This window comes from Peromyscus eremicus, chromosome 3, assembly GCF_949786415.1.
Source record: "Peromyscus eremicus chromosome 3, PerEre_H2_v1, whole genome shotgun sequence".
Lineage (NCBI taxonomy): Eukaryota > Metazoa > Chordata > Mammalia > Rodentia > Cricetidae > Peromyscus > Peromyscus eremicus.
Window position 1 is genome coordinate 144,721,203 of NC_081418.1, and position 141,774 is coordinate 144,862,976.

Genomic DNA, 141,774 nt, shown 5'->3' on the forward strand with positions numbered 1-141,774 from the left:
TGGAAGATAACGTGCACATCAGCCAGGGGTAACCAGCGTCCTGAATTTGAACCCAGTGTATTCATATGAGTTGTTGTTGTTGTTGTTATGGCTCTCTCTCTCTCTCTCTCTCTCTCTCTCTCTCTCTCTCTCTCTCTCTCTCTCTCTCTCTCTGAGACAGGGTTTCACTGTGTATTCCAGACTTGAACTCACTACATAGTCCAGGATGGCTTCTAATTCATGGAGATCCTCCTGCCTCAGCTTCTGAGTGCTAGGATTGCAGGCATCAATGTCTCTCATGTTTCCTTTTTAAAGTTTAACCCCAAAATCTCCCTAAATCTCCTCTGCATTTTGCATTTAGTTACAGAGTCAGAATAGAACTGTGTAGAATCTTTAAAAAAGAAGCCAGTACCAAAGGGACTAAGGACTAGAAGAAGAAAGACACAGTTTGTGAGTAGGACTCACGATTACGAGCTCTGCGTCAGTGTGTATTCTATCATACTGGGTGGGGTGATTTCAAATGTGGTCAATGAGTGGCCCACATCTCATCATTTGTGTTTGAAAATATAAAGAAAAAGGGAATGTGAGAATAGTTTATAGTACCCCTAAGCAACCATCTTTGGTCCATGCCCGTGGTTCCTTAACTCAGAACCCAGTCTTAGAAATTCAAATGACAGAGTTACTCTGAGCCTCTACCACTAATCCAGCTATGCCCTGCACATGTGGTTCAGGTGTGGGAAGAGCTAGAGGGGACATGCTGTGGGATGTTCTGTATGGCAAATGTGTTGCTAATTAGTCAATAAATAAAACACTGATTGGCCATTGGCTAGCCAGGAAGTGTAGGCGGGACAAGGAGGAGAATAAAGCTGGGAAGTGGAAGGCTGAGTCAGAGAGACACTGCCAGCCGCCATGATGACAAACAGCATGGGAAGATACCGGTAAGCCACGAGCCATGTGGCAAGGTATAGATTAATGGAAATGGATTAATTTAAGCGGTAAGAACAGTTAGCAAGAAGCCTGCCACGGCCATACAGTTTGTAAGCAATATAAGTCTCTGTGTTTACTTGGTCGGGTCTGAGCAGCTGTGGGACTGGCAGGTGAGAGAGATTTGTCCTGACTGTGGACTAGGCAGGAAAACTCTAGCAACAGGGACACTTGGATTTTTGCTCTTGTTTAGAGATAGGGTCTCACTATGCAGCCATGACTGTCCTGGAATTTGCTACATAGACTAGGCTGGCCTCACACTGTCCACAAAGTCCTGGAATTGAAGAAAGGTAAGCACTACCATACAGGCTTTTGTTTGATTTTTGTTTTGTTTTGTTTTGTTTTTCAAGGCAGGGTTTCTCTGTGCAGTTTTGGTGCCTGTCCTGGATCTCACTCTGTAGCCCAGGCTGGCCTCGAACTCACAGAGATCTGCCTGGCTCTGCCTCCTGAGTGATGGGATTAAAGGTGTGTACCACCACCACCTGGCTTGTTTGATCTTTTTATATGCCGTGCCACCCAGGTGAACTGTAAACTCTTTGGGATCATGAATGGTTTTAAGCTCCCCTTCTCAGTGCCACCCCCTGCCCGGTTTTATGCTTCTCCCACCCCCCAACCAGATCTTGGTTGACTGGTATGTTCCTAAAATAACAAATACTTGGTCATGGCAGCAAATGACGATTTGAATGATGTCAGTAACCTGCCAAGTGAGGGTCTTCCCTTACAGGAAATCACCACACTTCATTCTTTACTTGTGATGTGCTTAGGAAGGGAATTCCCTGCGAAGTATAGCTTGTGAGAATGCTTTTATCCATTAGCCCTTCACACCTAACCTTAAGCTCATTGGACAGGTGAGATCTGGATCAGAAAAATGAGGAAGTGAGATCATCTTTGCTTGTCTTGTGATTCTGTCTGAGGGGCTATGTAACAGTAGGCTTGGTCACTAGATCACAGTTGAAGATGTTTGAGGTCTAGTCACAAATCTAGTAATACACTGGATTCGTTACAGGGTAAAGACCCAAAGACAACTAGGCACGGCCAATGTTTGAATTGAGAGTCTGTATCAAGAGACTGCCTGGAGAGAAACTCTTCTCACAGAGCAGTGCCAACGCATAGTACAGGACTTTTTAAAGACAAACACAAGAACCACCTCCTGGTTGGCAATCACAGGGGGAAGCAACCAAGCAACTTATCCAGAGCCCAAAGCATGCAGTTAGCTGGGGCATTCAACCCTGAGTTTCTAGAACAGGGTTGGGTGCCTTCCCAAGCAAGAGCACGTCAGAAGTAAAGAACAAATTGTGGTGATTTCCTATAAGGAAAGACCCTCACTTGGCAGGTTACTGACATCATTTAAATAGTCATTTGCTGCCATGACCAAGCATTTGTTATTTTAGGAATGTATCAGTCAATCAAGATCTGGGGGTCGGGACATAAAACCATTCATGATCCTGAAGATCACGGGCAGGGGGTAGGAACCAAAGAAGGCTTCAGCTGAGACAAGACATAGAAGCCTTTTCCTGTTACAGGTTGAAGTGAATTTGAAAGTGGTTTACCCATGGTGGGTCATGCGCTTGGTGTGCAAGGACTGGCCATTGGCGTTATGTATTCTCATTACGTCCGTGTTTGTTTTATGTGACTTTATCACACCTCTCTGAGAGAGTCAGGTTTCAGTCAATCACAGAAATCACAACATGATGAAGTTGTTTGAAAATACACAGCTTGTAGGCAGGCAGAGAAAGTAGCTCTACAGGGACAGATTAGCCTGAAGGACTCGGAAGGAGGTGGTGGCCATGAGACAGGCTGAGTGCCATTTTACCATTGCTCTTCCTGTTCCGTCCAGTTAGGATTTCCTGGAACTGATCGCTGCGTCTCAATACCTCCTTGAAGCTGAGCATCTCAGAAAAATAGGACACGCTAGCCTCCAGCGCATTGAGGTACCTGGAACAGGAGGAAGAGGAGCTTAGAATCGGCTTTGTTTCCTCATGGCCACTCCACCTCTAATCACATCATTTATTTATTCATTCATTCATTCATTCATTCATTTCTGTGCTGGAATATTTATCTAACACCCAGTTCCTCTGTGCATAGACAGCATATACCATGATACCATTGCTTTGAATTGGGGCTACTTAATGGAGGCAGAGCATGGGGGGGAAGTGTTTGGTACTCTTGATATGTATGCACAGATTGTAGACATTTGAGGGGTCCCTACAATGTTTCCCTCCTGCTGTGGCAAGAAGGTTCTAGCCTGTACTATAAATGAGAAACCTCTGAACCTACAGTACAGAACTTCAGAGCTGGTAAAATGATGTCTGCTCTTGTGTGAACTGAACGTTTATATATTTCAGTTTCACACCAAGGTTTCTAGGGGGAGCTCCTGGGGTTGATTGCCATGGGGTTGATTGCCATGGGTTCCCAGATGTGGGAGCCTAAGGACACCCCATCTCAAACCTCCGAGTCCTCTGTGGACAGAGAGGGTAGAACTAGCTAGCATCCCAGGTCACCACAACCAAACACTGCTTCCACTACTTTTACTAGAGTTGCATGGGCTTAGGATTTTTTTTTAAGTTATGTTTTATTTATTTGTGTTGTGGCTTATGTGCATGTGTGAACACACACGCATGTGTCTCAGCACTTGTGTGGCAATCAGAAAACAACTCTGAGGAATTGGTTCTCTCCTCTCACCTAGTGAATCCCACGGATGGAAGCAGGTCATCAAGCTTGGCAGCAAGTGCCTTTACACATTAAGCCATCTTTCAGGCCCAGACTTTTGGTTTTTGTTAGGACCCATTGTTCCTGCATTCTCCTGTCCCCCTTTCCCTCTAAGAAAATGTGAGAGATATCATTCTAACTGCTTCTTGGTTTAGGCAGAACGAACATTCTCCATTGTTATGTCTTCCGCAGTAGTGTGGAAACACTGACTTCCGGCTTTCACTTTTACTATCTCTAAACAAGATCATTTGTCTTGGTCTTTAGAGGACTTACCTTGGGGAATCATTAAGACTAACAAGAGTTCACTTTCAAACCTAGAGTGCTCCAAATGCAGTCTATGCTGAGCATTCTCAGGATACTTTATTCATTTTGCCCCTTTGATGAGTAAGAAAGTGGACGGGTGTCCATTCCAACACTGTCCCAGATAAAAGGTGGCATTTCTCCATGGCATACACTGATGAACAGCCGTCCTTACCAGAAGCAATCTTCAGGCTCCGAACCATTCTTGTAGACATACGAAGAGTTCCAGGAAAAGGTTTTGAACGGTGCATCGTTGACTTTCCAGAAATCAACCAGGAAGTACATCAGCTTCCTGGCTGGAGGCAGCACCCTGGTTAGGGTTTCCTTATAGTCACAGGACAATCCAAAACTTCCGGCTGAAATCATGGGATAGCTCAACGTTGTGTCAAGACTGTGCCAAAGGTGAGAGAAAAACCAATGCCCGGGTTAACTCCAGAAGCACCGAGAAGAGCCCGCCTTCCTCCTTCTAACACGTGTGCATCAACAGTGAGGATGGAACGGGGTCAGTAAAACAAGTGTACGGGAACCCTCTCACATAGGCGACTTTAAAAATAACAACGATTGGTCATACTCTGTGTGTAGAGCAAGATGACTACGTGACTTGATCACTTTGATTTATTTCTGAATGACTTCTCATGTTGTCTGGGCTGAGAACTGTGACATTTGAGGGGGTAGGAGTGAGAACTGCAGGTTAACTAACCATGGCTCTGGTGGTAGTTAGGTTCTTCTATTTGCCAACTTGACACAAGCTAGAGGTATCTGGGAAATGGGAACACCTGAGGAATTGCCCCCATCAGATTGGACTGTAGGCAAGTCTGTGAGGCATTTTCCTGATTGACTAGTGATGTGGGAAGGCCCAGCCCCATGTGGATGATATCACCCCTGAGTAGGTGGTCCTGGGTTCTATAAGAAAGCAGGACGAGCAAGCCATGTGGAACAAGCCAGTAAACAGCATCCTCAGTGGTCTTTGCATCAGCTCCTGCCTCCAGGTTCCTGCCTTGAGTTCCTGCCTTGATTTCTCTCCATTATGCACTGTGAGCTGAAATAAATCCTTTCCTTCCCATGTTGCTTTCAGTCATGGCATTTATCACGGCAACAGAAGGCAAACCAAAAGAGCCATCATAACTGTGATGAAACTGGAGGGGTACCTATGCCTTTTCTTCCTCAAAGTGCCTGTTCCTTGGCTCTGCCTCTGAGAGGGGCATATGCTGGGGAGTTTAAGGCCTTTCTGCCCTTGCTCAGTGGGGCCGCCTTATTTTTTTAAACATACCAAGCTCTCTTCTCAGACAGTAACTCAACCAAGACAGGGCCTAGCCTGGCTTCCTGACTGACTTACTGAAACACTCAGGTCCTTCACTGAATCTGTCTTCATCCTGGAAACTCTCCCTGACCCCCAAGGCCAATGATGGTGAGTGAGCAGCTGTTGATGGCGCTTTCCTTCGCTCCACAGGAAGTTCCTTCAGGTGGGGGTGTCTGGGCTGGCTGGCTCCCTCTGTCTACCCTGCTTACACAAGTACTCAGGATGCTCTGCCCCATCCCACTGGCTGCCTGCTTTCATCTCCAGTCATGTTCTAGTCAATGTTACCCTTTCTTCTAGTCCCTCAAAACTTCAGCCTAATTGTGCTCCCATTTCTTTCAGCATTTTAACATCCCAAAGACTTCTCTGATTACATCCCAGCTCTTACCTCCACATCCAGTGCTATCAAACACCACCGATTCTACAGTCTTAGCTGGCTTCCCCTGCCTTCTGGTCCGGGCTAAGTCAGCCCCTCTTCTGTTTCCTGTGGGTTTTTTTTTTTTTTGGTTTTGTTTTTTTTTGGTTTTTTGAGACAGGGTTTCTCTGTGTAGCTTTGGTACCTGTCCTGGATCTCACTCTGTAGACCAGGCTGGCCTCAAACTCATAGAGATCCGCCTGCCTCTGCCTCCCAAGTGCTAGGATTAAAGGCACTACCGCCCAGCTACAATTTTTATTAACTGTAAACAGTTAATAAAATAAATGTAAAATAAATGGATGATTTGACAAACTGCAGTGTTGTCAAGGCGACAAACGAGCTTTTCATAGCCCTCCCACATTCAAAATCTTAGTGATGTCTATTGCCATTCTCATTAAGTACCACTTAATGATCCTGTCACATAAGCTACCAAATGCAGTCAATGTAATTTTTCTAGTCTTTATCATCCTTCTGTACATTTCCCAGACTGCAGCAGCTATAAACACTTGCAAACCTTCTTCATCACTCTAATTCTTTGTTTTACATTCACTTTCTCCTCTACCTGGCTGGAAAGCTTTTGCCTCACCTCTATCCACTGAAATCTTACCTGTGTTGGCTAGTTTTATGTCAACTTGACACAAGCTACAGTCATCTAAGAGGAGGGAGCCTCAACTGAGAAAATGCCTCCACAAGATCCAGCTGTGGGAGCGCCTGTAGGGCATTTTCTTAATTAGTGATTGATGGGGGAGGGCTCAGCCCTTCTTGGGTGGTACCATTCCTGGGCTGGTGGTCCTGGGTTCTATAAGAACGAGCCATGGGAGCAAGCTAGTAAGCAGTACCCTCTATGACCTCTGCATCGGCCCCAGCCTCCAGGTTCCCATCCAGTTTGAATTCCTACCTTGACTTCCCTCAACAGACTATGACTCAAGATATGTAAGTCAAATAAACCCTTTCTTCCCCAAGTTGCTTTTGGTCATGGTGTTTCATCACAGCAATAGTGACCCTAACTAAGACGTTATCTGTCCCCAACACAAATCTCAGATGATTTTCTTCATGAAGTATTTCCCTCCTTGAAACTCAGCCCTTAAGCAGAGGTGACCATTACCTTCTGTACATTCTGTATCCTCTTATTTGTTCCTCTTTGAAGAAAGCTTTCTCCCTCTGCCTGTGTCCCTGTCACCTTATCTATTTGGAGGGAGTGTGGTACTCAATGGTTTTTTTTTTTTTTTTTTTCCTGCTTGACAAAACTAAACTGTTTGTGGGTAGAAACCTTTCATAGTGGTGAATCAATTTTCCAGATCCCCCCTTTCGTTTTGAGCAATTATCAATATATGATCCGTGAAATAAGGAAGAACAAGATTCCATGTGCGTGTGTTCAGCTGTGGGAGATTGGCTTGAAAATGCTTCTGTAGTGTGTTCAATGTGGTGGGCCTGAGCTTCTGGGACTGCTGTCTCACTGGGTATGAAGCAACATGTCAACTTTTAATAGAAATCTCAGGTTCATGTCAGCCCTGTGAAACCTACTCTAGTGTGGTTTCCTCTGGAGCAGCAAACGGCATTTCTTAATTCAGAAGCCTGAGCAAGGGGAGAAAGGCATGTGAGAGGAGTTTTGACCGGGGAATGTATGATCTGGCAGAACCAAACACTGAGTGAAATACATTGAAGGGTGGGGCCAAGACTCCCAAAGCCAGAGAAAGATTTTCCATTCTAGAATAGATGGAAGGCTTTTCTCTATGCTGCTAAGGATGTCTGTCACATACAGAACTTCAACATGTCATTTCTATTTGAAAGGACACTAACTCATTCGAGCATGTGACTCTGGCAGGCCTCGCCTTCCTCTCCCATTCCCTCTGCCTTGCTAAAAACCAGGAGATTACGTGCCTAAAGCTAGCCACCAACGTCTCTTCCCTCATTTGGACACTTCCTCCTCCTGAGGCTGACTGCCAAAGTCCAGCAATCAAAAGCCCCCTTTGGTTCACCTAATTAATATGCCCAATTAAAATTAAACACCTCATCCTAACACAGGGGGTGGGGTGGGCTGTTTTACCTTTATAAACTGCCATTTGCCCATGGACCATGTCTGTCTTCCCTTTATCCAGAGGCAGTCCTTTGTCCCTCTAAAACAAATACCCCTGCCCCCTGTCCCTCGTCCCCTCCCCCTTCTCCCTCATCCTCTATCTCCTTTACCACTGTATCCTAGCCCATTCTAACACAGCCCCCACCTTCTTCTCCTCTTAAAAATGACACCTGCAAGGTCATCTGCTGCTGTTTTCTGCCTGAGTCAGAAAGCAGCCACTTTAACTTTCTTCCCAGATTAATAAAGGGCCTCTCTGTGAAAACAGGTGTTTGCGTGTGCCTAGTCCAGGGCCTGGGAGGAAGTCCCCACTGTTTGGGGCGTCTCCTTCACTATTCATCTCAAATAAGCGTAGGGAATAAGCAGCTGGTTGTTTCCCCACGTCTGCGAACTAAGGACAGAGCAGAGTTCTAAGACCCCCTCCTCCGTGTCCTACCCTCTGCCCATACTTGTGGAGGATTTCCTTTATTAAACTCAAGGGTCAAGGCCGCTGACGGGATTCTCACTCACAGCGTGCTCTCTCTCTCTCTCCCTCAGACTGAATGACTGGACCTGAGCAGCTACTGCAGCCATCACACACTGACCCAGGAGGAGGTCCCCAGGGAAGGGAAAGAGCCGGGGCAGAGAGATGGCAAAATACAAGGGGCCCAGCATGCCTCTCTCTGTTGCCTTGACAACACGGCTGTTTGTCTAGTCATTTAACACTCAACCAAAGTACTTACTACATCTGGAAGGTGGAATACGTGCACGAGGGCCCCATGAGGACACAGCCCATATTTTGTTCTCTCTGTGGGAGACAAAGAAAAATACTGAGGCCTAAAACAAATCCAATCAACCAATAGACAGAAAAGAGGTGGGTAGGAACACAAGGAGAGAGGGGATCCCCAAGAGTCTGGACGCAGGGTAGTGAGGAGCTGCTCAAATGATGGGATAGGAGGAGGAAGACTCTTGCCTCCTCCTCCTCCCCATTGCTAACTCTGACCCTAAACAGGGTTTTAAAGAGCTCAAAAGAATTACAAGCTCTCTAAAACTATGTGGGTGTGCAAGACACCCCTTACTCCAGGCATCCTGTGAAAGGGCTTCCAAAGATTACAGACTATGGGACTATGATTCTAGAAGTTTCACACTGCCCTGATGGGTCATACATAGCATGGATATCAGGACGTGTATACTACATCTACTACATAGATATCATGTTGACTCTCAATCTTGGGAGGCAGACTCTAACTTGGGGATAATGAAGTCCCAGGGAGAAAAAATGACGTGGATGTGTTTATTGACTATTTGTATTTATTTGTATGTATTGTTTGAGATGTGTCTGTTCATTTCATTAGTCCATTAATTGTTAGGGTTGGGGCTTTTTTGGTATTTAGTATTCTTAGTTCTTTGTATATGGTAGGTATTAATCTGTTGTTATTGGTATTTTACTCTTTTGTGGGGGGGGGGGGCTGCCACCCAGCTCCCAAATAAACCACACACAGAGGCTTATTGTTAATTATGAATGCCCGGCCTTAGCTTGGCTTCTTTCTTGCCAGCTTTCTTAAATTATCCCCTCTACCTTTTGTCTCTGGGCTTTTCCCATTCTCTTACTTCTGTAAGCCTTATCTTACTCCGTGGCTGGCTGTGTAGCTGGATGGCTGGCCCCTGGAGTCCTCCTGCTTCTCTGACTGATAGAACTCCTCACTCCTCCGTCTCTTTTTTCTCTTCCTCCCAGTTTTCTCCTTCTATATATCCTCTCTGCCACTAGCCCCGCCTATCCTTTCTCCTGCCTTGCTATTGGCCAGTTCTTTATTAGACCATCAAGTGTTTTACACAGACGCAGCAACACAGCTTCACGGAGTTAAACAAATGCAACAGAAACAAAAGTAACACACCTTAAAATAATATTCTACAACATTAATCCTCTGTCGAATGTATAGTTAGCAATGATTTCTTATTCCGAAGACTGACTCTTCACCTGACTGTTTCCTTTCCTGTACAAAACTTTTAATATGGTGAGTTTCCATTTGTTGGATGTTAGTCTTAACTCTTGAACAACTAGAATGCTGTCCAAGAAGCCCTTACCTATATCCACATCTTGTCTCTTCTCTACTTTTCCCACTAACAGTTTCAGAGTTTCCAGTTTTACAAACAGGTCTTGGGTCTATTTTAAGTTGATTTTTGTGTCAGGTGGGAGGTAGGGATCTAGTTTCATTTCTCCACAGGTGGCTATCCAATTTCCCCAGCAGCATCTGATGAAGAGGCTGTCCTCTGTCTTCTCCAATGTGTCTTTTTCTCATCTCTGAAATCAGGTGACCACAGCTGTGTAGCTTTCTATCTGGATCTTCTATGGTATTCCACTGATGCATGTATCTGTTTTTGTGTTGGTACACCATGATGATTTCCTTAGATTGGCTCTGTAGGATAACTTAAATCAGATGCGGCCATACATCCAGCATTATTCTTTTTGGTCACTTTGATTTTCTGGAGTCTTTGTGCTTCCATATAAGACTTAAGGTTTTTTTTTTTTTCCTATTTCTGTGAGGAATGGCATTGTATTTTTGATGTGGCTTGCATTAAATGTGTAAAATGTTTTTTATAAAAGAGGCATTTTTATAGTTAATGCCTTCAATCCTTGAGTACTTGAGCTTTTCAGTTTTCTGGTGTCTGTCCTTTTCAGCTTTCTTCAGGGCTTTAAGTTGAACGTGGTAGAGGCTTTTCACTTAAGTTTATTTTGAGGTTTATGTTCTGGGAAATTGTGAATTTGTGATTTTTCTCAATTGTGTGTTCCTGATTTCTTACATGCATTTCTACTAGCATATAAGAAGACTCCTGGGTTTTATGCTAATGTGTCCCTACACTTATTGAAAGTGTTCAGCGGCTCTGAGAGCTTTCTGGAGTCTTTAGGGCTCTCACACGTGGAATCTTCCGTTTACAACTAGAGCACTTTGCCTGCTTCCTTTCCTTTTAGTATCACTTTATTTCCCTCGCTTGTCTTATGGCTGTAGCTGGGACTTTCAACATTTTAGCAACAGGAGTGGGAAAAGTGGACACCTTTGCCTCTTGTTTCTCATCTTTGTGGAAATGCTTTTTTCTTCATCTATTATGACGTCAACTGTATGTTTGTCATATATATATGTATATATCCCCTCCACTCCTAATATCCTCAGGGCCTTTATCGTGAAGGGATGTTGGATGTTTTTCAAAGGCATCTATTGAAATGGTAATAAGATTTCCGTCCTTGAGTCTCTGTATGTGATGTATTGTGGTTATTGATTTTTTATTATCTATTGACTTATTATTAAACTCACCCATGTACCTCTAGAATGAGGCTAGTTGATCATTGTGAATGATCTTTCTGATGGATGTGTGTGTGTGTGTGTGTGTGTGTGTGTGTGTGTACCTACTACTGCAGGTATAGGTACAAGCCTCAAATTGACACCAGATACCTTCCTTAGTCTCTCTCGGCTTTATTTCATGAGATATAATTTTTCACTAAACCTGGGGTTTGTTAATTCTTCTAGGCTGGCTCTCGAGCAAGCCACTGGGATCCCCCTGCCTCTACCGCTCCATTGTTAGACTACAGTCAGGCACACACGGCCATGCCTGGCTGTTTATGGGAGTTCTAGGGAGCCGGACTCAGGCCTCCTCATGCTTATAGACTTTACTCACGAAGCTGCCTCTTCAGTACTCCGCTGTCTTCTTCAGTCTAGTTCACAGGGCTTTTCATTTGTTTGTAGAATTTTTCTGTTTATGCTTATGGGGAGATTGGGCTGTAATATTGTTGTCATTTTATCTTTACCTGGTTTTGGTATCAGAACAGGCTTCTTAAAAAGAGTTTGGGAGTGTTTACTCCCTTTCTGTTTTATGGAATAATTTGGGAAAGGTTGGTACTAGTTCTTTAATGGTCTGGGAGAATCCTGCATTGAATCCATCATGGACTCCTTTTAGTTAGGAGATTTTTTTTTAATTGTTGCTTCAGTTCCATCGCTTGTTCCAGATCTGTTTAAATTGTTAATTTCATCTTTATCTCACTTTGTAGGCCATACACATCTAGAAATTTACCTAAACTTCTTAGATTTTCCAATTGATGAAACTAGTTTTCCAATTATGTCCCTACAGTTTTCTGAATTTCATTGGTTTGTGTTCTGATGTCTCTATTTTCAGCTCTAATTTTATTAATTTGGTTCAGCTCTCTTTCAGCTAGTTTGGCTAAGGCTTTGTTGATCTTGTTTGCCTTTTCAAAGAACTAACTTTTTGTTTTATTGATTCTTGTATTTTTTTCCATTTCTACTTAATTAATGTGAGTTCTGATCTTAATTACTTCTGTCTACACCTTGCTCCTGTGTTTCAGGGGCTCTGAGATACATCATTAGGTTATTTGTGTGTGTGTGTGTGTGTGTGTGTGTGTTCTCTGATTTTTTTTTTTTTTTTGGCTTTTTCGAGACAGGGTTTCTCTGTGTAGCTTTGCGCCTTTCCTGGGACTCACTTGGTAGCCCAGGCTGGCCTCGAACTCACAGAGATCCACCTGGCTCTGCCTCCCGAGTGCTGGGATTAAAGGCGTGCGCCACCACTGCCCGGCCTGTTCTCTGATTTTTTAATATAAGCCTTCACAGTTATAAATTTCCCTCTTAGGAATGTGTTCATTGTATCCCAGATTTTGGTATGTTGTATTTTAATTTTCATTTGATTCTAGGGAGAGTAAACAAATTCCTTTTTAATGTCTTCAATAACCCGTCCATTACATAATAGTATATTGTTAAATCTCCATAGGTCTGTCAATTTTCTGCAGTTTCTCTTGCTGTAGACTTCTAGCTATATTCCATTTGTGTTTCTTACATTTGTTGAGACTTGCTTTGTGTCCTAACACATTATCTATTTTAAAGATTATTCCATGGCCTGCTGAGAAGAATACACTTCACAGTGTTATGTGGAATGCTCTTTATATGTGTCTTAGATCCATTTAATTTATTAAATCATTTAACTGTGATGTTTTCCTGTTTGTTTGTTTTTCTGAGACAGGATTTCTCTGTGTAACATCCCTGGCTATCCTGGAGCTTGCTTTGTAGACCAGGCTGGCCTCGAATTCACAGAGACCTACCTACTTCTGCCTTCATAGTGCTGGGATTAAAGGCATTCACTGCCACTGCCTGGCCCTATTCATATTCCCCCCTCAGGATGATCTGTCTATTAGTAAGAGTAGGATATTGAAGTCATATATAATGATAACAAATGAAAATTTAAACATATATCCAAAATAATAAATCTTTAAAAAGATAAATTTTTAAAACTTTTAAAGTTAACTTAAAATAAAAATCCCCCTTATACCACAGTGTATACATAGTGTGTTCCAGGAGAACCCCCGTCCCTTGGGAGCTCTGTGGTGTAAAGTCAGAGTACCCTGGCATCAGATTATACAGCAGCATGCCCGCAAATGATGCAGAAGATGCTTTGTGCAAACATGCCTGCATTTCACACTGTGATCATCCCAGACGAGGCAGGTGTGATCTACACAGCAAAGATACAGAAGATGCTTTGTGTAACCATGCCTGCATTTCACACTGTGATCACCCCAGACGAGGCAGGTGTGATCTACACAGCAAAGATACAGAAGATGCTTTGTGCAAACATGCCTGCATTTCACACTGTGATCACCCCAGACTAGGCATGTGTGATCTACACAGGAAAGATACAGAAGATGCTTTGTGCAAACATGCCTGCATTTCACACTGTGATCACCCCAGACTTAGCATGTGTGACCCACACACAAAAAGAAGGCACTTACTAAGATTTCCCTGAGCAGGTCCAGGCCTTCACAGGTGCTGCTCCTGCAGTCACCTGACTTATGAATCAGACCATCAGAGTACATGAAAGTCGCATTCACAGTCACATTTAGGCCTGTTACCAGAAATTAGGGGAAACAAACCAGAAAGCAGTGTTATGTTTCCACTATTTACCCAGCTGTGAGACAAGCCCTTGCTAATGGATTTCGGGGAGGAGGGGAATGTACCTGTGATGTCTAATCTTGGTTGTTAACTTGACTACATTACAAATAATTAAAACCAAGCAGCTGGGCCCACCTGTGATGGATTTCTCTTGGTTGGATTACTTGAGGTGGGAGACCCACCCTGGATCCAGATCATAGGAGGTCAGAAAATCTACCCTAAACCTGGGGCACTCCTTCTGGTGGCAGCCCATGCAAAGGACAGAGGGAGCAAGTATGAGCCTTTCTATCTCCTGCCTTCACTCTCATGGCAAGCTCCTCCATCCTGAACCATTCCTTCACTGGGGTTAGAGCCGACTTCTGCAGGATTTAATGTAGACTGAGGACTAGCCACTCTCCAGGACTCCCTGGGACTCCAGCACCCGATTTGGACTGCTGAGACCTCCAGTCTCATGGGCTGAACAACACTGGATTCATGGTCTCACTGTCAGGAGACGGCCTGTGTTGGATTATTCAGACCACAGTCTGTGAGTCACTCCAGTCAATCCCTTACTAATATATAGATATATGTTAGTTCATTCTATCAGTCTGTTCCTCAGAGAACCCTGACTAACACAATATCCAAGTTTAGCTTTGAGTATATTCTAATTCTGAGTTCTTCTTTTTCTCTCTTTCCCCTCTCTCCCACCTTCCCTAAAATTTTCTTTCTCTCATTTTATAGAGATATAATTTACCCATTGTAGAACTCATCCGTTATGACAATCTGGATGAAAGTGTGATTTGATAATTTTCAGTGTATGTATAGAGAAGAAATCACCATGGTCCAGTGTAAGAACACTTTCATTCTGTTCACAGCTCTCGTCTTTTCATAACTCCAGCTTTGCAAGCCTCCATCATGGACCGGAAAGCATTAGGAAAGCAGATCCAGATGGAGCCTTGTTCTTCCGTGTTCCCAAGGTGCTGCTCCCTCACGTGAGGTGCACTCCTCCTTGGTCTCTGCTTAGCATCCATCCAACAGTCAACCCATGGCTACTCCACTCCTGCAGTGTTCCCTGAACTCTCCTATGAGCTCACGACACAGCGTTGAGTAAAACCAGACCCTAGCTCCCTGAGGTCTACATACGCTCCTCCTGGAGACCGTACAGATTGGTGCTAGTGCCGCTGGCGTGGTGATGGGAGCCCTACTCTGGGTGCCAGGACCTGAGAGATGTAAGAATGTGAGCCACACGAAGGTACAGTTTCTGGGTATGGGACACACAAAGAACAGACAAGGGCCATCCTTGGCATGTCTCAGAAGCAACAAGTAAGCCCCAGGACTTGCTGTTAGTAAGCGAGGAGTAGACTAGACATGGGTAGTACTGAAAGATCACATAAGGCATGTGTGTGCATTTCATTGTAGAATGGGATAGTTCTGAGCATTTTGAATAAAGAAATTATAATATCTCACTATCATTTTTAAAGGATTTCTGATGGGAAAGTAGATAGTGCAGAACAAAAAGAGAAGCAGGGAGACTAGTTAGGGGCTACTGACAACTTAGACTAGCTTGGAATAAACTAGTAACAGCAAACTGAAGGCAATACATAGTTGCATTTTGAATAGATTTGGAGGGCAGAGCTAGTAAGAAACTGCTTATGGGTGCTTTTTGAGAAAAAGAGAGTGCAGGTGTCCCGAGGAAGTGGGTGACAGGACTGTTACCAGGGAATGAGGGACGGATCGGGGAAGGGCGTGTTCGGGAACGGGATGTGGAGTGGAAGGGCGTGTTCGGGAACAGGACATGGAGTGGAAGGGCGTGTTCGGGAATGTGGAGTGGTGCTGAAGGAAGCAGGAGCTTTGATGGGAAGCCAGACTTCTTACACCTCACACTTGAGAGGTGGAGACAGGAGGATCTGGAATTCACGGTCAACCTAGGCTACACGAAAACCTCTTATTAAACACAAAACTGTAAAAGAAAACAAAAACTCACCAGGTGTACATTTTGGATGTAGGAATAGTTGCCAGTGCAGGTACACTTAGTGATTTTAAAATGTCAGGAAAACAGTCTGAGCCCAAAGCTGCATCGGGAGCACCATCCCATTGGCTCATGTGAAATAAAGAATGGGCTTTGATGTTGAAACCGTGATTGCCTGGACTTGTACCACCAGAGGCCAGAAGAGGGCATAGGATGCCCTGGAACTGGAGTTTTAGATCGTGAGCTGCTATGTGTGTTGGGAACTGAACCCAGATCCTCTGCAAGAACAGCAAGTGCTTTTAGAGACTGAGCCATCTCACAGCCTAGACACCACTCTTTGTTTGAGACAGGGTTTCTCTGCGTGTAGCCCTGGCTGTCCTGGAACTCACTCTGAGGACCAGGCTGGCCTCAAACTCAACAGAGATCCGCCTGCCTCTGCCTTGTGAGTGCTGGGATTAAAGTGCCTGGCTTAGAACACCACTCTTTATATTAAACATTTCCCAACGCCAAAATGACCTGTGTTTATCCATGCTTGGGGTGTTTAGATAACAGAGTTTCTATGTTTAGGTAAAGACAAAGTCATGCTGGTAAAATTCCTGGGTGTTGCTAAGTACCACATCTTAAAGATAATTAAAAGCTGGCAGAACCATTTGAACAGCAATTTCTCTGAAATGTTGGTCTCCTTACAGTGACAGGAAAGCTTAGAACAAACGTGGAATGGCCTTCTGGAAGTCAGCAAACCCCAGTGGCGTTATGAGGGACATTCTGTGTGTTCTTGCACAAGCCATTTGAATCTTCCTGACTTTGGTTTCCATACATGTAAAGGTGAGGTCAAAACCAGGTTTGTTAGACATGACACATTTGAATAATATCTTTAAAAGAGTAAAGTCTACCCAAAACAGAAGAAGTTCTTTAGAGCGTTTAAAAGTATGTGTTCCTAAAAGTTGAGGCCTCCTTCTCCCAAGAATAGAAGCAATTCTGCCCTACAGTGGCTGCAGAGATGCAGCCATTCCATTAGAAAGCAGACTGAGCAAGCCATGGGGAGCAAGCCGATAAGCAGCACTCCTCCATGGCCTCTGCATCAGCTCCCACCTCTGGGTTCCCAGCCTGACTTCCCTTGATGATGGACTATAAGGTGTAAGACGAAATAAACACTTTCCTTCCCAGGTTGCTTTTGGTCATGGTGTTTTATCACAGCAGTTGAAACTTTAAATAAGACATCCCCCAAGTAATGTTTTCCATCCGTATCCTAGCTACCCCCGGCCCCACCAGTGAGCTAGGTCCTCAGAAGATGGGAGAAAGCTGAAGAGTTTACAGGGGATCTCAGAGCTCTCACTCTCCTCCCCGGGGCTTTGAGTATGGGGTTGGGCCAATATGAAGTGGCGTCTGCATGCTGAGGTCTGGGGAGGAAGGGCCTCAGCACATGAGACCATACACAGGGTGTGGACTGTGTAGTTAGCCATGGAACACATATCCCCAAGGAGCTGAGGCCTTGGGACTGAAGGAATCTTTTTTTCATGTTATTTCTACCATTTCCCCACAGTACTTTCTAATTATTCTTCAGTATCCACATAGCTTTACTGAGCCCTAAAAACAAACAAACAAACAAACAAACAAACAAATAAACAAACAAACACCTGATCACTTATGTTGGGATATCACACACAATCTTTAAATTATCAATATTCCCAACATAGCCCTCATACAGTGTTTTAAGTTAGTTTCCAAGTGACATGCCGACATATTTAGACTACAACCTGTATTTCTCTTCTCTAGTGTGCTCCATTGTGCTTAGTATGTATGATCATATTACAAATGGGTTATCAGGTCCTGGCTTCTAGGCATCTCTATTTCTTCTTCCACCTCTATGCAACCATCTACGTATGAACCCAGTCTCCCACCTCCGAGTTATAACTGTTATAACAGACGAGAGGAGATGAGTGAAAATGTCACTCCATTGGTAAGTGGTGGAGCAGACTTTCTAATTCAGGCTGCACAAACTCGGATACTGAGATGTGAACCAATCCCCTTCACTATCTATTTGGTGCATCAGGCAACATGTTCTTTTAATGATATCAACACTATTCCCAAAGGCACTAAAACAACTGTCATTTACTGAGTACTCGGTGCTGGAAGTCCTTCCCTAGGTTTTCTCATTGAATCCCCACTTTATCCACACGCCGTGACTGACATTTATCCTGGTTTTATTAATGAGGAAACTGAGCTTCGGGAAAGCTAGGTAACTTGCTTCAGGTTGTACAGGTGGTAAATAGTCAGGAATGGGAACCAAATTCTATCAGAATGGACATTTTTGCTGCTGATAATATCCCACAGCTTTGTCTTGGTGAGAAGTGTAATTAATGGTGTGTTATTTACAGTGGCAGTATGATACACTTGTGGGACTCAGACATAAATGGATCTACATCTCATTTAAATGGACCTTATGTAAAGTGACGGACATGGCAACCCTACAGGGTTGCGGTAACTGAAGAGATGGTGTGACGAAGTTCTCCAGAACTTCCCTAGCACATGACAGATACTCAGGAGACAAATGGAGTCTCAGAGAGATAGAGATGCTTAATATGGGACAACACAGAGAAACTTAACCCAAGTTCTTAGATTTCAAACTCAACATCCTTCCCATTGGACCACCCTGACGCAGTAAATATGTGGATGTTATTACATGACCTCAGTAAATATGTACATGTTATTACACAGCCTCCTAGCTCTACTACAGGTCTGGCTCAGACTGGTTCATATGCATCTGAATCTAGTTTGGACACAACTGGGAAGATGATGTATATGCACAGAAGTAAGTTCTTATTTATATATGACCCTTGCTCTCAATCCCACAAGATTTTAAACAGAAAATTAAATATATGCCATCTTTAAGACCAAAAGTAACCATTAGGATGTATCAAGTACTTATTGACTCAGTAATTCTATTTGTGGTAATGTAGTCTCAGAGAACAGAGAAAACTATGTATAAGAAAAAGGTTTGTAGTATTGTAAAAATAACCACAAGAAATTAAAAACAATTAGATATTTTTCTACAAAAGAATTTTTAGATAATTTAGGAGGTATCTAGTCTAAGGGACACCTTGTGAGCATTCACATGATGACTAAGAAAGTCACTCATGGGATAATGTGATGTGACACAGAGGATGCACAATTGTCCTGGTGCCATCCTGATCATCATATTCCCCCAAGCAAGACACCAAGAAAGAGTATACAGGCACTGCACAATTATTGTAGGCTCTTGTTTTTCCTTCACATATTTTATGTCAAATCATAAAATTGCCTTTCTTGACCTTACCTTTTATAACTAAAAGTCAACAACTAATTCAATTGCAAACTTCTAACCCTGGTTATATCTGCTAGTGAGAGCCATGGGAGGTAGAAAGAACACACATGGCCAGAGAAAAATCTATGGACGAAGGGTCCAGAGAAAGGTTCAATACCTGTATGAGTTTCTCCCTTCTTGACCAGAAACCCTCTGAGATCTCAGGTCCAGACCACATCTTGTATCTGATTAGCTATAGAAGGAAGCATGGTGTCTCAGGCTGGGCGAGAGACCTAGTTTTAAGTGGGGCATGTCACTGCTGTGAAGGCTTTACCTTTTCTTCCAGCAGGGTGGGGTGGACCATCAGCTCACTCCAACCCCTCTCTCCCAGGAAGGAAAGGATGGGGTTTTTGAGAAAAACTTAGTGGAGTTTGGACAGTCAGGCAGTCTGAAAGGTCTCTGCCCAGAAGCCCAGCAAGGGTTGGTACAGAGAAAGGAGGATTCCTTCGCCACATTCTTACCGGCTTCACTCAGGCGCATTCGAACTATGTCCAGGCCTTCATTCACAGCGTCCCTCAAGTTGTCCAAAGGTTCTTTGTAGGCTGAGTTGTTCATCATCAGGACACTGATCTGGTAGTTACCATCGTGGCAGTTCTGCCTCACCTGGTTCCAGACTGTCCGCCCAGGCTGGAAGAGCAGTAACCACACAGCCAAGGCCAGCAGTGATGTCTTCATGACCCGGCTCACCTCAGCACCATGCCCCCTGGAGTTGATTGCTTGTGGAGACGCAGTGAGTCCCTCTGGACAGCCACTAGCAGAGTCTCTTGGTCCTCTCTTCCCCACACACCTTTCTGGTCTTGCCACACTGGTCACAGGGGCCGTGGGACTCAGCCTGCCTGCCGGTAATTAGCAGGTACATTATGGCTGGAGGTAAAGCAAAGTTCACTTTGTGTGTTTGCACACAGAAAGGTCAGAGCTATAAAGAGCAGGATTACCAGGGCCTCGTCCAATAAAAATATACCAGTCCGTGACACATGCCTGGGAAGAGAGAAGAGGAAGGGAGCAGTATATTTTACATAACAAGCTTTATGAAATGGAAGATAAAGGTCGAAGGGCTTATGGAAAGCACACACGTGATGGCCACTAGTACTTTAGCTCCAGCTGCACATCAAAATGGAAACCTCTACCAGGAAGAGCTGTGTGGTGTGCATCCATCATGCAGCGAGCCTCCATTTCTCGCTCCTTCAGTAGCAAGGCTCTGGGGACACAATCGTGAGTGATGTGGATACGTGAATGTCCTTGTGGATCATGCACTCATGATCTACTGAGGTAGACAAACATCAGACCAGTGGATAGCTAAGGTCAACAGTGAGAAAAGTAGAGAGTGCTTTGGGAACACGCGGAAAATTAACATCATCTGTTCCAGAAAGTGAAGGAGGCTTCCCTGAGACCGTAAGTGTCCCTAAGCTGAGCTCTAGAGAAATGGGCACTAGCTGAATGGCAAGGAAGAGAACATATGCTAGGCTGGGGAATGGATTGTGCTAAGATGCCGCGGTGGGAAGGGGCGAGGTGTGTTGGAGAAACTGAGGACACAGCCCAGCTGGCATGCACTGAGCTACAAGTCAGGTGGCAATAGGCATCAGAAGAACAGGAGGAAGCAGGCCGTGGGCTGGAGAAGTCATAGAGGGGACTTTACAGGGTGAATTTTTTGTTTTAAATTTGTGATGCTGAAGATTTAACTTAGTCCCCTACATGAATCAAATAACTTAAAATCTGTATGTGCATGTGTGTCTGTGAACACGTCATGGTGCGCATGTAGAGGTCAGAGGGCAGCCTTTAGTGTCAATACTAATGTTCCAGCTCGAGACAGGGTCTCTTTGTTTGCAGCCGCGTACAGTAGTAAGCCATCGGCCTGGGAGTCCCCCTGTGACCGGGCCGGGGTCACGCATGCGCACTACTGCACGTGGGCCTCTGGGGATCCGAACTCAAGTTTTTTTTTTGTTTTTTTTTTTTTTGTTTTTCGAGACAGGGTTTCTTTGTGTAGCTTTGCGCCTATTTCCTGGAACTCACTTGGTAGCCCAGGCTGGCCTCGAACTCATAGAAATCCACCTGGCTCTGCCTCCCAAGTGCTGGGATTAAAGGCGTGCGCCACCACCGCCCGGCCAAACTCAAGTTTTTACACTCGTGTGGCAAGCTCCCTACTTACTGAGCCAACTCCTTAGGCCACCATGTGACTTTTGAAAAGACAACTCATGTGTCAAGGAGGTAGTGTCCTAGAGGGGCAAGCACAGAACCACAGAATTCCTCAGGAGTCTGTTTCTGTGGTGCACATGAGTTAAAGGGACCTGGGGAAGATGGGTGCCGTGGAGGTGGGCTCAACTCATCTAAAAAGTGAAGCAGATCGACTTGATGTTTTATGAAATTTGAGATATCAAGGAGGGGAAGGACTCAAGGGTGACATCTGAAAGGCTCAGCAAGGTTGCTGTTAGAGCTGTTTGCTGAGCACTAGGATCCTGAAAGGGCAGCAGATTTAACAGAGACGTGACTTCTGTCTTGGGACAGGTTGATTTTATACCCGTCTGGGCAGATGTGAGAGGAGAGCTTACATTTAAATCGAGGTTAGGGAATAAAAACAGAGGCACTGGTGGGTCAAACTATCATTGCTTCCAACATTGATTTAAAATTGGGGAAATAAGTGTGTTAATTATCAGTCTGCATCTTTCATAGAAGTAATTTAAATTGCATTTTCAGTCTTTCCAAGCTAAGTATTTAAACCATTGGTAAATTCAACCAATCTAAATAGAAGTAAGTTCCCCACCCCAATGAAATTTATAAAATCTATACTGCAACCCCTTACAAGGTCACTTGAATGGCTTTTCTGGGATGCCTGTTTCCTAGCTGGTGGCATCCATCTTTCCAGGACCTTCAGGGGTATGGTCTTCTTGAGGATATAGCTTGGGACAGACCCTGTGGGTGATTATAGGCAGGAATTCTGCCTTCTGACACAGGATTAGGGTTGCTTAGTTTAGCATTGGTTCCCTTGCCCTAGCCTAACTGGTCCTGGTCCTGGTGTTTGGTCCAGGCATGGCTAGTGCAGGCAAACAACAACAACAAAAACAAACAAACAAACAAACCCCCAAAAATGTATTTTGAGCTGTACCTTAAATCAAATGCCAGTGGATGGGATTACTAAAAATAACTGGCACTATACATGGGATTCATTTTTTTAGACTTATTTATTTGTCTATGTGTTTGTACCTTCATGAGTTTATTTGCAACATGTGTATCCAGGTACCCACAGAGGCCAGAAAATTGTGTCAGATCCCCAGAACCATAGTTACAGTGGCTCTGTGCTTGGAACCTACCCCGAGAGCTCGGCCAGAGCAGTAAGCACTTTTAACTGCAGAGGCAGCTCTCAGGATCCATGCACTCAGGATCCTTCTCTGTTCATAGAAGCCAAGAACCTGAAAAGGAGGCTGCTCCCAGAAGTGACTCAGCCGTTGAAAAGATCTGTCTCTCTTGCCAAAAGTGGAGGGAAACAGTGCTACCTGGAAATCGGACCTCAGCACCGGGGGTGTTTTTATCAGAGTGTAAGTTGGGTTGTTTAAATGTTGATAGGAAAGAGCTGGTGTAAAGGAAGGGGGAAGGTCATAGCCGAGGAGAGATAATTAAGAGAGCACGCTTCAGGCAACAGTGAAGCAAGGGATTCTCAAGACGACTGAAGACAGTTTTATGTGATGCTTAAAACACATGCAGGCCGCTGGACCTCAAGCCCCAGTGGCTTGGGTGTGTTGGTGTAAGCTCACCTCCTGAGGAAGGAGGCGGGTTTCCTCAGAATCAAACGAGAGCTCCAGCAGCCATAGGCCTACCGAGAAAGGGTGACCTTGGAAAGCTCCTGTAGTGAGGGGTGAAGGAACTATGAGGCACGCCACACGGCTGTTTAGCTGTGAGCGGTGAGGTTAGTGACTGTGAATACTGACTGTAGTCACCCAGTTTTATGATCTTTCTCCAGCAAAGCTCAACTGCTTAGGAATAGGCACAGGAAAGTGAGTGACTGGGCCTGATTCGGAGTGGAACGTTTCTAGGTGGGCACAATGAAAAATTAACGGGTTTGAAAAATTGGGGGGAAGTATCTAAAGAGGCAGAATGTAATGAACAGCAAACTGAATGAAGAGCCAGGCGGAGTGGTATACAGCAATTCCAGCACCAGGTGGGTGGGGGAGGCCTGTGAGCAAGGCCAGCCTGAGCTACACTGTGAGACTCTATCCAAAAACCAAACAACAGCAACAGCACCGACAAGCAAATGACTGAGCAGGGACGTGGATGCAGAAAGGGAGTGAGGGAAATGAGTGGGAAAGATTTGGAAGGGCAGATGAGCCAGTGAAGTGGGAATGAGGAGTCCCGTGGGGCAGGACCTGACGGCAGGGTCTGAAGCAGTGCTGTGTTTTCTGCATCACTGGTCTGAACAGCTCAGGGCGGCCGACTGAGGAGATGGAGGGCAATGCATTTGAATAAAAGGGCTAGAGGAGTTGGAGTCTGGTTGTTGGGCAGGCCACCCACTTGGCAAGAACATCAGTGAGGTACACAGCAGGCCTTGCTAGTGTGGAAGACCACTCCATGCAGTAGCAGACTGGGGAGAGTAAGAACTACAGAAACCACGGCAGCAGTTCACAGCAAGGGCCAGAGAGTGGTGCTGCATCGTATAAACATCAAAGACCAGAGGCTGTGTCTTAAATAACTCTTTTCAGACGACAAAGTACATCGGTATACAAAGGATAAATATGCAGACTGGAGAATGGTGGTGAGCATGGGCAGATTAAGAGAGTAAGATGAGGGCCGGGCGGCGGTGATGCATGCCTTTAATCCAAGTGCTCAGGAGGCAGAGCCAGGTGGATCTCTGTGAGTTCAAGGCCAGCCTAGTCTACAGAGTGAGATCCAGGGCAGGCACCAAACTACACAGAGAAATTCTGTCTCGAAAAAACCAAAAAAAAAAAAAAAAAAAAAAAAAAAAAAAAAAAAAAAGGGTGAGATGAAGACTCCCATGCCCACATTTCTAATACCTAAGATACAGAATACTACTATGACCTTTGCACCCTGTGCACATTATTCTTGAGATTTCATCTCTTTTTCCTGCTGGGATAGCCAAAGGCTGTAGGAAATAGTCTATGAAAAAATAAAGCATACAAGGCATTTGTTGGTTGTGGCACAGGTAATCCTGAGGACACGGGACTGGGTAAAGGACGGGAGGCACAGGAGGTCAGGGAGAAAGAGCAGTATGGTGAGTATTGCTGGAGGAGGGCCAATACCGAGGGCTGGAGCTCTGGGCACGGCTGATGTGGAGCGTGATGAGTTCAATCCCCAGTCTCCCAGAGCAAGCATGTGGGCACTCAGCCTTTACTGGGCTCCGTTTCTATGGAAGAGGAGGCTGCTGTGGTCATTTTACAAGTCAGCGTGGGTTGTTCTGTATGATATAGATGGTGGCCATGGTGCTTGGAGAGTGTGGTGGTCAGTCCTGATTATTAACTTGGTGGGAATTAGATTCACCTAGAAGACAAACTCCTAGAATGACATTTCCAGAAAGGATTAGCTGAGGGAGGAAAGTGGGTTTCTGGGGTCCCAGACTGGATAGAAAGGAGAAAGTGGGTGGGATACCAGCACTGATTCTGCTGTGCTTCCTGGCTGTGGACACAGTGTGACCTGCTGTAGCACGAATCTTAACAGGTCTTATTAATAAAAACAAAAAACAAAAAACAAAAAAAACCCTCGGGAGCCAGATATTGGGGTGAATGCTGAAAAATCAGAGAAGCAGAACAAGCCACAGCTTCCTCACCTCACCAGCTTCTCAGCTGATCCTGTTTCCTCAAACTGGAAGCCTCTGAGTCCTCATCTGAATGGATCTCAGCTGAACTGCTGCTCAAAAGCCTGAAAGCTTAATAGACTTTAGTTCCTGGTCCTCATGCCTTATATACCTTTCTGCTTCCTGCCATCACTTCCTGGGATTAAAGGCTCCTGTCACCATGCCTGGCTGTTTCCAGTGTGGCCTTGAACTCACAGAGATCCAGATGGATCTCTGCCTTTGGAATGCTAAGATTAAAGGCATGTGTGCCACCATTTTCTGGCCTCTATGTTTATCTAGTGGCTGTTCTGTTCTCTGAGCCCAGATAAGTTTACTAGGGTGCACAATATTTTGGGGAACACAATACCACCACAACCGGCCTCCTCCTCTCAGCCATAGCTAAAGCTGTTCTCGTCACCATGCCTGTCTCACTCTGATGGGCTGTGCCCTCAAGGTTTGAGCCAATAAAGCCTACCTTCCTGAAGTTGCTTTTGTTCAATATTTTGCCACAGCAACGAGACAGTAAGTAATAGAGCAGCTTGGTACTAAAGTAAGGTCGTGGCTATGGTAAACCTGAGCAGGTGTGTCTTGTACTCTCAGAGGCGATCTGTGGAGGGAATGTGGGAGAGTTCGCAGGTGCTGACTAAGAAGCCCCAGGATGCTATAAGTAGAACCCAAAGGCCATTTTGGTGGGGGTCCAGAAGACCAGAATGCTGAGATAAGTTCAGACAGTGGCAGCCTGGCTCATGAAGTTTCAAAGGGAAAAAGGCCTCCATTGAGAATGAGACTAGAGGCCGTTTATGCTATATTATGGAGAAGAATCGGGCTTTATTCAGCCTTGAGTAAGGCTAAGTTCAAGAACAAGGGACCAGGTTGTTTGGTGGAGGAGATTTCAAGACAATATAACAACAGGTTGTGACATGGTTATTGCTTAGTGCTCTTAGTCAGAATTACAATAAGACAGAGCAGAAGAATCTGAAAAATGTACCGTTGATGGAGGAGGGAACATGGGTGGCCTTAAAACTGCAGACAAGGTCTATGGCCATACCACCCTGAATGTGCCCGATCTCATTTGGTCTCGGAAGCTAAGCAGGGTCCGGCCTGGTTAGTACGTGGATGGGAGACCACCTGGGAATACCCCGTGCTATTAAAAAAAAAAAAAAAAAAAAAAAAAAGCCGGGGGTGGTGGCGCAAGGCAGAGCCAGGTGGATCTCTGTGAGTTCGAGGCCAGCCTGGTCTACAGAGCAAGATCCAGCACAGGCACCAAAACTACACAGAGAAACCCTGCCTCAAAAAAAACAAACAAAAAAAAACAAAAAACCAAAACAAAAAAAACCAAAACTGCAAACAAGAAGGTTCAAACAAAGCAGTTGCAATCATTAAAAGGATTCGAGTCAATAAAGGGGAGCTTCCTGCTCTGCACTGGGACATAGTAAGGTGGCCTGAGTTCAAGACCCACCTACATGGCTCCAGCTTGTATTCAAATTAGTTTGAAGGGAGAGAGCATCCACTGAGATTGCCACCAGAGGGGTTCCCTCCCCCACTTCTAAATGGCTTTACACGTGTGAAAGATGTGAGATTAAGGAGGTCACGGAGGCTTGCACCAAGGTCCCAGAAAACCTCTGAGGCCAAGCGGTATGTGGTACAGTCAGAGTCTCTCAGCGATACCGGTGACGCTTGAGCTGCAATGGGGACCACCGGGGGGTTGGAGGTGCCAGCACTGTGGGATGTCTGCGAGGAAAGCTGCTGGAGTGTTGGCGAGGTCACATGAGCTGGAGGGCATGCTACCCAAGGCTTTTGGAGCCCAGATGATCTCATCACAAGCTCTTCGTGATGGACCTGGAGATGTAGGATTTGGTGTTGTGCTGTTGGGCTTGATTATGCTTCAGTATGATATTCCTTGCTATGCTCCCCATTCTTTCCTTTTGTAATGGGAATGTTCGATTCGTTTTATTATGTAATGGAACATGTAGCTTATTGCTTGATTTTACACGGGTTTACAGTTAAGAGATTGCCATGAGTCTCACAAGAGTCTTTGGATCTTTTGAACAATTTTGGAACTATTAAGGCATTTAGAAATACATTCTTTCATTTTGCATTATAAGATCACGAGACTTTAGGAATGGGAGTAGAATACTATGATTTAAAAGTGACAAGTTGACAAGGCCTGGATTTGTGGTGGTTAATCTTCATTGTTAACTTGGTGGGGATTTAAAATCATCTGGATGGGGCATTTAGAAACATCTGGACATGTCTGCAAGGGTGTGTCCCGAGAGGACTAACTGAACAGAGAAGACCTGCTTGCAGAGGTGAGTGGTACCATCCCGTGGCCTGGGCTCTGGATGGAATAAAAATGAGAAAGTAGGTGTAGAACGGGTAATCTCTCTCTCTCTCTCTCTCTCTCTCTCTCTCTCTCTCTCTCTCTCTCTCTCTCTCTCTGATTCCCGAATGCTGACACAATGTGACCAGCTCCTGTTGTCCCACCTGGAGCTCGTCTTTGTGGCTCAGCTTCTCTCCCCGACATGATGGATTACCCCTTCTCTAAATTGTGTCTGTCAGGCATTGCCATGGCAACAAAATGAACCTTTTGGTGGATGTCTGGAAAACGAGCACAGGCTGTAGAAAGCACGCACTCATCTGAAGCATGTAGGTGCCTTTGCTGTGGGTGGTGGCTCCACAGTTACTGGGTTTGTTCTTATTAACCCATTGTTCGCCTCACTTTTTGAGGCAGGAGAAGAAGAGGAGGCATAAACTACTTTGTTTTTTTTTTGTTTTGTTTTGTTTTGTTTTTTAATTTCTCCTAGAAATTGCAAGTGTGAAGTAAAGCCATGTCAGGGGCTGATGAGGCAATCAAATACAAAGAGCAATGAGAAACAAAGGGATAGACTAAAGAATCACAACCAGCGAAGGCAGTTCTGGAATCCTCCGGTGATACTGTGTTACTGGGACAAGAACTTCAAATGTGAGAGACCAAGATAACAATCTCCCCTGAATCCTTTAAGACGGAATTGTACGTCTTTATGTTGTAAAACTATTAACACATAGGCTGTAATTAAGGGAGGCAGACTGCACTAAGAGAGTCTCAAGGGTCAGAACTAAACAGTGGAACAAGTGGGTTGATGTGGTTGACAGCAGTGTTCTGTGTCCTTCGTGTTTGCCCCCTAAAATCAGTGTGCCCAAATCCTGTGCTTCAAGGTGATGATGTCAGGAGGGGGGCCTTTGGGGGGTGATTATGTCATGGAGATGGAGGCTCAGGAGCAGACTAGTGTCCATTCCTGTGAGGTCACACACAAAAGACAGCCGTCGGTGTATGGGCCAGAAAGCAGCCCTCCACAGACAGGCCACCCTCAAGAACAGGAGGGAACAAAGGCCAGGGCTCCACGTGGGGCTGTGCTGAGCAAACAACCTCATCTGGAGTTGCTTATGTTGGGCAACATGTGGGAGGGGCTCTTCCGTGCTTTCTGCTGCAATGCTGCTCCCATATTTGCACCCAAAGGACACAATTGCTTGGTCCAGAATCCTCACTTCTCATCTCCTCATCTCAGCATGGGTACCTTTCAAAGGAATTTCACCAAAGAATAATGAAACTGAAATTGAAGACTTTGTGGTGAGCACCGAGGAGATTCTGCTCTGGATTTGTAGAGGAAGAATGCTTGGGGGAAGTCCTTCTGAGGTGATTGCCTGACAGGTCAGCCACAACGGGCAATCACTGCTCGTAGCCAGGGGATGCATGGAGTTTTGTTCCTCCCGTATACGCTGTGTGCTTACTAAGGCTCCCTCTGCACTCACATTTGCTAGTTTTACTTTTTTCCCATTCATCCACTCATTCATTTATTCACTCACCCATTTACTGGAGACTGAACATAGGGCCTCATGGATGCTAGGCAAGTGATCTACCTCTGAGTGTAACACGAATTACTAAACGGTCTTATTAATAAAAAAAAACCTCAGAGCCAGATATTGGAGTGAACGCTGAAAGATCAGAGGGATAGAACAAGTCACAGCCACGACCTATTACCTCACCAACTCCACGAATCCTCTGACTGAAATCCTCAGTCTCCAGAGAGAGCTACTTCCTGTATACTCATGCCCTATGTACCTTTCTGTGCCCTGCCATCTTACTTCCTCTTTCCGCCCAGCTCTATCACTTCCTGTCTGTCTGAACAGACCTCCAGAGCTCTATGGTTAACTAGTGCTGGGATTGATTGATTAAAGGTGTGTGGCACCACCCCGGCTCTATTCCCAGTGTGACCTTGAACTCACAGAGATCTGGATGAATCTCTGCCTCCCGAATTCAAGGATTAAAGGCGTGTGCTACCGCTGCCTGACCTCTATATTTAATATAGTGGCTGGCTTTTCCCTCTGACCCCCAGGCAAGCTTTATTTGTTAGAGCACAAATAAAATATCACCACATCTGAGCTATACTCTTAGCCCTTTTATTCACTTTAAATAACAAAGTTTAAGACAGGTCTTTGTGGGCTGGAGAGATGACTTAGAGATTAAGAGCACTGGCTGTTCTTCCAGAGGTCCAGAGTTCAATTCCCAGCAACCACATGGTGGCTCACAACCATCAAGAATGAGATCTGGTGCCCTCTTCTGGCCTGCAGGCATACACGCAGGCAGAACATTGTATGCATAATAAATAAATAAATCTAAAAAAAAAAAAAAAAAAAAAGACAGGTCTTTGCTAACTTTCCTAGACTGGATCTGAACTCACTCTGTAGCCCAGGTAGGCATTGAATTCGAGATCCTCCTGCCCCAGTCTCCCTAGTACTCAGATTACAAACATAAACTCCCATGCCCAGTCCAATTCCTGTGTTAACAAATTCGTGTTTTTCTGTGGAAGAAATACTTATTTTTAGGTACTATTTACATAGGAAAGTCCAATGCCAGTTTGGGTTTAGACATGCAACCTTCCTTCCTTCCTTCCTTCCTTCCTTCCTTCCTCCCTCCCTCCCTCCCTCCCTCCCTTCCTTCCTTCCTTGGTGGTGGTTAGTAGGGTCTAATGTAGTTCACGCTTATTTCAACTCCCTATGTAGCCAAGAATGGCTTTGACCTCCTGATTGCTCTCTCTCTACCTCTCAAGAATTGGGATTACCCCTCTGGATAAGTGAGACAGTTGTTTAGCTTGAACTGTTTAGGGGGCTCCCAGGCAGTGGGATCAGGACCTGTCCCAAGTACATGAGCCGGTTTTTTTGGAGCCTAGTGCCTAGGGTGAGAAACCTTGTGCAGCCTTGGTGCAGGGAGGAGGGGCTTGGACCTGCCTCAACTGAATGTACCAGGCTCTGCTGACTTCCCAGAAGAGACCTTGCCTTGGAGGAGGTGGGAATGGGGGGGGGGTTGGGAAGAAGGATGGGGGGGTGGGAGGAGGGAGGACAGGGGAATCTGTGGTTGATATGTAAAATGAATAGAAAATCTCTTAATAAAATAAAAAGGAAGAAAAAAGGGGGTGGGGAATTGGGATTATAAGTACGTGCCACCACACCTGGGCTGGACACACAGACTATCCAAATTAGATATACAGACATCCTTTTTACATAACAAAAAAGGAAACTTGAAGGATTCTCAGGGACTGTCCAGGCAGAAGGAGGTGAGGGCAGAGTAGGAAGCACAGAACACAGAACACGGCGGCCAGCGAGGCTGGGATCTGCCCAGACAGAGCTTGTCAGGGGAGACCCACTGGTCTGAAGTCTGATGACGTTAAGGAGCAAGCTGTGTAAAATAAACAAGAACTTGCGTGTGTTCCCCTAAGGAAGTATGTTTCACTTCTGTGAACAGATGTAAGTATTGAGGGCCCTGCAGTTGGTCTGTGTTGGTGCAGAGTGTGAATGAACAAATCTGCCATTGTGGTGATTGTATTTAAACCAGTCATGTGGTAACTTAAAACACCCCCTGAATCCTTCAAATCTGTGCCTTGTCTCTTGTGCCTAACTTGTGGGAATGTGAGGAGATGTCCAGATCTGTGCCTGGCTGGTGGACTACAAACAGCAGCAGGATCCCAGGAGATCTGCAGAGGCAGCCGCTGGAAATCAGAGCAGTCAGGGTGACCCATGACTTCGGAGGTCTGAAGTCTGATGTGATGGCTTAATCCTAGCACTCAGGCGGCTGAGGCAGGAGATTGCACAAGATCAACACCAGCCTGGACTACAGTGAGTTCTAGGTTAGACTGGGTTAAAATGTGATACCCTGTCTTAAAACAAAAAACAAAAACCATACAACAACAATAGCAAAGCATTTAAGGATTTGAACCAGTGAGAATAGGGGGAAGGGCTAGGGGAGGGAAATGCGGGGGTTAACATGATTAGGATAAAATGATGTGTAGGGACATACACAGATGATAGATAGATAATAAGTCAACTATCATAATGAACCCATTATTTTGTATGCTAAAATATTAATAAATAACAAAAAATAAAAAATGCATTTTTAACGAAGACCAGTGATTTAATAAAAAATAATGAAGATGACTGGTAGAATTCTGATGAGTTTGGAATGCCATGGAGGAGTCTTGTCTCAATCAACAGCAAAGGACAAACAACCGAACATTCTTATTGATCAGCATTGTACATCTGGGCTTGTGATGCTTCAAGAAGAAAGGCTGTCTCTTTCCCTTGGTGGTCTGTTTCCTGATTCTTCCTCTCCTTTATTCTAAGAAAGTCCTCTGTGTATCCTGTGAGCAATGTCTGCCTCAACCTTACGGTTCCATCCTGTACAGCATCTGTGTGCACCTTGGCAGAGCTGGAGCTGAGGATTGCTGCACCTGCCAAGGGTCACTGTGAAGCTCCCTCCTTCCTCCTGGTACTCCCTCCTCCTGCCCACTCTTCACTCAGCTGGCTATGTTTATATACTATCGCAAATATAAGTTGGAGACGGTCATTTAGCTGTAATAAAGATCCCTGGGTTTTGCAAATAGCTCTATTGTCTTAACTCAAACGTAATGGAAGGAAACAGGGATGTGGACTTCATTGACACAGTTAGCCGGGGGTGATCCTTCAATCCTGATGAAGGGTCTCTGCCTTCTGGTGGAAAAGAAGGTTTTCCTTTAGCTCTTGTCCCCTGGAGTGCCTGAAGGATTATGTTCTCAGTGAATGAAGCAACAGCTTGGAAGAGCAGTTAAGAAGCATGGTACGTTCTCTGAAGTACAGACAGAGACACTGTCAGCTTGGTTCAGTGATGCATTCTTAGAAGGTGTCCGCAAAGGCAGGAAAAGCATCAGAATGGTGGGGTGTGTCTTGCTTGAGACAATGAGAAGCTTTTTGAAGTTCCAGAAGGCAGCTTGACATTCTTAATACATGCAATGCGAGGGGTCGGACTTGAACCTTGAACTTGGCTGTTTGCTAAGCGTACATATGAATGGCGGCAGGTTGCCTAAATTTGCCAGTGCTCACTCTCTGCTTTCCAAAGTGAATCTAATGAATCTAATGTCTATTCTAGCACATTCGACAGCTTAATACTAAGCTACAACTGGTGCTGGGGTTTGGACATGGGCAGGTGTGCCTAGTGGTTAATGGGATTTACTCAAAGAGAAGCCACTTACGTGAGGCTGAGGTGCCACCTGAGAGACAAATCACTGTTTCCCAGGGAAACAGGCAAACACTGAACTATAGCACTCATTTGCCAAATTATGCAAATGTGTCTCTGGTCCAGCTCTGTAGATGAATACCACAGTCTAGGGGGAGACAGAGCCTGGAATTAAACAACAAAATGAAAACCTGAAGGAATGACCTGACAGAGTACTTGGTGGTACTAAATCTGGTTATCTTTGCATCTAACAGGCTCCATCACACTCAGAATGTGATGATCCCTGCTTGTTCAAAGATGCCTACGCTGCTTCGTCACTTTGAGGGTCCACGGCCTCCTCTGGAGAAAGCCTGTTGCTCAGCAAGAACACAGCATAAGTAGGCTTACTGGAGAAGCTTCAAGACATGCCTAGTAGCTTCTAGAAATACCAGAGCTGCCAGTGGAGGTGAGCTACTAATAACACAGCAAAGAACAGAGCTCAGGCGATGAAGTTGGTGTTCATTCAGTTAAAACACAGTATTATGAAGTACTTGGTGCCTAGCAGGTGTTCAGCCAATCATCCCCTCCTCCTTGGAGACAGGGCCCCATGTATGACAGGCTGGCCAATGGTGACCTTGAACAAGGGTGACCTTGAACTTCTGTTCCTGGAGCTTCCATCGCAGACTGCTGGAATTATAGGCTTGTCACTCACACCACATCTGGCTTGTGTGGTGCTGGGGATGGAACCCAGGGCTCAATGCATGACGGGGAAGCAGTCTACGCATTGAACTTCACCCCCAGCTCCACTGCTGTTGGTATTCTTTAAACAGCAGAACTGATTTCCCCTTCCTGTGTGCACAGTAGCTGTATCTTCCGTAGTTTTCATTTGAAGTGTGTTCAGCTGAAACCAATTTAACTGACAGTGATGAGAAAAGGCCAGCTCCGGCATAACGGAGTGAGAGTGGGAAGAAATGTCAGTCTTCTTCAGGAAAAGATGGTGGGGGTTGGGGAGAGAGGGCTCCGTGGTTGCGAGCACATGCTGCTCTCGCCAAGGGTCTGCGTTTGGATCTCAGCACCATGTCAAGCAGCTCACAGCCGCCTATGCATCCAGCTCCAGGGGATTTGACATCTCTGGCCTCCACAGGTACCTGCACACTTGGGCGTGTACCCGTATATATTTAAAAATTAAATATATCTTTAAAAGAAGAAGAAACAGGGGTAGGGCAAGATGTGAGTTAAAAGACTATCCCAGAGCTGGCAAGAGAGCTCAGTCCGTAAAGATACTTAACACTAAGACCAGTATGGTAGAAGGAGAAAACAGGTTCTTTCAAGTTGTCCTCTGACACACACACACACACACACACACACTCACTGTGATTTTGCATATTCATGTTCTCTTTCTCTCTCTGATAAAATAAAATGTAATTGAAAATTTTAATTTTAGTCATCAAGAAAGCTGCAGAGGCAGATTGAAACATTGGTATAAAAACGGTAGGTGTGGGGGGGCTAGAGAGATGGCTCAGCAGTTAAGAGCACTTGACCACTCTTCCAGAGGTCCTGAGTTTAATTCCCAGTAACCATATGATGGCTCACAACCATCTGTAATGGGATCAGATCCCTTCTTCTGGTGTGTATGAAGACAGAGCACTCAGATATATAAAGCACATGAATAAATAAACCTTTAAAAAAAATGGTATGTGTGGTGGCCATAATGCTGGTTTGATTGTTTTTCCAAGTTGTTGGATTTTATCATCATTCTTGTATTTTATAGGAAACAGGATGTAATAAACAGGTCAGCGCCTCATGAGAAACAAACCCGGGTTGGTACACTTTGCTCTCTCTACACACAGCAGCACTGATGTCCCCAAATCAGGTGCAGGGGCTGCCAGGGGCCTGAAAACAGCTGGGGTCCATCCGAGTCTGCGGAAGCTGGGGATGCAGGGTGAGTGGCAAGGAGGTTCATGGGCAGCGGGACGCATAGTCTGGTTTTCACTCTGAGGAAATGAAGGAACATGGGTCATAATGAGACAACACAGCTTCCAAACTGAGGGAAACAGCAAGTTATGAAAGGCAAAGAGAACATAAATGAGTTCAAATCCATCTTCAAACACCACATGGTCAACAAGCTTGCAGGAAATAGGAGAGCATGGGAGGTGAAGGGAAGTGAGAAAACAAGCTGTCATAAGCAATAGATTTAAACAGATTTTAATATATTTAGCTGGCAGCTGGTTTAAGACAATAGTGGAACCCTAAAAAAAATCACTAAGGCACATTTATCTCATTAAAATAGTAAAACTCAGCCCCAGGCGTAGACTTAACCTCACAGGGAGTCAGGACAGGCAGAGGTGTGGGAGGGCACTGGTACAGACTGGCACGCCATTCAAAGATGCTGAGAGACTGAGTGCCTGTCAACCTCAGGCCGATAGATCGTAAGGCCCCTCCTCTCACTCACGGAGTATGCTTCCGTCTTTTCTCACCTTGGCTCCTTTGTGCTTGTGTAAGAATAAGTCTTTTTTTTTTTTCCTGTGACTTGCACCTCTGTCTTATTCTCCCAATAGCACATGAGCCCACAGGGTCCGTATCCACCAAGTAGGTGTTTGCTGTCAGTTTTTCTCTTGGGTTCCTGCTGTGCACCTGCCACTCCACAGAAAAACCATGGTTTTGTTGTGTTTTTTAAGTCTGTATGTGCTCTGGAGAAAGGGATGTTAAGGAACACCAAATCATTTTGCACCTCAATGAGTTTGGCTTTTAAAAGGAGGAAGCAGCAGTAGTGAGTCAGACTCAGGTTTTAAATGCCCCTTGTCCCAGATGCACAGTTCCTGGGGATGGTGTGTCCACACCAAGAGAAAAAAGCAATCCAGTCAGAACATACAGAGAGAAGGGGGGACCAGCTCCGTGGCAGAGCACGGCCTACCTCGTGTGATGGCCAGAGGTTTAATCCTCTGTACCAAGGTGGGGTATGTCAGGAGGAGGAAGAGCCTGGTGAAGATAACGCTGAGGGGATGGGGTGTGAGGGTGGGGTAGGGGTGGGGGTGGGGGGTTCGATCTGTGGGCACACGTGGAAGCTCAGGAACGTTTGATGGAGGAAAATCATGAAACTAATAAGGCCTGATCCAAGGAGGACAGGGTTTGACTTCTCGGACCTGGTCTCCTTGCCTTAGCATTTGCTTACTACATGTCTATCTTTGAGGCAAACAAGGAGTCGGTACTGAAAACAGAAAGTGCTAGCTTTAAAGATAAGACCTTGGCCATGGCCAGGGCTGTCGAGGTAGAAGTGAGTGTGAGAGTTCAAGAGTGTGAAAAGGAACGGCTTTCACTCACTGAGCATCAGCTGGAAAGCCCCCAAAGTGCCTCCAACTCGAGCGTTGGAGAAGCATGTTGCTGTGTCGTAAGGATCAACTTCGGTGTTTACTGAGAACTTATTACTCACACCGTGCTTCTCCACATATCACTTGTCTAATTTTCCCAGCTGCATTTCAGAGGCTTTATTATCCGCTCTGTGTTTTATGGAGGCAGGAAAAGTGATGGAGCCAATGTTTTGATTAGTTCTGGCAAGTTTCAGGATCTTTTCCTTGGCTCTTTCTACAGAGAAGCTCCTGAGACTACAGGTCTGGGATTGGCTAGGAAGACATGACATTAACTCAGTTTAAATAACAAAGAATATATAGGAGGAAATGAAGAAAATCTGACACATTAAATATAAAGGATAACAGGAACATAAGACACCAAGACAGGGCAGTGAAAATGGTGTAAACATGCGCTAAGTAAAGATATGATTATATACTTCATACTGGTATCTTTAGCTTATGTAAAAAATAATAAAAACAATTTTAGAAATAAAAAATAAGAGCTATAGGTTTGCACCAGTAGCCATTTCCACTTTTTTCTTGGAACATTCCCTCTTTATATGCTGATCTTAAGTTTACATCTTGAACCTCACAGTCCCTTCCTGAACTCTATGTTTAAGAATCCAAACCCACATGGCACCTCACAACAGTCTATAACTCCAGCCAGCTCCAGAGGATCAGATGTTCTCTTCTAGCTTCCATGGACACTGCATGCACAGGGTGCACACACACACACACACACACACACACACACACACATGCATATATGCAAATATGTATATCTATATCTATATATAGATGCAAAACAAGTTAGTGTCCTGCTGGAGATTGCTGTTAGTGAGTATAAAATACACACCAGACTTCAAAAACTTAGTTCAAAAGACCATAAAATATCACACCTCAATAATTTTGTTGATTATACAATAATTACTTGGTTGTACTAATATTTTTGACATACATAGTGGTCACATAAAATATTTCATCAACATTGACTACACCTTTTTGTTTTTAAATTCTTTTTTTTAACTTTTTCAACATAGTACTAAAAATTTGAAATTTTGCATGTCACTCACATTGAAAGATCCCCAGCCTCCCCGCCTAACATAGCTTAGCTTGGCTGTTTTTGAATAAAGCCTGAGAGGTACTGAGGAGCTCAGTTAGCCACCTAGCCCCAGAGCAAGGAACTAAAAGGTCAGAAAAAGGTCGGGAAAACACCCTGTACCCTAGACAGAAGCTAAGCGTGGGCGAGCTCGGGGGGAATCCACGAGCTGACCTGGGTTTGAACCTGGCCTCATTTGCATCATCCAATCAGAACTGGCCTCATTTGCATCATCCAATCAAAACCCTGTAACCAAGCTTCTTGCTTCTGTACCCGAGCTTCGGCTGCCCGACCCTATAAAAACCCTCTGCTCCAGCCCGTGGGCGCGCCAGTCCCTTGAGCTCCTCGAGAGACTGTGTCGCCCCGGGTACCCGTGTTCCGGAATAAAGCCTCTTGCTTTTGCATCTGACTCGTGGTTTCGGTGTGTTCCTTGGGCAAGGGTCTCTCCTGAGGGAAGACTGCCATCAGGGGGTCTTTCATTTGGTGCGTTGGCCGGGAAAAGAGACCCCCTCTGCCTCGGGACCACCGACCCACTGTCAGGAGGTAAGTTGGCCGGCCACTGTCTGTCTTGTCTCAGTCTGTCTATTCGTCTTCTGTTTTCGTCGGGCGCCCTAATTCAGGTCAGGTCTGATTCAGGTCAGGTCTGAGTCGGTGGTGGGGGCTGAAGGAGCTGACGAGCTCGGACTTCGCCCACCGAAACCCTGGAAGACATTCCACGGGTCACGGAAGTCCCCTCTGGGGCACGGTTTTTCGGGGCCACTCCCGTATCAGTTCTGGTAGGGGACGGAGATCGAGGTTCCTCCGCTTCCCTGTCTGAAGGGATACGTGGTGCTGGTAGGGGACGGAGATCGAGGTTCCTCCGCTTCCCTGTCCGAATTTCTGGTAGGGGACGGAGATCGAGGTTCCTCCGCTTCCCCGTAATTTCGGGTAGGGGACGGAGGTTCCTCCGCTTCCCCGTATTTCTGTTTTCGGTTTTATGCCGAAGCCGCGCAGCGCAAATTTCTGTCGTCTGTCTTGTCTTTTTGTTTATTGTTACTTGTCTAACACTACTTCATCTAGAGACCACCATGGGGCAGACCGTCACCACCCCACTGAGCCTAACCACGGACCACTGGTCTGATGTTAAGGCCCGAGGAAGCAATGAAGGTGTCATTGCTAAAAAGAAAAAAACGGATCACCCTCTGCAAGGCCGAATGGGTCATGATGAATGTTGGCTGGCCGCGAGAGGGATCCTTTAACCTCTTTCTCTTCTTTCACAGGTGGAGGGCAAGGTTTTTGGCCCCTAATCCTTATGACATCGCCATCTGGAGATCTCTGGTCAAAAATCCATTTCCATGGGTCAAGCCTTTCCTTCCACAGCTCCCTCCAGTCTCTGGGCCCCCTGTCCTCCCCCTGGACCCTAACTCCCCTCTCATAGATCTCCTGGTAGAGGAGCCCCCTCCCCATCAGGCTGGACCTGCTCAGCGTCCAGCCGCCGCGGGGGCGGCTTCCGGCGCCGCGGGGGCGGCTTCCGCCACCGTGGAGGAGGAGGCGGCGGCGGCTGCACTAGCGGCCGCGATCCGGCCGTTGGCAGATGCTGAGGTTTACGACTGTCAGCAGCTCCTGCAGACCCTCTTAACAGTAGAGGAAAAGCAGAGAGTTTTCCTGGAGGCCCGGAAGCAGGTTCCGGGCGATGACGGGAGGCCATCCCAACTCCCGAATGTCATCGATGCGGCTTCTCCCTTGATTCGCCCTAACTGGGATTTCAATACACTTGAAGGTAGGGAGCATCTACGTCTCTATCGCCAGTTGCTCTTAGCGGGTCTCCGAGCGGCCGCTAGAAGGGAAGAGGATGTGATAGAAAGGAAGAGGATGTGATAGAAGGGAAGAGGATATGATAGAAGGGAAGGGAATGTGATAGAGAATAGAAAGGAAGGGAATGTGATAATGTGATACAGGGAAAGGAAGGGAATAAAGGAAGAGACACCCGCTGCATTTAAATTGCAGCGGTTGGAGGGTTTATAGGCGTTAGGGTTGCCAGACCTAATGAAGGAAGCAGAGAAAGTATTTGATAAGAGAGAAACTCCTGAAGAGCGTGAGGAAAAGAGATGGCAGAAACAAGAGGAAAGGGATAGGAAGCAGCATAGGGAGATAAAGAAAGTTCTGGCCGCCGTTGTATCTCAGAGACAGCGGAGAGAGGGAGACAGGTCGGGAGAACGAAGGAGGCCACCCCTAGATAAAGATCAATGTGCTTACTGCAAGGAGAAGGGACACTGGGCCCGATAATGCCCCAAGAAGCCACAAGGACCCCGCCGACCCAGGCCCAAGACCATGGACCTCCTTAGTCTGGGGGACTAGGGGGGGTCGAGGCCAGGAGCCCCCCTGAGCCTAGGAGAAACAGCAGGAGGCATTCCAACGGATCAAACAGGCTTTACTTGAGGCCCCGGCTCTGGGTCTGCCAGATATTACCAAACCCCTTGAACTGTTTGTAGACGAGAACTCGGGTTTTGCTAAAGGGGTACTGGTGCAAAAACTGGGACCTTGGAAGAGACCTGTAGCATACTTGTCTAAGAAATCAGACCCCGTGGCCACAGGATGGCCTCCCTGCCTCTGCATGATGGCAGCCATTGCAGTTCTACTTAAGGATGCCGGGAAACTGACCCTAGGCCAGCCCCTGACTGTATTGGCCTTCCATGCCGTGGAGGCCTTGGTCCGACAATGGCTTTCCAACGCCAGGATGACTTATTATCAGGCCTTACTCCTGGACTCAGACCGGGTTACGTTCGGACCCATAGTTTCCCTTAACCCTGCCACCTTGCTGCCACTGCCTAGCCCCTCTATGGAGCATGATTGCCTCCAGATTTTAGCCGAAGCACATGGCACCCGCCCTGACCTGATGGATCAGCCGCTTAAGAACCCAGACGTCGTCTGTCTGGTACACAGATGGGAGCAGCTTCCTGGAAGGAGAAGAATGCAGGGCCAGGGCAGCTGTCACCACTGAGTCCGAAGTGATATGGGCCTCGGCCCTCCCGCCTGGGACTTCGGCCCAGCGGGCGGAACTGATCGCGCTCATCCAGGCCCTTCGGATGGCAGAGAGCCCATGCCATACAGCCCCGAAGACCATGAGCTAGCAAAGAAAATGGGGGCGGGCTGGGAACAACAGAGGCAAGCCTATATATTAGGGGATCGAGTGGTCATGCCAACCTCCCATACCCGATATATGCTGAGGTTCCTTCATGAGCTGACCCATTTGAGCAAGAATAAAATGAAGACCCTGCTGGACAAAAATACTGGGACTGTGCTAAACCAGGACCGGGTGCCTCAGCAGGTATCTTCCACCTGCCCAGCCTGTGCTCAGGTCAATGCAGGAAAGATTCATCTAAACAAAGGGGCTCGTCAACGAGGGCATCGCCCAGGTGTACATTGGGAAATAGACTTCACGGAGGTTGGGCCCGGACTCTGTGGGTGCCGGTGCCTCCTGGTCTTCGTGGACACCTTTTCAGGATGGATTGGGGCGTTTCCAACCAAGAATGAGGCGGCTAATATGGTAACAAAGAAACTGTTGGAAGAGATCTTCCCCAGGTATGGGATGCCTCATATATTGGGGTCGGACAACGGGCATGCCTTCGTCTCTCTGATAAGTCAGAAAGTGGCCAAATTATTGGGGGTTAATTGGAAACCGCCCCCAGAGTTCAGGACAGGTAGAGCAAGCTAATAGGACAATTAAGGAGACTTTAACCAAATTAACGCTTGCAACTGGCACTAGAGATTGGGTGCTCCTACTTCCCTTGGCTCTTTACCGAGCCCGGAATACTCCTGGGCCGCACGGCCTAACCCCTCTTGAAATTCTATATGGGACCCCACCCCCAGTCGTGAAATTTCCCCATCCTGATATCTCATCTTTTGCCACCAGCCCCACTTTAGAGGCACATCTACAGGCCCTCCAGCTGGTGCAGAAGGAGATCTGGAGACCCTTGGCTGGAGCCTACCGAGAGCAGCTGGACAAGCCGGTGGTTCCAGATTGGGGACTCCGTTTGGGTCCGGCGCCACCAGACTAAGAATCTAGAGTCACGGTGGAAGGGGCCCTACACTGTCTTGCTGACCACCCCCACTGCACTCAAGGTCGATTGCTGCATGGATCCACGCCTCTCATGTGAAGGCTGCCGGGGAGACCGACCCAGCAGGAACATAAGGTCATCTCACAAACTGGGGAAACGGTCTGGCAGATGCCTTAAACTCCTCCACCCACCGGGGGGGGGGGGGGGGGGGGGTGCATTGGCCGGATCCGGGATGCCGTCACCCTCGAGCAAGATGTAGATTTGCCCAGTCGGACTTTTATGTCTGTCCGGGGGGATGGGAGGGGCTGGGCCCTCGCCAAGAAATGCGGGGGGGGGGGGCAGAAGGAGATTTCTTCTGCGCCCAATGGGGCTGCGAGACCACTGGCGCAGCATATTGGAGTCCTAGCTCCAGCTGGGACCTGATCCAGACCAATAGAGGTTTCAGGAAGGCTACAGGGGGGGGGGGGGGTCTTGCTCAGCTGGGTCCACCGAGGTCAGGGGCTCAGGTTATATGAAACCGGATATGATCGGGGCGTAGGATTCACTGTCGAGCTTGGGATTGAGGAGGCCTCCGCCCCTATAGGCCCCAATCAGGTTCTCTCTGACCAGAAGCGCCCCTCCTTACCTGTTCCAGCACCCCCGAGGATTACCCCTCGACCCGGTTCGATTGCCAGCCCAGATATAACTCCGGCCACTGCCAGGCCGCCCCGGCCGGGAGCCGGAGACCGGTTCTTGGGTCTGCTAGCAGGGGCTTAATACTCACAGTCCCCCTCCGGGCCAATGTCTAGGGACAGCCCAACATAAGCTCACAATCTCAGGGGTGTCAGGACAAGGACTATGTCTAGGGAGCGTCCCCCGCACCCACCAACACCTGTGTAACCGCACCCTATCCATAAGTGCTGTCTCTGGTTATGTCACCGGCCCTAATGGTACCTATTGGGCATGTAATACTGGGCTCACCCCCTGCGTTTCAGCCTCAGCCCTCAATGCTACCTCTGATTTTTATATGCTCATCGAGTTGTATATCATACACCAGAGGAGATTTACCCACACTTTGAGATGAGACCCTATCGGTATAAGAGAGGGCCGGCGTCTCTCACTCTGGCCCTATTATTGGGGGGGCTGACTATGGGAGGAATAGCAGCCGAGGTAGGGACAGGCACCACCGCCCTAATGGAAACCCAACAATCCAGACAGCTCCAAGCGGCCATGAATCAGGACATTCGGGACCTAGAGGAATCAGTAAGCGCCTTAGAAAAATCCCTGACCTCCCTCTCTGAAGTAGTGCTCCAGAACAGAAGGGGACTCGACATCATATTCTTACAGGAGGGAGGGTTATGTGCCGCCCTTAAAGAGGAATGTTGCCTCTATGCGGATCATACTGGGGTGGTAAGAGAAATTGAAAGCAACAGGGATGGTTTAAAAGATGGTTCAGAAGGTCCCCCTGGCTCACCACCCTCATTTCCACCCTTCTGGGACCCCTTCTGACTTTGGTATTAACTCAGCAATACCAAAGGCTCAACCAGATGGAACTCGAGTCACGTCACCAATCTCCCCCATGAATGGAGGATTCCATTCCTGCGATAAGAAAATGGGGGAATGAAAGATCCCCAGCCTCCCCGCCTAACATAGCTTAGCTTGGCTGTTTTTGAATAAAGCCTGAGAGGTACTGAGGAGCTCAGTTAGCCACCTAGCCCCAGAGTGAGGAACTAAAAGGTCAGAAAAAGGTCGGGAAAACACCCTGTACCCTAGACAGAAGCTCGGGGAGAAACCACGAGCTGACCTGGGTTTGAACCTGGCCTCATTTGCATCATCCAATCAGAACTGGCCTCATTTGCATCATCCAATCAAAACCCTGTAACCAAGCTTCTTGCTTCTGTACCCGAGCTTCGGCTGCCCGACCCTATAAAAACCCTCTGCTCCAGCCCGTGGGCGCGCCAGTCCCTTGAGCTCCTCGAGAGATTGTGTCGCCCCGGGTACCCATGTTCCGGAATAAAGCCTCTTGCTTTTGCATCTGACTCGTGGTTTTGGTGTGTTCCTTGGGCAAGGGTCTCTCCTGAGGGAAGACTGCCATCAGGGGGTCTTTCAACATCATGGTGTTTTATTTTTGCCAAGTAGCATTGTTCTGGGTTAATTTAGGCCTGTGTTCACACAAACTTTTAACTATTCTAAAACTAATTAGTTAATTTAACTTAATAATCACTTACTTTGAAAACACATGTTCTTCTGGGACAATAGAAGTTAATTGTATTGAGAATTAAAGCTGATTTGAGTTTAAATCAAGGCTTCTCTGCTAGCTTTATGTCCTGTGTCGATCTTTTTGTTTTGTTTTGTTTTGTTTTTTCAAGGCGGGGTTTCTCTGTGTAGCTTTGTGTCTTTCCTGGAACTCGCTTTGTAGGCCAGGCTGGCCTCGAACTCACAGAGATCTGCCTGGCTCTGCGCCACCGCCACTCGGCTCCTGTGTTGATCTTATTAACACCTTCAGTCTATACGAAGTGAACAAAGTTATTTTGGGGAAGCTGTTGTGAGGATCACAGTAAGCAGACAATGTTCTCAGCTCAACACTGGGTACTCCGCTGTCGATGAAGTGGGGGCTACAAGTTGTGGGAGGAATCGGATTAGGAAGTGACCAAGTGAACAGAGGTGGGTGGCTTGTCACTTGCTCAGAACAGGTGGGATGTCATTTATCAACACTGAATTCTAGGGGCATTGCATTACGTGAAAGTCAGTTCAAACCTGACAGCAGCGGGAGGACTAAAGATGCAAGAACCCCCAGTACCTACGTTTTGGGGAGCAAAGAAAAAATAATGAATTCATTTTTCAATACATGAGGCATATTGTGTGACTCAGTTGCTCATGATTTCTGCAAAGCAGACGTTTGGGGAGGGAGAGGTACAGCAGGGGTTTGCTCATTTTCCTTATGCACTTATAAAATAACTGGATTCATAAGACTAGACTTGGAGTGTTTTGTTGTCCTGCGCCTCATGTATGTGAAACAGGTGCCTTACCAAACAGATCAGGAAGTCCATATGTCTGGAAATGAACTCAAGCTAGACTACAGAAGGACATATGGCAGTTAGATAAAAGCCAGCATTCCTTAGGAACTTGTGAAATGGCTTTTCCACCCCCAAAAGGAGCTGTTTCCGTTGCCTCTGGAAGAAGGGGAACATGGATCTTCATATGGTTGCATATCAAAGTCCATGTCGGCCTCCGGATTCCCTCAGTGTCCGGTCTCTACCCACCAGACCCGCCCCCCCCCATAAGCATTATCTCTTGCTATCTTTACTCTTCTCTGCACTCTGCTTCCTTAGCCCTGCCCTGTCCAATCTACTTCTTTTTCTCTCTGCTCTTGACTCTTCCTCTGGATATTCTCTTTCCCTTATTCACAATAAAACCCTTCCAACTAAAAATGGAGTGGCCATTGTGGCAGTTTCTTTACTGAGCCCCCTCACACACACAAACCACACCCCCAGCATTAAATATTTTTAAAAATATGTCTTATTTCATCTATTTATTTATTTATTGGGAGTCATTATGTGAATGTATAAAAGTCAGAGGACAATTTGCAGATTCTGTTCTTCCAATATGTGGGTCTCTGGAATAGAACTCAGGCCTTCAGGCTTAGCAGCAAGTACCTTTACCTGCTGAGTCATTATGAATGTTACAGCTCCGAGGGGAAAGGTATCCTGGCAGTTGGGAGCCAAGGAATAGACAAACAAACCTCACACAAGAAATTTATTGGGAGGGAAAAACCCAGGAGAGTGGCTGCCTCTCCTCAGGTGAGAAGCAGCAGAGAATTGAGCTGGAGACAGGATTATATAGCGTTTCTTGGGGAGGTGGAGCTTTCCCCGGGTGATCTAGAATTGGAGGGATTATGTGGTTTGATCTTGGGGCAAGCTCAGGGATTGGTGGGATTTTTTTTTTTCTGTAGTGTGGGGCCTGGCCACTCTCCCACCTCGGAGGGCTGGGAATGGCTATTATGACAATTGGAGAAGTCTGGGGGCAGCACCTGGCAGTTGGTGCTGCTCAGGGGCAGAGCCTAGCTGTAAAGCTCTCCCTGCTGCTCAAGTTGTGTGAATAGCCAACATTCATCTTGTGTATGGGTTTCGTTGTTGTTTTGAGACAGGGTCTCTCTACATAGCTCTGGCTGTCCTGAAACACACTCTACAGACCAGGCTGGCCTTGGACTCACAGGGCTCCACCTGCCTCTGCCTCCTGAGTGCTGGGATTAAAGGTGTATGCCACCACCACTGGGCTACTTGTTCTAAATAAAATGTTTTGTTAAAAGCAGTTAAGATTCAAGTACAAAAATCCACTAGATTTGTAATAGGAGGATTCCTGGTAAAAGGGGTGTTTATGAGTTCATATTACATGAAAGCATCACTTTAACACCTGGTACTGAACTGAAATGCCCAGTCCGTCCATCATGTGGATTCATTGTGTGTGTGTGTGTGTGTGTGTGTGTGTGTGTGTGTGTGTGTGTCTGTGAGTCTGTGTGTGTATGAGAATGTAAGTACAGGTGCTCTTGGAGATGAGGTGTCGGATCCCCCTGGAGTTGGAGTCACAGGCAGCTGTAAGGAGTCTGATGTGGGTGTTGAGAACCAAACTCTGGCCTTCAGAAGAGCAGCCAGTATTCTTAACCATGGAGCCATCTCTTGAGCCCATGACTCATTCTTAAAATGACCAGACATAGGAAAATCGAAGACTGCCACCAAATCTCCACGCTACCACAGCACATCACCACCTTTTCCCTCCCATGAGTATGTCTGAAGGTTGACTGCTTCTGAGATAGAGTGCCGCATGAATATGCAGGCTCTTTAATATTCAACTTTTCTTTCCTTTTTTTAAATTTTTTTTGAGATAGAGTTTCTCTGTGTAACATGGCTTCACAAAAAAACGAAAATCACCAAATTTAACTAAAAAAAAAATTAGTGCACTGGACAAAAGGGAAAATGAGAGATTTTGAAAATATAAAACCAAATAACTGTAACGGAAAAATATTTCTAAAGACAGAAAAATAAGTAACTCAGTTTTTCACTTGCTTATAGGAAATGAGTTCGTTAGATTAACGTCCTCTGAAATTAACATCACCGTTATATGCTCAGAAGGCTGGAAGTGAAATGTCAGCGACAGAGACAGGGGAGCCTGACCGGTAAAACCAGGGGCACATAAAATGAAGCTGTGTAAAGTCGCACACGGCCGAGTTCAAATCCAAGCTCCAAGTTTTTAATTCTTCGTTGTCCCGTCCACAGCTATAAAGTGGTCTTTAGCAATACTTAAGATAAATCTGCTGAAAGATGGCACAAAGTGCCTGCCACTGAAAGCTTTTCAGACGAGATAACCATTCCTAATGAAATGCCAGGTTCCTGCTGAGGGAAGCCCAAGAATGTCTCCTATTCCCTAAGCCAGTGAGAAGACCGGTGAACTCCAAATGTCAAAAAACTAGGACATTGAAAAAAAGTTAATTTTTTGGTTATGTGTATGGAGAGAGTGGGTATGCAGACCTGAGTCCAGGTGCCCAAGGAAGCCAAAGGCATCTTGATGCTCTGGCGCTGGAGCTACAGGTGACTGTGAGCTAACCTACTTGGGTGCTGAGAAATCAACTCAGGACTGTTAAGAGTAGCTCGGGTTCTTTAATCCCTCCTCTCTAGAGACTTAAGGACATTCTTAAAATGAGACTTACAGCCAGGTCTGTGGAATCCGAACTCGGAAAGCTGACCAGCCTGACCTAAAGTACGACCCCGAGCCCTCCCTTGTCAAAGGCACATCGTTAAGGCAGGGAAATGGCTACTGCTAACAAAGCCGAGTTTACGCTGCAGGGTCACTTTAATTTGGGGTCCCAAGCCTCCGCCCCAGTCCTCATTCTCTCTGCCATTAATGAACGTGGATCTTCAGACTTTTCCCTCTGGTGAGCGACTGCCACTTGCGAGGTCTAGAGGTCGCAGAGCGGGACGCAGCCACCGAGCCCTAGGGCTCCGTTCGCGCGTCGCCAGCTTTCGGCCTGGCACCCAGAAACAAGCAAAGAAAAGTCATTCACGCAGACCAACAGCACTCAGCAAGCTTACTGATCACGTTCCCCAGTCGGGGGGCGGAGCCACGAGGCCCACCGGTCCAATGAGAACGTGCTTGCACGTAGCTTGATTTGCATGTACAACAATGCAAGCCGCATTGGTAACCCCTGAACGACCCAACCTCTTTAAGGTAACCTGCCTCCTATCCCGATTAAGTTTCCCCAGCTCCTTTTTTGATGCTTTGGGGGCCCTGAAAAGGGCCTTTGGGTTAGGGGTGGTGATGCAAGAGACCAAGGAAGGCCCAGAGCCGGTGGACGCGCTCAGCCGCCGAAGCCATAAAGAGTGCGGCCCTGGCGCTTGAGCGCGTAGACCACGTCCATGGCCGTGACCGTCTTGCGCTTGGCGTGCTCGGTGTAGGTGACGGCGTCGCGGATCACGTTCTCCAGAAACACTTTGAGGACACCGCGGGTCTCCTCGTAGATGAGCCCCGAGATGCGCTTGACGCCGCCACGCCGAGCCAAGCGCCGGATGGCGGGCTTGGTGATGCCCTGGATGTTGTCTCGCAGGACCTTGCGGTGCCGCTTAGCGCCGCCCTTTCCGAGCCCTTTGCCGCCTTTGCCACGTCCAGACATCGTCTCCACCCGGTGAAGAATGGAACAAGAGAAAACGACCTTACAGAGCCCGCCAGCAAGAGCTTATATTCTCTGGTTGCGGACCTGTTTGAAAACAGCAAGGAGTAGGCGGAGCCATAGGCTCCACCCCCTGGTTCTTTACTCCCGGCTGCGGTAGCTCCAATACCGGAAGACTTTTTATTCCCGCCTCAAATCTGAAAAACCCTAGCATATTTGAAAATTTAAACAATATCAGCTAACAATTTCTTTTTCTCTTCCTTAGCGCAAATAAAAAGGTCGCAACATGCTATCTTCAGTATGCTCTGATTCGCTATCTAAGCTGAATGCTTATTCTTTACTGCAAAATAATGTGAAAATGATTAGAAATCTAGCTTACTAGATATGATGGTAAAGCAATATTCATTTTCACGTCTGAGTCTTTTGAGTGGATGGAGAAGAGAACAGTCACTTTCTCCTGTGACCACGCTAAGAAAATTATTTTACTCCTCTCTCCACTTCCCGTTTGTTTTCAACTGTTTTTCTGCAGTGTGTGGAGTTTTCTGCTTCTCCTGCCGGGCGAACACATCAGTATTTTCTTTTCAACCAACCGTCTGCTTTTATAGTTACTTAGCTGAGCTATTGTAACGTGTCACTTAGATAAGCTTGCATCGCAGAGCTTGCATTTAAAACTTAAAAGTTCTCGTCAGGTGTAGTGACTCACACCTGTAATCACAGCTCTCTGGAGGTTGAGGCAGGAGGATTGCCACCAGCTGGAGGCCAGCCTGGGTTAGACAAACTCAACTACATTTCACCCCCTCCCCATTCAAAGGTGTTGTAAAGTTACATTTGTCGGAAGCATGACTTTGAAGAGATTTTTACTGGGAATTCCCAAGCCAGAAAAGGGTTCTTTTGGTGTTTTGTTCCTTTTTAAACGGGGTTTCTTTGTGTAACAGCCCTAACACGGTCCTGGAACTCAGTTTGTAGACCAGGCTGGCCTGGAACTAGGAGTCAGAGAAACACCTGTCTCTGCCTCTTGAGTGCTGGGATTAAAGGCATGTGCCACCCTGCCCAGAGGTGGTTTTTTTTTTTTTTTTTTTAAGAGAAGACTGCATTTAGAAGACAGCCGGATTTAAGGGAGAGTTCACAACACTTTCCCAGGTGCTTAATGAGCTTGTTGAGGACCGAGCATTTTAGTAAATTGTTGTTGGTCTGTAGTTTTAAAGATAAGCTTCCCAGCAGGAAAATGGTTTCCTAAATTTTTATATTTCTAAATGCTTTTAATCTACAGTACTTTTCAATCTTCAATCCCCATAACTCAAACAGTATGTTAAAGATTAACTGAGCCCTAGGATATTTGGAGGGAAAAAAGCCTGAGTCATTAAGTCTTTTTGTTTGTTTGTTTGTTTTTCAAAATGAGGTTTCTCTGTGTGGCCCTGGCTGTCCTGGAATTCACAGTGTAGACCAGGCTGGCCTTGAACTCACAGAGATTTGCCTGCCTCTGCCTCCTGAGTGCTGGGATTAAAGGCTTGTGCCACCACCGCCCAGCGAGTCATTAAATCTTATCTCATGATTTTAAGTCCTTGGCTTTCTAGAATTCTTACAAAAATAAGGCAAAGCTGCCTCTAGAATACTTTTTCAAAGTCTGTAAAAGCCTGTATCAAAAAAAAAAAAATGGAAAAGAAAAGAAAAGGACTTTTCTATGATATAAGCACAAATTTAAGCTGGTTTACAGAAGTCATTCTAGTATTTTCTTGCTGAAACTGCACCAGAGGCTTCCAGAGGCATTGACTCAGTATGTAATAGAACCTGTTGAATGCCTCCAGACATTAAATAATGTATTAAGGTCAGGTGTTAGGTGGTAAAGCCAGGATTTTGAGGAAGTTGTCGGGTTCCACGATGATCGATCACCTTTATGGTGGAATTTATATTGCTCAGATCCAAAGAGGTGTATTTGAGCCCCCAGCTACTGTTTATTCATCATTGTGCTAGACAATAAAGACATACATAAATACGTGTAAACTGGTTTTGTCGTGAGAGAGAGAGAGAGAGAGAGAGAGAGAGAGAGAGAGAGAGAGTGTGTGTGTGTGTGTGTGTGTGTGTGTGTGTGTGTGTGTGTGTGTTTATTCTGTGTTTGGGACAGGATCCTATGCCGTTCAGGCTGGGTGGGAACTCTGTGGCTAATGATGACCTTGAACTGACCCTCCTTAAAATTAAGATCACAGGCAGGCCCCACCACACTTCGCTCTGGGAACTTTATTCAATGAAATCAAATCGTAATTAGAATAGGGAGAGGTTAAATTTGTGATCTTTTAATTAAATGGATACTAAAAAATCTACACGGCATTTTTAACCAACGTTTGACTTTACATCAGTTGTATAACATTCAGAAAATGTGGTAAACTGAAGTATCTCAGTGAATCAGTGGAAAGTAATCGCTAATTAAATAAAAAAATCTTATTTTATTTCAAATGCCACAGGCCTATAATTTACATATATAAGAACAAGTCGAAGCATCCTTCCTCCAGCATCTCAGTCTAGAGTATTCTAAAGTCTTGGTGGAGCAATGAGCGACAACCTCCGACTCCATCTCAAGAGCTGGGATTACAGACCTGCACCAATGTGCCTGGCTTCCCTTAATTCCCCTTTTTACCTTCCCTCTCTTCCTTCCTTCCTATCAGGCTGGTCTGAATCTCAAAATAGATAAGGCCGACCTCAAGATTTTGGCAATCCTCCGGCCTCCGCTACCCTAGTGCTGGGATTACAGACACCTGCCAGTTCCAACAAGACCAAGAAAGCCTGCGAACTATGTAAATTAGGACTAGGAATTTGCGGTTTTGATTGGGACAAGTCTTGGAAGGCGGGCCCTCTGCTCGGGCGAGCTGATTGGGCGCGGCGCCTGCCTGTCACAGGCGGCCGCGGCTGCAGAGTTTGGCGAGGTAGTTCCGGAGTGGCGCACGGCATCCCGGAACTGAGCGGGCTGGTGTTGGAGCTCCCGGCGCCGGGTCGAGCATGTCGGGGCGAGGCAAGCAGGGCGGCAAGGTGCGCGCCAAGGCCAAGTCGCGCTCGTCGCGCGCGGGCCTGCAGTTCCCCGTGGGCCGCGTGCACCGGCTGCTGCGCAAGGGCAACTACGCGGAGCGCGTGGGCGCGGGCGCGCCGGTGTACCTGGCGGCGGTGCTGGAGTACCTGACGGCCGAGATCCTGGAGCTGGCTGGCAACGCGGCGCGCGACAACAAGAAGACGCGCATCATCCCGCGCCACCTGCAGCTGGCCATCCGCAACGACGAGGAGCTCAACAAGCTGCTGGGCCGCGTGACCATCGCTCAGGGCGGCGTCCTGCCCAACATCCAGGCCGTGCTGCTGCCCAAGAAGACCGAGAGCCAGAAGGTGAAGAGCAAGTGAACCCGACGGGTGCAGAGCCCGCCGCAGTCCGCAGCCAATAAAGTCGGTCAAAAGCGAGTAATCCGGAGAGCTGTGTAGTCGCGGGACCGACGGGGTGCTGGGTGGGGACGCGGGCCACCCTTGAGGCCATGTGGGAGCCAGAGGGGACCCAGGGGGTGGGTTGGGAGCCTCCCTCCACTCCTTGCACCACAGTAGGTAGGAGAAACGGGGAGGGTATTCTGGAATTAACTTTGCCTAACTGCCAGGCCTTCGCAGGAAGGAGTGGTAGGAGAGGTGTTTCCAGCAATGGGCAAGAAGTTGCCTCGCTGCCCATACTTAGAAAGGTTGAGTTACTTGGAGAAGACAACTTAGGGACCTTGATGGGTGCTAGTAATTTAGTTAGGATCGATAGTCTTTTTAAGCTAATAGATACTACGTGTTCATGATCTGAATACCAGCCACCTTCACCTCACACCCTTGTGTTCACGTTTCTTTAAAATGAAGTAATTTGTGCAGTACGGAAGTGAGTCATGAAGATTGCTCCCTGGTCGGTATTGCATAACAGCGGGGCTCTCAGCCTTTAGTATGTGTTTAGCAGTTTTTTAAATTTTCTCCTTCTGCTCATGGTGGCGCACACTTGCCACGGGGACTAAAACGTGTTCGTGGCTGGTGAGTTCAGAGGCCATTCCTGAGCTACGTTAGGAATATGTCTCAAAATATATACACACATTTCCCCCTCAAGCTTTAGCTTCATAACAGCATTGCCTTTGGAAACTGGCTTCATTTTATTTAGAATTAAACCCTACTTTTAGGGATAACTCTTAACTTCCCAGGAGTCCCGTTTTTTCCATTAGCTGTAGAGTTGTGTAATGCCCGGGTAAGGAAAGGAAAGGTCATGAGAGGTAAGAGCAAGGAGAAACACGTAGGGCCCTGGAAAAGCTGTTCTTCCCTTCTTGGCCATTCCATTTCATTCTCAGTAACTGTCATTCTGCCCACAGGATCCACAAAAACCACCCCAGGGTAGGTTTCACTCTGGGTTCATTTTTTTTTTTTTTTTTTTTTTTTCCTGGGAGTCAGTTGACGTCTTCCCCTTCATTTGTAGTGGCTGGCCCTTTCCCCCTCATCCCCAGTGGTGATTGGCTGTCTACACCATGCGCTATTATCCAGTGCGGGGAGTACAGCAGTGAATGAGGCCAGCCACTGTCCTGAAACCCACATTTTTTTTTCATAGTTCCTGAAGACAGGAAATAGGACAAATAAATAATATATTACAAACCAGTGTCTGTCCGTATTTGGTTCTCTGCTGTTGGTTGAGTGGATAGTGGAATTACTCTGTGGTAATCTTGGAAGATGTACAAAGATCACATCACACACACCTCTCATAAAGAGGTAGATTGCTCCTTCTGACACCTGAGGAGAACAGACTCCAGTGGCATTAGGGCAATTTCAGGAGGTAAACTTTTCATACTTGTTTGGAGGACTAAGATGATTTTAGTACCATGTATTAGCATTAGATACTTATATTGAAAAATGCCATTTCCTACAAGGACTAAGGGTTTGCCCTTGTGACTTAAATTCTAGGTAAACGTGTAGTATTATGTGAACCAAGATGTGAACAAATACCTACTCAGCTGGTGGAGCACCAAGGTCAGGAATAGAAATGTGATCACCCAGGTATAGCTAGGTGAACCAGTTGGGCCTCCTTACAAAAGCATAAGGCAACATGAAGGAAAAGAGCGGCTGTTTGTAAATCCTGAGGGAGGGGAAAGGGGTCCTTGGGAGCCCATCCCCTAACAACCATGAACTGCATAAATTTTGGCGTGAAAGGTGGGGGCCTTGTGTCCATCAATGACAAAGTGGGTCCTATCTTGTGCAGGTCACCTGCAGGTTTTCACAAGTGTTGAGAGTTGACAAGAGCAGGTCTTGTCATGCCTGGAGGACAGCTTTCCCCAGCTGTAGGAGTTTTAAAGAATTGTAGCCAAGTGTGGTTTACAACTCTAATTCCAGCACTAGGGAGACAGGGAAGAGCCTGAGTTCAAGGCCTGTCTGAGCTACATGTTCTGGGATAGATAGGGCTGCACAGGGACATTGTCTCAAAAGAGTAAAATTCCCTTGTGAAGGATACCACTTGGAGCCAGTATACATGCAGTCACCTGTATCCATGAGTTCCCATTTACAGACTCAAACATACCTAGTTTTCAAGTGCTGGTTTGACGTTTGAGTCTAACTTAATAGATTTGAGCATCTGGGATTACCCAAATCATGAAGAAGTAAGGACAAAGGTCACAAAACCTAACCCATTTGCCTTTTTCTCATGATTTTTTTTTTTTTAAGATTTATTTATTATATATACAGAAGAGGGTGCCAGATCTCATTACAGATGGTTGTGAGCCACCATGTGGGTGCTGGGAATTGAACTCAGGACCTCTGGAAGAGCAGTCAGTGCTCTTAACCTCTGAGCCATCTCTCCAGCCCTTTCTCATGATTCTTAACATGAGAAATCTAACTGGAAGAGCAAGATAAACAAGCTATAAGATGATGAGTGCCTCCATTTCCGCTCAACCTTCACTACTGCTCTAGAAATGCTTAGGATCCGTTTAAATACTGCTCTTCACCACTTCTGATGAGGTTTTTTAAAAATTGGATTGATCTATTGACAGAAACAGGTCTGAAAAATCATTCGGCCTGTGGTCCTTGGTAAAGTTCTTGAGGGTAATTTGAAAGGCCAATGCTTCAGGCAAGAGACTGGATGAAGGCAGTCTAGCACCTTCGGTGTGGCCTGCAATCATTTGGATGGCTATACAGTGCTTGGTTTACTTGCACATTGCTGCTTTCCGTGCAGAGATATGCTGTTCTGTGGGACAGGGTGCAGTTTGGCCAGGGTCTGTTTGCTGCCGAGCCAGTTTTGACTTTGGATCCCAGAGAACTGGTCTGTTCAGTTTTGCATTCCTGGAATGAAAAGGTTTAGCCCATGCCTAGTTGGCAGTGCCTGGCATGCTAAATGTGAACTCCACAAAGCCAGTAGTGGCAAGGGCAAATGCTATGGTGATTAAGAGCTTGAGCTTGATAGAATGGGACTTAGGTTCTGGCCTAGTTACTTCTCCATCTCTTGAGACATCATGACCAAGGCAACCTAAAAAAGAAAGCATATAATTGGGGGCTTGCTTACAGCTTCAGAGGGTGACTCCATGACCATCATGGTAGGGAGCATGGCAGCAGGCAGGCATGGTGATAGCTCAGAGCTTACATCTGATCCACAAGCAGGAGGCAGAGAGGCTGAGCCAGGCATGGGCTTTTGAGATTTCAAATCCCAAGTGACACACCTCCAACAAGGCCACACCTAATCCTTCACAGAAACTTTCCTGCCAACCAGAGACCAAACATATAAACATCTGAGCCTATGATGGCCATTGCCATCCAAACCACCAAAGGTTCGCAATCTTCCTCAGTCACCTGGTTTGGAAACACTATATCAAGCCCATTTAAAAGTATTAAATGGCTTTCTATTTTCTGTGGATTGAAGGGAAGCAGGAAGGATTGAAGGAAGCTCAAGAGAATGAGGTAGCTGAGGGAACTGACAAGACACAGGAGGCCTCTCTTCAAGGTTAAATAAGCTGTATACAATTGGAGGAGACAGGGAGGCTTGGTGAGGTAGCCTGCACTTGAACTGGCTTGTGCCATCTGGAAAGAGGAACCTCACTTGAGAAAATGCCTCCAATAGATTGACCTGGATGGAGTATTTTCTTGATTAATGGTTGATGTGGAAGGAAGAGCCCAACCCACTTAGGGCAGTGATAACCCTATCGGGTCCTGGGAGGGACATGAAAGGCAGCTGAAAGCTAGTGGGCATCACTCCTCTGTGGCTTCCGCTTTAATTTGTTTTCTGCCTTGAGTTCCTGTCCTATCTCCCCTTCACAATGGACTGTGGGCTGTAAGTCAAAATAAACCCTTTCTTGCCTGAGCTGCTTTTGGCCACGGTGTTTACCACAGCAGCAGAAAGCCAACGAGGACACCCCTCATGCTTTTTAACCTCAATAAACTCATTGGTTTGCCAAGCTGAAGTGGACGGAATCCTTTCTTTGGTCAGCTGTTTCTCTCTGGGTTGAAGAGAAATTGTGTCTCCAGATAAAGTGAAATGATGTAATTGTTACCTCAGTGGGCTTTGAGGATCTGGTTATGTGAATGAGGGCACTAAGTTTCCCACGTAGAAAGGTGTTCAATGCCCCCCGTGGTGCTGTGAGCCTGTACTCCCCATCTAATCCCCATTCCAGAGTGAGCCTGTATCCACAGTGGTGACGTAAGCAGAGCACTTTCGTGAAACCACAGTACCTAATTATGACCACCATGACAAGAGACCGAATCATAACCGTTGGCCTTATCCCCCTTTTCCTACAGATGGACTCGATACATTCAGTGTTAGGCTTTATGACTACAATTTTCCAATAAAACTAGCAGCACATTTGGAAATGTGTTTTGATAATCAAAAGCTTCCTTACACAACCATTAACAGAAATCTCTCCCAGAAAGAACATAAATTCAAATAGAATGTTAAAATAACCAGACTCAGACCAAATCTAGAGAGCAATTCTATTTATGGAGAAATGTACTTATCATGCTAACTGGGTAATGTCATTATTTCATCCTTGTGTTGAAATGGTCAAATCCATTGTTGGCTTTTCTTAATTACACTAAAAGCCCAAACCGAATGGACTATTTAGTGCTTTGTCAGGATTTTTCTTAATCTGTTAAATAAAATCTAAACCTGAAATCCAGTGGAGAACTCAACTCTGAGAAGGCATAAACCTTAGCACAACACAGTGGAAGTCATCCCTCTTTAATGCTGTAGGATCTGCATGAGATACAGTGGGCAGTGAGGTGTACCTAGCAACAAAATGCACGGATTCAGTGCCCCTGTGAGTCACGTGAGCACTGTTTCAACACTAGAGTCAGCTGGTGGAAACCCTTGTGAGTCTGTTACCAGTTTCCCAAGTTTTCCTGTGAGTTGCTTTTCTGTTTCTGTGGTAAAACACCATGGAGCAGGGCAACTTATGGTAGAGTGTATTTAGGCTTGCAGTTGCAGAGGGTCCGTGACCGTGGGATCAGCATGGCAGCAGCAGTAGCAGCAAGCTGAGATTTTTTTTCATCTTGAAACCAAGCACGAAGCAGAGAGAGCAACAGGAAAGGGAATCTTAGCCCGCTTCCATGACATACTTCCTCTAACAAAGCCAACCCCCCCCCCCCAAGTCTCCCCCAAATAGTGCCACCAACTGGGGGGAAGTGTCCCTCTGGGGGACATTCTTCCTCAGAGCACAAGCACAGCTCTAAGGTTCTCTGGAGTACGTCTAAGCAGTCAAGTGGAGACATCGTTCACACCTCTCAATTTCTGGGAAGCCAATATAATCTTAAAGGAACTTTTCCTCTAGACCTTTAGATTGCAGTTACTTCTTATGTTTCTAATGAAATCCATTCTATTTCTGCATGAGCTATGGCAGTTCCTGAGAACCGATGCTGTAACTGTGTGCTGGTTCTGCCCACAAACCAGGAACTGTTTACACATTACCATGAACACAGAAGCTATCTTGGTATGGAACATTTTATTTCTTCACGAAACACTCAGAGTTTAGGTCGTGGGAAATAACTTTAATCCAAGAATTGTACATTTTCTTCCCAAATATCCTGCTTTGAAATAGGAAATGACATTGTAATCCATTTCACTACAAGTAAAATATTACAAAATATTTACAGGAAAATATTAAAAATAACTCAAACACAAAAGTCAAGATGAAATAAACCTCTTTCCCTTCAGCAATCTCTACTCCAGTGCCTAGAGCACACGAGTCGAACAGTAACTAAGACCTCTCTGATATAACTCCCAAGGTGGAGGGGAGAAAGGGGCTGAAATGGTGGTGTCCAAGGGAATGGTGTTAGCAGCAGTGCTTCCCATCCTGGTCTAGTATAAAGAAACCCCGTGCAGGGATCCCAGCAAGGCAAGCGTTAGGAGGCTCCTGGAACTGAACCTGGAAACACCCTGACAGTGGCCGATGCTCGAATTTAACAAGAGCCTCTTGTTCCACAAACCAGTGCTCTCAACAGAAGCCTGTCCTGGCCCGGGAAGCTGTCACAGCAGCCCTTCCATCTCTTTCATAAACGCTTCATAAACATCGTCCTTAGTCTGCACTGAGACGGGAAGAGAAGGACCAGATCTGGGGGCTGCTTTGGCAACAGGCGCAGCAGAGTCATCCTCTGACCTTCTTTGGGGAACAGCAGCAGCCCCCTTATTCTCCCTGCGTACTCTCAGTGCAGTGGGCACAAACCGTGTGACCTCTGCCTTGGGATTGGTGATCTGGGGCTTGGCACTGATGGTCGCTGTGGCTTTCTTCTCGATGGTTGCTGCACTGGCATCATCCGCCTTCGGTCGCTGAATGAGGCTGGGTGGGGCACTCAACACCCCTGGGTTGGGCAAGGGAGCTGGTGGGAAAAGCCCAGGCGGGGCAGGTCCAAGAGGAGGCACCAAGGGTGGGCGCATCATGCCAGGACGAGGGGGAGGGATACCTAAATGCAGAGGCAGAATGAGTGTAAGAACGAATGGCATTTGACTGCCACTAAGGATGTTTAAACATAGGCTGATACTGTTTTTTAAGCAGTAATTTACAGTAAATAAAATGACCTTATAGAACCTGCTATGTGAAAGTCAGGAATATATTCTGATAGAACGGAATAGGATACTATAAAATAATGTTCACCTTTAGTCTGTATCACTTCCTCCAAACACTGTCCTACTTGGAAAACCTGACATCAAGCTGACAATCCCAACTGGTTTTGAACATGATTTCCAGTCTGGCCATTCCAGGCTGCTCCTCTAGCTGTCTGGTGTGATGGTATTAAGGTCAAGGGTGGGTTGATCCCCCTGCACTAATCATTTAGTTTCTATCACTCTCATACAGTGAACAGTCTTAGTCCTGGCTCTAACAGGAAATGGAAGGAGAGTCTGTAACTATGTTGTCTTACTATGTTCACAAACTTCTGACAGCTATGACACATACATACCCCACATCAGATTTTTACTTTCTTTTTAATTAAATAGCTAGGTGTTGTGACACACACCTTTTTAAAAAATAATTTATTTTTATTTTATGTACAGTGGTGTTTTGCCTACATGTGTATCTGCATTAGGGTATCAGATCTTGGAGTTACAGACAGTTGTTAGCTGCCATGTGGAGGCTGGGAATTGAACCAGGGTCTCCTGGATGAGCACTCAGTGACTGCTGAGCCATCTTTCCAGCCCCCACAGATTTTTCCTTTCTTCAAAAGCCACTCAAGAGTGTCTAGAAAGTAGCAGACTGTAGCAAATCTAAACTGCTGACCATCTGAGTTCAGTTCTTCTACATGCCACCAAGACAAAGAAAAAGGCGCAGCTGGTGTGTTTAGAATCTTCAGATTAAAGGAGAACATTCAGTGTGATAAAGCAGAATCTGGCCATACTACAAGCCCAATGGGTAGAGGAGGCAACTGTGATTTCAGCTTGAAGGTGGTAATTTTGAGGACCCACAGGGCACAACTATACCGCACTCAGGAAAACTTCTCAGACAGAGAACCTCTGTAGTGTTCATTTGCTTGGGAATGCCCACTGAAGAACACAACTCCATGTGACCCACTGGAAGATGCTCAGATTCCCTCAGGTGATAATGTGCCTAGAGCACAAAGGCCAGGGCTAGCTTCTGCTACAGAAACGGAACACTTTACCTGGAGGTGCAGGAGGAGGTAGCCTTGGTGGGGGTCCTCGAGGAGGGGGGCCAGGGGGCAGGCCTGGAGGTGGACCTGGGGGAGGGCCAGGAGGTCGGCCTGGTGGTGGCCCTGGAGGTAAAAGTCGTGGTAGAGGCCCTCGGATTCCTGGCATTCCAGGTGGTCTCAGGAATGGAGGAGCCCCTGAAAGGAGAAAAAACAATATCAAACAAATAATGGTGGTATAAAAGCAACTCACATGATCATTTTATTCAGAAGTTAGATCACTTTATAAACACAAAGTGTGAAATAAAATTCATTCAACAAATATTTGAGCACTAGAAAAAGGGCATCAGATTTGTTATAGATCTAGATTTAGGTCCCAGCTCTAATATATGAGATGGTATTCACTGATACCAATGCAGAACTGGGCTAGTCTGCCATGTTGAAGTACTAAAGGAAGTACAATTATGTTCAAGCATCCAGCTTACATAACCAAAAATAAAAGACTCTAAAAAAGAGCTTTGGACAAAAAAGAGGCAACTGTCAGAACTCCAAGCTACCAGCAATGCTCCCAGAATGGAACCCTTTGAGAATCTTTGACAGCTTAGAGAATGCAATCAGGAGGAAACAGAAAACATCAGTACTGATGACACATGATATGTTGGGGGAATGATCACTCTGGATTCACTGAAACAAAAGGCTTACCCCCCATTCTAGGGGAGCTTACCTGGAGGTGGTCCAGGAGGGAGGCCTGTAGGTGGTCCAGGAGGCCGTAAGGGTGGGGCAGGCGGTGGTCCAAGAGGTGGCGGTCCTGGCATGGGAGGTGCTTGTATCTGGGAAGGAGGAACAGACTGTGGAGGAGCCTGCTGCTGGGAAGAGGCAGCAGATGTGCCATCAGAGTGGGAATCCTCTTTATGCTGCTTTTGCGATTGCTTTTCTGCTTCAGAATCATCAGAGTCATCGTCATCATCCTCCTCCGAAAATTCCTCCACTTCCCGTCCTTCCTCAGGGATTTCCTGACCTGAAAGAAAAGTGTAAAACAGGTAAACAGAGATGACTTGTGTTGTGGAATAATCTTTCTGTACACTGTGAAGATGTGTCACTCGGACTGGTTTAATAAAAAGGTGAGGCCAATACCTAGGCAGAGAGGACACTGGGAAGAAGAAGAGCACAGTAGCCAGTCATGACACGAGAGGAAGCAGGACGTGAAGGAGAAGGAGAGGTACCAGCCAGCAATGTGGCAGTACACAGATGAACAGAAATGGGTTAATTTAAGTTGTAAGAGCTAATTAGAAACAAGCCTAAGCTATAGGCCAAGCTTTCATACTTAGTAAGTCTCCCTGTCATGATTTGGGAGCTGGCTGGCAGGACAAAGACTAGCTACGGACTTGTGCTTTACAGCTTGGAGAACAAACAGTGACTGAGAAGAAAGACACCATAGCTGGGTGTGGAGGGGCATGTCCTTGATCCCAGCACTTGAGAGGCAGGAGCAGGCTGACCTCTGACTTTATGGTCAGAGTGGTCCACAGAGTGAGTTCCAGGATGGCCAGGGCTACATAGACAGACCCTGTTTCCCAAAACCAAATAAATAAATATATAAAAATAAGAAAACTTATTCTTAAAAACCATCAACCCCCTAAGCCTTTTCTTACTATTTAAATACACAACAACCAAGCAGTATTCTGTTCATCTGTAACTAGTGTAGCAGTATAATGAGCCCAGACTGGTAGAACAAGACAGACTTGGAATTAAATGTCACTCAGGGCTGTCAAGGTGGCTCACCATTGAGCCTGACAATCAGAGTTCAATTCATGGGATCCACTGGTAGCTGCAGAGAACCAGACTCCCACAAGTTGTCTTCCCACTTCCACGCACCAGCTTGAGAACACATGCGGCACCCAGAACCACTCATTTCCACGGCTTACTGGCAGTAAAACTCGGGGCAGCCTACCAAATGGCTACACACCTTAAGTTTTATACAGTACAGAGCAAGACTTACTTCAGAGCTGCTGAATATAAATAAAAGAATGTATGCTAAGCAAGTGGCATCCTTGCTTCTAACCTGCCATCCGAAGCATCATGGCTTGAAGAGGAGTCAGCTCCTTCATGTTCTTCTTCTTCTTCTTCCTTGATTTTCCAGGCATATCAGCAAACCGGACACTCAGACCTAAACAGTCAAGGAAGGAAATGAGATGGACAAGAATCATCAAAATTCAGTAAAAATGGTCACTATAATGTAGACACTATACACACTAGGTATGACCATAACCCATGACAGAAGAGAAGTGCAGAGAGACAGAGTCAAGATAATCAATGCTGAGCGAATTGGTGGCATACTATGGTGATTTAAAACTTACAATTTACTTAAAAATATATAAATTGAATAGCCAATGCAATTTTATGCCCAAAACATAAAAAATGAAACAGTAAAGTGTCTTAAGGCAACAATTTTCTTTAGCAATGCAGTCAAGCATTAAGTCATAGGAAGGATGAAAGCTGTTCAAGTCATGAAACCACCGCCCACTAGACCAAGTCTAACCTATCAACCAACACAGAAACCGAGCCCAACAGTGCTGTGAAAGGAGAATACTTCACAAGCATGCAGGGGGGGTTCAGCACCAGAAAATCAGCAATGTCATTTATGACAACAGGCACCTAACAGGTGGGGAAAATCTTAGTCACAGCCTATCAGGTGCTTAACAACTGATTACTCCCTACCACCGCCAGTTCCACCACAACAATCTTAGTAAACTAAACTTAGTAAACTAGAAACAGGACTTCTTACCCTGACAGACACTGCCAACTGCACACTGCAAACATTACACTTTCTGAGGGTGAGCTTTAGTCTTGCAGTTTTGGTACCCAGAAAAAAGGCTCGAATATGTAGAAAGCAATAAACGTTGGATGAGAAACTAGACAGCTGGCACAGCCATGTGAGGACCACGCATGCTGCTGGCCATACAAGAAAAACAGGGTGCTGGCATCCATCTTTAGTGCAGTGCTCAGCAGGTGGAGCTCGGTGAGTTTGAGGCCAGCCTGGTCTACAAAGTGAGTTCTATGTTAGCTAGCCAGCTATAGTGAGACCCTGTCCAACCCCCCAACAACAGCTGGCAGCAGAAGAAAGGGGGAGACTATGTAGCCCACGGGGCTCTAGCTCCTCTCTTCTTTCTAAGACCTGTTCCTACTTAAGAGTCTTCCATAACTACTTGTAATAGATTTTTTTGATAGCCCTTCCATTTGTAATCACGATTAAGAAACACTAGGAAAGGCTAGAGATGGCTCAGTGGTTAAAAGCACTTATGCAATCCTGAGGGGCCTGGAAAATTCAGCTCCGAGAGATTTCCTGTCATCTTCTGGCCTCCAGGAGCACCCTGATATGCTCATCTGCACACCCACGGGCAGGCAGGCACCTGCATGCACACACGCACGCATGCACACACACAAATCTTTACAAAGAAAAATGCTAGGGCAAGCATTTGCTGTGTTTATAACTACAAATACAGTACGCAGACACCACACTGCAGATCACACGAACAGTCCTCAATGCTCCTCAGCTCGGGGCTTTGACAGAGCTGGTGTGCTCTCTTTTGACAGAACCTGACATTGTTTGCGTAAAACTGGGGACAGAGCAAAACAATGTATTTAGCATCCATCAAAGTCCTACATCTACTCCCCAGCGCCACATACACAAAACTTTCTAAAACAGGCACTTTTCCCAACTAAGACATTGCAGCAAGGCTAATAAATATTTTAAAAAGAAAAAACAGGCCCGTGATTCTCATTTACAGATACACCTGACCTGCAGTTATGACCCTGGTTTATATTAGACACTGTTAACAGAAAATCTAAGAGGCTTCCAGTGTAGATATTTAAATAAGCTTATTTACAACATTGCTATTCTCCTTCGTTTCCTACAGCACGTTCACGACAGCGTGTGCTAGCAACTTCATGGTACTCAATACTTGTATTTTACCTCAAAGTGGAATTTCTTACATGCCCCCCCCCCCCAAAAAAAAACCACAAACTAATGGCCATTTCCTCACAAACATCTCTAAGAATAATGTATCCCAACTTTTCAAACTATCAGGACAAATGGCCAGGTATGGTGGCTTCTATTTGTAATTCAAAACCTGGGAGGGTGAAGCAGGAGACCACCATGAATTTGAGGCCAGCCTAAAACCAAACCAGGATTCAAAGCTGGTCCTGAGCCGAGCTGGTGAACTGGCTCAGGAGATAAGGCACTTGTCATCAAACCCAACTACCCAAGTTGAATTTCCAGGACAAACATAGTGAACTGAGAGAACCAACCGTGACCTCCATATGTGTGGTGGCATGCATGGGCACTCACGGGCGTGCACAAACACCCGCATACACAAAGTCAACATGATAGTCACAGTAAAGCACACAGACACCGGGCTTAGCTGTGTTAATCCCCCCGCGGCACACCACCTGCACGCACCCGACTTCTTCTCCTCGGGGTTGTCTCGCTCGCTGTCGTCCCGGTGCCCGAACTCGTCGCCCTCACTCTCGGCATCAGACCTGTCAGTGTCACTGTCCTCAGTGCTGTCGTCATGCTTGTCCTGGTCCATGTCCTCGGGGTAGCCGTCGTCCTCACTGGTGCTGGACACGTCATCGTCATGACCTCGCTGAGCTGGCGACAGAAAGAGAGGAACAAGCAGTGTGGTTGGCCTTGCTGGTACCCAGACATACCAGATTACCTATTTGAACTCCACAGAACATGGAAAAAGACTTCTGGAGCAATGTCAGCTATCGTGTACTGTGATGACAGTTTCTCGGGTACTTGTTTTAAATACTTTTTTGTTTTCCCAAGAGAAGCTCAAACACACTGTATTAGAAACAATCGTGTACAGTCACACACAATCACTAATTCTGGTCATCTGGCAATAAACCGGGGAGAGCTACTCAAGTTGGGAATCCATATGACACCTCTCTGGAAGCAAGGTGCTCTCATCAGGCAGGTCTGATGAGTTATCCCTGGGGAGACACAGCAGTAAGCATGTGATGTCCTCACTTCCTTCCTATGTTCTCTTGTGGTAGACATGTTAAGTACAGCCAACACAGAACAATACTGAGGAGGACACAAGAGCAAACCCGCCCCTGCATACCAAGTTCCGGACTATACAACATGTCTTCATCTCGTCTACGAGGGGGAAGATCGAGAGCAAAACCCACTTTCCGGCCATACATCTGCAGAACCTGAGGAGGAGGTGGGCCAGGTGGAGGGCCTGGTGGTTTTCTGCCAGGGGGCAAACGTGGAACACCATGACCGAGGAGTGGAAGGATAGAAACTGCGCGAGTCGGAGGCCTGTAAAGAGAACGCGACTGTGTGATCTACTTCTAGAGTGGCAGTGAGAACTAGCGGTGGCACTTCAGTCGAGTGCGTCCTTTTGATAGGGCTTCCTTACCCGTATGCAGAGGTTTTCTTAAGGATGGAGGGTGGCTGGGCACCAGGAAGCGGAATGTCCTGGATCAGGATGTTGGAAGGAGCATGCGGCATGTCTGGCAAAGGGATGCTCTCTACTTCCACATGCTGAGCATTCTGCAACACAGAAACCCAGTGGTATGGCACTGATCCAACCCAACCCTGACAACTCTAGTCCTCTGAATGTTTTCCACCTAACACAGAGACCATGAAAAACAGCTGCTGAACACCTCAAGCCAAACTTACCAAGGACTCAAAGAAATCTATCATTTCTTCTTAAAGGACCCAAATACAGCTTATTCTTTCTTTCATAATTCCTATAACCAGCTGATTCTTTTACAATATGATTTGAAATAGCTTTGGTTTTAAAGAAATCCAAGTTCAAAGTGGCAGGGCTACTGTAATACTCTGGACAATAACACACATCTATCATACTAGAGTATCTAGTCTCTAAAATTCATCCGCCTTTCTTGGGACTCTGTCCTGTGTTGTTGGAAACATACCATCTACTTTACAAAACCATTCCATTTGGGTTTTCGATTTTGCCCCAATAAAGGAGATTTATACTAAACTATAAAAGCTCACACAGGTCTGCACATGGAGCAGTAACGGAAAGAAGCAACACTGGCTGGGCCCCACCCATGTTCTTTCAGTCTCCAACCCCAGGCAAAGGTTAAAGGTGTGCACCACCATGCCTGGGCTCACCTGCTATTTCTCCTTATTAGCAACACATTTACTTTTACCTGTAAGATCTAAATTTGCTAGAGTGTAAGGTGAACATTTAATTTTAAAAACAAGTACAAAAAAGAAGAGGTTGAGAATGATCAATCCCCCATTAACTGTAAGAGCAAACTAAAACACATTTGGTCCTCTCTCAAGAGCAGCTTACCTTAACAGCATCAAAGTACTGGCTCAGTTGAGCCCTCTTCTGCTCATATTCTACTTCTAGCTTTCTCAATTCCTTGTAAATATCTGGATTTTCTTTTTCATAAAGTCGTAGAATTCGTTCAAAGGTTTCCCGCAGCTTTTTACGCTTGTCTTTCAGGACTTTCTCATTTAACTGTGGCTGTTGCACTGGGTTAAACTCTGGGAGAAAAGCAGATTAGAGAACTATAAACGAAGAGCTACTTCATCAATAAAAACCTCCTTTATAACAAACTAGACCCAGATACCACCATTTCATTGTTGAGTCCTTTGTGCTAAGGGGGATAGACGCCCAGTAGTGCCCAATCGTATCTTCCTTCGCAGAACTGACTCACAGGCTAGCACGCTATCACTGGAGTTGCATGCCTAGTCCACTCTGGGACTGGAAATCAAAGAGCAGCTTTCCTGCTACCTGCTGAGATGTTATGGCCTTGTCTCCCAGCTACCACCAATTGCACACACACCTTTCACTTTCTACCCCAAGCAGCTGTTCACTGGCGCTGTGCTGGAGAGCAGAGCAGACACAGACAGTCCTTAGGAGGAGTCTAGGCTTCCTCTGAGAGGCAGTTTTATAGGGATGTCTCGATTATGGAAGCTAAGGCACACCTTTCTATTTTAATTAGTTTAGATTCTTATAAATGGAACTAGGGCCCCTATGATTAAGATTTTTTTCCTTTTTTTCTTGAAGTACTAGTTGAATTAAATTCTTCCTCAAATCTTCCTATTAACTTTACTCAAATCTAGAAGATATATTATTGCATCATTCCTAGTGACTAAGAATTTGAGTGCATGCCTTTTCTTATTCTACTAAGTTATAACGGCAAAGGGAAAATATAATTAAATCTGAGCAATTATAAAGTGAGCTGGCCAGACTAGGCCTTTGTTATCTAGTAATAGTAATTAATTCCAAATGACTAACGGTTTCTCTCTTGTAAGATATGTGATCTCCAGCTTGCAATAAATCTTATCTCTTTACTTTATTTCCATAACATTAAAAAAAAACATGGTGTCCAATGCCACCTGGTTGCTCTGTTTTCTTAGGCCTACACTGCCGCCACTGTGTACAACACACTATTATAGCCGTTATTAAATCTGGCCTTTTCATACACTCTTACCCATTTCATCCAATTTCTCCATGTCCCGGATAATCTGTTTGGGATCTTTCATCTTCAAAACCGCAGCTCGGACCATCATGCGCTGTTTTTTGTTCTTAGAAAAACAAAAGAGAAGACTACTGAGAAGCTGCTTGCTCAGGACATTTTTTTACTTCAATTTGCCTCAGGAATCTAAGAATAATTTTAAATTTCCCCTTGGTTTCTAACCACTCTTAGCTATGAGAGCTCTTGCTCTCAACAACATTTAGACTTTACTAAAAAGATGTGCTTTCCTGGGAAGTATTTCTCTCAACCCAGTTAGACTGTCAGCAACTACATAAAAAGAAAAACTTGTTTAAAAACAAAAAGCAAGGGCTGCAGTTAAATTAAAAAATACTATGCTGGGTAGGGAAATTTTTCAAAGAGTCAACATTAAAGAATAAAACAAGAGCATAACAGAGATTATAAAAAGTCCCTGAACACATTAAAGAGGGATACCTAACGTTTACTCCTGTAAGTCCTCTGTCAAAATGCAATAGCTGACGAGATATACAAAGACATCCAGCAACACATTTACTGGCATTCATTCCATACTTTTAACAAAGCAGCTACATTTTGATATAATAATAATAATAATAATAATAATAATAATAATAATAATAATAAAAAGCTAGCCTTTAATTCCTGATACTCTTGACTCTGATCTCCACATTCCAAGTGCTGGGATTATAGGCATATGCTACCACACTCAGGTTAAGAATTATTTTCAAAAGGCATTTTAAAATATAATTTTATTTATGGGTGTGTTTGTGTGAATGTATGTGTTTATGGGTTCTTGTGGAGGTCAGAAGAGGGTGTTGGAGAACAGACGGTTGTGAGCCACCCATGGCTGCCGGGAATGGACCTCAGCTCCTCTGCAAAAGCAGTGTGTGCTGCAATCCACTGAGCCTCACGCCAGCCCCCAAAGCATTTTTTTTTTAAACTTTTGGGCAGGAGAATCAAATAAACATAAACAATGTCATACAAGCTACCCTGAATCGAATCTCCAAAGTTTTATCAGTTATTAAACAGTCAATTTTCGGGTTTTCATTAGAAGTATAAAGCATCTTTTCTGGCATATAATTTGAAATGTTATTTTCATTCACAAATCTCAAACAATACACAGAAAGAATCTGAACTCATACCTTTTTCAATTCTCTTTTCCGGGCTTCCTTTCCTAAAGAGAGGGAAGAGACCATACAACTCAGATCTTCAACATTAACATCATCACAAGACAACACACACAATGTTCTCCTCTGAGGCTTCCCTATCAACACTTGGAGAAGTAAGAGCATCAGTGGCTTCCACCTACAGACGACGGCAGCACTTAAAACCCCCACAACCCCAAACGCCAACATGTTTGTTTACACAGGAATAACTGAACCATAAGGAGAAAACGAGATGCTCAAACACCAAAAACCACTTAAGAACTCACTTGTTTAAAAATTCCAACACAAGGACTTTACCAATTTTATCCCTCAAGCCAACCAACTTCGACAAAGAAACATGGTTTTAACTGATTTACATTCTCACCATTTTAGTCATGTGAACTAATTCTAAGAATTCAACGTGACTTTACACAACTAACTCACTCCTGCCAAGGCTGAACTCGCGTAAGCCCCAGTGAACTAGTCTCTGAAGTGTTTTCCTCTTCCACACTAACAGCACTTACGAGCTTGGTCCGTGGGGTTCATAAACTTCCCACTCTTGGTGGAGGATGTTGATCTCCGTCCCATGTTGACAATTTATATGGTTTACTTCTTCATTAAGAAAAAAAAAAAACTGGAATAAAAAAAAAAGAACAAACTCAGTTTTCCAGTATGTTTAACATGTCTTCCTTTTTAGAATTTCCATCAATTTTTAGAAAGAAATAACCCTTTGATTATTAGTTTTGTAAGAACTCGCTCTTTCCTTAATTGTGAAGGTATCATATGGCTTTACCTTTCTTGACCACAGGAAAGCTAACATGTATTAGTCAAGGCAATGGGATATCATTATCTCACCAACTGAACACTTAGCTCTGTCAAGTGAAAAAATCAACTAGGAGTTCGCACTTGGAGTGCAGACTGAGCCGTAAGAGACTATCCCCAAACAAAACAAAAACTAACTAGAAAATGTTCTAACAATGTGATACAAACCATGGTATAAGAAGTCATTAGTCCTTTTTCTACATGCCCCCGTTATACATAAGGTGAAATCAAATACAAGTGGGGTAATGGATCTAGGCTCAAAGACATACGTTCTGACTTTTCTCCTTGGCATGTGTACTGTTCATTCAACACCCCACAGATGGTAAAAAGTAATTAACTTAAACATATTTAATTTAGATTTAATACAAGTCAAATATGATTCATGACTCCCCCCAAATAATGACACATTAGAACTTTCCAAACTTAATATTAACATATATATTTTCTTACTAGTACCTATGACTCTTGATTTATATATCTTAAGGTAATTAAAAGTGGTAGTCACTGTAAGAAAATATTTTCAAGGCTTTTATTAGTATCAGTTCTTCCTCTTCTATTCAAAATGAATGAATGTTAACTTTCAAAATTTAACCTGTCCAATAAAAAAGTAATAAATGTTTCCCATTGAAACTACAGACATTTGGCTCCAGGCACCCCCTTGTTGCTCCCTATGAACACTAAATAAATCTACTTTCTTTCTTAAAAAGATACCTGTAAAGGTAGGGAATAGGGAGATCCTGAGATGAATTTTATAGACCTTACAACTCTAACTGCCTTGGCTCCTTTGTTAAGACTTTGTCGGGTTTTTTTAGATAATGCTTCTTTCATCAAGTGATCAGGCCCGGCTACCTGCTACTTCTAGGTGTTTCAGAACTGTTCGGTGGCTATTATTTCATTATAAAATGTTTCGTTATCAGAAAACAAGGGGGCCAGGATGATGGGAGGAAGGTAAGCGAAGTACTGATTATAGAGACCTAGAAAAAAGCACGGATACAAGCTTTTATATTTTTGATCCTATCTTTAGTGCTTCCCCTTTTCAAGGAGCCTCAGGTTCACGTTTTGACCTTTCCCCCCCTCCCACAACTGAACACACCGCAGCCACGAGTCACTGAGAATTTTTACAAGACCGTAATGCCTTCGTCTACAAAAGCGGCTCTCCGAAAAGCAGAAGCATCTGGGAGAGAACGGGTCCAAAGAACCCAGACAGCACAAGTGCAACCCGAGCAGTCCAGGTCCACCGAAGGAGGCCTCAACCGCAACCGCCGAAACCATAGCGACGGTTGATACCGACTCGAGCGGCTAGACGTCCAGCCAAGGCACCGGCCGACGCGTTCCCGAAGCGGACCTAACCCACCGGGCAGGCTCGGCCGGGGACCCGTCGGCCGCTGCGCCACGCCGGGCCCCGGAGCCCTCAAGCCCGCAGCTCCCGCGACCCCGGGCCAGCGGAGGAAGAGCGTGGCCCCTGGGCCTGGTGCTTCTGCGGCGGCTGCGCAGGCCCCGGAGGGCGTCGCGGGAGACGGAGCACCGCGACCGCGCACACTCACGCGACTGCGGGGCTCCCCGATCGGCGAGGCCGGGCAGCGGGCGGTCCCAGCGTCCTTCCTGCGACGGGGCCTTCACCTCTGCCTCTCGGTCAACCACCCAGCCACCGCCATCTTGAAACCTCGCGCCCCTCCGCCATCCTGACGTCACTTCCTGTACCCGCGGCCGACGCTCTCGCCGCGTTGCTGAGTCCCGGGACCATAGAGAGGACACGGCAACGTCAGGGCCAGAGTTGCTTCCGCTCAAATCCAACATCCGATTGGATTTCTGTCAGCCAAGAGCCCGCCTCATTCCGAAGCTTGTAGATTGACACTGATATCGTCCAATAAGAATAAAAAGAAGGAAACTGCTATTCGATTGGCCAATTGCTTTACCTCTCTCGGAATTCTGACGTATTTCCGGAAGCTCCTTCTATTGAGATGTCAGGTATCGGTCCATCTACAGGGCAGAGTCGTGTGTTGATTTTGTCCCTTGTTGTGTAGGGTGTAAATGGATGCTGTCCTTCGGGAATGCCTCCATTTGGAAACAAGTTCCCGAATGACATTAGGCACCGAGTTTAAAAAGTGCTCCGCACACATCAGCCCTTTGGATGCCTGGTGCTCCTGGATGTTCGGTAGTGGCTCGTAAACACGCAGCATGTGTAGAACCGAACAAAAAAATCATTTCCTGGCGAGACTCACTAATTGATAATCTGCACACACAAAAAATATGTTTTAAAAGAGAAACAAGGATACATGTTTTAGATTTTCCAGAGGAAAACATAACTCCCCCGTTCCTACTGATCTTTCATCACCCCAAAGTCCTTTATGATGTCATTACACACGGAGTTCGTTCTTTCTAGTCTCCGTCTTTTCCTTCCTTAACACTCCTCCCCACCCTTTCCCCTTAAAGGTAAGCATTTTAAATGAAATCTTCGTAAAGCTCATGCTTGGTTGTTTTTCAATCAGAGCTTCCTTTACAGAAAGGTTATAAAGGAATTTTCAATATCAGGTATTCCATAAGTATTGATAAGACATGTTTATTAATGTTTATGATGTTTAAGTGTGTCACCTGACAGTGTAACATCAGTCCCATACTTAAGCTAAGCTTTGTTGTAGTAGAAAAAACACTTACATTTTGAGATAGGATCCCTGTGAAGCCCCGACTTGCCTGTTCAATAAGTAGACCTCCACCTCCCCATCCTCCTGTCTCATTGTCTTGACTGATGGAGTTACAGGCATGAGGCATGACGCCTGGGTGTCTTATTAAATTCTTGGTTTGATTACTCTTGGAGTGTCAGCGGTAGCAAGATCTAGTCGTTCAAAACTTACCAATCAGCTAATAATAATAATAATAATAATAATAATAAAAACCTGAAGGTGACCCAAATTGTTATATTGAAACTAATTTTTAAGACCAGTGATAAAATAGAAAATAATACATTTGAAAAAGTCATATGGCTAGTTAAAAAATTTTCACCTACTTGTAAGAGGTTTTTGAGATATCCTGAGTATTTTATTTCAATGAATTTTTTTGTACTTAAAAACAAAACTATAGCAAGAACATTATCAGCATTAACAGTATAATAACTTTCAAAGTGGACCCTATAAATGGGTCAATGGGAATTGTTGAAGGATTTAGAAAACAAATGCTGTATCTCCAGAAATGAAGTTGTATCAGTAGGCTTCCATAGCCTCTGGCTTTTTCTGAAATCTGGTGGTAAATGACAAGTACGAAAGGACACTGAGTCTTCTTCCTCACCCTAATATATTGTATGCATGGATAGCTGGGGTTTATTTCTTGTTTGCTTTTGAAAGTATTCTAGAGTGTCCCACTGCCTAAGTGATAGACAACAGTTGGTCAATATTAATTGCATTATAGAAACAAGATTTATTATTATCTTTTTCCAAATCCATCCAGTCACACTTTGTAATTAGTAGGAGCTTACAGATCCATTGCCTCTTTTCATTCTTGGAGAAAATGTTGTTGGTTGCAGTCGTTTCCAGGTTACAGACAATTGGATTTAATCTAGGGGTAAAAATGTGGAAGTATTTCCAGTTAACTTGAAGGCTGTAAGTGTGTAAGTGTGTGTCTAGCCAGAGGAGTATGTCTCATTAGACCTAAGGGATGTTTGGAACCGGCGATAGGAATGCCTCTGCATTATATGGGATGTTTGAGGACACTGAGTGAACAAGGAAACAGTAGTCTACACCTGCTGCTCTGTGATGCATTTATACCACATGGTTCTGACAGCAGGCGGGGGGGGGGGGGGGAGGACGACTCCCAGATAGAGACTTAGCCCTTCAGGGTCTAGTACAACCAATGTGGGCACTCGCTGTTGTCACAGAACCCAAGCATTCCCAATTGTTTACTCTATCGCTGTCCACATCGGAGGCATATGGAAAAGGAAACTAGTTAAAGAAATAAGCATCAAGATGCAGAGGGAAGCACAGAACTATCCCAGTGGTGGATCCATGACTTCATCTTATCTGGCGTTTCACGGCACTGGTGACCTCAGTGATGGCATGATGGTACCTTTCCGAAGCTGCCTTGAACTCCACCAGGTGCCTCTCGTAGCTTTTGATGGCTGCTTGAAGCTGCGTCCTCTCCACTGCTCCCAAGATGGCACGGACGATCATATCTAAGCCAAGACCAAGCACGGCAACGCCAATGCTACCAAGGAGGGAAGTCCCGATGTGAGCTAGCACGGTGACCAGCTTGTTAATGATGCCAGTGGTGACATTGGAGCCCACGAGCTTAACAGCCACTGCACTGGCTGCAGATGTAGCTTCTCCCAGGATGACAGAAATGACCCTTTGCACGATTGCGATCTTCTCTGTCTCCCGTTCCTTGATGTCCTGAAGCTTCCTGTAAAGGGTTGGCTCCAGTTTCTCTTTCAGTGCCTCGTCAACCTTCTGCAGTTCCTTTTGGATTCGTATCACAGCTTGGATAATGATGTCACAGTTTTCTTTGATGGTTCCATCTCTTTTCATCTCAATGAAGGCCAGCCTACAGCCCAAGTGGGTGTTCAGAACCCCGGTCAGCTTGTTGGTGACTTGGAAGCTGTCAGACAAGGAGTCTAGGAGCTGCTGGTGAAGGCGGTTCACTTCCTGCCGCCTCCTTGGGTTTTCTGGGTAGAGGAAGTCACTCTGAGCCATAGTTCAGCTACAGTCTCTGAAAAAATGAAACGAAATTGTCAGAGTACCTGTATGACTCTACTCAGGAGGCCTTCCAGGTAGCCAGAGCTAAAGGCTTTCTCTGAGAACTCAGGTTTGATTTGCGTCTCTGTTGGAGACGGGATCTCATGTAGCCCAAACTAGATATAATTTCAGATCCTCCAGCCTCAGGCTCGCATGAGCTGTGATTACAGGCCTGTGCCCCTCCGCCTGGTATATTCGGTGCTGGGGATCAAACCCAGAGCTTCATGAATTCGACACAACCATTCTACAAACTGAGCTGAATCCTGACCCTTCAGATGTTAGCTCTCGACTCCGATTACTTATTTCCCCAGTTCCTCGCCACCACACTAAATATGTGTCTACCAGGTGTATTTCTCAAGTATCTGGAGTTAAATCAATAAAGACCTCTGGGTTTACAGCAACACTGATATCAATTTAGTGTGTATGTGGTTGAAATTTTAAACTGCTCACCCAGGGCTTGTGAGATGACTTAGTTGGTACCAGTGCTCACTTTACAAACCTGAAAAACCTGAGTTTGGTCCCTGGACCCACTTGACGCAGCTGGCTCTTGCAAGGTGTCCTCTGAGCTCTACACACCTACCATGGTGTACCCACCCACAACCACCTCACCTCTCTCCAATAAATAATTTTAAGATCTAAAAAAGGAAATAAAATATTAGCGTCATTATACCTCTATGAACAAATTGTTTTTTAAAACGTAAGGACTATCCAAAACTGACACCTATGCAATATTAGAATCTTTAAAAATTCTTCATGAGCCAGGCATGGTGGTATGCCTTTGACCCTGGCACTCTGGACATAGAGGCAGGCAGATCTCTGTGAGTTCAAAATCAACCTGGGCTGCAAAGCAAGTTCCAAGCTAGCCAGAGCAACACAGTGAGATTCTGTCTCAAAAGACAAACATTTCTCAGAATAAGAGTATATTTTCAAGATGGTAGGTTGAAATATCATTTGAGAAGATCACTGATGCCCACTGACTGACACAATGCTATGCCCCAGAGGGGTTCTGGGCCATAAACTCACTGCCACTTTTTTTACATTTTTAACAGTTACCTGCCTGAAGCCTGTTAAAGACTGTGGCATTACCAGGTGCCTCAGAGGTGAGTTTAACACAGGTAACATACCTATGTATCGCAGATTTGGGATTTCATAAAATCTGAGTTATCATATAGCCAGTGCTTCCTGCCAGTGAAAAAGTCCTGTTTGGGGATTTACTCCAATTCTGCAGCCTGCTGTCCACTCAAGTAAGGGACATTCTCAAGAACCCTGCAGCAGCCTGCTGGGGACTTGCTAGCCAGCAGGGGGAGCCCGTGGCTCCTGGGAGTCCCATCTCACTCCAGCTTTCGCTGATACAGTTCTGCTTTGCTTGGTGTACGTCTGAGCTCTAGGGGGTACAATTCTGTTCGATGTGAGTGTTTGGTTGTTAAAACAGGATTTTGAGTCCAAGAGTAGCCGTGCATAACTAACTACAATCCCAGAATTTAAGAGGAGGATCAGGAGTTCAAGTTCAAGGTCAGCCTCAACTACATGGTGATTTCAAGGCAACCTAGGTTACATGAGACTGTCTCAAAGGGGTGGGGGAGAAATATAAAAGAAGGGAATTAATGTTAATTTCATGATACTATGCAGGGGGTTTAGTTTTTCTGGAAAAGAACCACATTGCAAGAGAAAGGATGTTGAGTGTCAGGATTATTATTATTATTTGTTTTAATAGCTTTTGCTGGCATGAGCCTCTTGATGTAAGCCAGGCTGACCTTGAACTCATAGAGAGCCTCTTGTCTCTGCATTCCAAGTGCTAGGATTAAAGAAAGGCATGTGCCACCACACCTGGTTTATCATGCTTTAAAAATGCCTATTTAAATTAAAATTTAAAGTTAGCATTCAAAGTAATGGGCTTCATTATGGCGATTTATACATATAACTCATTATGCTTTGCTCTTACCCACCCTGTCCCTCATTTCTCTGTCATTTCTTGCTGGTCACATTTTCAAATAAAACTTCTTAGGGTACTTTATGAAAAACACCAGTGCATTGCCAGCCAAGAGCTATGGGAATTTAAAGAGAGAAATTAAGATTGAGGGGACTGCAGGAAACTTCACAGAGAAAGCCTCATATGACTTGTGTTCTGGTAGATGCTCAAAATATAATGTTGAGAAATTAAAAATAGTAACTGATAGAGTATTTTACATATAAGACCATCCCACTAGTCTATGGACTTTTAAACAGAAAAGGACATCTGCAATCCTGCTATCTTAGCTTGTTGTTGTCCTGAAAATTTTTCTGTGTGCATAAAGAATCTTTAGGAAGTTATAATAATGGTAAAATTGTAGTAATAATAAAATTCCTTTTCTTTAGCTCATTTACTTTCCTATATTTCTAATTTTATAAGCACTTTATTAGATACATAAACCATTCCAAATCTTTATCATAATTGATTAAATCTCAAAGTATGTCACTGTTGTGACGTTTGTATGGATAGTTTATTTTTTCCCTCCATCATCTGTGTTATTTCCTTGGAATAAATAAGTAGAAAAACAACATAGTAGGGATTATTTTCACGTGGAAGTAGAAGTCAGTTCTCTCCTGCCTTGTGACTTCTGGGAATGGAATTCAGGTTTTCAGACTTCGTGGCACACACTTTTACCCGCTGAGCTATCCTGCTGATCCTAATTTCTTATTGCCTTTGACACATATTCAAATGGCATTTTCAAAGCTTGTCTGCTGACACCCAAAGTAAATTTTTATGCTGTGATACTGATCTCTCTCCAAGGTGGTCTTGTTGAAATAGTGTTGACTTGAAGAACATAGGATACATTTCAGAAAGTGTTCTCTTGTTAGGAATACACATTCAGCACATTAAGATGAGATGATGAGACCCTGGGTTTGTTCTCACTAAATTGGAAGAAATAGTAGAGCGGGGTCATAGAAAAGTAAGGTGGGCCTTGGTCTGTCCTTTCTAAAGATGGGTTGAAGGTTGAAGGGTAGTGGGTCATAGAAAAGTAAGGTGGGCCTTGGTCTGTCCTTTCTGAAGATGGGTTGAAGGTTGAAGGGTAGTACATGCAAACTCATTATACCAGTGCGACCACTGCTATGTAGATCTGGGCTTTGTCCATAATAATTATATATTACATTTTACACACACACACACACACACACACACACACACACACACACACACACGTGGGGGGGGGCTCTGATTTGTCACTAGTGTTCTCTCAGCTTATGCACTGCTGTCTCGGTTCCTCACTCTCCACGTGTGAGTGGAGACAGCATACAGATAAGGCTAGAAGCTTTGCAGTGGGAAGAGCAGCTGCTGTCTAGTCCTGAGCCTCACTTCAAATCAAAGCCCCGGTGTTCACTTTTTAAGTTAATTGTGATGCGATGATACATTTTCTGATACAAAGTCCTCTGAGAAATATTTTTAATGGAAGGCACTAATAATTTTTAGCAGAAAGCAGACCATCAACTTTATCCATTCCCACTTATCAAAAGATTCCATTGTGGACTTGAGACATTTCTGAGAAAAAACAGTGCTCGTCCCCATCAAAGGCTGTTTAGAGACACATGGTCTATCCAAGTGTGGTTGACTTCTTGGAGTACAAGCAAGTGCTGTGAGTTAGCTAAAGTAAGAGCTCACCTTCGTTCTTTCAAAGCCGGGCTCTGGGTCTCTTTATGACATCCGTAGCTTAGAAAGTACATATCATCATCCATATGAGCAACATACTTTCACACATGCATCATGGCATCTCCAGACTTCTTAAAACTAATGTCTTTGTTGTTTCTCTCCCTCAGTGACTCAGTCTTATGTCTTTCAGTAAGTCTTCCTTTCCTGGTGTCTTCAAAGCATGCCCTGTGATCCTTTCGAAACAAAGCTGGCACTCACTACATATGGCTACTCACAATTGGCGTTATTCCAAAGCCCTTAACTCTTGCAATTCAGAGTATTATAATGTTCGTAGGACTTTCCACATCACTTACCTTGCTTCCCAAGTCTGTGTCCCTCTGTTGTTTAGGAGTATTGTTGAAGGGCTTTTTCATGTGGGTTCATGTGGAAGCTTCTGGTGGAATGTGATGACCTCCAGACTTTGCTGGTCTCTGCTGGGTCCCTCTGCCTGTCTGGTTCATAGCCACTTCTGCCTGGTTTAGTTCTAAGAATCCTTCAGTTTCCTACAATACAATCTGCTGATATCATAAGCAATGTAACTTGAGAGATTAATAAATTGGCAGACTTGTTTCTGTATTTTCTGTTCTTTAATGAGTTTTTCTTTTATTAAAAAGTGCTATAAAGCCAAACAAAACCAGTTCAGTAGAGGTGGTAACTCCTTGGTTATAGCTCTGAGAATCCATCTTATCAACTCTTCCAGATCCATTTTCTTTGGCTTCTGCTGCATTTGGACCGTTATCTGTTGCTGGTGGCTGTGTTCAGTTTCTCAGGAGATACAAAACCAGATACAGCCAAAACTGTATACAGGAGTTTGCTTTTTTCCAGGTTAGGAGTTCTGTTCTTCATCACTTGTTATCTTCTTAACAGAGGCACACTGGTCCTGGAAGACTCGGTGGCTGAATGTCTCTATCCTCCCGGCATTCCTCCCTTGCTCCCTCTTGAAATCATGGCTTGTTTCTTTAGCTGCTATTGTTAAGTGTACACACACACACACACACACACACACACACACACACACACACACACACACACACGGTGGTATTTTACTTGTACTGAAATGTGATTTTAATTGTATGTTAATAAATAAAGTTGCCTGGGGGTCAGAGCTATTAGAGCCAGCATTGGAGACACACGCCTTTAATCTCAATCCCAACCACAGAAGACCTGGAAGTCTTTACAGACAGGCAGTGACGAGGCATGGGTTTACAACCCATGAGAAGGCAGAACTGAAAGTCTTTATAAAGACAAACACACAGGAAGTAGCTCCTTTTCGGAGAGCTCTCTTGGCTGAAGCAGGAAGGGTAAGGCTCTTAGCTCTGACCTCTTGGCTTTCTTCTCTGAATCGGCTCTGTGTTTCTTATTTAATAAGACGGTTGGTTACATCTACATTTGAGTTTTCCTACCTGGCCCACAGTCAGGACAAATCTCTGTCACCCGCCAGTCCCACAGCCACTCAGACCCAACCAAATAAACACAGAGACTTATATTGCTTACAAACTGTATGGCCGTGGCAGGCTTCTTGCTAACTGTTCTTATATCTTAAATTAATCCATTTCTATAAATCTATACCTTGCCACGTGGCTCGTGGCTTACCGGCATCTTCACATGCTGCTTGTCATGGAGATGGCTGGCAGTGTCTCTCCCACTCAGCCTTCCACTTCCCAGCATTCTCCTCTCTCCTTGTCCCGCCTATACTTCCTGCCTGGCCACTGGCCAGTGTTTTATTTATGCAGAATGATATCCACAGCACACACACACACACACACACACACTCTCTCTAAATATATAAATACAACCTGCTCACTCCATTTAGTGTTACTTGTATGTATATGATTTCAGTGCTTAACATTTGGTATTGGATAAACAATTAGATGGTTCATCCCTGGGGAAGACTATTTCTCCCCATATCAGCTCTCAGCATTCCTTTTATATTTTGTGTGTGTGCACACGCACACGTGCGCGTGCCTGAGTGTACATGAGCACAACATGTGCAGGAGCCTACAAGGTGTCTGGCATTGAGATCCTGGACAGTGTTGTGTTTGAACCCTGTCCCCAGGCTGTCCCTTCTGCTGCATCTTGTTTTTTGGCATCTGGCCCCCACATTTCAAACCCCCATTCACAGAAGGGATTGGCCCTATAGGACATGTGAGATAAGCATTCAGGTGTGGGGACCCTTTTCAATGTGTCCATCCCCACAGCCGCAGGACAGGAGTTGATCTCTGGAGAGACTGCCCTAAGTGTGAAGACACAGGCAATGGCTGTCATTGCTGCTATGGCAGTCTTTGTGTCCAAGCCCATGATGCCTTGGTCTGCTGTTTGCATTGTCCTAGTGGGACTCCAGGAAGGTGAAAGAAGTAAGAAGGGAGGAAACGAGGAAGGAAAGAGAGTGTGGGCATGGCTAAGCAGATGTCTGTGCAGGTAAATACGAAGTATGATGGTCCTAGAGGAGTCAGTGGCTGGATGAAGTGTAGATCCGAGGCAACCACATAGGCATCATTATCTTTATTAGCACCACCATGGCTATGCCCATGGGGGTACCACCATCTTGGTTACCTACACAGTTGCCCTTGGCTGGTGGTGGCAGGTGGCTCCATAGGTGCATGAGCCTAATTACCAGTGATGCATGAGTCCCCAGCAAGACTGCAAATTCATGCATCTCTCAGACTTGTCATGGGGTTAGCCCAACAACTGTAGTCTAGCCTGGGCCTTCCAGTTTGAAGGCAGCCACCTCTGGTCTAATCATAGGACTTGTTTGGGAGCTACCTCCCAGTCTAATCATAGGACTTGTCTGGCACCCACTGGTGTATATGCTATTTTGTTCTTTGTTCTGGTATGGCAGGGGAGAGGGTCTAGGCACACTATCAAGCTCCAACAACCAGACATTATAAACCAGATAGGAATGAAGAGGAAAGGGGCGGGTTAGAATGATAGTCTCCAGACTGTTAGGGCTCCTGAGGGGTCCTACCCACCATCTCCAAGTGAATATGTACTTGGGACAGCATACAGTATTTGATTATGTATGTTACCAAGGAGCATTGTGGGATCCTTTTGTGGCTTCTTAGCCTCAGAGATAAAATAATTTAAAAATGAACTCAGAAGAAAACTTGAGGACAATTTTATTGGAGTTCAAAATAGAGAGGGATGGATGGAGAGAGAGGGGGAGGGAGAACAAGTTGTAAATCTTGACAGCTTCCAGGAGGAGGGATGTGATGTTGAGTGTTGTCAACTTGGCAGGTTCTAGAATCACGTTAGAGAAGGGCCTCTGAGCATGTCTGGGGGCGAGGTATCTTGATTATATTAATTGTGGTGGGAAGACCCACCAACTGTGAGGAGCACCATTCCCTGGGAGGAGATTATGGGCTATGCAAGGGTGGAGAGAGTGAGCTGAGTCAAGCATGCACTCCTTGTTCTCTGCGTGTCTGGAGCCCCTGCTTCTGTGGCGTCTCCACACTGACCGACTGTCCGTCCACAGAGCTGAGACAAGGGCTTTCTCCGCTAAACTGCACCACATCACAGGAAGGCACCACATCACAAGGCAAGCAGGACTAGGCTTTGGGTCAGTATCCAAAACAAGGAGAGAAAGTGGGGCAATAAAAGTTACACATTCTAAGGGACAACTCAGGTTTGATAATAAACCGCTGCAGAGTTTTTTGTCTTTATAATAGCATATCTTATCAATAAGTATCAAATATTCCTCTCACATTTTTCTCTTTTAAAAAGGTTGTTTTCAGTTTCACAGTTACTGTTATTATTGTTGGTGGTGTGGAGGCATGCACTTACTACAGGGGCACATGAGGGGGTCAAAAGACAGCTCTCAGGAGTCCTTGTCTCCTTCTATCGGGGTGCTGGGCTCAGACTGAGGTCACCAGGCTAGTGGGTGGCCATCTCCCTGGTGCCCGGGCATCTTTGTAGCAGGACTTTCAATGTATCTTATATCTTGAGGTTATAAGGGGTCCTATCCAAGTGGCTGACAAACTCAATTGGATTAACTCCTTACGGAAAGGACAATAGTACATCTTTATAATCTTACATTCTTATGGGCAGTTTAGAATGTCATGTAGCTCAGGGCCAGAGGTAGAGCTCAGAAAGATTTCATTCTTTGCCCCCAAGTCATATAATGAAAGAGATCAAAATAATTCAAGATAAGTTAAAAAAAAAAACCCTAGATCTACAAACTACCATACCAAGAAGAAATGACCCGCTCCCCATGTTTCTTTTTGTTTTGTTTTGTTTTGAGACAGGGTTTCTCTGGGTAGCTCTGGAGCCTGTCCTAGAACTAACTCTGTAGCCCAGCTGGCCTCGAATTCACAGAGATCCACTTGCCTCTGCCTTCCGAGTGCTGGGATTAAAGGCATGCGCCACCACCGCCCGGCTCCATGTTTCTTTTTGTGAGACATAGTCTCTCTACCTGGCGTTGGTTGTCCTGAAACTCACTTTGTAGACCAGGGTGGCCTTAAACTCACAGAGATCCACTGCCTCTGCTGGAATTAAAGGCCTGCATCACAATGCCCAGTTTGAACAGCCTTCTAATGGGCACTCACAAAGCCCTGCCACCCCACTCTCCTCCTTTCATACAGTATTTTGAATCTTTTTTTTAAAGATTTATTTATTATGTATACAGTGTCCTGCCTGCATGTATGCCTGCACACCAGAAGAGGGCACCAGATGTCATGATAGATGGTTGTGAGCCACCATGTGGTTGCTGGGAATTGAACTGAGGACCTCTGGAAAAAGAGTTACTGCTCTTAACCTCTGAGCCATTTCTCCAGTCCCCAGTATTTTGAATCTTTTTTTTTTTTTTTTTTTTTTTTTTTTTGGTTTTTCGAGACAGGGTTTCTCTGTGTAGCTTTGCGCCTTTTCCTGGAACTCACTTGGTAGCCCAGGCTGGCCTCGAACTCACAGAGATCCGCCTGGCTCTGCCTCCCGAGTGCTGGGATTAAAGGCGTGCGCCACCACCGCCCAGCGTATTTTGAATCTTAAGATGCAATTATATGCTTCTTCCCTCTTCTGTACTATTTCCAATTCCAAGAAGGACAAATGTGATATTTTCTCTTTCATAAAGTCAATATGTTACCAGGGAAACTAAAAGCAGGACCCAAAGCTGGTTATGAGAGGGGAGGTTGATCTCCAGTGACCCCCCAAGCCTGCTAATGCCCAGCTAGCTAGCTAACATGTAAGTGGTCTAAATTCAGCAAGGTGTTCCTGTTCTACATTCCTAATTATTCCTGTTACTATTTCCATTAAAGCCCAGAATCATGTCTGCTTCAATTTTGGAGAGCTTTCCCATCCCTGTCAGAACTTATCTTTGTATTTAAAGCATCCTTTTAGTCTCTTCTTGGTGGCCAACTCCAATTTTAGTTTTCATTTGGATTCTGCTTTGCTTAACAGGGCTTCAATTTCTTTTTTGGAGAAATGTCTTCTGAGTCAGAAAAGGGTAAAGAGAGACTGATTCAAGCTGCTAAAATACTCTTCTTTCACATACGAGATCTGGTTTCCTTCATAAATAAGTTCGTTGAATTGTTTAACCTCACAATGAAGACTCAGATCCTCCAGATGGATCTGAAAGAAGATAGCTACATTAAAGATTTCTTTGAACAAATGATTAAAATTTTTAAAGAGATGCAATTGATGTTTGATGCAAAGCCTAAACAAATGCAAAAGGAGCCTTTATGTTCCAAGGTGGTGACTGCTGTGACTGCTGCAGTGGAGAAATGTGCCAACATGGGTCCCCACCACACAGCTAAAGAAATGCTCAAAACTATCCAGACACCAGCTGTTGCCTCTGTGCTGAACAGTAGTCACATCCTTGGGAATCTAGAATCTGCTCTTTCGCTCCTGATACAGTTCCCCATCATGAGTCTTCGATTACGTGACTTCTATACGGAAGAGACCAAAGAGCAGCCAGGTGCCACCACATCCGAGAAAAGTCCAGAACATCCCAAGGCCATTTCAGAGGATGCCTTGAGGAAGCTGCAAGATGCCCTAAGAACTGATAATGCCAACAAGTCGGTAGAAGCAGCCGCAGATGAACTGGAACTGTTTGTCAAGACTATGGAGCCAACCTTACAGGTCCTCCAGAAAACCATAAAGACCATAGAAGGGGATATCTCCACATCTAGGGAAGCCGAGGCCAAGTAGAGGTACGGTGGAAGATGTGTTCCTTTCTGTCTGAAATCAACTTGAGTTCTCTAATTTTTTTTGTGGTACTTTGTACGTTCCATTAATGCTATATGTGCAGTTTGTTAGAACTTAAATGTAGAGAGTCATCCCTTGACAAGTCACTTACCTGTAATTTTGATTTGTTACAATAAAAAGGCATAACCAAAGAAAGCCTGCTTGAAATGGAAGTGACTAAGTAGAACATCTTACTGTAAGGATCAAGGCAGTATTACACTCAGGGATAGTTCTAAATAGGTTGTTGCTTTGAAAGCATAATTAAAGCAACTGATCCCACCTTTTCACAACTCTGTCTCCAGTTACAACAGTGTGAAGTCCAGGTAAGTGTTGGCATTATCTTATGGTAATCTATTCATTACCATACTATAACCTGTTCATTATCATATAGTAATTAAGAGGTATGACTGTTCATTCCTGGGAAACATACAATCCATGCTTTGTCATTCATACTGGTAAAAGATGATACTGGAGTCTGGTGGTCACCTTGCTGGGATTTTCAGGTTTCTGCATCCCAGAAGAAAAAACTGGACAGAGAAATCTGTACTATAGCAAAAAGAGACAGCGCATTAAGAAAGGTATGCTTTCAGGGGAGGGAGGAGACCATATCTGGGAGGGAGGTTAGCTGCTCAGTGGCGTGCTGGGAGGCTTGTGATCCTTGATGTATCAGTTGCATAGCACTGGCTCTCTCACATGGCTTTTTTTTTTTTAATGTGCATTGATGTTTGGCCTGCATGTCTGTGTGAGGGAGTCGAATCCACTGGAACTTGAGTTATAGGCGGTTGTGAGCTGTCACGTGGCTGCCAGGGATTGAAACTGATTTCTCACACATTTTTGTCATGGGGTTTTCTACCCATGCTGTCTTATCTGTAACACATCTTTACAAGTCAGAGTCTTCCCTTATGTCAAATGTTTGGTTCAGATGCTAACCGCAGCTTTGTGTCAGGTTTTTCCTGGACCTCTCTCAGCCTATTCTCCTGCCTCAGTACAATTTCTGTAATGTCCACTGTTTTGATTTTTATCAACCACTAAATAGTCCTGATATGATTTACTTAGGACTAAGTAAAACAACAAATGGGCAGTAATATAATTTTCTTGCTTACATGAATAAGACCAGAGCACATAATTTGTTCTCACCTATTTTCTCTAAAGTCTTAAGATAAGGGGATACTAGTAGTTAAAAAAGAAAGGTAGTTTTGTCAGGTGGACAGAGATGGACACACAGCTCCATTCACTCACTCACAGCAGACCAAAGAGTTCCTGTACTATTTTAGGGGACACCACTATGGGCTAAACTAGTATTTGTGGCTTCAATGAAGAAAACAATTTTAGGACTAGCCAGTCTAACACAGAGTTGGGGGTTAATAAAGATTGAGAGATAAGACCAAACGGTTCCTGGAAGGAAAGTAAGACACACCCCAGAGCAAGAATACAGGCTTCTCCAAGAAGAGTCGCAGTTTATTAAAAGAGCATTTTAAATACAAACTTTAAACATGGAGGGGATCTCCAAGTGTGGGCATGGTCTCCTCAACTGAAAGTCACACTTCAATCTGGGCATTGGAAAGGGGAAGTGGACACAAAGTCCCACGCCAGCCAAGAGGCTCTTTGCAATTGACATCTGCTGGGAGAGGGAAACCAGCTTTCTCCAATGGAGTAACACTGGGTATACCAACCACCCCCAAGGGCAGGCTCCAAGCCCAGGGGTAGTTGGCCAACACAAAACAAACTCCATGTTCTTTTGTGTGCTTTTTGTTTTTATTTTGTCTTATTGGTGTTTTTGTTGTTTTGATTTTCCTATTTTTGATAATTTTGAAAGAGAGAGAGAGAGAGAGAGAGAGAGAGAGAGAGAGAGAGAGAGAGAGAGAGGGAGGGCGCGAGCGCTTGAACTTGGGTGGGTACGGAGGTTGGTAGCATCTGGGAAGAGTTTGGGGAGTGGAAAAACATGATCAAAATATATTTTGAAAATTTTTAAATAAAAAAGAGTCATACTTCATTTTTTGCAATACTTCCATGCAGGACTTTGGTGGATGCGAAGCTGTTTTCCTCCAATATTTCCAAGGAAGCTACATGAGATGACAAGTGTCTGAGGGCATCTGACCTGACTAGCTGTAGCTGCAAATCTCAGAGAGGCAGGAAGATGCCGTAATGTTACTGTAGACAAGGTTAATAGTCTTACTTGAGAGTCCCAGAAAGGAAGACCCTGCCTTGCGGTCTTCAATCCTTTTGTGTTCCGACTTCTCAGTGCCAATGTTTGCTACTCCTCAAGGTTCCAGAAGTTCAGCAAAATGACTGTTAATTTTACCAAATCAAGGTTAGATAGAGCTTGGGATATCTCAGTTGGAAAATTGCTTCTCTTGTATGCACCAAGCCCTTGGTTCGGTCCCCAGCCCTGAGTAACACTGAGTGTGGTAGTACACACCTGTAATCCTAGTGCTCATGAGATGAAGACAGGAGGACCATCCTAGCCTGGGATGTATAAACCTTGTTTCAAAAAACAAAACGACAACAAATTTAAAAAGAAAGTGAGTTAATTCAACAAAAGTCAATTGGAATCAGATCACTGGACAACTAAACCCTAAATCCTGATTTAATAAGCAAATTATCCAAAAATTTTATTTCACTGTTTAAAAAATATTCATTTATTCTTATTTATGTTATGGGTGTTTTGCCTGCATATATGTATGTGTCCACATGTATGCAGGATCCCTCAGACACCAAAGGAGAGCATTGGATTTTCTGGAACTGGAGTTTCAGACCTTTGTAAGTGACCATGTGGATGCTGGGAACTGAATCTGGGTCCTATGCAAGAGCAGCAAGCATCCTGACTACTGAACCATCTCTCCAGCCCCTCTCCTGCTGTTTTAAGTACACATAGAACTTCAGATATTAAAGAAAACATTTCACTATGACATAGAAATAAAATATTAAATGAATTCAGGATATTTTTATACCACAAGCAAAAGATGCTTCATTATTTTAATGAAATCACTATGAGAGGTAGTCACTACGTACCTTGTCTAGTAGTTTCTTTTAACGGTCCATATGAATTTATTTCTGAGCATTAGTTTTACCTCTAGAAGATACCCCAGACTAACAGGAAGAGAAATGAGATATTACAGTGAAATATCTAAACTAGCCTATAGTTTCATGAGGGTGTGTGTGTGTGTGTGTGTGTGTGTGTGTGTGTGTGTGTGTGTAGAGGCCAAAGGTCCATATCAGGCGTCTTCCTCTTTCATCCTCACCTTTCCCCTCCACAGGTTCGCTTGCTGACCCTGGAGCCCACAGATTGCCCACAGATCGCCTCTCTTCCTGCACACTCTGGGCATCCTCCTGTCTCCACCTCCCAGTGCTGGGTTTCAGGTGTGTTACAATACCTAGCTTAAATTCTGAAATGTTAACTTGGGTTTTGACTTCATTTAAATAAATGACCAACTTTACAGATTTCATACTCAAAAATTTTGAACTTCTGAGAGAGCTCAAGGGAATATGAACCATACTTTTATCCTTAACCAAACTCATAAATCTGTATAATTTCAAGAGAATGATTTCTGTCTCCAAGCTTTGGTCTGTGAACAGCAGCAGGAGGGAGAACTATGTCATCGTTTAAAAAACTTACTTCCTGAGAATCATGACCACTTAGATCACAATGTTCTCCGTTGGAGTAGAGCAGAACTGTATGAAGGCACAGACTAATGAGTCTGCTGACACAGGACCTGCTTTAGAATCCACATTTCTACTACATTCACTGCGGGATGCTCAAAAAAAAAAAAAAAGATGTCGCTTGTGTGGAGAGCACTCTGTAATACTTGCCTGTTTAAAACTGTTTTACTCTGAAACCTGATTGTGCATGGAGATGAAATGCTTTCGACTGACATTTTGGCTTTGCTATGTGGCCTTATTGATTTAAAAATACTTGAAATAATATCTATTTATTTGCGTGTGTGTGTGTGTGTGTGTGTGTGTGTGTGTGTGTGTGTGTGATGCATGTGTGGCGGTCAGAAGACAACTTTCAGGAGTCTCCTTCTATCGTGTATGTTCTGGGGGTCCAATTCGGCTCATCAGGCTTAGCAGGTGTGCCCTTTCTGCAGCGCCATCTTGCCGGCCCCACACTGTGTGGCTTTAAGTCTCACCTTCAGCCATCACACTCCTTTCTCTGCCGGACTTAACTAGTTCTTGGCTCTATAAATTCAAGGACCATCCCTGCTTGGCCTTTCCTTTCTCAGCTCTTTCCCACATGAAGCCGCAGCTCACCTAAGCAAACCCTCCTCTCTGCTAGAAAACGTCTGTATCCAGGGTCCAGAGGTGTCTCATTTTCTCCCCCGTCTCGTGTCTAGGGTTTGCACTTGTTTTGGCCACAACACACTACCACATACAATGTCTTATTGTCTCTTCCCTCCTCTCACCCTTTCCTCCCACTAGACATCCTATGGCCTGGCTCAAGTGCTGCCTCCATCCAAAGCCTTCCTGGTTCTTCTTCAAGGCATCTTTCCAGGCGCTTGGACTCTCACATACGTAAGACTTGATTTTCCTCTTGTGACTTGTTTTTAAATTTCTTCTTAGAGATTATACATTTGTGAGAGAACTGGTCAAGTATGTTCAACTTTTAGAAGAAAAGAAAAAGTTTCAAGTTTATCCCTGCTACTGTGTATGAGTGTGGGTGTGCACACGCTATGACATACATATAGAGGTCGGAAGTAACCTTTGGGAGTTGGTTTTCCTCTCCAACCTTGTTTTTAAGGCAGGATCCTTTTATCTATCTATCTATCTATTTATTTATTTATTTATTTATTTATTTATTTATTTATTTATTTATTATAAAAAATGTTTCTGTTTGGTTGGCTGCCTATGAGCTTCAAAATGATCCCGTCTCTGTTTTCCATCTCACTGTAGAAGTACTGGGATTACAGATGCACATGACCATATTTGGCTTTTTTTTTTTTTTTTTTGGTTTTTTGAGACAGGGTTTCTCTAGCTTTGAAGCCTGTCCTGGAATGTGCTCTGTAGACCAGGCTGGTCTCCACTCACAGAGATCCGCCTGCCTCCGCCTCCCCAGTGCCAGGATCAAAGATGTGTGCCACCACTGCCTGGCTCATATCTGGCTTTTTACATGGGCTCCAGAGATCAAATTCAGGTTGTCAGGCTTGTGCAGTAAGCCCCTTTACCTGCTGAACCATCTCATTCATCCTATCCTCAACTTCTAAGCCCCAATATCCTTTGTATATCTCAAAGCTCAATAAATGCATTCATATGGCACAAAGGAAATATATGTTGGGTGGCTTTTCTTGCTACGTCATTTCACTGCTGCCTCTCCAGGACTCACTGCAGAGCTGTTCCCTAGACAGCCACCAAAGACCCTATGCAAGGGTTATCCCAAATTATTTGTGCAAATTCTTGTTCCTTGCGCTGGATAGTTTTATGACAACTTGACACAAGCTATGTTCATCTGAGAGGCGGATCCTTGATTAAAAAAAAGAATGCTTCCATAAGATTGGAGTGTAGGCAAACCTGTAGAGCATTTTCTTAATTAAGTGATTGATTGGGTGGTGCCACCCCTGGGCTGGTGGTCCTGGATTCTATAAGAAAGCCGGCTGAGTAAGTCATGAGGAGTAAGCTAGTAAACAGCATCCCTCCATGGCCTCTGCATCAGCTGCTGCCTCCAGGATCCTCTCTGCTTGAGTTCCTGTCCTGACTTCCTTCAGTGATAAACAGTGCTGTAGAAGTGTAAGCTGAACAAACCCTTTCCTCCCCAAGTTGCTTTGATCATGGTGTTTTGTTGAAGCAATAGTCACCCTAAGTCAGCCCTGTTAGTCCGGGCCTTCCCAGCTGCAGAATGACAGTGTGTTGACGCTGGAGAGTCCCACAGGTGGTTCACATAGCTAGCCATCCATTCTGTCTCTTGGATTATAGCATGGCCTCTCCCACATTCCTCTCTGGGACAGATGAGCTGATTTCCACTTCCGATGCTTTTTATCTCAGTGTTCTTCAAGGGGCTTCAACTGCATAATGTAGTCACAGTTCAAAGTCACCCCACACTCCTCCCTCCATTAACCTCAATAGCAGGGCCTTTGGAGACCAGGTCCAAATTGAAGCTGTGCACTTCCTGAGGGAAAGGCTGGGAAATATTTGCAGTTCTGAATTTTGGTAATTTATATTCTGCATTCCATAGCACATAATTGAGTTCAAATATTCTGGCAGTTATTTGATAACCAGTTTTTTTTTCATATTCTCACCTTGATTTCCACACACAGCCTTCCACCACAACATATACTTTTCTACAAAGATTTGAAATAAAAATTTCCATCTAGTCTATAAAGTAACATGCCTAAATTCCATTTTTTAAACAATGTTTTAGAAACATGCACGTAGGAGTTTGTTACAGGCCTGGCTAAGATTTTACTAACTGATAGAATAAATGCCTTGGTCACAAGACAGGATTCCTGCTAATGATCTTGCTGGGCCAGACTCTAACAGGGAGGGAGCAAAGAATGTGGAGCGGAGCCCCTAGCCCCCTGTGGCTGCATGACGCACAGTCACCATCGTCCTGCACTCTGAAATGCCCTGGTGCCCAGTGGCTGCATCCTAAACCAGGGAAAGAGCAACTGCAGAACTGCCCTAGCCTCTTCTGGGTGTGCTTGCACCCCTCATCCACCACTATAAAGAGACACCGCCAGCCTTTCCCCACGCAGGCATTCCTTTTCCCGCGGGAGAGTGTCTGTCCTTCCCTGTTTTAGAATAAACAGTCCGGTCTGTGGAAACCAGGCTCTAGTCTCTTTTCCTGTCATCGGTCTCCCTATTCTGCCTAACAGATCTAACACCAACACATTCCATTTTTCTTTCTCAGGTTTCCACGTGTCTCCCCATTTGAGAGTACATTGATTTGATCTTGGATGCTGACAAAAATCTCTGAAGAAAAAACGTCAATTTTCCTACCCACTTTGATTTGTTACTACTTAGGATCACTAAGTTAAAAAAAAAAAAAAGTCTGTACTCACCAGACCCTGTCCAATTGCTTGAGATAGAAAACGTGACCGAGATTACGTTAGCAAAGACATTGTTTATTGATTCCTGTAATGATGAAGCCTAATGTATGCTTCAGGCAGTTTGCCTCTAGAGGCTCATCACATGCTCTCACCTGTCCTAATTTCTTTCCATTTCTTAGCTCTGCCTCTATTGAGTTAGTTTCTCAGGGAGGCCAGTTTGTCTCTCTTTGTGGCAAGGTAGCTGGTAGCAGCTTCCAGGGCACATGTACTGTGCTTCTGCTAATCACCCCCCAAAGAGATTCTTGCTGCACTCCTGAAACTAATTTTGAAAATGTCCCCGATTGTATCTCATAGGCTATAACTGGATAGTCATCTCTATCACCAAGGATCTCTGGCCAACTCATAGGCAAGTGGTGTCCTGATTGGATAAGAATGCGACTGGCAAAGAGGATACCATGTACATATGGCTTTCAGTAACAGTGTGATAAAGGCCTTTTCCAGGTCTGGCTAAGCAGCTGCAGCAGGAGAGTGGTCCTTTGTGAGATTCCTGCCAGGGCAGTGCAAAGAAGACACCTCAGGGCCAACGTTCTGCCCATTGTCTGTCTGGACTCACATCTCTCCTCCTGTAAGAATGCTTTGAATGTTGAGACCTGGTGGTTTGAATGTTAATGCTCCTTATGTGTTTGAGTACTTTGTCCCCTGCTGGAGGCATTATTTTCCCCATAGCTTCAGGAGGTGGAGCTTTGTTGGAGGAAGTGAGTCATGGGAGGAGGGGCTTGTGGTTTGGTACCCTGCCCACTTACGCTTCTGTGGTGCCTGGTGCTCCTGGTGCCATGCCGTTCGGGCCATGATGTTCCGTGCATTTATAAGTTAAGTAAAGCTTTCCTTCCCAACTTTGAGCTTCTGCTTTTGGTTTTGGTCACAGCAACAAGGAAAGTAACCAATATACATAGATCCCTTTTAGGTAAAGGTTTGAGACAGTCGTCTTCTGCCTTATTTAGGGCTGGTTTTGAATAAACTTATTTTCTTCCATCAACTTCTGTCTCTGTGTCTTCTGTGGTGTGGTGGGAAGTGTGGACCTCAGATTCTGGTAGCAAAAAGATAAGCAAAATGTTTAAATAGTTTCTTTAAAAAGGAGCCAGTGGATTCCTTTGCTCTCTGTTTTTGGAAGAGATAACAACACTGGCCACGAAGAGCCAAACAATAACCATTGGAGCAGGGGTGCACTTCTTGCCAGAAGCTGTGGAAAACAAAGAAGACACCAGTTAGAGATGACCTGGGGGGAGAGAGTTTTAAAACATTTTTAAAGCAGGGTGTGGTGACACACAGCTTTAATCCTAGCACTTGGGTGCCAGAAGCAGGTGGTTCTCTGAGTTCAGGGCCTACATAGCAAGTTCCAGGCCAGCCAGGGCTATGTAGTGAGGTACTGCCTCTAAATAAATAAATAAAAATAAATATTTTTACACACGCACACATGTACACACTTGAGATGGGGTCTCACTATGTAGTTCTGGCTGGTCTGAAACTTGCTATGTAGATAAGTAGCCCCTAACTCACAGAGATCCACCTGCTTCTGCCTCCTGTGCAAGATGTAGTTTTATTTTGAAATCTGAGTGCATGCCTGTGTACCTGTGTGGAAGCATGCACACATGAGTGTAGGTGCCCATACAGGTGCCTGTGAGCCACCAGTTATGTGTGCTGGGAACAGAACTGCATTCTTCTGACAGAGCGGTTGCAACTCTTCACTGATAAACCTTCTCATCAGCCTCAACAGCAGAGAATCTTTGCTGTGGGATGGTCTGTATGTCAAATGTGTTGCTGATTGGTCAATAAATAAATCACTGATTGGCCAGTGACCAGGCAGGAAGTATAGGCGGGACTAACAGAGGAGAATTGAGAGAACAGGAAGCTGGGTGAAGGAGACACTGCCAGCCACCGCCATGACAAGCCGCATGTGAAGATCCCGGTAAGCCACAAGCCACGTGGCAAGGTATAGATTTATAGAAATGGATTAATTTAAGCTGTAAGAACAGTTAGCAAGAAGCCTGCCACTGCCATACAGTTTGTAACCAATATAAGTCTCTGTGTTTACTTGGTCGGGTCTGAGCGGCTGTGGGACTGGCGGGTGAGAAAGATTTGCTCTGACCGTGGGCCAGGCAGGAAAACTCCAGCTACAAATCTTCTTTGTGAACTAGCTCATTTCTTATTCCTCAGTTTAACACAATGACTTCCTAATGGAGACATTTGAAGTCAGTTACTTTAAAAAACCAAAATCAAAACAACTCTCCATTGTGGTTTGAATGTAAATGCCCCCACGTGCTGTGTTCTTACACTCAGTGCCCTGCAGGTGGTGCTGTTTTGGAAGGTATGCGAACCCTTACTCATTGTGGGCGGGCCTTCCAGCTTTATAGCTTGGCCCAATTCTGTCTGCTTTGTGTTTCCTGCGCACCTAGCGTGAGAAGCTGCGTTATACTTCCGCCATAGCGCCTTCCACACTGTGATGGACTGCATCTCCCCAAGCTGTAAGCCCAAAGAAACCATTCTCCCTTAATGTATTTTGTCGTGGTATCAAAAAAGGAACCAACACAGCATCCTCTCAGGTTTCTGACTCAGAGAACATAAGTTATTCTGCATATGAGAGGCACAGGAAGAGGTCCAGAGACTTTCTCAGTCTCCCGGCCATCATCATCATCATCATCGTCATCCTCGTCATCATCACCATCACCATCGTCATCATCTTCATCACCACCATCATCATCATCGTTATCCTCGTCATCACCATCATCACCATCATCATCATCTTCATCACCACCATCAGCAGCAGCAGCAGCAGCATGATTCCACCCCCATCATCCCTGTCTTTATCATCATCTTCATCACTGCCATGACAGTTAATGTTTGATATTCTGGATCTGTTTTGAACCCTTAGTATGGAAAATGTGTGTTAATGCTTCTGTGTGGGCATGTGTGTAAATGCCAGTGCACATGTACATTTCCAGCACACAGGGAATGCTCAATGAATATATACAGGATGCATGACTTCTAGCTGCTGTTTAATATGGTGATGCTACACATCAGACACAAAAGTGACATTACCACCTTATCATCCTGTCCATCCTCTTCAGCTCTTTTCATAATAATTGGGATAATAATTTTTATTATTTTTTAACTGTGGCATGTGTGTGTGGCGCCTGGATATGTACAGGTGAGTGCTGGCACCTGAGGAAGCATCAGAGGCATTAGAACCCCTGGAACTGGAATTACAGGGAGGTAGTTGTGAGCTGGCTCATAAGGTTCAGGAAACCAAACTCAGGTCCTTTGCCAGAGACCAGTACAAGATCTTAACTCCTGTGGTAGTTTGTACGCAATTGGCCCCATAGTCTCATAGGGAGTGGCACTATTAGGAGGTGTGGCTTTGTTGGGGTGGGTATGGCCTTGTTGGAGGAAGTGTGTCATTGTGGGGGTGGGCTTTGAGGGTTCCTGTGCTCAGTGTTGCATTTGACTTCCTGTTGGCTGCAGCTCCTTCAGCACCACAGCAGTGTGCATGCCCCCATGCTCCCTGCCGTGATGATAATGAACTGACCCTGTGAAACTGTAAGCGAACCACCTCAATTGTTTCCTTTGTAAGAGTTGCCGTGGTCATGGCATCTCTTCACAGCAATAGAACACTGACTGAGACAACTGCTGAGCCTTCTCTCCATCCCCAATTTCTATTTTTCATGCCATCCTCCCAGGTTAAATTAACTTTTCCTTCCTGTTAATCTTTAGAGTAGTTCCTAGCAAAAAGTGGGCACTTAGAAGGTACTAGACCTCCTTTGTGTCTGTCGGTCTATCTGTCCTTATGGTCAATCTCACTAAAGCACGTGTTTATACCGTTAACCCATTATCCCTCCTCCATGTGCAAAGGACTTCCCAGTTTCTTGCTTCTGTGTGAGCGGACACCTAAGCCACGTCATCTCCACAAGCCGGCACTGCCTCCTTTTCATAAGCAGAGTAACCAGCTCAGAGGTTCAGGCATCGATCAGCACGAGGCCTCAGAACTGCTGACACACCCTGACTCCAGAGTCTACTCACTTTTTACCCCACAGGTCAGATTCAGTTCTTTCACAGACCTGGTCTCAGCCTAGAGCTCACTATGTAGTTCAGGCTGGCCTTGAACTTGCAGCAATCCTGCCTCAGCCTCCCCTATAGTGTGCCAAGATTAGTCATCAGACACTATAAGCAGCTAAATTATTTGTTCTTTTACTCAGTCCCCTGAGACAATCACTCTGCGTCAAGGTCAGTGGTACACCACAGGCAGGAGAAAGATACTTCCAGAGAACTGAAGTCCAGGGTTGTTGTAGAATATTATTTTAAGGTGTGATACTTTTGTTTATGTTGCATTTGTTTAACTCTGCAAAGTTGTGTTACTGTGCCTGTGTAAAACACCTGATGGTCTAATAAAAAGCTGAATTGCCAATAGCAAGGCAGGAGAAGGATATGCAGAGTTGGCAGGCAGAGAGAATCTATAGCAGGAGAAATCTGGGGGTAAGAAAAGAAGAAGAGGAAGGAGCAAGAGAAGGAGGATGCTAGGGACCAGCCACCCAGCCACCCAGCCAGCCATGGAGTAAGAGTGAAAGTAAGATACACAGAAGTAAGAAAAGGAAAAAGCCCAGAGGCAAAAGATAGACGGGATAATTTAAATTAAGAAAAGCTGGCGGCCGGGCGGTGGTGGCGCACGCCTTTAATCCCAGCACTCAGGAGGCAGAGCCAGGCGGATCTCTGTGAGTTCGAGGCCAGCCTGGTCTCCAAAGCGAGTTCCAGGAAAGGCGCAAAGCTACACAGAGAAACCCTGTCTCGAAAAAACCAAAAAAAAAAAAAAAAAAAAAAAAAGAAAAAAAAGAAAAAAAGAAAAGCTGACTAAGACAAGCCAAGCTAAGTCCTGGTGTTCATAATAAAGACTAAGCCTCGGTGTGTGATTATTTGGGAGTTGGGTAGTGGGCCCCCCAAAAGAGAAAAACAAACAACAATACAGAGTGAAATGAACCGGGGAAGAGCCGTACTGGAGCTCGATGTCTAAGCTCTCCCAGGGTCAGAGGGCCTGCTAAGGGCCTTTGCACACATTGTCGTTTCTTCTCATCAGAATCTTATAGGGTGAGTTTAAACAATAGCTTCCCTTTTCCACGCAGAGCAACAGGTGCAGAGACTAAGCCACTCCCCCAAGACCACGACACTATTGCTCAATTGCTTGTCACTGGCAGAGGTCACAGGTAAAACTAAGCTGCTACAAACAGCTGGCTTTGTTTTTCTAGAAGCATGGCAAGGATTTTGATGATTTGAAATATTTTGACATAAATCCTTCTTTGTAAATCCAGCAATAAAGAGCAGATTGTGTGGTGTGTGTGTATGTGTGAGCGTATGCGTATGTGTGTGGCACTCATTGTTTGGCTGAAAGGAATTACTTAAGAGAGAAAAACAAATTAACATTCTGTTGGCATAGTTTGGATCTTTTAATAAACATGAAAACATGTTACTATGGTTACCAGTACAGCTCACGTGAGGGGTAACAAAGTAATTACAAGGGAGACAGGGTAGTTTAGAATGACTTAATTTTTCTTTTTCGTATTTTCTCCCTTGAATCTGTTTTGCTACCAGTTTGAATCCTTAGCTTAATTTTGAATGGTTCAGTACTTGGTACTTTGAATTTGGGCTGCAAGTTTAGAAGACCAAACCGGTTTATTGTAACATAACCCAAAGGACAGGGCAAGTTCTGGTTTTTAATATACTGTTTCTCATTGAGACAAAGACAGTATCCTAACCGGTTAATTTTAAGTCTGGTTTTCTTGTTGTTTGCTTGTTTCTTTTTGTCATGTAGCCCATGCTGGCCTCAGACTCCCAATATAAGGTAAGAATGACCTTGAACTCCCAATCCCCTCTCTTCTTCCCAACACACCGGGGTTAGAGGCACGTGCCACCATGTCTGGCTGCATGGTGTCTTTTAAAGAATCATCTCTTGAGTTACAAGGGAAGAGGAGGGGACGTATACTCATCTGGCTCATAGGGGCTTTGGGAATATGCAGGGAGTATGGCTTCTGCTAATGGAAAGATAAGGTAAGAGCGAGAAACAGTCTTAGAGGATCTGAGTTTCTTTAGAAATTAGGTGTCAGTGTTCCAGAACATCTGTGAGTTCCCTAGACAGACCTTAGTGGGAGAAGTGAGCCATAGAAGCTATCTAGAAAAATCAGGTCTGGGGAGAGTTCACTGACCCTACTTAGGAAAGGAACTGCCAGGAAAAAAATCTACGGCACTAAGCTAGGTGTGTGGTGGCTCATGCCTGTAATTCCAGCACTTGGGAGGCAAAGGCAGGAGGGTCCGAAGCTTGAGTAGGGAGTAAGTTCTAGAACAGCCTGAGACCTCATCTAAGAAGAAAAGAAAGTAGTTGGTAGCGCTCCTCTCCTCCCAGGGTTCACATGTGGATCATTCAGATACAGTTCCAGGAAGCTGGGGTAATTAGAACGTTATCAATGAGCACAAATGGCTCAAGGGACATTTCTTACGACATGAAGAGCATCCCCTAGTGTGGTGGTGGCAGAAAAATCAAAAGAAAACACTGCAGTGATCAACCGAGAACATTCTGAAGCCAGTTACGTTTGTCATCAATCAAGATAAGCAAGTGCTAACTATGTCCAATCCAAGATCAGACAGCCACTGTGTCCTCGGCTCAAGTGAAGGTTAGCCGCTAGACTGTGGCAGATGAGGCTAAAGGGGGGTCTCCCAGAACCGGGTGGGCCAGTCTCCTCTCCACCTTCCTTCAGAGTCCATGCTCAAAGGAAGAAAGAGCCCTCCCGAAGCAAGTGCTTATGTCTCCTTTTTAGCCTTCCAGAAACTTCCATAGTTGGGGCAGCCAGGAGGACACCAGATTCTAGTGCCAGCTCTTGGCAGACATACATGTCTCTCCTTTTTCCGTTTCTGGAAAAAAAAAGTCACCTAGCATGCTGTTGTACGCCTACCCTGCCAGCCTCCACCATTTACAGGTTCACTTCCGGAGGCTGCACAAGCTTGTAATTGACAAATCTCTGGAAAAATAAATTTGTTTACATTACAAAAGAAATGGTTACATACTGCTGGTGACCACACTGTAGACATTCGGGTTTGACTCCAGCGCCTTTCTCTTGACAAGGGGTTGGATGGACTTCGGATCATAATCTTCTTTAGGCTATCAGGTATCAGAACTGCTTCTAGCCTAGTGACTTAGACGTGACTGGGAGATAGTAAGAGGCTTCATTCCTCCACCATTAATCATGCCCTCAACAAGAGGTGGCTGACCTGTCTGGTTGGGGACTACAGCTTACAGGTAACATTGATTTATCATTTACAGTCTGCTAAGGAATGTTAAGTAATTTATCATCTTAGTTTACTTAATCTTCATAAAAGCCTTATAAGGTTATGTTCTAATGCTCATTATGGAGTTTTTCTCTCTCTTCTTATGTGAGCTCTGGGGACTTGGACTTGGCCTCCAGCATGCTCTACAGCCACTCTAGCCTTGGTACTGCTCATCCTGCAGAAGAAGGGCTTAAGCTATTTGACCAAGAACGTGCAGCTAATGAGTGGTACAGACGGTTGTGGAACCAAACATGGTGGATCTGGGGGCAAGCTGCCCAGTTCCCTGCCTTACTCTTGAATACTTGGTTCTCCAGGCCCTGTCCACAAAGAGCTTATAGGGCAACACAAGGTCATTGATTTTCCTAAGTATGTAATGGTTTCATGTATTCACTGAAGACAAGCCAAACATCCAATGTCTGATAATATATACGGCTATCCCAGCTAAGTCCTAACTCAAGGCTGAGTTAAAGCTGTGTTTAAGTAGTTTCATTACAGGAGAGCAGTGTGTGTGTGTGTGTGTGTGTGTGTGTGTGTGTGTGTGTGTGTGTGTGTGGCAGGAGGAGGGGGGTCCGAGCATCTCTTTTTTTCTCTTTCTCTGTCTCATTTGTTCTTTGCAGTACTGGGTCTGAAACACAGGCTCTTGTGTATCCTAAGCAAGTGGTTTCCCAGTGAGTGACATCCTCAGCTTTGTTCTGGAATACTTTTCTTTGAAGTTGACAGAAGGGCAATATATATTCCCCCAGTCTTGTATTTGTGTTTCGAGTTGTTGTTTTCTCCCCCCTTTTTTTTAGACTGGGTCTCATGTATCTCAGTCTGGCCTTGAACTTGATATACTGTCAAGGATGGCCTTGACCTTCTGATCCCCTTGCTGGGCGGCAACACGAAGAGGTGAAATGGGATCCCCAGCTTTTCCTAAAGAACGTGCTCTTCTTTTGTCTACTGTGACATCTTAAATGTCTCTCTCTCTTTTTTTTTTTTTTTGAGACAGGGTTTCTGTCTCTTTTTTAAAGGTTGTTTCTCACAGTATCTCCAGAGCTGCTTTTAAAACACTGATCAATTAAATAACCCACTTCTTTTCTGCCTTTAAATTATGTGTGCTGGTTAGTGTTTCATCAGCTTGGCATAAGCTCTGTGTAATTTGGGAAGAGGGACTCTCAAGTGAGAAAATGCCTCCATAGGATTGTTCTATATAGGCAGATGTGTAGGGCATTTTCTTAACTAGTGATTGATGGGGAAGGGCCCAGCTCATTGTGGGTGCTGCCATCCCTGGGCTGGTGGTCCTGGGTTCTTTAAGAAAGCAGGCTGAGCTAGCCATGGAGAGCAAGCTAGTAAGCAGTACTCCTCCATGGCTTCTGCATCAGCTCCTGGTTCCTGCTCTGATCTCCCTGGATGATGGACTGACTCCAAGCTGTAAGATATAATAAATTTTTTCTTCTCCAAGTTGCTTTTGGTCAGGGTATTTATCACAGCAATAGAAACCTAACTAAGACACTGTGCATTTTTAAATGTTTACTTGTTCTATGTTATGTGGATGAGTGTTTTGCCTGAGTGTATGTCTGTGTATGATTTGCATGCATGGTGCCCACAGAGGCCAGAACAGACATCAGAGCAGGAGCTGGAGTGCGAGTCACCATGTGGGTGGGTACTAGAAACTGAATCTGAGTCTTCTGGAAGAACGGTCAATACTCATAAGCCCTGAGCCATCTTTCCAACTCATTTTAAGGAGAAGGTCTCACACATCCTAGGCTGGCCCTGAATTTGCTATCTAATGAGAGGATGACACTGGACTTCTAATCTTCCTGCCTACACCACAATGCCTGGTTTTATGCCATGTTGGGGTTCTACCTCAAGGCCCTTGTGCTGATCAGCATCTTCCCAGATGAACTACAAACCCCAGCCCTGGACTTCCTACAACTTTTTGTTATTGCTGCTGTTTGTTTGGTGTCTGCAGTTGTTGTGATAGGGTCTTGCTAATAGCTGTCACTGGCTCTCTGTAGACCAGGCTGGCCTTGAACTCACAGAGATCCATCAGTCTCAGCCTCCCAAGTGCGGGGATTAGGATTGTGTGTGCTACCATGCCTGGCTGATGTCCTCCATACTTCTGACGACTTCTCATCACCCACAACTTAAGGTAGGTTCAAGGCCAATCAGGTCCACCAGAACCTGCTGCCCAGAGAAGCCCCCTGATCCCTCTCTAGGCCTCTCTCCTTCTCACACACTGCTCTCCAGCCACCCTGGGCTCAGTGGTTCCCCATGATTTCACTGTATGTTTTCTCTCTTTCACTGAAAATCCCCGTGCCCGTTTCAAGTCCCACGTAGCCCTCTGTTGGGAAGCTCACCTCACCTTCTCCAGAAGCAGAGTAGCTCCCTGCATGGACCAGCGGTAACCCATCTGCTGTATCACTTGGGACTTTCAAATTCATACATTAATTTCTGCTCCCATTGTTCATTAGATTCAAATCCCCCCAGAATAATGGTTTTGTTTTGATTCATTCTGTGTTGCCAGGATATCCAATCATAACAGAATAGGGTTAACAGATAGAAAACTAGAAAGTAAAAATTTTACTTTTTGTGTTAATTTGAGAACTTCTTATTCATATAATGACCTTGACTTCCCTCCTGAAGAAAAAAGTTTGATGGAGAAGATGAAAAAATATATATCATGTACTATCTCCTGTTGTGGAATATTACTTTGACTATGTAAAGGTGTGTTGCATTTGTTTATGTTGCATTTATTTAACTAGGCAAAGATGCATTACAATGGTTTATGCTGCATTTATTTAATTATGTAAAGATGTGTTGCATTTGTTTCCCCTTGCCTGCCTAAGGCATCTGATTGGTCTAAATAATAAAAAGCTGAATGGCCAATAGCTAGGCAGTAGAGGGGTGGGTGGGGCTGGTGGGCAGAGAGAAGAAGAAGGAGGGGAAATCTAGGTTCCAGAGAGAATGAGAGGAGAGAGAAAGAGGGAGACAGAGAGGGAGACACCCAGGGCCAGCCAGACTGACAGACATGGAGGAAGCAGTGAAAGTAGGACGTATGGAATGAAAGAAAGGTAAAAGGCCCCAAGGCAAAACACAGATGAAAAGAAACCGGTTAATTAAATTATAAGAGCTAGTGGGACAAGCATAACATAAGGCTGAGCATTCATAACTAATAACAAGTCTCCATGTCCTGATGTGGTAGCTGGTTGGTGGCCCAATGTGGGGTGCCAAATGTGTTATGCTTTCTCTTGGGCCACCAACCAGCTCCCACATCAGGACATGGAGACTTGTTATTAGTTATGAATGCTTGGTCTTATCTTATGCTTGTCCCACTAGCTCTTATAATTTAATTTAACCTGTTTCTTTTCATCTACATTTTGCCTCGGGGCCTTTTACCTTTCTTTCTTTCTATATGTCTTGCTTTCAACACTTTCTCCATGTCTGGCTAGCTGGCGGATGCCTGCCTCTCCTTCTCTCTCATTCTCTTCTCTTTTTTTCTTCTTTCTCAAGCCTGGATTCCTTCTATGTATTCTCTCTGCCCTCCAGCCCTGCCTATCCCTCTCCTGCCTAGTTATTGGCTGTTCAGCTTTTTATTAGACCAATCAGATGCCTTAGGCAGGCAAGGTGAAACAAATGCAACCCATCCTTACATAATTAAACAAATGTAACATATCTTTGCCTGGTTAAACAAACACGACATAAACAAATGCAACACACCTTTACATAGCTAAAGTAATATTCTACAGCACTATCTCCTCTAATCAAGGTTTTTTAAATGTTTATATTTCCTGTATAATACTGTAAATCTTCCTTTACCACCAATTTTTCTTTCTAGAAGTTTTATCAATTTCTAGTCAACGGTGGTCTGAAAATTTTACTTGAAGAATCTCAGAAACGTCACAACTCATAAATTTTAGATTAGGAATCTTCCTGAGTATCAAGTTGAAATCTCGTGTGGTTTTGCTCCATCCTGATTGAGATGGGAATCACACCTCTGTCTAGCGGTTCCACCCTGTATATGCTACCAGCCTATGTTGCTTCTTGGATTTCATCTTATCACAGTGCATTGTGTTACGTCACATTACAACAAGAAGGAGGATTAAACTGCAATAAGATATTTTGGGGACACAGAGTGAACATTTAAATAACCTCTGGCTTATAATAAATTCAATATCATAGGTATGTATGTATATATATAGTAAAAACCTATTGTATATGTAGGGTTTGGTAGTACCTGAGGTTTGTAACCATATGTAGGGTTTGGTAGTACCTGAGGTTTGTAACAATCCTCTGGGGTTGCTGGAACAAATCCCCATGGATAAGGTGGTACCGATGCAGAATCTCTTTTTTATTTTTATTATTTTAGAGGTGGTAGGTGAGAAATAAAGCAGAAAGTCAATTTAGTCTGTCAGTTCCATTATCACTGGAGGTCAGTATCCTTGTTTCCATTCCTCTACTCCAGCCCACTCAGGAAAAAAACCACAATCATCATCATCATCATCAACAACAATAACAACAATAATAAAAACCTTCTATAAACAAAGAGTGATCTATGAGTCTGATAAATATAGATTCGATATAGAGCAGGCTCACCTTTTAGCAGCTGGCAGTTATATGTGCTCAGGTTTCCAGCAGACCGCAAGTTTATCAAATCTCCATTGGGGTTGTGGCTCTTACTTGTGACTTCAAATAATTCATAGGGGGGGATCAAGACTTCTTTCCTGAGACAGAAGTCTTGCACAGAGGCACCCAGGCAAGTAACAATAGTAAACAGTGTTCGGTTTCCAGACACTCGTGTCTCCTCTCTTAGCAGGGAGGCAGAAAGGAACTGGCCGAATCGAATGGTGGCCCCAACATTGACGTCAAATTTCATGTTCTTCATCCCATGGTGCACCTTGTAGCACAGGCTGCTGTTCTTTGTGGAGCTCTCTTTCCTCAGCAGCTGGATCGCTGAGGTGAGGTAGTAGTGCAAATACTTGAAGTGGAATGACTGTCTGTACTGGCTGGGAGACCCAACAGTGCTGGCCATGGCCATAGCAAAGTCAGAGCTCACATTTTGATTCAAGGTGTAGACCAAAAGGGCCACAGCGTGTGTGGTGGTCATACTCTCCGGGATAGTCTTGTCTTGGCTCAGCCAGGTTAAATGGGCTTTTTGCCATGCTCTGGAGTAATACTTATGAGTGCTTATTTCCTTCATAAAGTAGTCTCCGTGGCTTAGCTCCTCCATGACCTGCTTGCTACAGCCTTGGTATTGATCGTCAAAGGAATCTGGTGCCAAGTCAAGGTCTACCTTAAGAGAAGCCTATAAGAAAAAGTAATCTTGATTTGTATTACTCAAGTCTGATGGAAATGAAGTTGCAGATTTGTTGTGCCCTATAGTGTTTTACATGGAATGGTCAAGCATGTCCATTATAATGACTCCCATATTATTCCTACCTGGGCTGGGATTGTCATTATTCATAGCAGGTACAGAAAACTCAAAGGCTTATCTTCCCAGGGTGAAAGTGTTCTGTACCATAGAACTCACCGTGTTTCTACATGTTGAATTTGTTGAAGAAATAAAGCATTAACCTTAGAGTTTAATTATACTTTCCACTTCCTTTAGTTTCACTTCATATTCTCTCATGGATGTCACAAAGAATGTTAAGAGCTGGGTATAGTGACTCATATTTATAACCCTGGCACTGGCAAGGCTGAGGTGGGAGAATTGCTATGAATTTGAGGCCTGCCTGGCTACATAGTGAGTTCAAGGCCAGCCTGGGTTACAGTGTATGACCCTGTCTCAACCCAACCCAACCTAGTTCAAACAAAACAACCGTGTGTGTGTGTGTGTGTGTGTGTGTGTGTGTGTGTGTGTGTGTGTAAACTTTACATCTTACTGTGCGTGTGCATGTACATGGAGACCAGGGTCAATGTCATGGGTCTTCCTCCACTGCTCTCCACTTTATTTTTTGAGACAAGGTCTCCCAGTGAGCCAGAAGCTCAGCAGTTGAGCTGAGTGCTTGGCCAGGGATCTCTGGAGCTCTGGGGACCTGTTCGTCTCCACACCCCTTTCCCACTGCCAGCACTGGGGTTATAGACATGCGTCCCATCACACCTGGATTTCATGTGCATTCTTGGGACCCAAACTTAAGTCCTCAAGCTTGTGCGTCAAGCACTGTAACCCCCGAGCCTTCTTCCAGCCCCCCTATATTAAAGCTTTTAACTTTATAAGTGATACGTAGTGTTAGATTCTCCAAGAGAGACTTGTTAAAAAACAATCTTCTTGCTTACTTAGAGTCTGGGGACAAAAAGGAAGAAAAAAAAGCAAATATGGGAGCTGAAATATCACCCTTCTTCCCCAATAAGACTGTGTAGGTGCATGCAGCTTTGGGTCTGGTGGCAAGTCGACTTAAAAGAAAGTTCCAGACCCAGTCAGACTGTCTCAGCAGTTGCTGGCAGGACTGAGGCCTCTCAGATAACATCTTGTCATGGGGGAAAAGCCCTCATGCCATAGAGATTAGGTTAACCAAGTTCCAGAGTGGAGAACAGAGCTGAACTCCATGCGGGCAGTTATTCCTCTAAATCTTACCCAGAAAGCAATGTTTCCAGGGGAGCCGAGTGAGTGAAGAGTGAGACAGTGCCTAGGAAAGTCCCTCCTCTGGGTAGTAAGGGGCTGGAAAGTACGCTCCACTCTGTTGTGGTGGGGGAAACACTTGAGTATTGTCTGGAGAGGGTTGGAGTGAAGCCAGAGGCTTGGAAAGAGGCTCCCTGGGTTCCATCGGCTCATTATTGAGAACCTTATTTGAATTACCTACAGCCAAACAGATGCTGATTTCTAGGCAAAGTAATGACGCTTTTCTCATGAACAGTACTCATCAAAAGGCAAGATTCTGTCCAAGGTCAGTGTGGTTGAGAGTGGAACTAGAAAGCACACAATTTGGTATTTTAACCATGTGGTTTACGATGACATGCTTTCTAGTTGCATATAATCTAGATCCAACTTTTAAGACTGATTGAATGATGCTAACCAGTACATCAGATTTTAAAATAAGCTTCCAGTAATCCAAGCCAGGTCAAGCCAAGCATCACATTCTGTCAAATACTACAGTGAACTTCATCACGTTTTTAACACGTCACCAGATCTCGAATATTTCCCTGTATCATTTGTTATCATTAGCCCATTTTCAGTATATAGACCTTTAAGTTAGAATACTCAAAACTTGTGCTGTCTCTACAAAGTTGTCTCCAGTCAAATAGGATTTTTTTCATATTATTTGTCCTGTGGAAACAGTATTTTAATACTCACAAAGAATCAGGAAAATAACTCTATGGCACTCACTTCCATTGTGCCAAATTTATGAATTATAAAAAGTTTAAACTTTTTGTATACCAATTGTTTCCATCACTTCACTAACATCGTTTGTTCCTAGGTTGCCAGTGCCTAAGTTTTGATCACTTAGGTGCCCACCACGTGAACGTCCTATTGGTGCATAGATCATGAAGATCACCGAGAGACCCACTTTTCCATTGCCCCTACCTCAGAGCTCCTGGCGGGTGTCTGCAGAGCACAGAGCAACAGCAGCTGCAGCAGCAGCAGCTTCAGCTGTCCTCCTGGAAGCCAGAGCTTTACCCTCCTGTCTGCAGCACTTGATAGAGGCGTCCTCTTGGATCTACCGGTCAGCAGGCCACAGTCCGCATCAGGAGAACTTCGTTGCCCCGAGAGCCCCATTCCGAAGTACTGTCTAGAGTCTCTCTTTGGTATTTTATATTCGGGCTGCGTCTGAGGTTCTGCTCCTGCTGAAGCCGCTGTGACTGACTTCTGCTGAACATCAACAACCGACAGCTTCCTTCAGCTCCTTTGTAAAGTCGAAGTCCCCCGAAAGAGCTAGAGGTGTGGGGCACACAAAGATTTCCAACTCGAGTCAGTTTCAAATTTAAAAAAGGCAAAAACTCACTCCTTATCTAGTCGGCGTCCAGGGGGAATGTCAAGGATCTGTTCAGGGTCAGGTTTTGTAGTTCAGCCTTGCCTTTCCCAGAATGGCAGGAAAAAGCATGTTTGGTGGTGCTTGGGGCCAAGTCTCATTATCTGGAGCCCCAGGCTTTCATTGTGAGCAATACCAGAGGCATGTGCCGTGCAGCTGGGGAGATGCAATCTTAAGGTGGCCTGTGTCAGGCTCATCTGGTGGTGCAGATAGCCCTGCCCTGGATGATCCTCCACAAGCCGCACACGCTTTAAAAGTTGTATGTTTTGCTGTTTTTCCACAGTGCGTTTGAAACATCCCCATCCGGAGATGGTGGCCATTTGGTTCGTAGCTCTGAACATTTATTTCTTCTGAGAACTTCAGGTCCCCAATCCATGTAATTCCGTGATGAATCCCCCACACAGGAGTTAAGTCAGCACTTCCATGGTTAGGCACTTCCTGCTCAACTCTGAATTCCATTCCACTACTCCTGACCTTTCAGACTCTGCTATCTCACAGACATTGTCTATTTATGTTTTCTGACTCTTATCTAACTCTGAAGAGAAACCAAATCCTGTTCTTGGAAATCCTGGTCTCGCTTCCTTTTTACAATTTTAAAGACTGGTCCATCCAAAGTCTCTGAAGATCTTGGCAGTTCTCCCTCAGCAGAAGCTCAGAGTATATAGAGAAGCTATAAAAGAGGAAACACAAGTTATCCAAAACCCATTGCTTGGAGAAAGCCACCATTTTGACTTAAATTTTGGCCTTATACCCACCACCCATCACCCACCACCTACCACCTACCACCTGTCACTCATACATACACACACACAGCAGAAGTGAAGCCACAAGGCTTTTATACTGTTTCTCCTTAACATTTATTTATTTGTGTGTGTGTGTGTGTGTGTGTGTGTGTGTGTGTGTGTGTGTGTGTGTTCAACTTGAGTATCTTCCTTCATCATTCTCCACTTTAGTTTTTGACCGAGGCTCAGCTCACAGATTTGGGTGGCCAGTGTGGGGAGGCCTCCTGTCCCTGCCTGCCCGCACTGGGATTGCAGGCGTTCACTGTGCTCTTTTGTTGCTGTGTCTGATGAGTTTAAGCGAGTCAAACTGAGGTCCTCAAGCGTTCACGGCAAGTGCATTGCCAGATGAGCCGTCTCCCCAGCCCTGTTGATATATTTCTCAAGAGATCTATGTTTTTGAGACAGGGTCTCATGTATCCCTGACTGGCTTTGAACTCTCTGTGGAACTGAGGATGACACTCAACTTTTGATCTTCCACCAGAGTGAGCCATCATAAACCTGTTTATATCATACTGGGGCCCAAACCCAGGGCCTCATGCTAGGAAAGCAGTCTACCAACTTAGCAACATCCACAGCCATCCCCTTAACATTTTACTGTAAACAAGTCCCCTCATAATTCAATATTTATTCAAGTGTGTGTGTGTGTGTGTGTGTGTGTGTGTGTGTGTGTGTGTGTGTTGGACTTGCCTTGAATTCTTGATCCTCCATGCTCTGTCTCAGGAGTCCTGGGATTACAGGTGTGCACCATAACTCTAAGCTTCAGATAAAGTCATGTTTAGTGTTTCCCACTAATAACTAATACTTTATAAAATTATTTTGCTGGCTCACAATCAGAATGCATAGACAGAGACATTAAAACTAGAGAAAATTAGGCAAGAATAAGCATAAAAGAACATATCACTAAGAGGTGAATTTAGCCAGTTTCTTATTTGACTTTTTAAATGACTTTAAATAAGGCATATTTTACTTTGTAATTTCTTTCTTCTTTCCTTCCTTCCTTCCCTTTCTTTCTTTCTTCTTTCCCTTCCTTCCTTTCTTCTATTTCTTTCTCTCTCTTTCTTTCCTTCCTTCCTTCTTTCTTTCTTTCTCTCTCTTTCTTCCTTCCTTCTTTTCTTTCTTTCTTTCTTTCTTTCTTTCTTTCTTTCTTTCTTTCTTTCTTTCTTTCTTTTGTGTGTGTGTGTGTGTGTGTGTGTGTGTGTGTGTGAGAGAGAGAGAGAGAGAGAGAGAGAGAGAGAGAGAGAGAGAGAGTCTAACTCTGTATCCTTGGCTAGCCTAGAACTCTCTATGGAGCTGTAGACCAGGCTGGCCTCAAAGTTACAGCGTGCACCTGCCTCTGCTTCCTGAACACTTTGATTAAAGGCCTGCACCACAGCCAGCTACTCGGTAAGTTTTAAACCTACCTTTCCATCTTACAACAATTCCGAACTGACAAGGAATTTTGAAACAGTGCAGGGAAGCCTGTGTACTCGGCCCCAGTGTCTTCCAGTAGCTCTGTCTCCTGAACCCCGACGCAGTCTTAAAACCAGGAAACAAACACGGGCAGGATGTGTGCAGTTCTGAGGCCTTCGTCATGTGGGTGGCCTCGAGGAGGCACAGCCGCTATCCGGGGGGCTGGAGAGACGGCTCAGCGGCTCAGTGGGTAACACGGCTTGCTGCGCTGACAGACGACCTGGGTTTGACTCCCAGCACCCACAGGGTAGCTCACAGCGGTCTGTAACTCCAGCCACAGGGATCCTACACCCTCTTCCAGCTTCTACAGGCCAAAGGCACACATGTGGTGCAGACGTACGTGCAGGCAAAACACCCACACAAAACAAACTATCAAAGAAATGTGAAACTATGTATCACTACAAAGACCTCCCCATGACCTCATGACCTCTAGGAGTCATGCCTTCCCTCTCCTCCCCACCATCCCTAACTCTAGAAATCCGTGTGAGTCTTCCCATCCTTGCAGCTCAGTCACATGAAAGTTACTGGATAAATAGATCACCCACGGTGCCATTTTTAAACTTTTTCCCATTTAGCATGATGCCCTTGAAGTTGACGTGCAGGATTTATGTTTTACGGTTGTACAATAATCCTTCTTTATGGTGCCCTCATTAACGGACCTGTGGAGTGCTCGGTCTCAATAAGACCATGCCCACTCTTAGTTCTGTTTAATGCTGCTCACTGTTACTTCCTGAACATCTGACCTTGGACCAGCTACTTAGCATCTCTGTTCCTCAAATTCCTGGTGGGTTAAATTGGGGTAAAATGGGTCCTGAAAGACCTCGGTGAAGTATCAGCCTAGAGATTGTTCAAGGAATAAAAACAATTGCTATTACAAGCGCCAAACTTTACTTAATCTGCACATATCGAGCTTATTTTCAATTTTGTACTATTGTTACTAACTCTTGAACATGTCTTCAGCATAAGTCTTGTGCGTGTTTCTCATAGTTTTGAAGGCATAATCCAGAGAACCGATCATTGAGACATGAATGTATATTTTTAGATTTAGTAGTAACTGCCAGCAATATTTGAAAATAGCCTCTTAAGATGTTTTAAATTCTCCAGATTCCTCATTCTCAGCTGTTGTGAGGATACTGAGGAATGGAGAGCACTGCAGTTAGCAGCTGAGCATTTGGACTGTGGCTCCTGTTCACTCTGCTGCCTAAATTAGCTTTGACGTGGTCTGCGCTGGGCCACAGTTTCCCGTAGACTGGAGGAATTTAAGAAGGGAGTCACAGGTCTGCTTAGTTGAGAGGGTCCTGTGCTTTGAGTCTTCGATTTATGTTTTTGTTTGTTCTTTCAGCCTACAAGAGAGCCTTAGGAAGAGATTTGAAAAAAGATTTATTTACTTATTTAAAATTTCATATCTTTATTTATTGTTATTGTAGGAATATTTTGCCTTCCTGTGCGTCTGTTCACCACGTGTGTGCCTGGTCCCTGTGGAGGTCAGAAGAGGGCATCAGAGCCTCTGGGACAGGAGTTACAGGCAGCTGTGAGCCACTGTGTGGGGGAGGGGAATCGAACTCAGTTCCTCTGAGCCATCTCCCGAGCCTCCAATTTGCTTATTTATTTATTTATTTATTTATTTATTTATTTATTTATTTATTTATTTATTTATTTATTTATTTATTTATTTATTTTGTTTATCTTCCACGTGCCTACATGGGTTTCTGTGCACCGTGTGTGTGCAGGCACCCGTGGAGGTCAGTGGGTGGCATGGAGTCCCCTGGAATTGGGGTTAGTTATGAGCAGTTGTGAGCCGTCTGATGAGGGTGCTGAGTACTGAACATGGGCCCTCTGCAAGAGGTTAAGTGCTTTTAACCTCTGAGCCATCATCTGCAGCCCCAGGAAGAATTTCTAAACTGTCATTCTGCAGATGGGGCTGCTGAAGTGAGGCTTTGGGAAGCTGAACGGCTTACTTATTCTTCTCTCCTTCACAGTCCCCTGTCTCCCCAAAGTCTAAATGACTGTGTCATTTTAAAATTATTATCTGGGATGGTTTTCTCAACGTTCGTACTCGGCGCCACTTCTAGAATATGACCACTAGAGGGCAGCAGGAACCTTAACAACACTTTAATGAGTGTGTGTTGGGGAGAGGTAAAGGGAAGTGTTTTTCAGTGTGATTTTCAGATCTTGCATTAAGTAGTTTACTCACTAGAGGGTCTTGTCTGGAGCGGGGGTGGGGTGGGTGGGCGGGAGAGAACTGTGTAGCCTTACAGGATTCTCTGCTGTTCCTGTTGAGATCTTGAACTTTTAGGTGTATCAATTTTATTGCAGTATTTTATTTTATTGCTAGAAGTTCATGCTATTCTCAGGAAAGCAGTTTGGGAGAGGCCCTGCAATTTGGTAGTCAGAATATTTTTGAGCTATTTGTATTTTAACTTCTCAGTTCTCATTTACCGTCAACATCTTTAGAGAGAGTGAAGCTGGCAGCTACTGATGTAACTGTGGATCCACTCTCAACCTGTTGAGAAGCAGCTAATGCTGAATCTGCACTCCAACATGTGGAAAAGTGTTTGTTGAATGAATGAATTAATGAATGAATGAGTGAATGTGTGAACAAATACTCCAAGTTACAGTACCTACTGCAACTCATTATCTCAATAAGTCCATTCATTCTGGACAGACCTCTTTTTAAAAAATATATTTTTATTAATTAAATATATTTTTATTAATTCTTTGAAATTTTCATGAATCTATTTCGAGCACATTCACTCCCCACTCCTCCCCCTAGCTCCTAGGTCTTCATCACTATCTTTTCTGTTGGTGTTTTTTTCTGTCACACCTGCCAGCTCCCAAATAGCCACATGGAGACTTCTTAGTAATTATGAAAGCTTGGTCAATAGCTTAGGTTTGTTCCTAACTAGTTCTTATAACTTAAACTAACCAATATCTTTTAATCTATGTTCTTTTATGTGGCTGGGTTGCCTTTACTCTGTGCTCCCTATGCTGCTTCCTCTCTGTCTGCTGGTGACTCTGCCTTCTTCCCAGCATTCTCTCTGCCCTCCCCCCCAAATCCTGCCTAGCTTATTGGCTATTTAGCTTTTTATTAAATCAATCAGAAGGCACTTTGGCAAAGACACATCTTCACAGTGTACAAAAAGATTATGCCACAGCACTTTCCCCCACCCCTCCCAACTTTGTATGCTTTTAAAATTTCTTTTTAAAGATATCCTCCCAGTTTGTGCTGCCCACATACTCACATGTTTGGGGTCATCCACAGGGGTGTGATTGGCCTGCCAGGGGACACCACCCTAAAGAAAACACTCTACCTTTCCCAGAAGCCATCAGCCATCAATAGCTGCTCAGGTAGTGGTGGGGGCTTGTGAGTCTCTCCCCGCTGCATGCTGACGTGTTGACTGGCTTCATGTGTGCGGCAACCACGGCTGCTGTGGGTTCAGGAGGGCACTGGTCCTGTCGTGTCCAGAAGACACCGTTCCACCCTGGTACTTCCTGACACTGGCTCTTACAGTCCTTCCACCCCTCTCCTGGGATGGTCTCTGAGGGGTGTGTGTGTGTGTGTGTGTGTGTGTGTGTGTGTGTGTGTGCTACAGATGTCCCCATTTGTGGCTGAGTACTCACTCCACTGACACTCAACTTTCCACTTCAATCAGCTGTGAATTTCTGGGCTATCGCTGTCCACTGCATGAAGAAACTTCTCTAGGGAGGACTGAGAGCCGCAGACTCAGAGAACAGTTTGATACTATGCTCAGTTAGAAACATAATAGGTGTAGACTCACCCCTGAAGCCTGTGAACACCTGAACCATGAATTCTTGGTCAGATTTATAGGACCAGGCATGAGTTTCCTCCTGTGCGGCAGGCCTTACGTCCAATCAGTAAGTGGCTGGTTACCCAGGTAACGTTTGGACCACTATTGCACTTATGGGCATATTTTACCACACCTTTGGGCACACTTCTTAATGGCCCTTAAGAATTATAAGGCCCAAATTAGCAGGCAGGCATATGTCCATGGACAGGGGCTGAGTCTGTCCAAATTCTAAGGACACAGCTAACAGCTGAAGACCCAACCGAGCTCTGGGACCATCTCATCACCTGGGCAGAACAGAGTCACCATGGTTACCAGGTCAGGAGTAACCGTTTGTTTAGGGCTGTTTCCAGTTGCTGAGTATTATGGACTGGGAAATTTGTAAAGAGGCACAGTCTTATGTAGGCTGAGATAAGTGTCACTACACCTTGCTTTGACCAGTTCTAGTGGTTGAACTTAGGGGTCATGTATGTGAGGTGAGCAGTCTTCCAACGCAGCCACATATCCAGCCTCCATAATAAAGATTTAGGGGCCAAAAGTGACTCAGTGGGAAAAGCACTTGCACCAAGACTGATGTCCTGGACCGTCACAGTGGAGGGAGACAACCTACTTCCCTGTGTTGTCTTCTGACCCCCAACAGGCTAAGTCTATCTCCCCCAAATATTTTAACAAATAAAAATGTATTGACACATGGCTTCTCAGAGTGGGATACCTGACACCTGGTGGAGCCTTCGTCCCGCATCTCAAGTGGCAGAGGGTATCACATGGTAAGAAAGTGAGGGTGCTAACTCCACGAGGGCTAGCCTCAGGATCTCACGAGGGCTAGCCTCAGGATCTCACCTCATCCTAATTACCTGCCACAGGTCCCACCTTCAAATACTGCTAAGGCAGACTTAGCAACTAAGTTTCTTGAGATAATTTGTTTTTCACCTGAAATATGTAAAATGTTTAATCATGTAAGGGATATGGAAAACATGCTGTTTTTTTACTTGTATTTATTCACTTGAAAAATAGAATGTAACCACACTGTAATTTTTATATTGCCTGAAATATTTTGCTGGGGTATATAAGCTGTAAGGGAAAAGGTAAAGATGGAGTTAGAAGGAAAACATCTAGACTGAGAGAATAAGGAAGAATAAAGATAAAGGAGAAGGAAAAGAGAGACAGAAGGAACATTTCTGAGTAGAGATAAGGAAAGCAAATATAGAACACAGAATAAAGAATACAGAAGAAGAATAAAGAAAGAAACCATCAAGAGAGAGTGTGAGTGTCTTTTTCCCTTACCCCCTCAAATAAAAAAGTCTAGTATGCCAACCCGATGGATTCCTCTCAAGCCAGGCCGTGAAACCCATCCCAGTTCTGTGGTGCTTGTGTGACAAAGCCTGCTGAGAGCCTGGAGTAGAACAGAAGCCATGAGAAGATCCCTCAGTACTCCCAAACCCCCCACTAAACATGAGACACAGAAGCCCACAGCTGTGTGAACACAGAGTTGTGGTTCCCTTAGGTGACTCCGACGTACCTAAACCTAAGTCCAGCTCAGAAGCTCACTAGGTTGGCTGGCTGCTCAACAGAAGGCCGTGTGTGTTCATTTCAGGTACCACTGACTTCTGTGGAATGTTATTTTGACGACATGAAGATGTGTTACATTTGTTCATGCTTCATTTGTTTAATTATGAAAAGATATGTTACATTTGTTTCACCTTGCCTGCCTAAGGCACCTGATTGGTCTAATAAAAAGCCGAATGGCCAATGGCTAGGCAGAAGAGGGATAGGCGGGGCTGGGGGGCAGAGAGAATAAATAGGAGGAATCTAGGCTTGAGAAGAATGAGAGAGAAGAAGAGGAGAAGATGGAGACGAGAACACGGGAGAAAGAGAGGGACACTCGTGGGGCCAGAAACCAGGCAGCTGCCAGCCAGCCACACACTGGAGGAAGCAGGAAAGTAAGACATAAAGAAAGAAAGGCAAAAAGCCCCGAGGAAAAGATAGACAAAGAGAAACAGGTTAGTCTAAGTTAAAAGAGCTAGCCAGAAATGAGTGTAAGCTAGGCTGAACATTCATAACTAATAAGTCTCTGTGTCATGATTTGTGAGCTGATTGGTGGGCCCAAAGAAAAAGCCTGATACAACAGACCTCGGTCTTCACTCTCTCTGCACACAACCCCCAAGACTCAGTAGAAAATTGTGATACACACACCTAAATAAAACATTAATTCCTCACACAGTTGGCTGCCAACTGTGTACGAATGAAGTTGAGGGTTTCCTGACTACAAATCAGGAATTCAGACCATTGTTAAGAGATCAAGCAACTCACAGAAATATAACCAAAGCTGTCCCAGACACTGGAGCTGTTAGACAGGGATTCACACCTCCAAGTTCCCACATTCTCTGGAACCTTCAGCACATGTTTGCTTAATTTTTTCTTCGATTTTCTTGCAGCTTCTCTAGGCTCTAAACCAAATTTCTTTCAGCTCCCCTGGCCTTCAGAGATGGCACCATGATCACAGTGGTGCAGTATTTTCATCCTTTTTGTTGGAAAGTTTGTTTTTGTCACAGGGTTTTATGTAGCTCATGTGGCCTCAAGCTAACTAAGTAGCTGACTGGCCTGAGACCCCTGTTCTCCTGCCTCTGCCTCCCAGATGCTAGGATTACAGGTTTGTACCACCATGTCCACCGAGAGTTGGATTACTTTAAAATACCTAATTTGTTCTAGAACTTGACATCTTTTTATTGCCCAAACTTAGGTCCCGTAAAGCTAAGAAGAGACAAGAGCTTTTGTTTTGGATGGCTGTTGAGCTTCCCAGGTGAGCTCAACGGATCCTCAGAGTCATCGAACAGTTGGTGGCAACTGTACCAGGGGTTAAGTTAGTCATTCTGTAGGTGTGTGTGTGGTGGGGGAAATGAGTAGTCTTGTAAAGGCTTTCTGACTTGGTCTTGCTAGCTCAATAGATTCCTGTTCTGTCATGGATGTTTTAAGGACGACTGTAGTTTTGTTGTTTTTCCTATAGAAGAAAATTATGCTGTGTACATTTTGCAGATAGAGGCTTTTCGAGTTCAATACGTGTTTGATGGTAAATGTGTTAATTGAAAAGACAGGATGCTATTATACTAAGGTAGAAAACAGCAAGATACATTTTAGCTGAAATGTAACATGCACTTTATGCTCTTGGTATGTGGTTTCATCGCTTCATTAATAGTAATTTTCTTTCCTTAATTAAAAAAATACATCTTTGAAGGTTGTTTCAGGCTGGCAGATCTTTGGGCAAAACCCTAATTGCGGTCAAGGAAAACATCATTTTCCAGTCAATGTGCTGTGACCACACAGTTACGCTTTCATGTAAGTTGTGTACAAAACTGTACTGTAATGTTGAGAAAGGAAAGTTTTGGGCAATCTGGTGCCTCTGGATTCCCACTGCAGTCACATAAACATTGACATTTTGTGACTAATGGGCAGGAAAAACAGCTCCTCACACCCAGAGTCCAACTTCAGCATTGTTCACGTACTGACCGGGTAGAATGGCTGGCTCCCTTTCTCTCTGAGTTGAACCATGACTTCCCAGAGCTGGCAGGGAGAGAAGATGGGGAGGCTACATGCCCGATCTCTGCTCACTCCTGTGTGCCGGGCCACCCTCAGACTCTTGACGCTTAGCTAGGCGTTCAGGTCACAGAGGTAAACGACACTTAAGCAGAGGTCATTATGGAAAGCTTCATGGGGTACATGAGACTGGCTGAATGTTGTTCATCATGGGGAGATTTTTAACAAGGGCATGAACTGGGGAAGCTGATACCAGACTCAGTTTTACCTAGAAACAAGGAATGGGGGAAGAAGGAAAGCGAGATGAGAGATACTGAATAGACGGATTTATTTTAGTATTTTACATTTTTTAATGATAAAAACATCAGTCAGATTTAGTTTAAAAGCACTTAAAGAGGCCAGAGAGATGGCTCATTGGATAAGAGCATTAGCTACTCTTTGGAAGGACCTGGGTTCTGTCTCCAGCACCTACATAGCAGCTCACAACCACCTGTAACTCCAGTTCTAGGAGATCTGACACCCTGTTCTGCCTCCATGGGCCCTGCAAGCACATGGCACACACATATAATGCAAGCAAATACTCATACACCTAAAATAAAATAGACAGTAAGTCTTTTAAAGTGGATTTGAGTTTTAGAAAATGCAGATACATAGTATATTTTCATATTTCTATGTATAACATAGGGGAAACCACTGTATTAAAGATTTGTGCTAGGAAATTTAAAACAAAGGTGATTGGGAATCTATTAACAAATAGTTGCTGTGTTATATTCATTTAATTTATTCTTTGCAGTGTTGGGGATTGAACCTGGGCCTGACCTCTCATGGGCAAGCCCTCACTCCTGAGTTTGGAAGCGTTAAAGCCTTCTAACAGCAACATTTACAAACACAGTCCAGCTTTATAGAAAACCACGGCCTAATTCGCTTTGCCTCAGACCTTTTTTTCCTCCAGGCCACCGAGAACAAAGTGAGTAAAACTCTCTTTACAAAATATCCTGATTTTTAAAAGTCCTATATCAAGCCGGGCGGTGGTGGTGAACGCCTTTAATCCCAGCACTTGGGAGGCAGAGCCAGGCGGATCTCTGTGAGTTCGAGGCCAGCCTGGTCTACAGAGCAAGATCCAGGAAAGGCACAAAGCTACACAGAGAAACCCTGTCTCGAAAAACCAAAAAAAAAAAAAAAAAAAAAAGTCCTATATCAAGAAGTATGTAATCGCATAGATAAAAATATCTAACCTATTTCAGGCACCCCCCTTATGCATATGCTGAACATGAACTTAGTGGCTTAAAAATTCTTGTTTTCCAATTTAACTCTCACAAGTATTCATTTTACCCTATTTTCTGGGCAAGAAAACTGAAACAGGCTAAGCAACTTTATTAACTAATACACAACTGGGATGTCTCAAGAGTCCCTAAGCCCAAGCGAGTTAAATCCTGTCCTATCATATGGACCATCGGACCACTGATGAACGTGCTATCCATCCTCACATTAGTGTCATTATAGCTAGGGTTCTCATGTAGTTTTAGTTATAATTGGGTTAGGAGTCACAAGCTGCTTTGAGAGGACAGAAAGCTCTTTCTTGTCAATTCTCAGATGGCAGTCAGCTTTCCACTACTGTAACAAACACTTGAGGCCATCAACTTACAGAGACAGAAGGTTTATTTGGCTTACAGTTTTTGGGAATTCCATCTATGAGGATTATCTTCATAGTTCAAGATGGATTGAGCCTGTGGTAAGGTTTGTCATGGTGGGTGTGCATGGTAGAACACACACTTACTTCGTGGCCAGGAGGTACCATTATCTTCTCACCCTTCCCAAACCCAAGCCACCATCTCCTAAAATCTGCACCTTAAGATATTTATGATCCAAACAGTAGCATTTAACTATGTGCTTCAAACAAAGGCTTCAGTTACAACAAGAACTGAAGAGTAAAGTTAGTTACGTAAAACACTGTGGCGCATCTGTGCTGATGAAGGAAGAGTCCAGACATGGGTCTAAAATGCTGGCTATATAAACCTTACACAACTCAGAAATAATGATAACACAGTTCTAATCAGCATCTTATATGTCATCCTCCTACCTTCCTGTTTCTTCATCTTTATAAACCGAGCGGCTAACTCCATCCTGTTCTGTTGGATGTGGTCAACAGACTGCTTTGCAGTTGGAAGTATTGGGCCCACACACCTCTTCCCTTTCAGCACAGATCAAAACTACAAGATTTTAAGGCTGGAGTCTCCTCTGGCTTAACAGTTCAAGAATTGCCCTCCCTTTCTCTGTTCAGTTCCATGTTTAAATGTGTCTTGTTGTGAGAAGTATACCCCAGGGACCCTCTCCAAACTGAACTTCCCTGAGAGTTTGACTTAAACCCAAGGCTGGTTTGTTTGTCTTTATTCTTCAGTCGTAGTTATACCCGCAGGAGCCACTGTTTCCCTTCCTCAGACTGTATCCTTTGCACGCCACCATTTGTATGACATTTGTATATTGTTCGTCTCAGTCCAACAGTCTCCTCTCTCTTCCTTCTCTCCCCCTCTCTCCTCCTTCCTTTCTTCCTTCCTCTTTTTGGTTTTATTGAGACAGGGTATCACACAGCCCAGGCTTGCTTTGAACTCACTATATAGCCAAGCATGGCCTTGAACTTTTGATCCTTCTGCCTCTACCTCCTGAGTGGTGGGATTGCAGACATGTGCCATCATACCTGATTTTATGCAGTGCTGGGAAGTGAACCCAGGATTTTGTGCATGGTAGTCAAGCATCTTAAAACTGAGCTATGTCCCTGGACCTGCTGATCACTGGGCTTAGTTTTATATCCCTTTGTGTTTTGTGTTCCTTCTCTAGATGACCGTGCCCTGATCTCTAGATCCCACGGCTTAGGCCCACGAAATGAGCAGGACACAGACATCCATTCTGGTTTAAGAGATGCATTCCCTTGGACTTCCAAAAAAATGTGGGCGAGCTACATGAGAATGACCTGTGTGTGGGTTCTGTTCCCCCAGTTTTAGAATTTTTTTCATTTAGAGTTTTGGGACATAGGAAGGCATAGCAAGGGGTCCCGAATAAGCCCCAGTTAAGCTCTGAGAGGAACAGCTGGGGATGAAGGTGATTTGCATCTTGCAGCCTTCAGTCTTCCCAAAGAACTACAGCTTCTAAAATGCCAGACCAAGACGAATTGTGGCAACAAAGCAGAGTGAGATCACCAAATGGGGGGACATTGGGAAATTGGGGACCCTCACTTGGGTGCAATACCTGTCTCCCAATGTGTTTTGTAGTTTGTTTTGCAGTTGAGACCACAAAAAAAGGCATTTTGTCAATTTTCTTTGAGAACCCACCTCTGCAGGAGCAGAGCAAGACAGTTTTTTGGTAGATAAGAAGCTGTTCTGTGGGGCAGCCTGGTGGGAAAGCTGTGGGGAAGCCAGACATTCATCAATATGGCCAGTTCAAAAGCTTAAATGTCTACAGCCTTAATTCACCCTGCCGAGTTCTTCTTCAGCCTCTACAAGTAATATCTGTTTGCCTTCAGTGTGAGGAGATAAATCACAACATTGTTTAAAATTGTTAAGTGCACGCACACCAGGCAGGCACAGACCTGAGCCTGCCTTTGAAGCTTCCTAACGGCAACATTATGAAACCCAGTCCAGCTTGGAGAAAATCATGGGCAGATTTTGGTTTGGCTCAGAACCCTCTTTTCATCTTTCAGGTCACAGAGTGCAAGGGGTAAAAAAAATCTGTAAATATTTTTATATTTTGAAGAACAGTTTTATTTTTCCTTTTTGCAAACTGATTTGATTTTGTCCAAAAGATCTGGTGTGTTCTAGAAAAGTGACAGATTGCCTGCCACTAGAAAATGCTTTCTTTCTCTTCATATGCCTTTTCTTATATATTTTTATTTTTTTGGTTTTTTGAGACAGGGTTTCTCTGCGTAGTTTTGGTGCCTGTCCTGGATCTCGCTCTGTAGACCAGGCTGGCCTCAAACTCACAGAGATCCGCCTGCCTCTGCCTCCCGAGCGCTGGGATTAAAGGGGTGTACCACCACCACCCAGCGCCTTTTTTTATATTTAAAACAAATTACTAGTATATTTTAATTATACCTAATGATGATACTCACGACACTTTTATACACATAGACAATGCATTTCAGCCACATACATTTGCCCTCTTACCTTCTCATGCCCCCTTCTCCAACTAGTCTCTGCTCACCTTCCTTCTGTTTCCATATGGGGTGTGTGTGTGTGTGTGTGTGTGTGTGTGTGTGTGTGTGTGTGTGTATGTGTGTGTGTGTGTCCCAGTGAGTTTCATTAAGGTTGGTTACAGGAACACAGACATCTTGCAAATGGCCACACCACTGATGGAAAAGTCTGCCCCTCCCCTCCCCACTCCACAGGAAGGGGTGGGGCCCCAGGAGTCGCTCCTTCCATAATGAGGTCTTGATGGACCCAATCTTCTACAAGCCTTACTCAGAAAATCACAGCTGCTGTGACCGGAAAATGATTTTCAAACAGAGTTCGAACATATGACTGTGGTTTCCAAGAGTGTCTTATTAGAAACTGAATCCTGGGCAGGGCAGGCTTTCGTTCTCTGTATAACTAATATTAGAGTGGCGATTCTCTTTTTCTCATATCACTGAGAGTCCAGTCAATTTGCTCTCCATGGCCATTTAAAAATTTCCCTTCACAAAAGGTCCTTCAAAACTCCTTACCCATATCAGCTAAAGGGATATTCAGGCCTGGAAAGTTGAGTCCCAGAGCAAGCTGGCTTTATGCCTATCTGTGACTTGTTCGACTTTCAGTTTCTGTGCTCCTCAGGGCTGGAGATGCAGCTCAGTCGGCAGAGTGCCTGCCTGCCTGGCAAACACAAAGCCTTGGCTTTGATTCCTAGCACCACACAGAACTGATCGTGGTATCCCACACCTGTAATCCCAGCACTTGGGAGGCAAAGGCAAGATGAACAGAAGTTCAAGGTCATCCTCACCTACATAACAAGTTTGAGGCCAGTCTGGGCTACATGATACCTCGTCTCCAATGACAACATCAGTTTTCACACTCTGATTATGGACAGTATAACCTGTTTTGCCTATTCCCCATAGATCCTGTTAGAATGAATCAAATAATTTCTGTGCCAGAACTTAAAATATACTAAAGGTACAGTCTGCAAGGCTGAATAATCACCAGATAGGCATCCGTGAGTTTGTTGACTTCCTATATCAGCATTGTTATCCACGTTCAAACCCACCACAGAAATTCAACATCAGACATCCAGGTCTGTTAGGTCCCAAACTAAGGGGACCAGAGGGTTTCTAGGTCTTTTCACACAGTGGTATGTCTCCTGGATGTCTCTAAATCCAGCCAAGATGTCAATGACTGGCCATCATGGTAGGTATATGATAAGTATTCGTTAAATGAATGCTTGGAAGACTAGAGAAAGGAAGAGGAGTGGATTTGGATCCATTATTGACTCTCAAAAGCATTCTGCAAGAGGTTGACACCTTTTGAGAAGAACATTCTACCGTGAATCTTGCAAACCGATTGTAATCAGACTCAAATACATGCCTTTACTGATGGACCATGCAAAATGTCACACACACACACACACACACACACACACACACACACACACACACAGATACAATATTATTAAAATCTAAAAGTCTATCTGGGCATGAAGCAACCTCTAGCAGAATACCAGCCAGAAATTCTGTTCTCTGAATACCCAACTGGGAAATAATGATTTCACTCCCCGCTGTATTTCTTCCAGCTCCTCATTCCCCTATGCGTTTGGAAGAGATGAGTGCAAACTGCCTGTAGGCTTTATAGTTTTGGTTTCATTATCTCGGATATTTCTGCTATTTTGCTACAAATATGTATTTACCTGCACAAGGAAAAGAGCCTCCTTTTTCTGAGCTCTATTTTTTTGGTACACTGGAATGTTTGGGCTCCAACTCACTGCTAGAGGTAAATCACAGTACTTTAGAATTTTCTTTAAATAATTGTATAACACAAGAACCATGACCCTTTCTGAATGTTTCCAGGATTTCTCCTAAAGGGTCAGAATTGTCACTCAAGCTGTTTGAAAACACCCATGCGTGTGCAGATTGCTTTTTTACTTTGTGTGTTGCCAGAAGGAGTGGCCATTATCCTCAGATGAAAGGGGAGGAGACAAGACTTGTGTGTTGCTGTACCCAAAGTAAAGAGATCAGAGGGTTTCTAGGCAAACATCATAAAAAGCGTCCTGTTTTAACTAAGTGGGCAAGGAACACATTTCTTGAACAGTATTTTTCAAAGCCTAACCTCATGCTTTAACAACCCCAGATGACTCAGGTTGCTGGCTTTCATGTTTCCTGGTTTTCTTTCAATGCCTGAATTCAGAAAAATGAGAGATGGAAAAACCCCCTCGGGTCACCCGGTTCATTTCTCTAAAGGAATTACCAGATGCGTCTCAGTACATAGGACCTCCTGTATATGTCAGTATACTAGAGGGCCAGGAAGCTCCATTTTCTTTCTTTCTTTCTTTCTTTCTTTCTTTCTTTCTTTCTTTCTTTCTTTCTTTCTTTCTTTCTTTCTTTCTCTTTCTTTCTTTCTTTGACATTCCCATCTTTATTGAAATACAATTGACGAAAGTAATATGTAATTGAGTTATATAGCTTGATGTAAGATATACATATACATTTAAAAATAACTTCAAAATCGTTCTGTAATATATTTTAAAGTAAAGCATACATGTCAAATATACATTCAGTTTTCACATTCTATTACTGCATGTCATTGATATGCATCTTACTCTCTCAAGCCATTTTTAACTCACTCCTCTACTTCATCCTTTCTTTTTTATTTTTGCAAGTTATCTTTGCATTTATTACCACATTTCTAGGTCATTATATTATTATAGTAATAAAATTCCACAAATGAGACTTAAAATGGCAAAGTACATTAAGCTATAATTCTGACAGTCATAATTGAAATAGACATTGAGAGGCTAAACAGCACAATGCCAGCAGGACTCCATTCTCTAGAGGACCTACTTTAGCATGATGCCTGCAGGACTCCATTCTCTAGAGGATCTACTACGGCATGATGCCTGCAGGACTCCATTCTCTAGAGGATCTACTACAGTATGATGCCACAGGACTTGATTCTCTATAGGATCTACTATAGCATGATGCCACAGGACTTGATTCTCTGTAGGATCTACTATAGCATGATGCCACAGGACTTGATTCTCTAGGGGATCTACTACAGCATGATGCCTGCAGGACTCCATTCTTTAGAGGATCTACTACAGCATGATACCTGCAGGACTCCATTCTCTAGAGGATCTACTACAGCATGATGCCTGCAGATTCTCTAGAGGATCCACTACAGCATGATGCCTGCAGGACTCCATTCTCTAGAGGATCTACTACAGTATGATGCCACAGTACTTGATTCTCTAGAGGATCTACTACAGCATGATGCCACAGGACTTGATTCTCTAGAGGATCTACTACAGCATGATGCCTGCAGGACTCCATTCTCTAGAGGATCTACTATAGCATGATGCCTGCAGGACTCCATTCTCTAGAGGATCTACTACAGCATGATGCCCACAGGACTTGATTCCCTTGAGAATCTAAGTGAATTCCAATTCCTTTTATTTCCATTTCTTGAGCTGACCAATATTCTTCAGCTCAAGGCTAGGAGAAGCAATCATTCTAGTCTCTACTGCCTGTTTACATATCCCCTGATAGGACTCCAGTTTTTTATAAATCCTTTTTGTCATCCTCATTGTGCAATGATATCATTATCTTGCCTCACACACGTGTCCATTTTCAAGCCAGAAATACTGGGGTCAATTTAAACCCTATGGTAAATGTAGAGACTATCAAGAAAGGTCCCTGTATCTGACTCATCTGTCTAGTCTCCCTGTTACTCAGAATATACACAGTCACACACTGAGCAGGTAAGCTCGGACAGGCCGTGGCCTTTAAACATGGAGGAGGCTGGGAAAACAGAGATAGGAAGAGGCAATCATAAGACCAGAAAATATAGTTTTAGGGCCTTTATGCCCTTGCACTGGGATATGGGCACAAAAAGGGATGCAGCTGAGGCAGGTTGGCTCTCTTTAACAAAGGGAAGTTTTGGGAGAGGGACTTGCACAGCTAAAAGTGGTCAGCTACCTGCCAGGGAGAGGATGAGGAAGCCAGCCATGGAGCAGGTATCTGGACAATGTTCCACATCATCCATTACAGCAGTGGTTCAGGAAGCCAGCCATGGAGCAGGTATCTGGACAATGTTCCACATCATCCATTACAGACTCCCTAATGCTGTGACTCTTTAGTACAGTTCCTCATGTTGTGGTGACCCCCACATAAAATTATTTCGTTGCTACTTCATAACTAATTTTGCTACTGTTATGAATTGTAGTACGAATACCTGTGTTTTCCAATGGTCTTAGATGACCCCTGAGAAAGGGATCTTGACCCACAGGTTGAGAACCTCTATATTACAGTCTATCCTCACACTAGCTCCACACAGGATGTTCAAGGAATAACTTCTCCAAGGCTCTGGCTGGTCTCTTTCCCAGGAAAATAATGATCATGGAGAGGTTCAGTTTACTCCTGGATACTGTGCTGGAAATATATTTGCTGGAAATATATTTTCCAGTCTTCGTCTACTAGAAGTCTCTTTTTCATCTGTATGACATGTCCTTCAGTATCAGCTTTTGTTGGTGGTAGTTCACGCCTATGAGAAAGCCATGGTTTATGAAGGTCAGGGGACTCAATACAGCCACTGTCACTGCAACTGGCTGCAAGGCCACCACTAATGTTTGCTTTCTCCCTCCTGGGGACTTCCTGTTCTAGGCTTCCCTAACTCTTAGCACATCTGGTGTCTCACTTAGCTGGGGAGATGCAACCCCATTCTTGAGTGTGGTGAACTTTGGCCACCTCATCCTTCTTTGCTACCTGGTCTCCCAGCACGAAGGACCTGAAGCTCCAGAGTGTATTTGGAGCTGTGTGGAACTCTTTCTGGGTTCTTTAGTGAGATTTGCACTCCATGGGAACCAGGCTCTCCAGACCCATTGAGTAGAATCACAGAGTTGAAGATATAAATCCCTCAAAGGGAATAAACCCAGCCTCTTTCGCTTTCACATCTTCATTGTTGACTCATGTGTTCTGCTCATCGGAAACACTACTGCAGATGTTTGCTTGTTTGAGGTTGTAACACAGTCTACTTATAGGTACTTAGTATGTGGGAGTCATGGAATGGATCCACAGACTGGGTCAGCCTCTTTTGCTCCAAAGTGACACTGATGGCTGGGAACTAGGTATCGGTGAGGGGGCATGGAAGAAGTTTATTTAGCAGTAATCAGATAGATGATGGTGTCTGTGTGTCAGAAGAGGGCCTTCTGGAGAGAGGCCAAACCTCGGCTGATGCATAGAATAAGCAGAAGCAGTGTAAGTAAAGTCTTGGGGTTAGGAATCAAATTAAATTCAGGATAGAATTTTTGAATCATTAAAATTTTATTTTGGCTAATTTTGTTGAGTGGAAGAAGAGACAATCATAAGACCAGAAGATGCTAGTATAGAGATCTTTGCACACGGTGTGTTGATCAGCTTTGGGATAGGAATTGTTTCAGGAAAAGGTTGTGAGTAGGACAAGGTGACTCACATTAGTGACTCACCTCAGGTGGGCCCCTTCACCAATATGTGCACACCCCCACACATATACACATTATTAAAAGGAAAACAAATCTACAAAGAATGATAGAAATGTACTGTGAAGTACGCCAATGATTGTATTGTAGTTTCCTCTGATTGAGACCTTTCTTTCCAGAATGAGACTCAGGACATAAACAAGCTCCACCTGTCTAAGGAAGCGGAGACTCAGACCTAGGAAGGCCAGCCCCAAGACTATGGAAGCAGTGAACAATGGTTGAGCAGGCTCTGACCAGCTGAGAGAGATTTTCCCTAGCTATTGAGCTACTGGCAAGCCCTCTGGGGTGGGCTTTTCAGTGGGGCAACTGCCTTGGAGTTGGCTCTCCTCCCATAAGGAACCCTTCACCCATATCCCTCTGTGTGACCCCCATAGAAACTCAATGGTTCACAGCTTTGGTCTGTCATAGGTTCCCTATCTGGGAGTGAGCAGACTTATGCCTGCATGTGTGCTTGTGAGCATGCGTGCATGCATGCATGCGTGCATGTGTGAGTGTGTGTATGTCTGTGTATTTTGTGTCTGTCAAGGAAAAGTCTCACACAGTATCAGTCTATGTAGATGTTTAAAACTGGATTGCATAGACTACTCACTTATATGATCACGGACAGAGTTAGATCAAACCCTGCCATTTTGTCCCGTGGTTTCCATTGCTATCTTTTCTTTTTTTTTTTTTTCCTATATGGCCTTGGTACAGAGGTATTTTTTTTTAAATGCATGAGAGATGGGAAACAAATGAGGTGAACTCCAATTTCTATGTGGTTATACCTCCCCTCCACAGTACACACAAGTCTAATATAACCTCTGATTCTTGATGAGGCTGGCTGTGATTGCAGTTTCTTAGCATTTTCCCAGAAGAAACTGAATTCTCGAAGTGAAAGTATCAAACCAGTATTTTATTACATATAAACACATTTCTTAACACTGTTCTTTCATTTCTTTCCACCTGGGGACAGGAAGGAGTAGCACAGCCGGACAAGAGGTCATGTAGGAAACAAGCAATGCGTATGTGTCTGTATACTTCGCTATTGCTACTGCAGGGGGATACAAAACGAGACTCGGGAACAGAATGATGGTTTCCTTGTCCTCTCATTTGGCTCCTCGGCGCTGCCTGAAGTAGCGGTTGTAGGCAGCGTTGTAGCCGTAGACCATGGCGTAGCGTTCACACAGCTTGTAGTCATCGCAGGCTTCCCTGTTGATCTCGTAGGCAGGCTTGTTGCGTTCCCGGACCCTGGGGAGTGGAGAGGAGAGGCCACGAATGAAGGGCAGACAGATGATGGTGCGGGAAGAAAAAAGGAGAGGTTGGGGGGTCCTGGGTAGAGCCCTTCCCTCAGTACTAAGAGTGTTTGGAGAGCAGACATGGGGGAGAACAGGTTTCCATTTGGATATTACTTTTGTGAATAAAAATAGAAGTTCTCTTTCTGCCCCCCTTCTTCCTCCCCATCTCCTTTCTAGCCCCAAAGCAAAATAGTTTTTCAACGTTCTGTTTTCTCTGCTTGCTTCTCAATTCTTTGAGTTCAAGCCATAGAAATGGCAATAAACTTCTTCCCTACTCAGTTCAAATCTGTCCTAAGACACTGGAAGAATGGCTACTCCCATCAAGATGGGGTACACACCTTTCTTGGGCTTTAGCTCGCCATCTCTGCTGAGGGGACATAAAGGTGTTGGCATTTCTCCTGTTGATGAAGGGACCTGAAACAGAAAATACATAAATGTACTTTTAGGGAAACAGCTGATGAAAATATTTTGGGAATAATCTGAGGGGCACATACATCTGAAACCTCATTTATCTCCTATATATGTAACTAGAGATAGGCAAAAATATAAAAGGAGTATAAAGTAGGTTCTATAAACTGTATGAGCAAAGGAAATGAGTAACCAATTTAGTGTCTTGGGGACTTGCCACACAGGCCACACCAAATCTTATCTGTTTTGTCTTTGGGCAATCCTTTGCTACTTTTGGTAATACCCACTCAGGGTGTTTTTAATGTATTTCAAGAGGAATTTTCTCACCATTTGACCCTATAAAGTAGATCATAGACCACAAGCACAGGAGCAAGTTAAATATACTAATGAAAATAAGGAGCAATTAGACTCACCAGTGAGACCTGGTACAGGGGCCGCGCACTTGTGACCCCAGTACTTGGGAGATGAGGCAGGAGGATGAGGAGTTTAAACTTATCCTCAGTTGTGTGCTGAGTTGGGGGGCAGCTGGGCTACCATGGAGTCAAAAACCAAACCAAAACAGAAAAGCAAAACCCTTCAAATTAACCAAACAAAAATGTGGATACTGTTCTGGCTGTAGCCAGACTTTCCAAGTCTGCGTACTCAGGCGCCGAATCTGATGCTGACGCCTGTGGTCTCCTGGCTGGCTGGTCCCGTTCTGTGCCTCCTCAGTTCCCATTACTCCTCATTTTCCATTTGTGTGGCTGATGTGCTGTGAACTTAAAATTTCCAAGTGTTCTGGATGCAGTTTAATGTCCCATTACACGGCTTGAAGTTTCAACGTTGCTCACTCGGACAGTTTTAGTCACTGGGTGTAAAAATTCAGCTCTCCCACACCTCCCTTCTATAGACCTGACTGGCACTTTAGTTTGAAAAATAAAGCGCTAGTCTTTAATGCAAGCAACTGAAATAAGGCAGCCAAGCATTTACTTACTGATTTCATAGGACTCCATGCTTTCATGAGATTCTGGAATTAAAAGAAAGACTCATTTTAGGCTTATTTGTCACGTGCTGTCATTGTTTAAATGTAGAGGTAGAAGGGGAAGGAAGATTTAAAAAGATGGGAATGGTGCATTTAGCGAGGCGATTGTTAAAGAAATTTCGATAGTATAGGAATCGTGAGTTGTTTCTTTCTATCCTTGCTTTGGGCGTCTCCATCTCGTGCATCTTTCTGATATACTCAGGGGCTAGTTTGAGAATAGAGTCAAGGAAGTTAAAGGTGGGTACGCGGCAGCCAGGCTTCTCCAGGTAGGGCGCTCCAGGGTGGTTATTGAGCCGCATGACCCAGACAGTTTCTAAGAGGGTTCGGAGCGGCTCTTAAGAATGGGAGTTAAATTGGCAGCCTCAGGAACCACCGGCTCCCTCTCACAGCTCAAACCGGGCACAAAGCCAGGGCGGAGAGGACGTCAAAGCGAACGATTCTGCTTTCTATGTCTCTCTTGAACACAGCGGGCCAAGTGGGAATAGGAGACTGTGTTTGTAAGTGTCTGCCTGCCTGCAAAGTGAAAAAAGGTGAGGAAATCAAAACCACACACAGTAAGTTTATAAATAATTCAAAAGCTGAGAAGCATAGCATTAGAGCTGTTCATACAATTTAGGTTTATAAACAACTAAATATGGCCAACACAATTTAAGCAGAATGATGTAAATAATTTGGCTTCAAACCTGTGAACAAATCACAGATGACTGAACAACATATAGGTAGCAGAAAAAAAGTATGCTTTGTACACAGTTATGAAATTGGGGCTTTCCTAAAATTCAGCTGTAAAGTTTCTTTAAAAATGAATTCACTGAATAAATGCACTAAGCTCATGGTATTTTCTGTCCCTAAAAGGGCTATCTCTAGCTAATACTTCCCATGAACACTTATTTTCTTAAACAATTCACCAAATATCCTTAACTCATCAACACTCAAGTCTGACTAAGCATCCTTAAAGATAAGACTATAGGAGTTGGGAATTGATACATTTCTGAAATATCTTGGTCTCCAGGTATGTAGACTCATCCCTGCAAGAACTCGCCTGTTATAGAGCTCACATGCGTCGGGATGTTTAGACTATAAAACAGATGTGATGGAGACAGCGTTCATGATACTCTGGGTTATAACAGAGAAAGGGGAAAGAAGAAGATGGGGGAGAGTGTAGAAGTGAAGGGAAGCCAGAGGCAGGAAAAGAAAACCCCACTGACAGTAGGGAGAGATTCTCACCATAGCACAGGGCTGCCACAGCCAGTGCAGCCAGAATGGCCAGAGGGAGCAGGCTCTTCATGGTGTCTCGGGTGTCCCGTGAGTCTGCCTCTGTGTCTGGTGCAGCAGCAGAGGGGAGAGGCTCCTACATGCTGCTGGAAAGGCTGAGCTGTTTTTATAGGAACTTGAGCAGCCGAAGGGGGAGGAACCAGCAGCAGTGGGCTGGGAAAGGTGGGATGGCTTGGCACTAAACTTGCCTTGGGACTTCTCCCAAGTACTCATTCCTTCCAGATAGTATCTACACAGCGTGGGCAGTTTCCCCTCGCTCCTGGTCCCGGCTGTGTGTGTGTGAGCAGGATGCTGTCCTGGTGCAGAAGTTGTGGCCACCCTATGTTTTCGAGCCAGACCCGGGCACATGTCCATGGAGAGGGCAGTTACCACAAACACAGGTTTGCCTTTCGAATTCCTCCTCTGATCTGCTTGCTGGCCCTGACCGCTGGCCGCTGGAGCTTGATCGGCAGACAGAGCTGTAGTGTTCTCTTTGCTACCCAGCTGGATGGAGGAGAGGTCCTGGGGGAGAAAGGCCCCCACTCTCTATGCTGTGACAGCTTAGACATCCTCACAGTAGGGCAGAATTTTCAATTCTAGACCAATTGGACACTTGCCTGGTGATAGGCACTTTACAGAATTTTCCAAGGGTTTAGTGGGGGTAAGGATGTGGGTACCCCGGTTTTGTTCATTAGCTACACAGTAACTCAATTATTTAATTTTGTGCTGTTAGACTAGTCTTATGCCCTAATGCTCTCTCAGATGAATGCTACTGGTTGAGCAAGTGGGCAGGGATGAAGATACTCATTGCTCAGGTTCTCACAGCACTTTCTTGGCTACTGAGCCAATGTGATAGGATTTTCATGGGCAGGATAAGGTACATGATACTGTGCTTAGGGGCTGTGTGCTAGCTACAGACCAGCAGGGCACCTCCCTTAGGAGTCAGAAATAGCTCTGGACTCTCTACCCCTGACTGTAATATACCTTCCCATGCAGGTTTTCACAAGTCTGTATTTCACTGTACCATAAGGTCTGGGGGCTGTTGTTTATCTAACAGGAGAATTTCAATATGGCGCTTCTGGCTATCTGAAGGATCCCTTTCTCTCCCTCAGGAAAGTTTTCTACCCCATGGTGTCTTGTCTGCTTGGAATTCCATGAGTCCTCTTTGTGGCCTCAGAAGCACACTCTAGAAGATCTGAGGCCTTAGGACCTTGAGCTTGGCATGAAACAGCAGGGAGACAGGGCTGTGGCCTGCTGGACTTTCTGTCTTACCGATATACAACTGTCCCTCCACCCTGGGAAAGGCCGCTACAGATGCTGCAGGATTCCCGTTAGACAACATGCAAGATTGGTGAGCCCAAGAACCAATAAACCTCTGCCTTCCCCTTCAGGTAAAAAAGAAAGTGTTTATGGGCCGCAGAGGTAGACAAACAGTTTAGGGGCCTGCTGCTCTTGCAGTGGACTGGGGTTCATTTCCCAGTACCCACATTGGGGGGCTCATGACTGCCTGGAACGACAGCTCCAAGGACTGTGATGCCCTCTTCTGGTTTCTTTGGGGACCTACACAGATGTGCATGTATACACACACACACACACACACACACACACACACACACACAAATCTTTATATTCTTAAAAAATGTTTTTTGTTTGTTTTTGTTTTGCTTTTGTATTTATCTATCATCTATCTATCTATCTATCTATCTATCTATCTATCTATCTATCTATCTATCTATCTACCTGTCTATATTCTATTTATTTGAGACAGGGTCTCACTATGTAGCTCTATCTGTCTTGGAATTCACAATGTACACCAGACTGGCCTTGAATTCATAGAGATCTGCCTGCCAAAGCCAAGTTCTGGGCTTCGTGTGTGTGTGTGTGTGTGTGTGTGTGTGTGTGTGTGTGTGTGCGCGCGCGCTGTGTCATGTATCTGTGAAGGTCAGAGGGCAGCTTTAGCGGCTGGTTCTCACCTTTCACCTTGGTGGAGGCAGGGCATCAGTGAGCTCCCTGGTGAGTCTGTCTTCCTCTCCCACACTCCCACGGGAGTGTTGGGATTGCAGATGCCGGTGGGTTCTGGGGATTGAACTCATGTTGTCAGGTTGTGTGGCTAGCACCTTTCCCCACTGAGCTACCTCCCTGGTCCCATATTGGGCCCCTTAGAACAATGGAGTCATGAATGCCCCTGCTGTCACTTCTGCACCATGATCAGATCAAGGCAATTAGCGAAGTTCTGGCTTCGTGCAATCAGCTCCACGGTCCCTCCTCCGTCCAGATGGCAGTGTGCTCTTTCAGCCCTCTCACATTCCCTGAAACCAACACTCCCTTTCCAACCTAGCTTTTCAACTTTTATTACAAGTGTTTTAGGGCTGCCGCCACCAGATCCCTCAGCCTCGCCAGCTTCTCTTCTCACAATCTGGGATTTTGCAAGGTCAATACTTTTTTTTTTTCTTCTCATTGTTCATCTGTTTCTGAGTTTCCAATGGTAAACACCACTTACAAGCCACTCATAAAAGCCATTAATGTTTTCAAATTCAGACTCCTGCATTTCCTGCTCTAGCACCATTCATTCCCTGTCCAAATCTAATTTTGTAGACATCAACTCTAATCATGTGATCTTTCTGTTCGTTCCTTTGAGGTGCTGGAACTCTAACGTAGGGCTGGCCTTATGCTAGCTAGGCAAGGCAAGCCCTCTACCATTGAGCTCTATGTACACACACACACACACACACACACACACACACACTATAGTGTGTATGTGTATGTATAGTGTGTATGTGTGTGTGCATATGTGTACCTGTGTGTGTGGAGGCTGGAGGTTGATGTTAGGTGTCTCCATCAATCACTCTTCACATTATTTTTTTGAGACAGGGTCTCTCACTGAACCTTTAGCTTGCCAATTTTGTTTAAGTGGCTGACCAGCACACTTCAGGGATCCTCCTGTCTATGCCTACCCAGCTCTGACATTACCGTTGTGCCTGACTATTTTATATGGGTTCTGGGGGATCCAACACAGGTCCCTGTGCTTGTATGGTGAGCACCTCAATGACTGATCTATTTCCTTAGGTCCTAATAAATTCTCACAAAGAGGACTTGGATCACCCTATGAATAGGCATGGGCTCTGCATTGCAAAGGATCCAGAAAAGAATGGAAAGAGGAAAGAAGTGGAGAGGAGGACATAAGTAGATCTTTGGGGTTTATGGTGAGTTTAAGGTAGTTTGCGTTATAGAGATGAAAACCTCTAAGATACTCTCAGAATGTGAGATATGCTAAAAATAGACACAAGGAAGACAAAGAAGCTACTTTGGTTATTGATAGGATTGTTTGAGATGATAAATTATCACTTGGGAATCACTGGGAGTTATTGGAAGTTTCATCATTAATTTTGGCTGACAGTATGCATTTTCCTAACAGCTAACTTGTAAATTCTGTATCATCTGAAGTTCCAACTTATGTTTGGATGCAAATAATTATGTAAGACATCTAGAGAGCCATTTCTCTTTCACCAAATAGAAGTGCTTCTTAGTAAAAATAATGCTAGAACACTCTCCGAGTGTCTGCAAAAGTGTAAGGCAGCCACACAGTGGTAGTTTTCTTAATTTACAGAATTTTCTTGAGCAAGGCTGGCAGGGTGGTAACCAGGCAACAGAGGTCACAGAAGAATACAAGATCTCCAAACCCCATTCTCGGGAGGAAGACAGAACATCATGGTTTAGCCAAACATCATTTGCCCATCTATCCATCCATCCATCCATCCATCCATCCATCCATCCATCCATCCATCCATCCATCCATCCCTGCCTCCCTCCCTCCCTTCATCCATCCATCCCTCCATCCATCCACCCACCTGTCCGTCTGTCCATCCATCCATTCATCCATCCATCCATCCATCCATCCATCCATCCATCCATCCATCCATCCCATCCACATCCTCCTACCACCCATCTAATGTATTGAATACTTTCTTTTTTTTTTAAATTTATTTATTTATTTATTTATTTATTTATTTATTTTTTAAAGATTTATTTATTATGTATAGTGTTCTGCCTGCATGTATCCTTGCAGGCCAGAAGAGGGCGCCAGATCTCATTACAGATGGTTGTGAGCCACCATGTGGTTGCTGGGAATTGAACTCAGGACCTCCGGAAGAGCAGCCAGTGCTCTTAACCTCTGAGCCATCTCTCCAGCCCGTATTGAATACTTTCTATGTACAGTTCTAGGATGGAAATACAGGGAAGGGGAAAAATACTACTATGCTTCCTATCCTTGTGCAATCAGGAGCTTTCAGGGTACAGATTTAGTATGTCCTTTCATTCAAAGCCTCATTTGCAGCCAGATGAACTCAGAGAAGAACATGTGACAAGCATGCCTTGTCACAGGGCTAACCTTTTCTATGGCACCCAGGTACATCTCTGTATCCAGAGCAGCAAGATCAGCGAGAGAAAGGAAGAAAGTTGCCAGCAACTACTGTGGGGAGATACTTCCAGAAAAGCACATTGGCAGCTATTGGCAAAGGGTTATCCCGTCTTTGGTATTTGTGAAGCTATAATAACGACACAGGAATGACAGTTACATTTTCTGTACCAACCCTGAACCCTCTCTCTCTTCTTGCCTATCCGTTTCTAAAAAGTCTTTTTTTCCCAGATGGCTAAGCATTTTGTATCTGAGAAATTTTCCTGGTCCAAGCAAAATAAAATTAAAAAAGTAATCTTGCTGTCCCATGAGATTCAACTTTATTTGCAGAATATTGGTTTCATGACTGCATTTTTTTGTGGCAGAACAAAACTATTATTCTTTCCAGTAAAGGAAAAAGCAACTGAGAAGAGAACAAGTGGGAGCCCTGAAGATGAAAACAGAAGCCACTCTTGGGGATGTTAGAAGACAATGAACTGAGAAACAGAAAGGAGCCCAACATTATGGACTCTTAAATTTATTCTTTTAATGTAGTGGTTCTCAACCTTCCTGATGCTGAGACCCTTTAATATAGCTCCTCATGTTGTGGTGACCCCCAACCATAAAATTATTTTCATCACTACTTTATAATTGTAATTTTGCTGTTATGAGTCATAATGTAAATATCTGTGTTTTCCAATGGTTTTAGGTGACCTCCTTCAAAGGGTCATTAGACCCCCCAAAGGAGTCATGACCCCCAGGTTGAGAACTGCTGGTTTTTTTTTGGGGGGGGGTGTTTGTTTGTAGCTTTGCGCCTTTCCTGGAACTCACTTTGTAGACCAGGCTGGCCTCGAATTCACAGAGATCTTCCTGTCTCTGCCTCCCCAGTGCTGGGATTTAAAGGCATGTGCCACCACTGCCTGGCAAGAACTGCTGTTTTAACAGCCGTTTCTTGAATGGATTCTGTGTCCCTGACTTCATAATTGACTTGGTTTTCCAGACATAGAATCATTTCTCCTTTTCTTGATTTGTCTAAGCTGAACTAAGTGAGAGGACGCAGCTGTCAGTCTCAGGCAGGGGTGAGTGTAGCTAGAGTTTTCCTGCCTGGCCCACAGTCAGGACAAATCTCTCTTACCTGCCAGTCCCATAGCCGCTCAGACCCAACCAAGTAAACACAGAGACTTATATTGCTTACAAACTGTATGGCCGTGGCAGGCTTCTTGCTAACTGTTCTTACAGCTTAAATTAATCCATTTCCATAAATCTATACCTTGCCACATGGCTCGTGGCTTACCGGCATCTTTACATGCTGTTTGTCATTATGGCGGCTGGCAGTGACTCCTTCTGCCTTCCTGTTCTTTCTTTTCTCCTCTCTGTTAGTCCCACCTATACTTCCTGCCTAGCCACTGGCCAATCAGTGTTTTATTTATTGACCAACCAGAGCAACACATTTGCCGTACAGAACATCCCACAGCAGGTGGGTATGTGAACCGCCACGGGCAGGAGTTTCCAGGGCAACACTAAAGCAATGGAGATGCCGGTTGGGACAACTGTACCTTTTCTTTACCCCACACTATGTAAGCCATGTGCTTCTTTCTCATTGAAAATCTCATTTTTCAGAAACAATAGTGCCCTTTCAGGTAGGGTGGGTTGTAGAAGGCCTGTGTAAAAGGCTTGGTCCTTAGAGCGGTGCAGTGGGAGATGATGGGACTTTTAGTGGCGCGTGTGGACGCTCAGGTCACTTGGGGTGTGGATGCTCAGGTCCCCGGGGTGTGGACGCTCAGGTCCCCGGGGTGTGGACGCTCAGGTCCCCGGGGTGTGGACGCTCAGGTCACTTGGGGTGTGGATGCTCAGGTCCCCGGGGTGTGGACGCTCAGGTCCCCGGGGTGTGGACGTTCAGGTCCCCGGGGTGTGGACGCTCAGGTCCCCAGGGTGTGGATGCTCAGGTCCCTGGGGTGTGGATGCTCAGGTCGCCTGGGGTGTGGACGCTCACTCAGGTTGCCCGGGGGGTGTGTCTGGCAGAGGATTGTGAGACTGCCCTTTCTCTGTCACTTCACTCCCTGCTCTGTCAGATGAGCTGTTGTGTCCCACCGCACACTCCTGCCATGAGTTTTTACCTCCTCGCAGGCCCAAAGAAACGGGGCTAGCTGACACAGACCGAAACCTCCAACATGGCGACTCAAATGACCTCCTTGCAAGCTGATTGTTTCGGATGTTTTGTGGTAGAGAGAGAAACAACTGACACGGAGAAGAAACACCAAAGAAGAACTGCTCCTCTACCTGTGACATGAGTCTGTGTTGAGGAGTTCGCTCCCAGTTTCCATTCACTGTGTCATTTACTTTGTAAAATAATAGAATATTACCCATACTTAAGTGTATGAAAGCAGAAGCTCCATGAGTCTCTATAGTTTATGTAAGGTCACATGGTAAGTATGAGGCAAAGGGACTCGAAGAATATGGCTTTCCTTACAGATAATAACCACTCAATATCCCCCAAGATTCTGACATCTGCTTAAGCCACACAGATTGTGTCCACAGAGCTAAAGCTAAAACTAAACAAAAAGATGTACATCTCAAAAATCATGCTTTCCTCAGTATCTTTTAAAATAGAACATCAGGAATTGAAGACTTATACGTTACCACGGAAAATGAAAATGACTTACGAAGCAGTAGGGGATGAACTCAGTGTTAGATCCTAGCCCCGAGTCTCAATCCAGTACCCTGTTTTGTCTGCCCAGACATGTTCCAATTTAAATACGCGACATTCCAAAAACCTTTCAGCTCACTTCAGGAGCCACCACGTGTGTCTCCTCCCAGTCTGGGACTCACGCTTGCGGACTGTCATCCGACACTAGCTCTCTGGTTGGCGTCTCTGGCGGCGGCCGTTCCCAGCGCCTATAAAGCCAGTTTCTATAGCTGCTTAGACCTCAAGGAGGGGAACGGGGGAATGCAGACTTAGTTTACAAAATGCTCTTTCAAGTCAAAGCAAAACAGACCTCAGGTTCTGCCGCCAGTCTCGGCTAGTGATGAAAGAAAGGACTGCTCTCTGCTTACTCCTTTAACCCTAGCGGTTTTTTCTGGATGGGAGGTGATGAAGACCAAGTCCCGAGAAATTTTCCCATGGTACCACGGTCCTAGCTGGTCCAAGGCATCTTATATAAACTCTTTGCTGTCCATCCAGTCTCTGCTACATCCTCAGTGTCTCCGTTTACCGTTCCAGTTCACTAAGATAAAAATACTCCTTCCTCTGCTGGGGAAATCCATCACCCCAGAGAATGGAGTGAGCTGTGGGGATTGAGGAGGGGGTTGATGACTGGCAGACTTGGGAGTGTTAGAGATGGTACCCTTGGTGAGGTGGAGCCGCCAGAGAATAATGACAGCAGGTCTCACCGAGCTGTGTAGAGACGGAGTAGGACTGTGTTCCTCACTTACAAAACCACGAAGAAGATCATTGCCTCACCCAGTTGCTACACACAGAACTCATGTATATACGCCTGGTACTCAGGACACTGATCCTGAATGTGAGTTGCAGGCCAGAGCCACATAGACTGGTCCAAAAAAAAGAGAAAGATGGAAATAATAACACTTTAAATAATGCTGACTGAAAGCAACTTTAAGAAGCATCCTTTAAAAAAATAACATTAGGAGGGTGAGCCTCACCTGGCTTCCCTCCACCTTGTTGCCCTCTCAATACTTCTGGTTCCTCTAAAATCAGCCACCACATCATCAGAACAGGACCCTGAAGGACAGACAGGCTTTATAAAGAGTAACACCTGTTTGGCTAACATATGCGGTTTGGGAGATAAGAAAGCCTGGATTCAGACCTGAATCCTGGCTCTTGCATCTGCTTTTTGTGTGACATTCAACATGTTATTTAAAGTCAAGAGCCTGTTGCTTATTAGTGACATAACTGGCGGTCATAAAATGCAACTCTGAAGAATGTTGGCTAAGTTGAGACAGTAGATATAGAGTTACAGTTTAAAGGCTGTCATGAGATATCACGGAACACACACATACACACACACACACACACACACACATTACTAAAACAACAATAACGACAAAATCTCACTTGCTCAGCTCCTTCAAGAGTCACCTCCCCTACCTCTTCTTCAGTACTTGGAGACTAGACCACTAGTGATAAGCAAAACAGAGGAAAAATACAAAAAGTAGATCTGCACCATTGAATCAGAAAAGTCTTGTGCAGCCAGAAATGAAGTGGGGTCTGGAAAAGCCTGCTTTGTTGTGACACTGCCATTCCATGGCCATGTGAGTCCTGAGCAAGTTATGAGTGCTTGGAAACAGAAGGGATGGGCTAGACCACTATAGTTTTGGACTTCTAAATTATTCAATCTTGAAAGGATAAACAAACTGGAGAGACAATTCTATGAGCCAAGGCCTGAAGGAACACTCAGTTCTTAATACAGTTTCTCAAGGTCCTTCATGGGCTACCTGCTCTTTGAATGTCCACACCTCAGCCTGCAAACCAATAGCAAGATAGCCTGCAAAAGCCCTTCAGAGCTCTGCCTGCCTATACACTCCATCCACTGCAGCTTCTCAGTTCACCACAGGCTTTGAAATCTGTGCTACAAGAATAACACTCTCTGCAGCCAGGGCTTGGTTCCTGCGAGAAAACCCATTCACAGAGATCTAAAACTCTGTAATTTGTCTCCTTGGCTACATAGTCTACTTACTGTAAACTAAGAGGTGAGGTGGAGTCCATAGAGGAAGCTGAGGGAGGGCTCAAAGGAAACACTATGAGGTTAATATTAAACATGGCAGAATACAGGGGTGTACCCTCGCTGATTGAGTTGAGAAGTGAACAGGCCTCGAGAGAGGAGTGTTTCCACATCCAAGGTCTCGCTGCTAGAACCATGAGGGGAAAAGTGCAGAGAAGTGGGGTTCGGTTGACCTGTGGAGACTCATTTCAGCCCCGCCCTCTGGAGCTTCTGCAAACCTTCTATAATCACTGTTCACTTGAATTTGGGTGGCCTGGATGCTGGCTGAGAGTCTTCTAACTTATCAGTCTTTGAGTTTCCTGTTTTCTCTCCATCCCCTGCTATTTATTCCCTGACATAATGAAATTTTGGAAGAAAATTTTATTTTCTTGAGATAATGAAAGACAAGTATTTGCTGGGATTCTTTGGGTAGGAAATACATAAGTGGGAGGGTGGACAAGACCAAAGGGAAGGGAGATAAATGGAAGGGAACAGGAGACAACGAGATTACTTTCTTCACTCGTTCTGTTTTGACACAGCAAGAAAAGGGCTTGTGAGCAGGTGTGGCAAGGGCTCATGGTGCTGTGACTGAGAGTCTGACACAGATATTTATTGACTTTATTGTTCCATCAGACTGTGAGTTCCCCGAAGAGAGCCTCTGGATCATGTTCTTCTTTATTTGTTTTTATTTTTATTTTTGAGACAAGGCCTTGCTATACAGTGCAAGCTGGCTTTGAACTCAGAACCCCCCTGCTTCAGCCTCCCAAGTGCTGGGATGGCAGGTGTACGCTACCACAACAAATCCTATTTATCTTTACAAAACACAGCAGCTCCTCATTGCTCACAGCTCACGGCTAGCGTCACTCTCACATGATTCTCAGTTCTGCGGTGGCACAATCAGAGACCAAGAAAGAACTAGGGCTTTGGAGTCAAGGGGACCCAACATGAATTTAGCAGAGCTTGCCACTAACTAATCTTCATCATCTTTCCAATGTCCCCTTTTATGAGTTTGTTTGCTTTTTGAGATAGGGTTTTGCTGACCTTGAACTTGGTATGTAGCCAAACCTGGCCTTGAACTCTTGATCTTCCTGCCTCTATTCCAAGTGCTGGGATTATTGGATTATATCCACATGCTTAGGTATCTTTCTTTTTTAATATTTTTGTCTGGAAAATGGAGGTGGTCTTGGGAAGAACATGGTCATATAGTTGTAGTCAGGATGTGCTATGGGTCTATGGTGTATTATGTGTATTAGTTAGTTTTCTAATGCTGTGACAAAACACTGTGACCAAGGCAACTTACAGAAGAAAGGCTTTTTTTAGGGCTTACAGTTCCAGGGGGACTGGACTCCATCACCGTAATGGTGGGGAGCATGGCACAGGCAGGCAGACACGGTGCTGGAGCAGCAGCTGAGTGCTCACATCTTGATCTACAAACCGGAAGCAGAGAGCACATTGGGATGAGAATGGAAGCCTCAAAAACACACCTCCTCCAACAAGGTCACAGTTGCTAACCCTTCCCAAGCAGGTCTACGACTCTGTATTCAAACACCAAGTATTCAAACACACAAGCCAATGGGGGCCATTATGTGACTCCAGGTAAGTCCTGATTGTAACATATGAATGACAATTGTCCCATGAATTGTTGTAATGATTCAGTGAGATGAGCCTTATAAAATATTGAGAATGTGCACCATTATTAAACAACTGTTCCCCTTTGTTTATCTTTCCCACTCATTCCTTTTACTATTTCTCTTCCTGGAACACATGCTCCAGGCAGACTAAATACTCACTGCAAGATGTTTCTGTGTTGGTTGTCTTACCTCTGCTCATTAAAAAAACAATCGTCTTTCCCTGTTTTCTATCTCTATGGCAACCTCAGGCAACTTGCTTCCCCTGAGTGTATGTCTGTGCACTGTTTGTGTGTCTGGTGTCCCAAAAGAGAGAGGAAAGTGTCGTATCTCCCAGGACTATACTTACAGATGGTTGTGAGCTGGCATACGGGTGCTGGGAAAAGAACCTGGGTCCTCTGCCAGAGCAGCCAGTGCCCTTAACTACTGAGCCATCTCTCCAGCCTTCAGGCATCTTTTAAAACTTAGCCCAGACAAGAGCTGCTATGTAATTTCTTATTTAGGCTCCCTAAGTATGTTATTTCCCCTTCTTTAAAACTCTCTTAGTTCTGTGTTCTGTCTCTCACTGGCACCTCTCCCTGCTCCCCATTATAAGCATTCTTGTGCTCTGTCTTGTCACCACACACCTCCCAGGTATGTTGACATAGCCACCATCTTGCCTTTCTCCTCTGCGTGCATATCTATAGCTCTGTTCTGACTCACTATTGCAGGAAATCGTTGTTTCTGGAAAGGTGGAATTTGTTTTTGCTTATTGAACATGCGTATCAAGTTAAAAGCCTCTTGTGAGTTTTTGCACTAACCCCATGACATTTTCTGTAGCTACTCATTACAGAATATTGATACCACCTGCTTTCCTGGCTGTATCCCACTGGATCTTAAGCTTCTCAAGAGAAGTCAGGAATTACGTTTGCTCCCTTTTTGTAGCCTATCTCTGATATTTCCTCTGGCACACCGTAGGTGTTCATTTATGTTTCTTGAATTGAGCCAATCTGCAAATTGAATATTCATTGAACACCACAAAACTTCAATAAACTTACCCTTAATGTTTTAGTACAAGACTTTCTTTCTTTCTTTTTCTTTCTTTCTTTCTTTCTTTCTTTCTTTCTTTCTTTCTTTCTTTCTTTCTTTCTTTCTTTCTTCATTCATTCATTGAGACAAAGTTTCTCTGTATACTTTTGGTGCCTGTCCTGGATCTCGCTCTGTAGACCAGGCTGGCCTCAAACTCACAAGAGATCTGCCTGGCTCTGCCTCCTGAGTGCTGGGATTAAAGGCGTGTGCTACCACTGCCCAGCTATTTACTTTAAAACAAGGTCTCACTATGTAGCCCTGGCTGTCCTAGAACTCACCACATAACCTGGCTGCCTTCAGACTCACAGAGATCCCCCTGCCTCTGCCTGCTGAGCGCAGTTATTAAAGGCATGCCCCACCACACCAGATTAGTCTCTTTAATTGAAAATATCCCTACCCTTTAACTAATTGAACTCCCTCCCTCCCTTCCTTCCTCCCTCCCTTCCTTCCTTCCTTCCTTCCTTCCTTCCTTCCTTCCTTCCTTCCTTCATCCCTCTCTTTCTCTTCCTCCCTCCCTTCCTACTTTCCTTCCTTCCTTTTGTTACTTTATGTGTATAGGTATTTTTCACGCAAGTACTACAATCTGTGTACCACATGCATGCAGTGCCTGAAGAGCCAGGAGAGGCTTCAGATCCTCTGGGACTGGAGTTACCAACAGTTGTGAACTGCCATGTGGATGCTGGGAATTGAACCTGGGTCTTCTGGAAGAGCAGCCAGTGCTCTTGAAGGCTAAGCCATCTTTTTAGCCCAATATGGGGATTATTTTTGAGGCAAGGTTTTACCTTGTAGGCCAGAGCTTGTGATCTTCCTGTCTCAGCATCTGAAGTGTGTGCCACATGCCTGACCTACATTAGGATAAGAAATGGTCATAGTTGGAGATACAAAATAATGATACAGTATGGTCACTTTTGTGGTCATATATTTTATACCCTAATAAAGTTTGCCTGAAGATCAGAGGACAGAGCAAGCTACTAGATTAAACATAGATGCCCGGCAGTGGTGGCACACACCTTTAATCCTAGCACTCAGGAGGCAGAGATGAGTCTGGATCTCTGTGAGTTCAAAGCCACCCTGGACTACATGAGATTGACTCAGTCTAGGAGAGAAACAGAACCAGACAGTGGTGGTGCACACCTTTAATCCCAGCACTTGAGATTTCACACCTTTAATCTCAGTATTTGGGAAGCATGCATGCCATTAATCCCAGCACGAGGAAGGAAGTGATGGCTGGGAGGAGAAAGGTATATAAGGCATGAAGAGACAGGAACTAAAGCTCTTTTCGGCTGAGGAGTCCTAGAGGTGAGATGTGGCAGTGGCTTGTTCCTTTGTCTCTCTAATCTTTCAGCATTTACCCCAATATCTGGCATTGTTGTTTTTTTTTTAGTTTTATTTATTTATCTTTTATTTTTATTAAAAGACTATTTAGCAATTCATATTACATACTGTATTTGTCTTTGGCTGAGGTATTAACCCAACTACTTAATTAAATGACTGTCCTTTTATGAAATAGCAATATTCCTAAAAAGTTTTAAGACATTAACACTGGAAACTTAAATTATAACATATACATTCTCTTTAAGGAAAATATTAGTGAAACTTCTAGAATAGCAAGAATTCCTCAAGAAGAGCATATTATTTTTAAAAAGTTTCCTTACTGTGTTTGGGATGTCAGTTCTCCTTCTAGGTATTTTTCTTTACATCTAGTGTCAGAATAAAATATCAGCTACTTACAGGTATGATAAGTTCAATGGGAAAAAACTCACAAATTTAGGTATAATGGTACAAACTTATAATTCAAGCACTTGGATGCTGAGGCAGGAGGATTGCTATGAGTCTGAGGCCAGCCTGGGATACATAGTGAGTTCCAGGATAGCCAGGGCTACATAGTGAGATTCTGTCTCAAAAAATCTCTCTCTCTCTCTCTCTCTCTCTCTCTCTCTCTCTCTCTCTCTCTCTCTCTCTCACTCTCTTTCTCTCTATATATAT

General features: G+C 44.8%; 8 protein-coding genes, 1 long non-coding RNA gene and 1 pseudogene across 11 annotated transcripts in view; 4 read left to right on the forward strand and 6 right to left on the reverse strand.

The window, feature by feature from the left end:
* Gucy2c (guanylate cyclase 2C) overlaps positions 1–19,648 on the reverse strand; it is a 79,056-nt gene extending 59,408 nt beyond the window's left edge. Inside the window, exons 1-5 of the mRNA XM_059258717.1 lie at positions 19,435–19,648; positions 13,523–13,635; positions 8,481–8,545; positions 4,148–4,363; positions 2,777–2,898 (exon numbers count right to left, since the gene is read on the reverse strand). Coding sequence (XP_059114700.1) covers positions 2,777–2,898; positions 4,148–4,363; positions 8,481–8,545; positions 13,523–13,635; positions 19,435–19,648 — 730 coding nt within the window. The remainder of the gene's footprint in view (positions 1–2,776; positions 2,899–4,147; positions 4,364–8,480; positions 8,546–13,522; positions 13,636–19,434) is intronic.
* A 6,135-nt stretch (positions 19,649–25,783) lies between these two features.
* LOC131907606 (5S ribosomal RNA) lies at positions 25,784–25,902 on the forward strand (annotated as a pseudogene).
* Positions 25,903–46,885: 20,983 nt separating this feature from the next.
* Positions 46,886–47,443, reverse strand: LOC131906188 (histone H4). Its single transcript, XM_059256973.1, has one exon. The coding sequence runs from the start codon at positions 47,374–47,376 to the stop codon at positions 47,065–47,067; it is 312 nt and encodes a 103-aa protein (XP_059112956.1). The 5' UTR covers positions 47,377–47,443; the 3' UTR covers positions 46,886–47,064.
* A 2,830-nt stretch (positions 47,444–50,273) lies between these two features.
* Positions 50,274–50,811, forward strand: LOC131906189 (histone H2A.J). Its single transcript, XM_059256974.1, has one exon. It carries the CDS (start codon positions 50,365–50,367, stop codon positions 50,752–50,754), a length of 390 nt encoding a protein of 129 aa, XP_059112957.1. The 5' UTR covers positions 50,274–50,364; the 3' UTR covers positions 50,755–50,811.
* Positions 50,812–56,308: 5,497 nt separating this feature from the next.
* Wbp11 (WW domain binding protein 11) lies at positions 56,309–69,625 on the reverse strand. Its single transcript, XM_059258719.1, has 12 exons — positions 69,473–69,625; positions 67,631–67,739; positions 67,104–67,135; positions 65,941–66,034; positions 64,791–64,987; positions 63,885–64,018; positions 63,585–63,784; positions 62,918–63,109; positions 60,521–60,625; positions 59,186–59,479; positions 58,477–58,659; positions 56,309–57,285 (listed from the first exon to the last, which is right to left on the reverse strand). The coding sequence occupies exons 2-12, from the start codon at positions 67,692–67,694 to the stop codon at positions 56,852–56,854; spliced, it is 1,929 nt and encodes a 642-aa protein (XP_059114702.1). The 5' UTR covers positions 67,695–67,739; positions 69,473–69,625; the 3' UTR covers positions 56,309–56,851.
* A 697-nt stretch (positions 69,626–70,322) lies between these two features.
* C3H12orf60 (chromosome 3 C12orf60 homolog) lies at positions 70,323–87,161 on the forward strand. Of its 3 annotated transcripts, XM_059258720.1 has the most exons (4): positions 70,323–70,361; positions 73,699–73,749; positions 81,702–82,453; positions 86,907–87,142. In XM_059258720.1, the coding sequence occupies exon 3, from the start codon at positions 81,726–81,728 to the stop codon at positions 82,449–82,451; it is 726 nt and encodes a 241-aa protein (XP_059114703.1). In that variant the 5' UTR covers positions 70,323–70,361; positions 73,699–73,749; positions 81,702–81,725; the 3' UTR covers positions 82,452–82,453; positions 86,907–87,142. The 3 variants fall into 3 exon arrangements, with proteins under 3 accessions (XP_059114703.1, XP_059114704.1, XP_059114705.1); XM_059258721.1 differs by lacking the exon at positions 86,907–87,142 and having other exon boundaries at positions 81,702–82,639; XM_059258722.1 differs by lacking the exon at positions 73,699–73,749 and having other exon boundaries at positions 70,338–70,361; positions 86,907–87,161.
* Positions 71,800–72,749, reverse strand: Smco3 (single-pass membrane protein with coiled-coil domains 3). Its single transcript, XM_059258723.1, has one exon. It carries the CDS (start codon positions 72,605–72,607, stop codon positions 71,930–71,932), a length of 678 nt encoding a protein of 225 aa, XP_059114706.1. The 5' UTR covers positions 72,608–72,749; the 3' UTR covers positions 71,800–71,929.
* A 3,038-nt stretch (positions 87,162–90,199) lies between the features above and the next one.
* On the reverse strand, positions 90,200–104,759 carry Art4 (ADP-ribosyltransferase 4 (inactive) (Dombrock blood group)). The gene is made up of 3 exons (XM_059256975.1): positions 104,331–104,759; positions 101,405–102,113; positions 90,200–90,707 (listed from the first exon to the last, which is right to left on the reverse strand). Exons 1-3 carry the CDS (start codon positions 104,520–104,522, stop codon positions 90,595–90,597), a joined length of 1,014 nt encoding a protein of 337 aa, XP_059112958.1. The 5' UTR covers positions 104,523–104,759; the 3' UTR covers positions 90,200–90,594.
* Positions 104,760–124,898: 20,139 nt separating this feature from the next.
* Mgp (matrix Gla protein) lies at positions 124,899–128,101 on the reverse strand. Its single transcript, XM_059256976.1, has 4 exons — positions 127,955–128,101; positions 126,683–126,715; positions 125,640–125,715; positions 124,899–125,254 (listed from the first exon to the last, which is right to left on the reverse strand). The coding sequence occupies exons 1-4, from the start codon at positions 128,013–128,015 to the stop codon at positions 125,113–125,115; spliced, it is 312 nt and encodes a 103-aa protein (XP_059112959.1). The 5' UTR covers positions 128,016–128,101; the 3' UTR covers positions 124,899–125,112.
* A 5,607-nt stretch (positions 128,102–133,708) lies between these two features.
* Positions 133,709–134,747, forward strand: LOC131906193 (uncharacterized). The gene is made up of 2 exons (XR_009378131.1): positions 133,709–133,951; positions 134,502–134,747. It is a non-coding gene; the product is annotated as an uncharacterized LOC131906193 (long non-coding RNA).
* Positions 134,748–141,774: the final 7,027 nt, after the last annotated feature.

Bases quoted from the DNA above. Each gene is read 5' to 3' on its own strand.
- LOC131906188 (XM_059256973.1), bottom strand. From the start codon at position 47,376: ATGTCTGGACGTGGCAAAGGCGGCAAAGGGCTCGGAAAGGGCGGCGCT.
- LOC131906189 (XM_059256974.1), top strand. From the start codon at position 50,365: ATGTCGGGGCGAGGCAAGCAGGGCGGCAAGGTGCGCGCCAAGGCCAAG.
- Wbp11 (XM_059258719.1), bottom strand. From the start codon at position 67,694: ATGGGACGGAGATCAACATCCTCCACCAAGAGTGGGAAGTTTATGAAC. The intron at 67,136-67,630 runs GTAAGTGCTGTT...CCCTCTCTTTAG, and splicing joins GAACCCCACGGACCAAGCTC to GAAAGGAAGCCCGGAAAAGA. The intron at 57,286-58,476 runs GTAAAGTGTTCC...CTCTGCATTTAG, and splicing joins ACCTCCTCCTGCACCTCCAG to GTATCCCTCCCCCTCGTCCT.
- Smco3 (XM_059258723.1), bottom strand. From the start codon at position 72,607: ATGGCTCAGAGTGACTTCCTCTACCCAGAAAACCCAAGGAGGCGGCAG.
- C3H12orf60 (XM_059258720.1), top strand. From the start codon at position 81,726: ATGTCTTCTGAGTCAGAAAAGGGTAAAGAGAGACTGATTCAAGCTGCT.
- Art4 (XM_059256975.1), bottom strand. From the start codon at position 104,522: ATGGGGCTCTCGGGGCAACGAAGTTCTCCTGATGCGGACTGTGGCCTG. The intron at 102,114-104,330 runs GTAGGGGCAATG...TTTTTCTTATAG, and splicing joins CACCCGCCAGGAGCTCTGAG to GCTTCTCTTAAGGTAGACCT. The intron at 90,708-101,404 runs GTGAGCCTGCTC...TGTTTTCCACAG, and splicing joins TAACTGCCAGCTGCTAAAAG to CTTCTGGCAAGAAGTGCACC.
- Mgp (XM_059256976.1), bottom strand. From the start codon at position 128,015: ATGAAGAGCCTGCTCCCTCTGGCCATTCTGGCTGCACTGGCTGTGGCA. The intron at 125,716-126,682 runs GTAAGTAAATGC...TTTCTGTTTCAG, and splicing joins CATGGAGTCCTATGAAATCA to GTCCCTTCATCAACAGGAGA. The intron at 125,255-125,639 runs GTGTGTACCCCA...TCCACTCCCCAG, and splicing joins CGAGCTAAAGCCCAAGAAAG to GGTCCGGGAACGCAACAAGC.